Raw genomic sequence first — 144,179 nt, forward strand, 5'->3', positions numbered from 1 at the left:
CCGGATCAACCAACCTTATTGACAGTGACCTCAGCTGCGGAAGTCTACTCTTACGTATGTGGAGGTTGTTAACCCAGAATCCAACGAAGAAAATGGATGGGAGTTGTCATACCAGATTCGTTTATTTGAAAGGTAAGTGGATCGTCATGGGCTTTTTGCACATCATGGTGTCGTCTTGCCACTGTGTAACGGCAGAAACAGTTCTTACAGCAGCTGCAGAGAGACGATATCACATTCCTGATGATAGAATAGCCCTGACCGCTATGCGACTGACACACAGTCTGAGGCGCCTTGTCACGGTCCGCGCAACTCCTCCCGTCGGAGGTTCGAGTCCTCCCTCGGGCATGTGTGTGTGTGTTTTCCATAGTGTAAGTTAAAGTTAGATTAAGTAGTGTGTAAGCTTAGGGACCGATGACCTCGGCGGTTTGGTCCTATAAGATCTTACCACAAATCTACAAATTTTATTTAATCAGCTTGCAAGTACGACAGTGTCCACATTTCAAAAATTGTCAGAGACTGCTGTATTCGCGCCATGGGAAATCAAATGATTCAAATGGCTCTAAGCACTATGGGACTTGACATCTGAAGTCATCAGTACCCTAGACTTAGAACTACGTAAACCTAACTAAGCTAAGGACATTATACACATCTATGCCCGAGGCAGGATTCGAACCTGCGACAGTAGCACTCGCGTGATTCCGGACTGAAGGGCCTTGAACCGCTCAGCCACAGCGGCCGGCCATAGGAAATCGCTGAGTACCTTCCAGAGAAGTCCGCGTATGGCTGGCCTGCAAGACTGGCACTCCCTGCGAGTCATGGAGCATGTATACGTTGGAAGGTTGCAGAGTCTGGAGCCGGCAGTCGGCCGTAGTGGATGTAGTTGGCTGCACACGCGGCAGTGGTGCATGACTCTGGGAGCGTCAGAGCCGTGCAGTGTCTATTGTTCAGTTTGAATCCTTTTTATGTCCAAATAAGACCATTTCCATCCTATTACACATACAAACATGATGGTAAAATGATTAAATACAAACGACGAACTGGCGATGACAAGGTACTCTGGGGTGAGGTTAAGCATTAAACATGGTTCATTTTTAATATCTCACTAGCATGAGCATGCTTTTTAAGTTTCCCGGCATTTTAAACTTAGGACATTTAGGCTAGTTCTGTCATCTTGTATTGTGACATCTGGGGGGGGGGGGGGGGGGGAAAGATGGAATCTGGCAATGGTGCATGACATTATAGATAATGTGATCATATTTTCAGAAGCTGAAAATGGGACGCTTCATAACTGACCTTGTTTTAATTTGCGTTAACCTTCAGGTTTTAAGTTAAGGAAATTAGAAAATCTAAAACCTAATTTATGTATTTATTATCAATAGGCAAAATATAATTATCAGGGTACTCAATATGTTCATTATGACAAAGGCAATGTTGTTACAGTATACAAAATTATATTATCTATAACATTACTGTTACCATAAATATAAACACAAAACAATTATCATGTCATGTAACTCATAAAACTGTTATTGGACATATTTTTCTGAAGAATGAATTTTCTTCAGAAGTTGCTCCTTTGCATCAAGTAATTGTGAAACTCAAAGCAACTGTTTTTGAAATTTATTTTGGTACACAACACTGCCTTCAGCGTTTCAACTTTGAATTGCGTTCTTTCTGATGTCCATACCCACATTTTGTTCATGCTTGCAAAAACTCTCTCTACAGCTGCATTAATTAATACCTGGCAATGACAAGTCAAATTCTACTGCCGTAGAAAAGTTTCCGAATGATAACTTTTGAGAGGAGAAATACTCAAATATTTCTACCCATCTCAAATGAAATTCTTTTCCCTCATTACTCCACTGAGCAATTTTACCTGCAATAGCAATTTGCTAAACAAAAACAAATTCGCCGAAAAAGGTGTATCATCGATATTTCTTGATTCAACACATTCTTATCTGATCATTGACATACATATTTCAACGTCACTCCATTTTAGGGCATTGTTAAGCAAGATCCATGCAGATTTCTCATACACTTAAAAATCTCTCTTTCCAGGCTGTTAGATATTGAATATGTGAACCATAGAAACCGTATGCTACTCTTCGGGAATCCTCTACTTTCACCTCACTTTCATCTTTAATTCATGCAGAGCACATTTTGCAACATGTGGGATGCAAGTGTTCTCCATTTCCTCAGTCATATTTCCTTTCAATCTGGAAAGACCCATAGCTACTTCGACACTTGTTGTAAACTCACCTTCTACCTGGAGAACTGCCCGGCGTAAAGTGGTTTCTTGATTGTGGAGAAAAGGAACAAATACTTTTGCCAATGCGTTTTCAAAAAATGATTTTATTATCGCTGGACATTTTTCTTGAGAAACAGAAGTAGGACCTCAGTCCTTCAAAAGTGCAAGAACTCTTCCAAATGCTGAAATTAACGCTAATCATCTACTGTTACCATAACTCAATAATTTCCTGTACTCAATTTCAACAAAGCTGCATAAATTCTTCTATGATTCTGTCTGCATGGTCTACGCGTGAAAATGTGGTAAGTTTTGTGAACAACCATTTCTACATCAATACGCAGAGAATCTGCAGCGGTCTTAACAGTACTGTGAACTATATGTGCTGCTCATCCATCCCCAAGGGTTTCACGATGCAGTATCAGTTTAAGATAGTGAAAAATATTTCTTGTTCCTTTGTGTGCTGCCCCACCAAAGTTAATATTTGTATTGTCACCATAGAACACGATTATTTTACTATCTAGGTTGTTTTTTGCAGGCACCTCAGTGCAGTTTTAGCAGAGTACCAAGAAAAATGTGCCTAAATTATTGGTTTTAAGAACATATCTTCTAACAAGAGAAAGTAATATTTATAGAATGAACGTCTGAGAAGTCCAAATATCAAAAAATGATTATGAGTTCAGTAGAGTTGATGGCCACAGACTTCCGTCTTTGTGGCTACCCACTAGTACAGAAGTAAACATCTAGCCATGGCGAGCGAGCAACGTACATACGAGGGCTATCCACAAAGAAAATTTCGTTTTCGTTTGTGTCCGTTAGGGGCGGGGCTAGCGTGGCCATCTTGGTGTCATGGCATTCCGCCGCTCAGTCGGCATCCTGCCGTGCTAGTGAGAGGTTCGTGCTGTACTCCGTTGAGTTACTGTGACAGTTTGAAATGTCAGAGTTAATTGAAAATGCCGCGAAGTGTGAAGTGCATGCTGTAATAAGGTTTCTGAGTGCAAAAAACTGTGCACCGATAGAAATCTATCGGCAGCTTTGTGAAATGTAAGGGGGACAACATAATCACTGAAGGTAGAGTGCGTCAATGGGTCATAAAATTTAAAAATGGCAGAACTAACGTTCACGACGAAGAGTGAAGTGGAAGACCCAGCATAGTGACTGCCGAACTTGTCGAAAAAGTCGATGCCGCGGTCCGTGAAAACTGTAATTTCACAATAATGGAACTCTCTATGAGTTTTCCACAAATTTCACGAAGTTTGTTGCACGAAATCATTGCCAAAAAGCTTGATTACCACAAGTTTTGTGCAAGATGGATACCAAAAATCTTGACAGAGATTCACAAAAATCAGCGAATGGCTGCAGCGTTAACGTTTTTCGACCCTTACGAGAAAGATGGCGACTTATTACTCGATCGCATCGTTACTGGTGACGAAACATGGGTTAAGCATGTGAACTGCGAGACAAAATTGCAATCAATGCAGTGGGGACACACAAATTTCCCCCAAAAACCCAAGAAATGCATGCAGACAATGTCAGCAAGGAAGGTGATGGCTACTGTCTTCTGGGACAGAAAAGGTGTGATTTTTGTGGATTTCCTGGAAAGAGGCACTACAATAAACTCTCAAAGATATTGCCAAACTCTGCACAACCTCAGAAGAGCAATACAAAACAAGCACAGGGGAAAGTTGGGCTCAAAGATCTTGCTGGTTCACGACAACGCCTGGATCCATACAGAAAATGCCACTCGTCAAGTTCTCGAATCTTTTAAGTGGGAGTTGTTTCCTCATCCGCCGTATAGTCCCGACCTGGCACCGAGCGACTTCCATTTATTCCCAGCAATGAAGAAGTGATTGGCTATGCAGCGTTTTGATGGCGATGCACAGCTTCAAGAAGAGGCAACCATGTGGTTGAAGGCGCAGGCGGCCGAATTTTAAGATGAAGGAATTTCCAAGCTCGTCCATCGCTGCGATAAGTGCCTTAATTTAAATGGCAACTATGTAGAAAAGTAGTATTTAAGTGTGGCTTTCATCTGTATATAATTAAAAAAATTTCCAATACTTTATTTATTTTTAATTCCAAAACGTAATATACTTTGTGGATAGCCCTCGTAGTTACGAGGAAACGATGAATGCAACAAAAATATAATATTTTGGATTCTTTCTGTCAGTGTTATTGCTGATACTTAGTATTAGTCGACCACAACATTACTGCACCTGGGAGTGAGGGCGCTTCAATCGGCTTATCACGAGTCTTCATCGTGGCATTTCACGAAGACAGTCTGAAACATTTGATAGTATATGTTTTGAAATGACACACAATGTGATGCATTTGCTTTAGTCACCAATATACTTGTTTACTGGAAAGTGGCAGCAGGAATGGCACCCGGCCACCCCTTAAAATTAACATGCCAAATCCGATTAGCCATGGCCAACCCTGTGTAACTGCGGAACAAAGCACAAGCGATAGATACTTGTTTACTGGAAAGGCATCGCGTGTTTCCGATAACGGCCATGGGAGGAGAAGTGCAATAATATCGTGTTCAGATACTAAGTGTTTAAGCAGACCAAACAGCTAAGATCATCCGTCTCTTATTTTTCCTCTGGATTAGGAGCAGTGTAGCCGATTAATTTTTGTGTGCATGTGTGAGAAAGTGTATAAAATGCTTGCGTAGCATATATCTGAGGCAGAACGTGGGAAACAGCCCAGTATTCACCTGGTGAGATATAGGAGACTGACCCATCGACGTTAATCTGCTGGGTGGATTCGATTCGGGACCGGAATACCGCGCTGTCCCAAAAATGGTCGTGTTAACACACGCAGCTACCTGGGCAGGTGTTTGTCAGTGCCTCCTTCCACAGCTGAGTGGTCAGCACGGCTGACTACCACGTGGAGGACCAGGTTTAATACCAAGCACTTCCAAGGATTTTTGTTTGGTATGAGGACTAGAATGGGACTCATTAAATCTCGTGATGCCAACTGAGGAGACTCATGAATAAGAAGTAGCGATTGCAAGGTCTACAACGCCAAAAACTCCCGGAATCCATATGACGGTTTTTGGCTGAGGATGATATGTCCCTGTTGGCCCATTTGATCCAGAATGTCTTAGCTCTGCTTTGCCTCTGTGTCAGTACCCGCTTTCAGTATTTACCAGTGACCACGGCCCACCAGTATTAGTTGTTGTTGTCTTCAGTCATGAGACTGGTTTGATGCAGCTCTCCATGCTACTCTATCCCGTGCAAGCTTCTTCATCTCCCAGCCTACATCCTGAATCTGCTTAGTGTATTCATCTCTTGGTTTCCCTATACGATTTTTACCCACCACACTGCCCTTCAATGCTAAATTTGTGATCCCTTGATGCCTCAGAACATGTCCTACCAACCAGTCCCTTCTTCTAGTCAAGTTGTGCCACAAACACCTCTTCTCCCCAATTCTCTTCAATACCTCCTCATTAGTTATGTGATCTACCCATCTAATCTTCTCTAGCACCACATTTCAAAAGCTTCTATTCTCTTCTTGTCCAAACTATTTATCATCTATGTTTCACTTCCATACATGGCTACACTCCATACAAATACTTTCAGAAACGACTTCCTGACACTTAAATCTATACTCGATGTTAACAAATTTCTTTTCTGCAGAAACACTTTCCTTGCCATTGCCAGTCTACATTATATGTCCTCTCTACTTCGACCATCATCAGTTATTTTGCTCCCCAAATAGCAAAACTCCTTTACTACTTTAAGTGTCTCATTTCCTAATATAATTCCCTCAACACCACCTGACTTAATTCGACTACATTCCATTATCTTCGTTTTGCATTTGTTGATGTTCATCATATACCCTCCTTTCAAGACACTATCCATTCCGTTCAACTGCTCTTTCCAGTCCTTTGCTGTCTCTGACAGAATTACAATGTCATCGGCAAACCTCAAAGTTTTTATTTCTTCTCCATGGATTTTAATACCTACTCCGAACTTTTCTTTCGTTTCCTTTACTGCTTACTCAATATACAGATTGAATAGCATCGGGGACAGGCTACAACCCTGTCTCACTCCCTTCCCAACTGCTGCTTCCCTTTCATGCCCCTCGACTCTTATAACTGCCATCTGGTTTCTGTACAAATTGTAAATAGCCTTTCGCTCCCTGCATTTTACCCCTGCCATCTTTAGAATTTGAAAGAGAGTTTTCCAGTCAACATTGACAAAAGCTTGTTCTAAGTCTACAAATCCTAGAAACGTAGGTTTGCCTTTCCTTCATCTATTTTCTAAGATAAGTCATAGGGTCAGTATTGCCACACGTGTTCCAACATTTCAGCAAAATCCAAACTGATCTTCGCCGAGGTCGGCTTCTACCAGTTTTTCCATTGGTCCGTAAAGAAATCGCGATAGTATTTTGCAGCTGTGCCTTATTTAACTGATAGTTCGGTAATTTTCACATGTGTCAACACCTGCTTTCTTTGGGATTGGAATTATTATATTCTTCTTGAAGTCTGAGGGTGTTTCACCTGTCTCATACATCTTGCTCACCAGATGGTAGAGTTTTGTCAGGACTGGTTCTCCCAAGGCCGTCAGTAGTTCCAATGGAATGTTGTCTACTCCCGGGGCCTTGTTTCAACTCAGGTCTATCAGTGCTCTGTCAAACTCTTCACGCAGTATCGTATCTCCCATTTCATCTTCATCTACATCCTCTTCCATTTCAATAATATTGTCCTCAAGTACATCGTCCTTGTATAGACCCTCTATATACTCCTTCCACTTTTCTGCTTTCCCCTCTTTGCTTAGAACTGGGTTTCCATCTGAGATGTTGATATTCATACAAGTGGCTCCCTTTTCTCCAAAGGTCTCTTTAATTTTCCTGTCACAGTATCTATCTTACCCCTAGTGAGATAAGCCTCTACATCCTTACATTTGTCCTCTAGCCAACCCTGCTTGGCCATTTTGCACTTCCTGTCGATCTCATTTTTGAGACGTTTGTATTCCTTTTTGCCTGCTTCATTTGCTGCATTTTTATATTTTTTCTTTCATCAATTAAATTCAATATTTCTTCTGTTACCCAAGGATTTCTACTAGCCCTTGTCTTTTTACCTACTTGATTCTCTGCTGCCTTCATTACTTCATCCCTTAGAGCTACCTATTCTTCTTCTACTGTATTTCTTTCCCCCATTCCTGTCAATTGTTCCCTTATGCTCTCCCTGAAACTCTGTACAACCTCTGGTTTAGTCAGTTTATCCAGGTCCCATCTCCTTAAATTCCCACCTTTTTGCAGTTTCTTCAGTTTTAATCTACAGCTCATAACCAACAGATTGTGGTCAGAGTCCACATCTGCCCCTGGAAATGTCTTACAATTTAAAACCTGGTTCCTAAATGTCTGTCTTACCATTATATAATCTATCTGATACCTTCTAGTACCTACCACCAATAGTAGCATGAACATTTTTGTCCAATAACTCCAGTTCTCCGAAAACGCGTGGGGGAAAAAGAGCCTTTTATAAGTGAATGCCACTGCCTTTCGGCAGCGTACAGCCATCCGGAGACACCAGTGGAATACTGAAGAAGATACCAATAGGGCGATCAAAATGGAGAGCAGTGAAGACGTTTGAAGAGGAATATGACGCCACCTAGCAACTCAGAAGACTTTATTAGCAATACAGCACACTTATTTGCATATTGTACAATAGTAAGCAACGTGAAGATAGTTCTGCTATGTGTGACTTTGGTCTGCGTCGAGATATTTTGTTTTAAATAGCACACTATATTTTTTATTCAGCACTCCACTTGCTTTCCTCATGACTGGTTCATAAACTTACTGCACTACACACTAATTTTATCTTGGAACTCCTCCATTTGGTCCATCTTTGCATAGAAAAACAACAATATCAGAAATTGAGTCCGCCTTGATGCCAAACACCTTGTTACTTGTTTATTTGTTTATTTTCCCAAAATAGTTTCGGCGACAAATATCATCATTATCGGTGGTTTTTAAAAATCTAAAACATGCAGAAAATGGCATGGTTGTACAAACGCAGTGGCATATTACTACATGTGGTTTTCTATGGATACTGTCATACTACCATATTTATTGTATATTACAGCATGTTTTTGAGAATTATTGTCACTGTTCGGACATATTTTCTGTGCGCTTTATTTCTGTTGCCGTTTTTTACTCAGCAAACATCATGTCATCTGCAACTGTGTGAGCGGATGTTAGTAAACAAAATACTAAAAGGTGAACTTCGTATGTCAGCAATATACACTTGGGTTGTGGTAGTGTTGTGGAATCAGGTTATTTGCTATGTACTGAGCTGTTACTTAGTTATTAGTGTACACACGTTCGTTGGATGGTATGTAGCTGATTCTACACACAAAAAAACTAAACTTTCGTACTTTGTTTATGATCAAGAATATTACGCCATCTTGCTGTTCGCGTGTGTCGCGAGAGGTGTATCGCTTATGGCAAGAAATACTATGAAAACTGTAGCGCGAATTACGACGACTTCTGTTCCTTATTTATGTCTCTGTGTGTGATGGGCAAGTGGTTCTTTTGCGTGTGTGTGCTTTTTTTTAGTGGGGTTATGGTTTTTGTTCATTACATGTTCTGCAAAAGTTGAGTGTGTGCTGTCACTCTTTAGAGCTCTCGTGTGATCTGTGTATCTCGTTCGGAAGTTTTGTAAGTAGGCTGTCTAGGTTTTTTTTATTGGTAACGCCACGTAGCGCTCTATATGAAAATCACTGACTGTGCTGTGTGAAGGCTGTGGTTGGTTTGCATTGTTGGAGTATATGCTGTTGTAGTGTTGGGCAGTTGGCTGTTAACAGCGCGTAGCTTTGCGCAGTTGGAGGTGAGCCGCCAGCAGTGGTGGATGTGGGGAGAGAAATGACGGAGTTTGAGAGTGGATGATCTGGACGTATGTCCATCAGAGACAGTAAATTTGTAAGACTGGATGTCATGAACTGCTATATATACTATGACTTTTGAACACTATTAAGGTAAATACATTGTTTGTTCTCTATCAAAATCTTTCATTTGCTAACTATGCGTATCAGTAGTTAGTGCCTTCAGTAGTTTGAATCTTTTATTTAGCTGGCAGTAGTGACGCTCGCAGTATTGCAGCAGCCGAGTAACGAAGATTTTTCTGAGGTAAGTGATTCGTGAAAGGTATAGGTTAATGTTAGTCAGGGCCTTTCTTTTGTAGGAATTATTGAAAGTCAGATTGCGCTGCGCTAAAAAGATTGTGTGTCAGTGTAGTGATGATCAGAATAAGTAAAGAGAGTAATGTCTGAGTACGTTCAGTTTTGCTCAGCTGTTTGAAAATCAAATAATGTAAGAGGTTTATCAGCACAGTAATTCATTAATTTTTCTAAGGGGACGTTTCATATGTCGACCCTTAGCCGAAGATACCTCTCTGGAATCTTCTGATTTTTTCCTGCAGTTTGTGTAATTAGTGTAGCTTTTGTTTATTGCTAGTGCGTAATTGTAGAGAGAATCTCCTTTGTAGTTGTAGTTTTTCATTGTTGTACAGTAAAACAGTTGTGGCATGCATGCAGATTTGCACCAAGTATTTTGCAGCTGCACTTGCAATGGACTAGATATTATTTTCAGTGCTATGATAATGTGTTTTCTTATTTTGCTCTTCAAATTGTGCTTTTTTGTGTAATCATGTGAAATAATTGTGACAATAATGGCGTGTGAAAAACGTAATACTAGGCTCCAAAGTAAACTACGAAACGACAGTGAAGACGAAAGCAGTGTGTTAGCGCCACCGTGTAATGAATTAACTAATGATCAAAGTAGTAATTTGGTAATTGTGCATGGGGAAATGGAGTGGGCATAGACAGTGAAACAAATAGTGAACAGGGAAGCATTATCGGTCGGCAACAGCTCGCCTCAGGAATCCGAAATGACAGGACACAATCTTGCAAATACTGTAGATTCAGGTTTTGCGTCCTCACCGTTTTCTCAAATAAGTCAAGACGCATTTTCTGCTTTTCAAAATGCGAATATTGCCGGTTCAAATGCACTGCCGAATAGCACTGAGGAACATGTTTCAGACACCAGTGCATTGTTATTACAGTTAATGCAACAAATGGGACAAAGACTACAAAAGTTAGACACAATGGAACAAAATCTTCAAAAGTTAGACACAATGGAACAACACCAGAGACAAACACAGCAAGTTAGACGCAATGGAACAAAATCTTCACACCACGCTTGAACAAACACGTGAAGATTTAACTACTGAGTTACATAAAATCGAATCGTAATGTCAAAAAGTCTGTAATGAAGTAAAAACACAAATTTGTGAGCATTTCCAACCTATTTTTTCGCGGCATGAAAATACTTTACAGAATCACGAAGCAGCCATAAAAGAACTGCAAACTATTGTTCATGAAAATCATGAGACCTTGCAAGCTAAAACTGGCTCAGTTTCATCTACCGATTCGGTTACTCAACTTACAAAAACTCAGGAAAACTTAAAGGACACATTAAATACGATTTCAATACAAATGGACATTCTGAAACTTGGTTCAGAAAAACACACTGAGGAAATAAGTTCACTATCGGAGAAAGTAGCCGAACTTTCGGATCAGTTCACTAACTTATCTACAAAGGTGGATGATGATCTGAATGACACAAGACCTGTAGCCTTCACTGACACAGAAGAGCATGAACAAATTAAGAAATTCAAACAAAAGCAGAATCAAATTAATACGCAACACCAAAGAGAAATCCGGGAAGTACAAGATCAGTTGACACAGGTAATACAAAATTACATATTTCAGAGGACACTCGCGCACCAATACGGGGAGAGGGACATAGAAATACGAAACAGCCACAAAATAATAAAACAGGGCACTTCGGAAATTGTGAAAGAAATTGGCAAGGTACACCGAATTTTGAGATGGAACCGCCGAAACAACGTAACAATGACCGATATGCGACTCGCCGACACGATGATTTTGACTATAAGCTCTTCATTACTACATGTAAATGAAAAACATTTAAGAATTCTGGCAACGACATTCATCCACAAGCGGGGCTCCATCAAGTCTCTCATTGTTTTCCTCCCAACTGGTCACTGGAGCACAGGTTAGAATTTATGTGTGGCTACTTAGAGAATGAACCAGCTGTAAGAATGCGGTCGGTCATTCACGATTGTCACAGTGAAGGAGAATTTTATCATGCCCTCCTCTCAGCATATTGGTCTCAAGATACACAAGACCGAGTAAAACATAGCATCATAATGATGAAACACTTCGAACAATCCGAATTTTCCAGTCTTGTGAAATATTTTGAAAACATGTTGCACAAGAATCAGTACCTGTCAAACCCATACAGCCCCTCAGAACTCATCCGCATTTTGTTAATCAAATTGCCTGAACATTTATGACTTATTATTTTGGCAGGACGTTGCAAAGACGACATTGAAGATTTTCAGGGACTGTTACAAGAATTTGAAATTGACACTGACAATCGCGGAACGCGAAAACAGGAGCACAACAATTACAGGTCACATCCGTCACAATTCTGCGATGACAGAAATAATAAATGGTCATGACAAGGCTATTCTTACAACGTAAATCGTGACCAAAACAGACACCACCCGTATGACAAACGTTGGCAGAGCAGCAACAATTACAGAGAAAGATCGCAGTTCTGTAGTAATGAATATGACAGAGATAACCATAGAAACAGACAATATGGGAACGAAAACAATTATTATGAAGGGAGACAGAATAACTTCAGACGCAATAGTTCAGCATGCAGTTACGATTCAGGGAGAAATTTTCCACCACGTGACGGACAAGAAAGAAACTATGGAATCTACCGACATGGCGACAGACGATATAATCGTAACGACAGACCTGAATTGCGTCAGAACTGGCGGGATTCAAACAGGGCAGGGCCCTCTCGACAAGGTGAATTTGTAGACCTAATCCCAATAACGACGCGCGCCAACAAAGAGACAGAAAATGACTTGCACTGCAGGCAGGCACGTGCGTCGGCTGGCTCAGAGAAAAATAACTTAGACGCTAACCTTGAGAAAAATTCCAGTATTCTTTACCTGCGTATACCGCATGGTAATTGCATTCAAGTTCAAACTCTGAGTACTATGAAGAGTAAAGGATTGCACCACACTTCACATGTAAAACCGTTTATTGAAAGATAATCTCCTTTTTAACTTTGTCTTTGCCATAAAACTAGTACTCTTTGTAACACTTAGAAACTGTTAACATGCAACTATGTTTTAAAATAAACTATCCAGTCTAGAACCTAGGGAATATATTTCGACAGTAATTACGAATGCATTACTATAATGAGCAGACGACACAGTGTTGTTATTTGTACATTCTTGCTTGTTAGTTGCACGATCACGTAACGACTATAAGGCTCACATACTTAGAGCATATACTGGCACTGCTAATGAGATTTTCATGCAACATTTTCGTTTACTTGAAATGACATTCGTTATTTGAAGTACTTTCTGTGGGATTAAAGATGACTTAGCATTTGGTTTCTTTGACAGCTACACGATTATATCACGACGCTACTACTGTGTGACACAATTTACATTGTTGCATTTGTGCTGTATCTGCTTTATATCTGCACAGTTTTTCTGAATTCTTCTGGAAAGTAAAACATGTTTTAGAAGTAACTTTGTGGTATAGCTACAATAAGGCAGCTTTTTTTGTAGCACAACAATACGTTACAGTGTAGTACTTTCTTGATCACGGTACTGTATGTAATAACTACGATATCTGCACGCATAGCATTTCGGTTTTGTTTATTACGGGGTAAGTACATTGACTTCCACAGAACTTTGCTTACGGACGACGATAATTACGACACTTGGCACATTTTTTACCCTTAAGTAATAACAGATATTATGTTACAACAAGACGCAGAATTTAGCGCTACAGAACGCGCATTTGAGTGATTAATTTTGCACTTTAAAAATAAATGTTTTAAGATTTTTTAATTACAATGATACAGAGGTTTTCCGTGATACATTTCATTCCATTGCTGTAACCTGTAACACCTGAGGGTATAATTACATTAATCCTCAGGGGGGTACACGCTTACTTTGTGTACCATGTGTTTGGCAAGCACAAGGAGCCCTAGCTAATATGGTATTTGCTTATACAAATTTACACATCGGTACCATATTTCTCTAACACATAAATTACACAGCTATCTGATCATTTAACTGAGAGAGACAAACATTTATTTTACTACATCAGTGACAGATGTTTACATAACTACACCATTATATAACTTCACACTTATGCAATGGTATTTTGTCTGTACTTTGTGAACTGTTCATATTCTTTTCAGAACCTTTGTGATAGTATGAGAGCTTTGAATGTTGTATTTGGTATGGGATCATGATTTTTAAAGTACCTTTGAAGTAGAATTGAAATGAGCAGAGAATTTCTTTAGGTTTTGAAATTATTGGAGGAAGCTACGATGATTCTGAGATGTGATTGATCTGTTATGATGTTATTATTACGACGACGATGTGTATTATGCTGTTGAGGTATGTTTATGATCAATAAGCTGATGCTATATGTGGAATTTGATTATGCTACATGTTTATAATGATGAAATATTGAAGAATGTCGACGAATATGTGTATGTGTAATAAGGTAAGGAGTAATGAATAGTGGTTAGGGACTCTGATACGAGAAAAAGGATGTTGGAAACCAAGAATCGTACTTTAAGAGTTATGAAATGTGTGTAAATGCGTGAATGCATCACAATGCCGGCGAAAATTTTTTGGACACTGTTATATTTATAGGATTTTGTTTCTACACATTTCTACAGTAATTTCTCGACTTGTGAAATTTTATTTGTATCAAACTGTCACTGTTGTAAATTTCGGTAAGAAAGCTAAGTGACCTCGACGTAATGCATCGTTGACGCCCAGCTGTGCGTCGCTTGGAGAAAAAGCCATTAGGTGGGGAAGAAAGAGGCCATAACCTCGATATTGACAGTTCTTTGTAGAAAGCATCTCAAATACGACACGCTCAAACTTGAGAACATGATTACACTGTAGAGTTCTTAATATATGATATTTACCGAAATGAAATGATGAGATACATTTCACATCTATTGTCTTGCTAGTTGAAAGATTGTTTACTGCATTATGGAATGCCATATGGCTAGTGAATGACGTTTCACGCCTTGCTTTGCCTATTTTGTTTAATATCTAGTTTCTAGCTGCACTGCAGCATTGGTTAAAATAAAATTTTATAGATGTACTAATATAAATATTTTATGCCTACAGATCTAGTAGATAATAACTTTATGATCTACTTAAAAAAAGTGAAGGAGCACAAAAAGACATTTCCCTTCACAGGAATTGCATACAGAATTTTATTTTCAAGTACTTGGTAATTACTTTTGTAGAATAAGTTGTGGTGCACCACTTTAATTACATAGACATTAAGATGTGAATATACATTTCCCTTATCTGCATTGTTGTCTTTAGTGTAATATTTTTTTCTGCTTGAGCTTTGTTATGTTTAGGTATAAGTTATAGCATTTGCTGCTGCTGTTTGCCAGGCATAATGTTACTGAATTTGACTTTGTATTACTCTGTTAAGCCAGTTTTACTACGGATTTATTTTTCTTGTTTGCTGCACATTGCCTTATATTAGTTGTAATATTGCAATTACTTTGCTAATTTATATATACTGCTGCCAATTTCCATTTTTTTGTCATTGCTGTTTGTGTTAATTTGTTATGTGCTGCTGCATTGCCTCGTCCCTTGGTATATATATCTGAGCTCAGTAGATTTAAGTTAGCTTCAGAGGGGGTAGACTATATAAGAAACTAACTATGATGAATTGGAAGAAATGCATTGAGAAGCTATAAGAAAACGGTTTGGCCAAAAAAGTAGTGTACACTTGAGAAAAACTATTTTTTGAAAGAGGATGTGAACAGAATACAGAAAGCATGCTTGGATAGGATTTTTTTTGGTGGAAACAAATGTTGAAATAAGAGGAAAGATCTACAGAATGAAGTTTTGTGCTGGACTGCAGTACCAAATGTCACACTGAAAACAAACCCTGCCCTGTACTTTTGTGTTATTACGCTATGTGAATTTGTGTTTTTCCTGTCTTTATGTGTTTAGCTAATAAGAGTTATTTTGTAGAATTTTTCTAATAATATGTTATTTTCTTTGTAAAGATGTTTACACATTAATTATCCTGTTTTGTTTTAATGCTCATGTGTGAAGTTGATGTTTCAAAAGTTATTCTGATCTTTTATGTATGTACTTATGTCATAATTCTGGTATGTTATTTTGATTCTTTTGTAAAGCCCGTATTACTACAAATGTTATCTGTATTGTTATGTTCTTTAATGATGTATTTTGTACCTTTGTTATTGTATTCTCATAATATTGTAATTGACACCAGTTCATCAAATTAAGTAACTTGTAAGTTACGTTTCACTGCACACGTTTCTGTTGGTCATAGTATATGCACAATATGTAAAAAGTAGGGACTGATAGTTTTAATATATTTTGTGTGGGATCTAAAATTTTAAAACTTCTCTCACAACAGCCTGATTTAGCTTCACTGATCAGGATAGTAAAAACATGCGTATGTTAAGGGAATTTTTATTCACAAGGCAGGCTTATCACATTCACACAGTTCAATACTGTTCTATCCAGATTAAATTGAGCTTAACTTAAATTCCATAAGGCAGTGAAGCCATTTCGAAGTCTCGGTGCGACGAAAATTGTCCGTCAATCTCCTGAAAACATTTGTAACAATTATTAACTTTCGGTGATCACATGGGGAAGACCGGAGATCTGCTGGTAAGACCGTGTTAGCCTACTTATTTGAAGTAACTGGATATCTTGAGCATACAAAACGGCAGGTTCGTCCAGTGTAAATCAGACGTTCCCAACTGATCCCATGCAACACAGCGTAGTAAGCAGACACTGTCAATAATATTCAGTTAAATAATACGCGAACACACTTACTTTAGTTTAGTTCATGTATTAAATTCCTTCTCATACAGAAGCTCATCAAGATGGCGACTAGCTCAACAATACATACATATACATCCTTCTTTCACGACTAATCGGCAAGAAGTCCTTCATTCTTTTCCCAAGAGAAAACATAGATAGCAGAGAAGCTATTCCATGGAGTAAATGGACGCTCCAAGGAATAATTGGGCTTGAAACTACTTTGCATTGATAATCGGTAAGATAAGAAGAGATATTTCGAGATATATACTGAGTTATATAATTTATAAAGTTTCTGAAAATATCGCGGAGAGACCACTGCAAGAGACATTACATAGTGTTTGCACGTGTGTTGATAATTCAGGAAGGGACTGGTTAACAGCATTGCTGGCTCTAAGGAGAATTCCAAAAACCTCGTGAGTGCACAAGTGGTGGTTTATGGACTTGCTATATAGCACAGGACTCTTTGATGGTGATTGTGCACCTGCACAGTCGCAACAGATGGGTGCTGGCCGTCTCGATAAGGACTGAAGTGGGTCTGCACCTTTGATGGCCCACCAATACCATTATTTCTACAAGGACTGCAATGGGTCTGCACCTCTGGTGGCCCACCAATACCATAATCTCTACCAGGACTACAGTGGGTCTGCTCTGTGATGACCTACCTACCAATGTTCTTCAAAACTTCGATTGACTCTGCCGTGGGTTTGCTCTGTTGTGGCCCATTACCTGTCTGCATGTCAAGAGTCAGCACTGTCTTTCTGTTGGAAGGACAACACTACTTCTTCAAGACTGCATGGAAATCCACTACTTCTGTGTGCAATTTCTTTTACTAATGAGACTTTGTGAAAAAAAACTGTGATTACTATTATGATGAATGATCAGGATTGTGAGAAAATTTTAGCTTTTGACCAACATTGTATCAATAAGTGTGTGCATTTGATTTCTTTGTTATTGTAATTGTAATTATGAAAATTTTTTTTTGAAATCTGTATTGGCCACTGCCCAAAACAACTTGTAAAAATTTTTGTGGAGAGCATGGGGGCTATGTAAGTAGGCTGTTTAGGTTTTTTTATTGGTAACGCCACGTAGCGCTCTATATGAAAATCACTGACTGTGCTGTGTGAAGGCTGTGGTTGGTTTGCATTGTTGGAGTATATGCTGTTGTAGTGTTGGGCAGTTGGCTGTTAACAGCGCGTAGCTTTGCGCAGTTGGAGGTGAGCCGCCAGCAGTGGTGGATGTGGGGAGAGAAATGACGGAGTTTGAGAGTGGATGATCTGGACGTGTGTCCATCAGAGACAGTAAATTTGTAAGACTGGATGTCATGAACTGCTATATATATTATGACTTTTGAACACTATTAAGGTAAATACATTGTTTGTTCTCTATCAAAATCTTTCATTTGCTAACTATGCGTATCAGTAGTTAGTGCCTTCAGTAGTTTGAATCTTTTATTTAGCTGGCAGTACTGGCGCTCGCTGTATTGCAGTAGTTCGAGTAATGAAGATTTTTGTGAGGTAAGCGATTTGTGAAAGGTATGGGTTAATGTTAGTCAGAGCCATTCTTTTGTAGGAATTATTGAAAGTCAGATTGCATTGCGCTAAAAATATAGTGTGTCAATTTAAGCACAGTCATGTGTAATTGTTCAAAGGGGATGTTTCAGTTTCTACTTATTTGTCCTATGTATTGAGCCTGACAGGACTTGCAAGTGAGTTGATATATTCCAGCGTTGCTGAATGTTTCAGTTTCTACTTATTTGTCCTATGTATTGAGTCTGACAGGACTTGCAAGTGAGTTTATATATTTCAGCGTTGCTGAATGTGTCTGTAATTTTTCTGACTGGTCTTAGTGTTTTCTGAACTGTATTATTTGTTCTGAACGTTATTGGGTTCTCTTGCTTTTGCAGGATGTTTCCTATTGTATGTCATATTTTGTTATTGTATGTTAGTGTATACCATCTCTCTCTTTTTCCTGAAGTGGTGTGGTCTGCTGTGTTGTCTGTGTGTACTGCATGTTTCAGTTTTACCTTGTTGTTGAGATTGTTAATGATGTCTGTTTTGTACTCGTTTTCAAAAACAATTTGATTATATTTAGTTCCTGTGTGTGGTTTTCTGGTTTAAGAGGTGTTCTATTTATCCTGTGGAGCATGTGTGTGAAACTGGCATATTTATGCACTGTCGGGTGGTTGGATGAGCTGTGGATAACAGTGTTTGCGGATGTGGGTTTTCTGTAGATGGAGAATTCATGTTGGTGGTTGTTTCTTGTGATTGTAAGAACCAAGAAATTTAGTTTCTCGTTTTTTTTTTTCTTTCTATTTCCATTGTGAAGTGGATTTGTGGGTGCACTGTGTTGATGTTACTGTGTAGCTCTTCTATCCCATTATGTGTTTCATCTACAAGACAAATAATGTCATCCACATATCAGTACCAGTAGATTATTTTGTACCCTCCTTGCTTTACAATGTTCTTGAATATTGTGTTCGCTATATGATCCAAGAAAATTTTGGCTAAGGTTCCACTAATGGGGAACCCCATGGATAGCCCCTCTTGTTGCAAATAGAAGTTGTTGTTGAAAGTGAAGTAGTTTTGCTCTGTGATTAGCCTAAGAATGGTTGAGATTTCATTTATTTGTATGTCTAGGAATATCTTGCATTTTAGCTGTTATTCTATAATGTTTATAGTTTCTTCTGTGATTATGTTTGTGTACATGGATGTAAGGTCAAAAGATACCAGTTTTGCTGTTGGGGGGATGTTGACATTCTTGATTTTCTGCGTAGGAATCTATTGTTTCCCTGTTATTCAACTTATATTTTATTTAATTGCTGGACCAATAAGTGTTTTACAGAAATATACCGCATTCTCAAAAGTACTTGTACTATCGTACTCATCATTTAAAGTCGTTAAGATAGTACCTGCAGATTTTATTTAATTGCAATCTTTCAGTTATAAATTTATATGCTACTTTCATAATTCGCAATTGCCGAGTGACAGAAACCTTCGACCGTTCGATTCAAGTGTGTATTCGTATCGTATACTGTAGACTCAGCAGTATTTGGCCTGTAATGTGGCAACTACGCATCCCAGCCCCTAGACAACGGAACCAGCCAAAACCTTTAATATTTCAACTCTGAGTCAGAGGGCACGTAGTTTGGGGCCATTCATTTCATATTTATTTGAAAGCCGGCAATTGTGGGCCTGTCCGGGATTTGTGCCCTACAAAATGGAATTCCTTTGCTCTGTGTTATCCAGCATACCTTTGCAAATCCAGTAGAGATTTCTGTAGAGTGAACCTCTCGCAAAACATAGTGTGAGAACGGTTTTCTGCACAAGTAGGTTTCTGAAGATAGTGATATTACGCAGTAATTTTCACAACTAACACATGCTATCGATAGAGGTCCTAATCCATCACGTTAAAGCAATTTGCGAGGGGCTTAGAGTCTAAATAAGTTGACTACAGGGAACAGTAGCGGTTAGCGCGTTTAACAGACAGCGGTATCGGAGACGGTTGGAACACGCGGTCATCGTCAGTAACTACAGTTACATCAGGCGGTTTTCTCCGGTGGCGGAAGCAGTTCAGCAGCAGTACCACGGCAGCTTCTTCGAGTGCTCCAGGGTCGTCTTCAATGTCGTCTTCCACTACAACCGACGGCATCACCATGGCAGAGGGAACCATCTCAGATCAGATAAGTGCCTGCGCAAATATTGAGACAGTGTTTGAATCTGAATCTGAAATTCAAGCTCCACTCATAGATCTCGCGAATGTAAGACAGTCACGTAATATGTGTAATTATGAAAACGGAAGTGAGCCTGTTAGTCCGAAATCAGAGCACCAAAGTGTAACTAGTAGGAATTCAGGCAAGGGGAATAAATGTGGGGGAAATATGATGTCTCAGCTAATGCAACTGATCCAGGGAATGCAGTTCGAACAGATAAGGGTACATTGCGAACAAGTATGGGCACATTGAAAACAGTTACGGATAAATTGGGATATATATGGATACAATGCGAACTGAAATAGGTTCCGCTGTGAAAGAGGAAGTTGAAAAAATTATGGGTAACCTTGAAAAAGCAATTGATGATAAATTAAAATGTGGTCGAGTGGATGTGGGGAAAATTACTGTCGAAGTTGTACTAGTAAAATCTTGAATCGAATCAGTGGAGAAAGATCTTGGGGAGAAAATGGATAAGGTACAGACGGAACTTGCGGTTAAGGTAAGCGATTGCATAAAAGCGCAAGATGCTCATAAAATCGATATAAATTTAGCAATTAGTGACATTGCCAATCATGTAGGCGAGGGGGAGAAAGAAGTGGGCAAAATTAAAGATAAAATAGAGTTCAGTATCACTAGTGAAAATGAATTTAAAAAACAATTGCAACAGATGAAAAGTGATTTAAATTCTTTAGCCTCCCAACAAGCCGCGGCAGTTATAAATATCCTTGAGCAAATGCTAGATCTGTGAAATGTTACACAGATTATGGAAGATACCACCCAGTACATTTCTTGGCTGCGTGTAGGGACGCTTTTGTTCACGGCATATCGAAGAAAACGAAAATAAAATACGTTAAATGACATTTGGAGTGAGACCCACAGTCTTGGGCAAATGTTAGATGTAGTTCGTGTGAATCGCGCAAAGAGTTCGAAAAGTGTTTTTTGAATAAATTTTAGAGCGAGGCAAAACAGACGCGGATCCAAAATGAATTCTTAAACGGACCCGAGTTGCAGGTACGGTAATGGGATGATGAGAGAATTTTACAAGCACGAACTTGGCAAACGTATGAATGTGAAAAATCCATTGGGGGTTATAACGGAAATCACCATGTTAAAAAGGCGATCACGCAAATATTTGCAGTGGGATCTTGTCCATAGTCCATGTAACTTCGTGGACGAATTTCTAGAATTTGTAGAAAAATTAGAGAGGGCTTTGAAGTTCAAACCTCAGGGCAAACCGGGTGGTAGTTATCAAAATGGGAATCGAAATAATCACCACCAAATAATAATCGTGAGAGAAATCAAAGGAATTCTCAGGGAGATAGCTGGAATGAGCAGAATGGTCGGAGAATGAACAGGAGTGATAACTTCCGCGAACGGGATCCGGGTAAAGGACGCAGATTTGACGGGAGAAATTCGCGTGAAGTGCATTCTCGTAACAACTGGTCGGGAAACTGATGTTCGCCACATCTCATGTCCGGGGATGGCGATCTAAACAGGCGATGAAAAGGACTGGAGTTAATGGTAATGGTAGAAATGAAACATTTGGAGAAAGGCAACAAAGATGTAATAGGGAGTATGTTAAAAAGGAAGGCTGTATAGATGGCTCTTTCAATAAAAGCAGGTGCAAACGGCGGAAGCATATATTTTTGAGAGATTTAAGTAAAAGTAATGGGAATAAATTTGCGGGGAATGATGTAAGTTATGAATGTGTAATGAATGAGCGTGTGAATGGTGATGAATGGAAAGATTCAGTGGTTCAAAAAGAAGTTAAAGAGGAAATGAATTTTGTGAAAGCAAATTGTATGGAGATTTCTGAAGAGGTATTAGCAAATAGTCGCAGTTGCAGTAAGGAAGGCGTTGTAGTAACAAGTATTTGTGAGTCGGCGAAAAACATCGGTATTAGTGAAGGCGGCGTAGCTTTGATCTCGCCGGCGGCAAGTGAGGATGATTGTGTTTCGGCGGAAAGCGTCGATATGATTAAGGGGGAATTAGCGTTAGTCTCGCGAGCAGTTGAAGTTAAAAACGTATCGGCAGAGGTAGATGACTTCTGTTTAAAGAGACAGAGTAATGGTAATTTATTTAATGATGTAAAAGATACTGGTATTGATACTTCGGAGGAAGGAATTTACACGTTTCTAGTCACGAATGAAGGCGAAACGAAAATTATTGATGAATGTGTGGATCTAAAACGTTTGTCAGAGTATGAATGTGAGAATGTATGTAAAGTAGGATCGGTGGTTAATCTGAATGAAAAGTGTCTAAAAATAGAAGTGTGCGCTGATTTTTGTCCGATCACAGCGGAATGTAGCAAGTCTGGAAGTCCCAAAATTGTACGACAAGGTAGCAGCAATTCGTGTAATGTAGCGGCGGAGGATAAAGTTGTGTACGATTCACGTAAAGTTAATTTGTCAACAGAGGAAAGTAAGGTTTCTGATGGGAATTTATGCAATGATTTAAATGGTGTATCAGTAGATAAGGTTGCTGAGATGAATATTTATGGTGATGATGGCTTAGGCATCGATGTATTATTTCAGGATGATAAAGTGTTTAACAGTGAATTTATGTGTAATCTTGTTGAAATTGCAAGTGTCGATAGTTTGGAGGGAAAAAACAGTAAAGTTGTGCCTGCTGTGGGAAATGAATCGGCGAAATGTGTGGAAGAACTAACAGAAAATTTGGGGAGGGCTGAAGTAAATAGTGTGGATGGGGGATAGTTTGCGTAATGATGTTCGTACAAATTGGTATACGAAGGAGGAGTGTAATTCTAGTGAGACTGATTGGCGTTGGTACGGTAGAACGTTATGGTCGTTGCTGCTGCATATGTGGAAACGAGAGAAGTTTAAAATTGCTAAGGGTATACAGAGAAAGGCAGAAGTGAAAAGCTGTTCTAATCAATAGCTAGTGGTAGTACATTTGGAGGTATAATTTGTATGTTTACTTGGGGATTCATTAGTAATTAGTTGGTTTATTGTGGCACTGAACGTGTGCAAAAGGGGGACGTTTAGGCACTGAGGGTGCGTGGAGGTCAGCGACCTCATGGATTTTAGTAAAATATATATTCATTTATGCTTTGTATAAGAGTGTGGCAAGGACTTTAGTGGTCAATTTGAAGAGTATTAAAACTGTAATTGTATGCGCAAGCATTTTTGGTGCATGGGGGTAGGAGGGATTTATCAAAGTCAATTAAATAGAACTTATGGGAATTTGAGCTTACTGTGACTCAGCCGTTTGCCTTCTGACTTTGTTCCCACAGTATCGTTTTCCGCTGGAGGGAATATTTAGCGAGAATCTTTGTTGGTTATTGGAAATGGTTTGTTGAGGGGTTTTTACTTCTGGTTTTCGTTGTAGACAGATTTGTCACGATAAACGGTGGAGCTCGGAATTCAGAGGGAGACACGATTTCTGCGAGGCACTTGGTCAAAAGACTGATGTGAGTGATCAATACTTGGTGCGAAAATTCGTGAGAGTGTGTGCAGTGCGACGGAAGAAACTAGTGCAAGAAGGCGCCTTCGCGCTGAATGAGTGGCACAAGAAGTGCTTACAAAATCGCACATCAGTGAAAGCGCATTTAAAAATTTTATATCTTGTCCCAAAAAAAAAATTGCATGCAAGCATTTATTTAGTATGCCGTTTCGTTCATAACTTGTGTTAGTTTAAGTTTATTTCGAAATTTATGCTGCTCCCACACCACTGCAAAAAATTTTTAAGCACTATTGCCCTGGCGTTTAATCATAAAATTCTGTTCTTTGAAATTTGGTTTATATGTACTTGTATGAGCTGAAAGGTGCTACTTCTGAACATTCTGGCAACCCAGGACGTTAATAAGTGGAGGTGTGTGATGTAGCGGGCGAGTTGCGGCGCCCTTGAAATATTCCAAGTTCAGAGTTGGCGGCCACTACTCGGGCCGCGCGGCAAGGCCGAGCTCCTTAGTACCCGCGTGATGCCTCACAATGGCCGGAGCACGTGGTCCATCGAGCACCTGGCTGGGAATTCCTTGGTGATGCTGTGCGCCGGGAGGGCCAAAGATGGCGGACTTTGTGAAACCATTGGCAGGCATTTCACAGTTCGTACAGAAATTAATAGTAACCAGCTGAATGATGATGCCTCAAAAAGAAACATGTACATTACCGTTATTTGCACGACGATTCTGATGGTGTAATCAATATTCTTATTAGTTTAAAGTTTAGTTTCTGACAGTAAATTATACAAGTAACACCCAGCAACGAATTTCCAAAATGTAAACGGTTCATTCGATTTCACCGATATACCTGTCTTTAGAAAGCCATTAGTGTAAACCTAAATTGGTATGAATTACAGGCATGTAACTTGAACAGTACATGAGTAATTGGAGGTCAAAGTGGCCGATTACTACCGATCATGTCAGGCAATAGGTACTCCACAGTTACACGAAAAAACGGTAGCAGTATGCTTATGAATATATTTATTCATCTTCGTCTTTGTTTATATCCGATATATACTATTCATGAAGAAATTGGTTAAATCGTAGTTGCAGAGAAACCTATCAGTTCCAGGTGGCGTACATAGTGACTTACGGACGCTGTTTACAGAAACTGATACCGACTGCTTTCGCTAAAATTGGTACTGACCCGAAGATATTCTGCAACCAAACGAAACCTGATCTCGTTGTAGAAAAACTGTGACACCAGACTAAAAAAAAATACATTGAACCTAAAATATTCCACTGTATACTTTTCGTGAGGTAAATGTGGTTTTAGAAATCACAGAGACATTAGGCTACTGGCCTACCTTTTGTTCTTTTCCTTTGATGTATGTTTATTTAATTTGTTTATGTATCTAATAATGTTTGTTAGAGCATGTTTATGGTCCATCCGTAGGAATATTTATTCAATTTCAAGTATTTAAATGTAAATCCAGTATGTCGAATGTGCTTAAATATGTCTGTGAGTGTACGTTGGATTGGAGACATGGAGGGAGCGCTCTAGCCAATCACAGCGCTCGTTAATGGTGAGACTGTGTGGAAGTGTGGGAGGATGATCGTTTCGAGAGAGGACATGGGGAGTTCGGAAAAGTGTGATATTCAACTTATATGTTATTTAATTGCTGGACCATCGACACCAATAAGCGTTTTGCAGAAGCATACCGCAGTCTCAAAAGTACTTCTGCTATCCTACTCATCATTTAAAGTTTTTAAGACAGTACCTGCAGATTTTATTTAATTTCAATCTTTCATTTATAAATTTATATGCTACTTTCAAAATTCGCAATTGCCGATTCATAGAAACCTTCAACCATTCGATTCAAGTGTGTATTTGTATCGTATACTGTAGACTCAGCAGTATTTGGCCTGTAATGCGGCGACTACATATCCCAGCCCCTAGACAACGAAACCAGCCAAACCTTCTAATATTTCAACTCTGAGTCAGAGGGTATGTAGTTGGGGGCCATTCATTTCATATTTATTTGAAAGCCCGCAGGGTTCATCTCAAAAGTTCTTGGTTTGTAATTACACCTTCTACATACATGGGATCTATGTCCATCGGGACCAAAGTAAAATAATATAATGAAAGTTTAGACATACCGTCAATGATAAATCGGTAACAACTTAATTGATACAACTTTTGTATTTACAGTCTATTGCTGCACTTTTTTTCACTTAGTTGCAGGACATGTTTGGCTCAATCGTAGTTGCAGAGAAAGCTATTAGTTCCAGGTGGCGTTCACAGTGACTTAAGGACGCTGGTTACAGAAACTGATAGCGACTGCTTTCCCTAAAATTCGTACTGATCCGAAGATATTCTGCAACCAAACGAAACCTGATCTCACTGTAGAAAAACTGTGACAGTAGACTAAAAGAAAATACATTAAACCTAAAATATTCCACCGTATACCTTTCGGGCGGTAAATGTAGTTCGATACCACGAGCTGGTCTTGATTGTCTTTAACCGGTAATAGAAAGAATCTTCCTCCATAGAGCGAGAGAGGCCAGTGTCAATCCATTCAACTCCCTTTCGGAGGAGAGGGGGCGGTAAGTGTATCCATATCAGAATTCCGTTACGAATAAAAGGTCTCTATTATGGGTTCGAGGATACACTTGTGGTCTGGGATGTGTTTGGTCAGAGGGCTGCGTGCTCTCTGTAATAAAAAAAAACTGAGTCAAGGAATCAACGATCAACTTGAACGGATGTCTTATGACGTCCCCCCCCCCCCCCCAGACCAAACGCAACGAACAAATTGAAAAAAAAGGGGGTAACGTCTGTGATTAGTAATCAAAACGTCATCTGTCCCGGGTTCAAAACCCGCCACCCCTTAAATTTTGATTAATAATCAGCATTTGGCGGCCGGAGACTTCCAGCGTAGGAAGTCACCCTTATTCTGCCAACGACTTGTCATGAGGACGTAGGCGTGGACAGAGGTTCAGGGCACTCTCTTGTCCTTGGGCTGGGAAACTGCCCCTAAATGCGGTAGAATCAGTTATGATCAACGGCTTGAGGATGTAGAAGGCAATGGAAGCCACTGCATTAAAGACACATAACGTGTATCCACAGCATATATGCCATGTTATTGAAAAAAGTCCAAAAAAGTTCAAATGTGTGTGAAATCTTATGGGACTTAACTGCTAAGGTCATCAGTCCCTAAGCTTACACACTACTTAACCTAAATTATCCTAAGGACAAACACACATACCCATGTCCGAGGGAGGACTCGAACCTCCGCCGGGACCAGCCGCACAGTCTATGGCTGCAGCGCCCGAGACCGCTCGGTTAATCCCGCGCGGCTTGAAAAAAGTGTCATGGTGATCTCTCCATTGGCAAAAGATTCCGAAATAGTCCCCCATTCGGATCTCAAAATGGTTCAAATGGCTCTGAGCACTATGGGACTTAACATCTATGGTCATCAGTCCCCTAGAACTTAGAACTACTTAAACCTAACTAACCTAAGGACAGCACACAACACCCAGTCATCACGAGGCAGAGAAAATCCCTGACCCCGCCGGGAATCGAACCCGGGAACCCGGGCGCGGGAAGCGAGAACGCTACCGCACATTCGGATCTCCGGGAGGGGACTGCAAAGGGGGAGGTGACTATGAGAAAAGGATTGAATAGTCATTGAAAGGATAACGTTTTACGTGGAATGTCAGAAGCCTGAATGTAGTAGGGAACCTAGAAAATCTGAAAATGGAAATACAAAGGCTCAATATAGAGATAGGAGAGGTCAGTGAAGTTAATTGGAAGGGAGACAAGGATTTCTGGTCAGATGAGTATAGGATAATATCAACAGCAGCAGAAAATGGTATAACGGGTGTAGGATTTTTTATGAATAGGAAGGTGACAGTGTTACAGTGAACAGTTCAGTGATAGGGTTGTTCTTGTCAGAATCGACAGCAAACCAACACCGACAACGATAGGTCAGATCTACATGCCGACGTCGCAAGGTGAAGATGAAGAGACAGAGAAAAATATGAGGATATTGAAAGGGTAATACAGTACATAAAGGGAGAGGAAAATCTAATAGCCATGGGGGCTGGAATGCAGTTGGAGGGGAAGGACTAGAAGAAAAGGTTACAGAAGAATATGGGCTTGGGACAAGGAATGAGAGAGGAGAAAGGCTAATTGAGTTCTGTGATAAATTTAAGCTAGTAATAGCGAATACTCTATTCAAGAATCACAAGAGCAGGATGTGTAATTGGAAAAGACCGGGTGAAACGGGAAGATTTCAGTTAAATTACATCATGGTCAGAAAGGGAATCCGAAATCAGATACAGGATTGTCAAGCGTACCCAGGAGCAGATATAGACTCAGATCACAATATAGTGGCTGAAGTTCAAGAGATTAGTTAGGAAGAATCAATACGCAAAGAAGTGGAATACAGAAGTATTAAGGGATGACGAGCTACGCTTGAAGTTCTCTAAGGCTATAGATGCACCAGTAAGGAATAGCTCAGTAGGCAGTACAGTTGAAGAAGAAGGGACACCTCTAAAAAGGGCAATCACAGAAGTTGGAAAGAATATCATAGATACAAAGAAGTTAACTGCGAAGAAACCACGGGTAACAGAAGAAATACTTCAGTTGATTGATGAAAGGAGGACGTGCAAAAATGTTCAGGAAAATTCAGGAATACAGAAATACAAGTCGAATGAAATAAATAGGAAGTGCAGGAAAGCTTAGACGAAACGCCTGCATGAAAAATGTGAAGAAAACGAGAATGAATTGACTGTCGGAAGGACTGATTCAGCATGCAGAAAAGTCAAAACAACTTTCGGTGACACAAAAAGCAACGGTGTTAACATTAAGAGTGCAACGGTAATTCCACTGTTAAATGCAGAGAAGAAAGCAGATAGGTGGAAAGAGTACATTGTAGGCCTCTATGAGGGGGAAGATTTTTCAGATGGGATTGAAGAAGAAGTCGATTTAGAAGAGATGAGGATCCAGTATTAAAATCAGAATTTAAGGGAGCTTTGGAAGACTTAAGATCAAATGAGGCAGAAGGGATAGATAACATTCATCAGACTTTCTAAAATCATTGAGAGAAGTGGCAACAAAACGACTATTCACTTTGGAGTTTAGAATGTATCTGTCTGGGGACATACCATCTGACTTTCGGAAAAATATCATCCACACAATTCAGAAGACTGCAAGAGATGACAAGTGCTAGAATTATCGCACAATCAGCTCAACAGCTCACGCATCCAAGTTCCTGACAAGAATAATATACAAAGAATGGAAACGAAAATTGAGGATTTGCTAGATGGCGACCAGTATGTCTTTAGAAAAGGTAAGGCAGCAGAGAAGCAATTATGACGTTGCGGTTGATAATGGAAGCAAGAGTAAATCAAAATCAAGACACGTTCATAGGATTTGTCGACCTGGAAAAAGCATTCGACAATGTAAAATGGTGCAAGATGATCGAAATTCTGAGAGAAATAGGGGTAAGCTATAGGGAGAGAGGGATAATATTCAATATGTAGAAGAGCCAAGACGGAGCAGTAAGAGTGGACCACCAAGAACAAAGTGCTCGGATTAAAAAGGGTGTAAGACTGGGATGTAGTCTTTCGCCCGTACTGTTCAATCTGGGCATCGAAGAAGCAATGATGGAAATAAAAGAAAAGTTCAGAAGTGGAATTAAAATTCAAGGTGGAAGGATATTAATGATACGATTCGTTGATGACATTGCTATCCTGGGTGAAAGTGAAGAAGAATTACGTGATACGCTGAATGGAATGAAGAATCTAATGAGTACAGAATATGGATTGAGAGTAAATCGAAGAAAGACGAAAGTAATGAGAAGTAGCAGAAATGAGAACAGCGAGAAACTTAGCATTAGGATTGATGGGTACAAAGTAGATGAAGTTAAGGAATTCTGCTACCCGGGCAGCAAAATAACCAATGACGGACGGAGCAAGGAGGACATCAAAAGCAGACTCGCTATGGCAAAGAAGGCATTACTGGCCAAGAGAAGTCTACTAATATCAAATACCGGCCTTAATTTGAGGAAGAAATTTCTGAGGATGTACGTCTGGAGTACAGCATTGTATGGTAGTGAAACATGGACTGTGGGAAAACCGGAACAGAAGAGAATCGAAGCATTTGAGATGTGGCACTACAGGCGAATGTTGAAAATTAGGCGCTACAGTCTGGAGCCGAGCGAGCGCTACGGTCGCAGGTTCGAATCTTGCCTCGGGCATGGATGTGTGTGCTGTCCTTAGGTTAGTTGGGTTTAATTAGTTCTAAGTTCTAGGCGACTGATGTCCTCAGAAGTTAAGTCGCATAGTGCTCAGAGCCATTTGAACCATTTGAAAATTAGGTGGAGCGTTAAGGTGAGGAATGAGGAGGTTATGCCCAGAATCAGAGAGGAAATAAATATGCGGAAAGCACTGACAAGGAGAAGGGACAGGATGATAAGACATTTGTTAATAGATCAGGGAATAACTTCCATGGTACTAGAGGGAGCTGTAGAGGGCAAAAACTGTAGAGGAAGACAGAGATTTGAATACATTCAGCAAATAATTTAGGATGTAGGTTAGAAGTGCTACCTGAGATGAAGAGATTCTCACAAAAGAGGAATTCGTGGCGAGCTGCATTGAAACAGCTGAAGTCTGATGACACAAAAAAAAAAAAAAAAAAAAAAAAAAAAAAAAAAAAAAAAACAAAAAAAAAATAAGAATCCGGGTTCCACGGGAGAGGAGGGAAGTGGGGCAGAAATGACCTCCCTTTCTCTTGCACTTTCTGCAGCATATTATTCTGCATCATACAATGACTGGTTGGCAGCTACTGAAGAAATACCGGATAATAGATGGTGGGTTTCCGATTCCAATTGAAAATATGCCGCTAAGGTTACTAATCTTTTCGGAAACATATTCTTCATAAAAGAAATAATTTTCATCCCTTCGGTACAGCAAGGTAACGGCGTCGTCCGGCTCTATCACGTCAGTTACTCTGTGGTTTTGTTTTAGACAAATGGTTCAAATGGCTCTGAGCACTATGGGACTTAACATCTGAGGTCATCAGTCCCCTAGAACTTAGAGCTACTTAAACCTAACTAACCTAAGGACGTCACACACATCCATGCCCGAGGCAGGACTCGAACCTGCGACCGTAGCGGTCGCGCGGTTCCAGACTGAAGCGCCTAGAACCACTCGGTCACTCCGGCCGGCTTGTTTTAGACAGCCCTGAGAATTTGTAGCTGTGTTTTTCATCGTATCTTTTCCACGAGTATTGATATTCAGCGTTTGGGTCCCATTCCCTTGCTCTTCTCCCTGTACTATCTCAGGCCACTGGAAAGTACAACACACAGAGACGTTGTACCAGCGGCGACAAGGGTAGCCCTACTGGGGACAATATCCCGAGTTTAAAGTCCCAGTTCAAGGTGCCTAAAGCATAGAAGACTATCATGATCCCAGAAGTTTTCCAGGCTCTGCTGAAACCGTTGGAAAGTTACATTCAGGTGAGTTAATACTATGCAATTTTTTTTATCTGGAAAACGGAACTCTTGATTCTTGCTTAACTCTTACAATCATTAGTATCGAAATATGAGAATAGGCTATGAGTTAACTTCTGAATATTCACATGTCTGTGTATTTGCTAGGCGACAGGGAGTGTCTTGTTCTATCAAAAGCCTTTAATCAGATTTAACTCAAGAGAAGACGAGTTGGATGTCTCTCGAGATTTTGATGTGAATGGAATTTCCCGCACTGTATGGGGACTTTGCACGGCAAACATATGGTTCTGCAATTTCCATACACCAATGGCACCACTTGTTTCAATTATAAGTACGATTTCAGTGTTATTTATTTGCTCTCGTTGAGGCAAATTATTTATGAATCAAAGCCGCTCGTTAAGGAACCAGGACGGCTTCGGCACATCAACCCCCCACAGCCACTCCTCTTCAACAAGTATTCGTCGGAAGTACGAGCGATAGCGTTTTCTTTTGTTCAGGTTTGCCTTTGTTGTTTCCAGGATATTTTTGTGAGGAACGGTACAGAGTCATTTCGTTTCACTTTTTCATTATAATCCATGGAATTAACCAACCATAAAAAAGGAAGTACATGATAATATTGCTAAAATTTGTTGTTTGTTGGTGTTAGACCAGTCGGTCAAAACGCTAACGCAAAATCAAATTCGATTGCTTGCGAAAAACTGAATCTTTTAGCAGTGAGACGCAGTGTAATGAACAACCAGACTGAAAGAACTGAAGACAGGCGCACGTCTGTTACACATATCTTCTCGTATGGGATAGGGAGACTCTGAAACTTTATTTAAATGAGTGTGGCTGTAATTAAATTGCAGAGTGACTGAGACCCACAATGTCCTAGAGCAACGCAATCTGACTACACGAAAAAATTACAATCTGAATTCAAATAATTAATTCAAAAAATTGCCCTGACTAAAAATAAATCTTAACAATAAGCTATACATTTCATTAAGCACGAGCGGCTGGTCCCGGCGGAGGTTCGAGCACTCCCTCGGGCATGGGTGTGTGTGTTTGTCCCTAGGATAATTTAGGTTAAGTAGTGTGTAAGCTTAGGGACTGATGACCTTAGCAGGTAAGTCCCACAAGATTTCACACACATTTGAACATTTCATTGAGCACTTAGCTCACAAAAATCTTCATTACGCGAACTACTGCAATACAGCGAGCGTCAATAGTGCCAGCTAAATTAAAGATTCTAACTACTAAAGCCACTAACTACTAATAGGCATGTGGTTAGCAAAGGAAAGATTTTGTTGCAAACCAAATAATGTATTTTTTACCTTAATAATGTGGCATCTAGTACAAATACGAATATAAATCGTCATTGACATCTAGTATAAAGATATATAATCATGGATAATATTCAATCTCCAAGTGGAACATGTATAGATAAAAAATGGTTCAAATGGCTCTGAGCACTATGGGACTTAACTTCTGAGGTCATCAGTCCCCTAGAACTTAGAACTACTTAAACCTAACTAACCTAAGGACATCACACACATCCATGCCCGACGCAGGATTCGAACCTGCGACCGTAGCGGTCGCGCGGTTCCAGACTGTAGCGCCTAGAACCGCTCATGTATAGATCGTTAGCCTACGCTAACACTTCATACCTCTACCCTCCATCAATGCTAACTTCTCAAATCTAACATCCATCACTGCTAACTTCCAACAACGAGTCCTACCAGCCACAGAGTCTCTTACAAAGAAAGCGCAGTCAGAGATCCAATGCAAAGCGCTACACATCGCTGCCAACACAGAAACAGCCCACTTAGAACTCCTGCGCCTCCATACGGTGGGATGTGCGCAAAAGTCAGAGGCATGCTCGACTTCAGTTTTGGATGTGCCCCCTGGCCTCCTCGTGCAACGGCCGCGTGCAGTTAGTGCAAACGGAAAGTTGTACAGGTGTTAATCCACCTTTACTGCAGTAAAATTTACCAGGAGTTGCCACAAGTACAACCAGACGAGCAGCAATAATTTTTCGTTTCTCCGGAACTCGAACATTGAACTTTGTAGTCGACTGGCTGCTCCGTGCCAATTGATTACTCCGAAAACGCTTCACAGCCTGACTGAAGGCTTAACTATACAAGTGTCTCTCTCACATGTCGAGTCATACTGAGGGGTTGGCGAAGTAGGATCTTGCTAAGGACGCATGCACGGGGGTGGTGCAAAAACTGTCTGAGAGAGCAAAAAAGAAGACTTTTATGAATTTACCAGGTTGGTTGGTTTGTGGTATTAAAGGGACCAAATTTACCAGGATAAGCGCATCAGTTCTCTTACCAACAGTGTTCATATATTCTGCGTTCTGCTTACAAGAAGAAGCCTTCCTCTCGGCCTGTAGCTGTAAATGCAAGTTGTTGTCACAGTGTCACTCAGCGGCAGACAGTTATCATGTGCCAATGTGCTACAGCACGCAGTACACGTGGCATTGAAGTTATGGCATTTCTCTTCAAATGCGAGCCGAAAATCACGCTAAAGTTACGCCATTTCTCTTCGAATATGAGTCAGAATTCGCACTAAATTTGCGCCATTTCTCTTCAAATGCTTTCCGGTATGGAAATAAAAAGGACGAAAACATGTTTCGTAGTACTCTCTCGGCGATAAGTAGAAATCAGTCTTGAGTGCTGAAATGATGATCAGCCGCGCTATGATCACTTCAGACAAGGGATTTTTCGCAAAGCTTATTTGTAGTCCTTTTTCTTTAATCTCTAATTAATTTATGTACAAAGGAAGAAATTAAATCTGCTATTTATTACACAGAATACTAAAACCAAAGTACTGTATCTGCAATACACAACACGATACAGATATGGTTTTACTTACAATGTGTCATTCATTTCCTAAAATGATATGTTTAATTTATTGTGTGCAATATTTTTCATAAATGTAGTTAATCCCAACAAAATTTTTTAATAAAAATTTATTTAAATAGTATAATGTATTTGTATTCTAACATAATTCACATTGGGGAGGGGGGGGGGGAGGGGCAATTTAGCAGTTCTGACTGGGACGCAGGATAATGTCGGTACTGCTCCCTTATTTACAGACTTCACCGAGTGTATAACTAGGGCTTCAAATGGTTCATATGCAGCTAAGCACTATGGGAGGTCATCAGTCCCCTAGACTTAGAACTACTTAAACCCGACTAACCTAAGGACATCACACACATCCGTGCCCGAGGCAGGATTCGAACCGGCGACCGCAGCAGCAGCGCGGTTCCGGACTGAAGCGCCTAGAACCGCTCGGTCACATTGGCCGGCTAACTAGGGCTGTAGGGTCGTTTGTGGGATGATGTCATTAAAATTCAGCGATGTTTCGACGAAACGCTTGTTCGTAATCGAAGATGATGATGGCGACTTCTGATATAATTCTGTCGAATTCACCGCTTCTTTTACCAACCAGATATCGACTGCAAGCATTCAGTCGACATTCCATCGATTACTTGCGGATGGAAGCTCTATGTTTCTTATAAACCAAATTTTGACGTAATAAAAACTGGTTATGAATTAGTATAATAGATACAACACAATAAACACTTTCAGCTGAACCGCAAAACTGAAACTATGTCGTTTTTCATCTCAATAATTTTACTTATATTTAGTGTAAGCGATGTCATCGTGTGATGCTCGTTTCCACTATTGGTCACATTTTTAGAAACTATTCCTAACATTGCTAACATTGACAGTGTGAAAGCTACATTTCTTCGCAGTGAGATAATAAGTTTCATGAAGGATAACTTCCAGCAGCTAACCCTGATATAAATGTGAAGCACTACACAGCCATTGCAAGACTTCAAAATATCACTATTCACTTAACATTTTGCACATAAAAGACCGTGTTTTAATTGATGCTAAATAATCAAACTAACAATAAGAATACGTGGATAGCTTTCCAAATGCATTGCCTTGACAAGATCTGATTTTAGATTCGTGTTCCTAAATCAAACGCCATAATTTGATATCCATAATAGCAACATTTTATTCAGTGTTCATTTTGACATTTTTTGTTGTTGTGTGCTTTCTGCACTTTATCGTCATGATAACATTTTGCAATCTACACATCATAAACACGATTTGCTTGCAAGCTGTACTGGCTCTCTATGAGGGACTTCCGTTTGTGTTATGATTCATTAAATCATGTAGAAGACTGGCATTCAGTTTAATTTGAAATTGCATACAATATAAACGGAACTAAAAAAGTTGTAACAATGGTGTCACATACCAGCGTTTCAAAAGAAGCTGTCGCAGTTGGAGGCGGGCAACGTCTGTCTGGCAGCACCAAAGAAAAGATAAGACACACTCGAGTTGGAATACTATTATAATTGGAAATGACCTTACTGTGGCTTCACTGATGTCAGTCATCTGAGGACTCTAACCAACATGTGAGTTTCATTCAGATCTGTGTATCAGAGCTGCAAGTGAACGAAGAGACATTACGTAAAGTTTTTCTTGTTATTCAATGTAAATTACAAGAGAAGCCACAATCCGCACTTCTGAAGAAAAACAACTTCATCAACTTTGGTAAGCATATCCACACGAATTGTGGATCGGGGAATCTACAACTGTATATTCATAGAGGCTTGTTTACTTGCCAAGAATAATCGTTAGGTAAATCTCAGACTTCTGGTCGAGACATTCACCGACGATTTACATATCATGTGTGCATGTGCGCGAATCGATGGTTTTGTGTTCAAAATCACAGAGCCTTGACAGAGTGGTCAATTATCCACCGGAGGTAGTGCCTCAAGGTGAAATGCTGTCACATACTGCTTGTAATAAGACGTGAATTTGATATGTGAAGCAAAACAGCTAGTTTATTTTTGACATAAAGTAAAGGCAAATGGTATTGTTTTATGGCTACACATTAATAACACGGCTAACTGAAGCTCTGTGTTTATGTAAAAAGAGACACATTCATACAGGGCATAATACTCGTCTAAACTAGAAGCAGTCCTATAAATGTATGTCTGGGAACATGTACTTGCTGAGATATAGGCCATTCTGTGCACGACAGCCATCTAACAGCTGACACAACAAAAAGTCCTCACTGTGGCTACCATTCATTCTTATACATATTCAGCCCAATTTCTCAAAGAATCACGAACTCGTGCAAACACACCTGGCAGTTTTTGGAGTTGGGCACGTTTTTGGGACATACGTCCTTGTAACTTGTGCACGTTCTCGATGGACGTGGAACACATAAATGCCTACAAATGTGACCTTAGCCAGGAATCCAAGGGATTAAGGTGAGTTGAAAGGGTAAGCTTTTGTGGTAGGTAATGGTGCATGAGACGTGGAAAGGCAGTGGCGCCCCGTCATGCATAAACCATGTCCGTTTCCTTTCGTCAAGGTAACGTTTGCTACAGCTCGGGTGATTTGTAGCATAGAAATGGTGATAAACGACAACCGTTAACCTGTCCTATAAAATATTTTGCCCAATGACATTGTCACATTCCTCCCTTACAAACACACACACACACACACACACACACACACACACAAAAAGCTTTGATACTAAAGCACCGCCTTGAGGAATTGTATCTACTCACTACTTATCTCACTGTAAGGATCGGTCGGCTGTGACCCTTGTGTGGTGTCATGTAGGATAGCCTGCCTAGCTGGCTGCAGGTGTCACTCATGTGGCGTTGATACGCTACATCTCGAAGACGCTTTAGACTAGGGCACACACGAGGATTTACAGGGAATGACCCACTCAGCGTCCAGTGACTCTGCACGGGATGGTGATAGTAATGAAGAGCTACAGCATAGTCTCTCCACCAAAGAAAGGCCATGAGGCCAATGTCAGCTTACAGATGTGAGACAGGGCAACAGCAGCTAGCGCGCCTCCTGACTACAGCCGCAGTGTGATAGTGCGTCAAACACCTTCAGTTCAGCCCCAACGAGCCGGTTGTAGAAGGCAATGGACAAGAGGCTCGGAGCTCACAGCAGATAAGTCCCACAGACCACGATGGCTGCAGTCTTGAAACTAGTAGTCTTATGGAGAGTAGTAGACAGTACATCACAGGTTCTACCTCGATGCTGGTTCACTGCAACTAGTAGACAGAGGGATTCGGGAGTCCGAGTGTTTACAGTTGTCTGTCAGAGGTGATGACATTATGTTTTGGCAAGGATGACAGAATAAGGCCTCGCTTTGTAGGTTTGTTAGCGGTCTCACCACATCTAGGTCATCTAGGTGTCCCAACTGTGGCTTCCAGGTATTCAGATTGGTGCTTTCCTGCAGCATCAGCACGATGAAAGGCGTTCTTGTGGTGATGACGTTTGGTTTGTGGGGCGCTAAACTGCGCGGTCATCAGCGCCCGTACAAATTCCCAATTTTTACGCAGTCCATTTTCTTTTCCCAATCCAATCTAGTCACTCTCACAAATGGTTCAAATGGCTCTGAGCACTATGGGACTTAACTGCTGTGGTCATCAGCCCCCTAAAACTTAGAACTACTTAAACCTAAGGACATCACACACATCCATGCCCGAGGCAGGATTCGAACCTGCGACCGTAGCAGTCGCGCGGTTCCAGACTGTAGCGCCTAGAACCGCTCGGCCACTCCGGCCGGCACTCTCACAAATGATGATGATGTGATGATGATGAAATGATCTGGACAACACAAACACTCAGTCCCCGGGCAGAGAAAATCCTCAATCCGGCCGGGAATCGAACCCGGGACCCCTTGATCCAGAGGCAGCAACGCTAGCCCCTAGACCACGAGCAAAAGGCGTTCTTGTGTAAGATTTATGTGTTGTTACAACACCATGCAGTCAGCTACTCTTTGTGGATTTTCGATTCATACTTCTCGCAAAGTGTGGCAATGGGCTCTATTGTGCGCCACGATATTGCAGTACCGGCTTTGCCGCCTCTTTGTCATTCCAGTTGCAACACTATGCTCGAGTTTGCCTTGCGAGGGCTCAGCAATGACTGGGAAGGGTCTAAAACAGATTTGCATACGCCGAGTATATCTTTCTTTGGTGTAGCATTACTCTGTGTCCATCCCACATCAAACTTAAAACAATGTGCAAGCATGCACTGTAGATCTTCAGTGCTCCTTCGTAGCATCAACTGATAGAAAAAGCAGCTTCAGGTTTTCGCACTCATGTTTCGGGATCATCTTCAACATGTTGCAGTAGTTGCTGCTCCATATCAGGCGTGCCAACTGTGACGAGTTTACTGCGATTCCTTCTCCTTCTTCTGAATGATCTCGCTACCTACGGTTCACCGAGCGAAGTGGCGCAGTGGTTAGCACACTGCACTCGCATTCGGGAGGACGACGGTTCAATCCCGCATCCGACCTTACTGATTTAGGTTTTCCAGTATTTCCCTAAATCGATCCAGGCAAATTCCAAGATGGTTCCTTTGAAAGGGCACAGCCGACTTCCTTCTCCATCCTTCCCTAATCCGATGAGACCGATGACCTCGCTGTTTGGTCTCTTCCCACAAATAATCCAACCAATCAACCTACTGTTCATTTCTTCAGGTGAATTACGGTGTTGATATCGATCGGTATACGTGGCACGTTCTTGCTGGTTAAAACCAGAGCAGAGTACGACGTCTGCCATTTAATGCAGGGTAACAGGACTACATTTCCTTGTTTACGTTGTTCATTCTTCACGGAATCACTATCCCTGTACCGAGGCCAGCGCAACCTCAAAACCATATATGCGGATCGATTGATGTATGAATGTATGAGACGGTTCTAAGAGCTGTGTCTAGCAACGGCATTAAGGGGTGAGGTCTAAACACAGAGACAAACACAACCAGTAAGAAATTGGCAGTGAATCTCAACAGGAAAACAGTCTACACAACAACTAGCCATTCTCCACACGTGGGAAATGGTTCATATCAAATAAGCTTTTTTTTCCAGAAACACATATATAAGATTTAAGATTTTTTTGTAGTTCTGATCAGTACTTTCTTCTGTACCAACATGCCTTTTTTGAACAGCCCGCAGATTTTCGACGAAGGGCAACATTTCGACTTATTGAGATTTTCTTAATATTCCACGAATAGTGAGAAGTAACAAAAACTTTTCATTTGGTTGATTTCAGAGACTCTGAAGCGATTTCAACTTTACCACTGGTAGGGCTGTCGTTGAAGTTAGCAGCCGCTAAGATTCCAAAATTCGCCCTGTACCCAGACAATCCACTTTCAGCGAATATTTGCAGTTCTAATTAGGTTGAATTATTTCCTTGCTTCGTCGTCCTTTTTAGTCTTTATGTCGAAATAGTGCTACGTACGTAGTTCAAGAGGCACGCAGCAATACCACGAGAGGCTGCCACCACACACTCACCAGGCACTTCCACAGTTCTGAGCAACAGCCTCCAGAGGTCACTCGCCAAGAGGAATTCCTCCTTGCTTCTGCAACACGTCACCAGTGCATTATATCCATCCACAGATAGTGTTGCAAGCTGTAACAGACAGCGATACCAACTATGGACTACTTTCCTTCTACGATATGCGGATGCAGATGAAAGGAAGGAAGAGTTTGTTTAAGGATTCTATCACATTTGTATTAATAACATCACTATTAATCATATTATGTCTAGGAGAGCCAGATAATTTTGTTGAAGTCCCATTCACATCAAGGTCGTTGTTAGAGATGGAGCACATACTCGGACTATGTCAAGAAAAGGAAATGGAAAGGAAATCGCCTGTGTCCTTTCAAAGGAACCATTCCTGCATATGCCTGGGTCAGTTTAGAGTAATCATGGAAAAGTTAAACCTGGATGGACAGATACAGATTTGAACCTCATCGCCCGAAATGCGAGTCCAGTGTGCTAACATTTGCGCCGCCTTGCTGACTAGGCACACACAGAGATCCATTCGCTAACGGGGACCATTTGAGGCTACTGCATTCTACAGATATTTATGAAGTTCTGCAGTGTCTACAGTTCTCTCACAGCAGTTGTTATATATGGGGAAATAGGGACAGTTAAGTACTACCTCAAGTCAAATTACTTTCAGTCATAGTTACTAAATCTTAGATTTTATCTCCTATTTCCAGATCGTGTATTAGGCAATCTTTGGCCACATACAATAAACTGCAAGGTGAGGGCAAAGGAATCAACCACTGTAAAATTGAGAAGCTCTGACAGCCTGGAAGAGCGCTGAGCAGCTGGAAGCTGCTTACGGATAATAGCGCTAGTATTTTGTACACACCCATGAAAACACAATAGGAAGTCTCATAAAGACCTGTTCTCACTACAGGAGGTAGCCTGACTCCTATTTCACTTAGATACTCGTCTTACTAATGGAAAGCGTCGTGCATGAACTTCAAATGTCGCTCGCTGAAGCTACCGAGAAAGATGCGATAAAATAGAGATGAGTAAAATCACGTGTTAGCGAAGTGTTGCGTTAAATAGCCGCCGGCCGGAGTGGCCGAGCGGTGCTAGGCGCTACAGTCTGGAATCGCGCGACCGCTACGGTCGCAGGTTCGAATCCTGCCTCGGGCATAGATGTGTGTGATGTCCTCAGGTTAGTTAGGTTTAAGTAGTTCTAAGTTCTTGGGGACTGATGACCTCAGCAGTTAAGTCCCATAGTGCTCAGAGGCACTTGAACCATGTTTGTTAAATAGCCTTTCTACAATGAAATCTGGAGAACCGTATGGTTCAGAGAAGCTATTGTTCGATCATTTTCAATTTGAAATGCTATTTCCAGGAAACGAAAAAATGGGTATTAAATCGACGTACTTGATGCTGTACATGAAACGTATCCGCATTTGCGAATGTGGACAACCATCAGCTGTATAATGAAATGGCGACTATGAAAATTTGTGCTGGATCGGGTCTCGAATCCGGATTTCCCGCTTATGGCGGGCGGTCGCCTTGCCATTTTTTTCGGTATACCAAACTTTTTTTTTTTTTTGCACAGTCAGCGGCAGGCTGTAGGAGGCAAAGCGGGCACGGGTTGTTTTTGTTATCGTAGGAGAATTGTGAAAACATCACGTCTGCATGTCAACTTCTTCTCACACCCGGCACACCCCATCTGGGCGGAGGGTCCATGAATGACGACCCCAGATAGTTTGCAAAGAGGTTCCGGTATTGCGTTTTGTTCGTTAAGACCAGGAACTAGTCGACCATGTATTGCCACAAACCGAGCGCTTCCTTTCCGGCGTCGCGATACATGCAGTGTGTCGCTATTCCTTGTACCCAATTGACCGCATGCCATTTCGCTATCCGAGCACGATCCAAACATCCATATGTCGTCAACCATGTCTACATTGCATGGTAATTTGGATAAAACATAGGAACTAGCATATCGTGTTTGATTCTGGGTCGTTCTTTTCGTCCTAAATACTCGGTGGTTAAGTGAGTAAGTGTCAAATTAGAAAACCAAACGCCGGCCGTGGTGGCTGAGCGGTTTTACGCGCTACAGTCTGGAACCGCGCGACCGCTACGATCGCATGTTCGAATCCTGCCTCGGGCATGGATGTCTGTGATGTCCTTAGGTTAGTTAGGTTTAAGTAGTTCTAAGTTCTAGGGGACTGGTGACCACAGAAGTTAAGTCGCATAGTACTCAGAGCCATTTGAACCATTTGAACAAAACCAAACGTGCGGAGTTCAAACCACAGTTAGTTAATGGATTTTCTCGGCACTTATCTCATCATTGACGTTTGGTAATGATCCGAATTTGTGAAACATGCGAAATCGCACAGTGGTTCGGAGTGCACTTTAAATTGTAGATCCTTCTGTTATTGGCTAGTTAAATCATTTGAGTAGAACCGTGTCAAGTGGCCCAAACCAATCTTAGCGTAGAGAGGAGTTTCGCCTTTACCTAATTTATTAACTTGCCGTTCGTCTACAACTAATAAATTTTTATCAAAAATTCGAGTCTAATGAAACTCAAATACAGTGTAGTTAGGATCTGAGTGTTAGAGGGGTACATGACGCGAATGGCTAAGGCATCGTCCTGATGAAAATAACCACGTAGTGCATAATAACAGACAACATACAAATCCATTTCGCGCTCTTCGCTCAATGTCGTGATATCCACGAAAGAAGTAGTCGACTGGACTCGGAGACTGTAGACTTTCGCTATGCATTCCATGAGAAACCACATCGATATCTACTAAATAAAATATGTTCGCCATTTATGAGACTGGAGGCGAATTTGCTTAAAATTCAGAAAATAGTTCTTAATCATGCAAGGATAATTACCTACAGACACGCAAGAATTCCTGGTGGTGCCCCTGGGAGGTGTGGTTATGCTGTTTCTGTTCGTGATATAGATAAATGAGATAGCGGAGAGTGTTAACTGTAATCTCAAATGTTTAGCCAATGGCATGGATACAAAGAAAACAGTTTTCTACGGCAATCACTTATTTATTTCGTCACTATGCGTTTCGATGGTTCACACCACCATCATCATCCTCAGTTGGAGAACTATTTATTTACTCGTACTTAGCTGGTTTTAATGAAGAGCACAGACGTCTTTTCTCAGCCACACACCAAGAGTAATGTGAATTATGTTGCGTCCTTTGCTGATGATTTCTTTTTTTTTTTTTTTTTTTTTTGAGAAGCCACTTTGGAAGTTAGAAAAAACGAGTTTGTGACAGTAAATTGTACTTAGAGGAAAAGTAGACGTTACAGAGATGCTTCCTCACATTGGGTACAAAGATAATCGAAAAGTACTACCGGTGGAGCTTGATTATTCGTTATTCTACTTCACAATGTTGTACATGTTACAGATGTGCTTGCTTACACTGGATACAAAGGTAACTGAAAGGTGCAATCACAGCTGTAATGCAGAGTATCGAATAACCAAGCTCCAGCTATTTAACCTTTCAATTATCTTTGTATCCAATGTAAGCAACCGCATCTGTAACATGCATAACATCTTTGTAGTGCCGGCCGTTATGGCCGTGCGGTTCTAGGCGCTTCAGTCTGGAACCGCGCTGCTGCTACGGTCGCAGGCTAGAATCCTGCCTCGAGCATGGATGTGTGTGCTGTCCTTAGGTTAGTTAGGTGTAAGTAGTTCTAAGTCTAGGGGACTGATGACCGCAGATGTTATGTCCCATAGTGTTTAGAGCCATTGGAACCATCTTTGTAGTGACATTGTAAACATACTGGACAGCGGAGAGGACATACATTAAATAGCAGTATGCAGACTTTTTACGACTGTACTGTCCCTGTAGCGAACATTTATTGTCACAATTCATGTTTTCTAACATCAAAAGAGCCTTCTCTAGCAAGCAATATTTATCATCAGCAAAAGATGCAACATAATCTACATTGTCCTTGGTCTGCTGTTGTGGAGAGACGTCTGTGATCTTCAATGAAACCAACTATGTAACTACACATTTCTTCACCTGACTATGGTCGTGGGAACCACCGTAAGGCGTAATGGCAAAATAAGTAAAAGTGACTGAGATAGAAAACTGTTTTATTTTATGTATCGCAACAGTTGCAGCCCTCATGACATCGTCATTTATGTAGGAAATGTTCGTATGACATGAATATCAATGAGAAAATGTTATTTGTATAAAATTTTAGTAATATTGAATCATATATTGTAAAGGATCACACTGGGTGGAAGGATTGGCCACTATATCTTAATGAAACGAAATGTGAAATCGTGCATCTCAAGATGCGTAAAAGTAGAGTAGCGTTCGACTATAGGATTAATGACTAGCTAGTGCCCTTATTTATGCGATACAAATACTTGGGAGTAGCAATGTATGGAGCCACGATGTCGTTGGATCGTATAGGTTCAGTCCTAGGTAGGTGGAAGGGCAGATTGCGATTAATGAATGGGGTATCTGAAACTGTAACACGTTTAAAACGAGATTGCTTACATACGACATTGCATACAAGCGACTTATACTAGTGTACTACCAAGATATCTTTAATGTGAGAAGTAAGAGGAAACCCAGAGCGTGTGTATAGGAGGTTGGTGCATTTGATTCTAGCCTTGTTTGCCATGTGAGACACTGTGACTGAAATACAGAAATCAAGTCTGAACTGTCAGACACTACAAACTGACGCCTTGGAAATCGCGAAAAATCTAAGAAAAATTCAAGACTTAACTGTGGGGGAAAAATATGCAAGTGCTCTTCAGCCTACCACCTCTCGCTCCCGTTGAGTCCATGGCAGTTGGATTAATGACATATTGCGTGGAGGAACGTAGATACCGGTTTTCCCCAAATCCGTACCCGTGTATGGAAACGGAAGAAACTCGTATGTATTGGACAACAGATAATCGTTGCCATTTACAGTACAGATGAGCAGTAGGAAAAGAGACGTACTCAAGTTATTTGCTTTGCGTCTTTGTCGTCTTAACTTGTGAGAGTCTCTCATCATCATCATCACCATTATCACACAACAAAAACATATCATTACACTATGCATGCATCTATGACACTCACCTACCCATACGAAACAACTCTCATATATCTGTAAGGAAAGGAACCAATATTCTGTGGGGAAGAACACCCTGAACCCACCAGATACCCCAACGGTACCATAGTACGAGGGTAATCCCAAAAGTAAGGTCTCCTATTTTTTATAAGTACATAGACCTGTTTATTTCTACAATGCTTTACATCAGTTTACAGCTTGAACATTTAGCTATTTTTCGACATAATCACGATTTCTGTCGATGCATTTTTGTAGACGCTGTGGCAGTTTTTGTATGCCCATGTCATAACAGCTCGCCGCCATGCTATTCAGAAAGTTATAAACCTCTTCTTTCACCTCGTCGTCGGAGCTGAGTCGCTTTCCTGCTTTTAACCCAGGGAAGAGGTGATAGTCACTGGGAGCCAAGTCAGGACTATAGGGTGGGTGGGTGATTACGTCCCACTGAAACTGTTGCAGGAGAGCAACGGTTTGCCGAACGATGTGTGGGTGAGCGTTTTCATGGAGAATGTGTACGCCCGTGCTCAGCATTCCTCTTCTCCGGTTCTGAATTGCCCGTTGAGTTTTTCCAGAGTCTCACAGTACCTGTCAGCGTTAATTGTGGTCCCAGCGATTCAGCTCCGACGACGAGGTGAAAGAAGAGGTTCATAACGTTTTTAACAGCATGGCGGCGAGCTGGTATGACATGTGCATACAATAACTGCGACAGCGTCTACAAAAATGCATCGACAGAAATGGTGATTACGTCGAAAAATAGCTAAATGTTCACGCTGTAAACTGATGTAAACCATTGTAGAAATAAACAGGTCCATGTACTTATAAAAAAAATAGGAGACCTTATTTTTGGGATTACCCTCGTAATTGTGAGATATTCTCTTTCTTTGAAAGTGTGTTATGAGACGTATGTTGTGCAGTAGTGTTACAACATCGTAGCAGGTGTTACATGCATGCACATGTACATGTTGTCCGAGGTGTCGAGCTGCTTACTGGGTTCAGACTCGGCACCCACGGACGCGAGAAGGACGCATCAGCCGGTCGGAGCTGACAGTGTTCCCCCCCCCCCCCCTCCCCCCCCCCGTCTCCCTGCTTTGCGGATGTATAATTTACTCTCTCAATCCCAGCGCTAGGGGGGCGCGCTCTCTCTGATGCAATATTTACTCTTCATATCGACTTACTTTCATTTGCAATATTAAAATCGGCCGAGTGTAATTCAACGTTAATCGACACTTGAGAATCACAACTTGGATGTAACGGGCGAGTAATTAATTACAAACCGTCCTGTTTACGCTGATTGAGAATTCTCTTTAGACTGGTCGAAGGGAGAGGTTTGTAAGAATTGCGGAGCGTTTAATATTGACGCTAGGTGACGGGTGTATAAAAATAGAGGGAGGAAAGATGCGCGGGATACTGGAGGCCCAGTCGGAATTCTTGGGAGTTTTTGGGAGGAACAGGTAGGGAGGAAGAGGCCGAGAGCGATGACGCAGTGCGAGACAGAGCAGAGGCGGGGCCAGTCGGTGCTGCGGCCCAACATCCGACTACTGTGCGCGCTGGGGCTGTGGCAGCCGGCGGGCTCTGCGCTGTTCCACGCCTACACGGCGGCCGTGCTGGCGGTGGGCGTGGCGCACCTCGCCGTCGCCTCCGTGGGTCTCTGGTTGCGGCCCGGGGGCCTCGCCGAGGTGACGCTCGGGCTGGCCAACCTGTTCGTCATCCTGACAGCGCTATCCAAGTCGGTGCTCCTGCTGAGCCGGCGGCCGCTCTTCTACGCGCTGGTACATCGAGTGGACCAGATGGCGGCGGAGCAGCAGGTGTTCTGCGACCGCGACTCCTCCCTGCTGCAGCTGAGCAGCCGCTCGCAGGCGCGCGCCACCCGCCTGACCCTCTTCCTGCACTGGTACGTTCTGTTCGCCCTCCTCTCGTGGGCGGTGATCCCGCTGTTGGCACCTCATGGCGAGCGCCTCTGGCCCTTCCAGCAGCTGCCCCTGGAGCCCTGGGGTCGCTCCCCGCTGTACGAGTGCTCCTACGCCCTCCAGTGCGTCGGTACCGCCTATTTCTCGCTGATCAACATGGACACCGACTGTTTCTTCATGGCCGTGATGGCCCACGTGTCTGTCCAGTTCAGAATTCTGGTGTCTCGCTTCGCCAGCCTGAACGCCGTCGAGGCGATGGTGGCCGAGTCTAAACCGAGCACTGTCCGCGAAGTAAGCCCTCAGATCCGACTGGGTCACGACGTCGTTCACCGACAACTGCGTGCCTGCGTAGAGACTCATCAGAAGCTACTGAGGTACGTAAAGAGATGTTGACTGTCTGACACCTCTCCGCAACTTTTGTTTTCCAATTTCTGACGTGTTTCCTGGCGCGAAGATATTCATAGTGTTTGAAATAAGGTCATTTTTATTTGTAACTAACACAGTAATAAGTGAAAGGTATATTTATTTACATAAGTACACATGGGAAACATTGAAACTTTCTGGCAGATTAAAACTGTATGCCGGACCGAGACTCGAACTCGGGACCTTTGCCTTTCGCGGGCAAGTGCTCTACCAACTGAGCTACCCAAGCACAGCTTTACTTCTGCCAGTACCTCGTCTCCTACCTTCCAAACTTTACAGAAGCTCTCCTTGTGAACATTGCAGAACTAGCACTCCTGAAAGAAATCAGTCATTTCAAATCGACTGGATCTACATGCAAAGGGTAAAAGCACAGAACGACCAAAAGTGAAGAAAATGTTGACCGTGTTAGGGCATACTCCCTTCGTAGTCCTAAGTAGTGTTTTTGAAAAGCAAGACAACAGTGTAGAAAGTTTTAAGAAAATGTTTCAACAAGTGTCCATACCAGTTACAGTTGGTACGTGCCCTCAAGCCGTAGACTATCGTGTACATTATAACTTCGCATGTGAGGTGTTGCAGCAGTGAGATGACTTTTTTGATCGTGTGGTGTTCAGTGATGAAGCATCTTTTCAGCTAAGTGGGAAGGTAAATACTGGTAGTGTTCTGTCTGGAGGTCATAACATCCTCATGGACGTGTACAATATCAGAGTCTCCAAAATCGTTTTCTGCACTTGTCCCGATGTCAAGTGTACGGAGAAGGCTCTTTCGCTGAAGCTTCCTTGACACGAACCCTTGTCTGCATATGTTGCAAGAATGTTAGAAAGTGAACTTAAAAACTTTTTTTGGCATCAAGCTGGAGCCCTTCCCCATTGACATCCCTCTGCACGAGATTGGTTGAACGACTTAAGTCCCTGACCGTTGGATTGGTCGTAATGGTAAAAGCGACACAGCTCTTTTACGGTGGCCTTCGTGTTCACCTGACCTCACACCATGCAATAAAAAAACAAAAAAAGTTGGTAGAGCACTTGCCCGCGAAAGGCAAAGGTCCCGAGTTCGAGTCTCGGTCTGGCACACAGTTTTAATCTGCCAGGAAATTTCATATCAGCGCACACTCCTCTGCAGAGTGAAAATCTCATTCTGGAATAGGAAACATTACTCTTTTTGTGGAATTATGAACATAGTTTACTTAGCTATTTTCCGGAAAAAAATTATTTTCCTGAAATTTTACAATAACGAGCTACAATTTTTTGTCAATACTAGGTGGCCAATTGTAAGACACTAGACGCAGATACGGGAGCTCTGTAGTTATTTCGAGCCTTCACATTGTTGTTTTCCCCCATTTGTATTGAACATCTACCCCACCAACAAAATGGTTCAAAGGGCTCTAAGTACTATGGGACTTAACATCTGAGGTCATCAGTCCCCTAGACTTTACTTAAACCTAACTAAACTAAGGACATCACACACATCTATGCCCGAGGCAGGATTCGAACCTGCGACCGTAGCAGCAGCGTGGTTCCGGACTGAAGCCCCTAGAACCGTTCGGCCACAACGGCCGGCACCCCACCAACACTCGGCTCCTAAGAGCACTCTATTCGAGTTCCGTTAGACCTTAAGAAATTATAAAAATTTATTAGTGGACAACGGGCACCGTGTTAGTAAATAAGGCAAAAGTGAAGCTAATCTCTACGCAACATAGGTTTGGACGACGCACTGATTTACTTGACAAGGTTCTATTGAACTGGCTTAGGTAGCCAGTTATAGGAGGATATACTGTTTAAGTGGACTCCGAACCGCTGTGTGGCATAGTATTTTTCACAAATTTGGATCATTACAAAACGGGGAAGAAGCGATGAATGCAGAAAAAAATCCTGAAAACAATTGTGGTTGGAACTACGCCTATTTGTGTTTTTACTTTTCACAATTACCCACTTAATAGCCATGTACTATACGTAGGTAGAACCACTCAATATCCAATCCGTCAATTTTGTTACCGTTATTTCCTTTTCTGGAAATAACATTTTTAATTTGACCTCCAATGGTTTCGCTGAACCATAAGATTCTTCAGAATTCAGTGCAGAAAGGCTGCTTAACTTTCCACTTCGCCAACATGTGGTTCTTGTCATCTCTATTTTACCAACTGTTTCTCGGCAGTTTCAGTGAGTGACATCTGGTGTTCGTGCACCACGCAATCCGTAAATAATACAAAGCAAATAAGAATCGGGCTACCCCTTGCAGTGTGCCTGACAGCTCTTCAGCGGACTTGCTATTGTGCTTTCATGGTTGTGCACAGAATGAAACCAGTCCGTTGTCGTCGTACTCTATCATAAAGTCCCTTTATCCTCTGCATGTCAAAGGGACCGATGACCGTAGCAGTCTGGTCCCTTTAATCCCCCAAACCAACCAACCTCTGCATGTCTGCCGGCCGGAGTGGCCGTGCGGTTCTAGGCGCTACAGTCGTTCGAATCCTGCCTCGGGCATGGTTGTGTGTCCTTAGGTTAGTTAGGTTTAATTAGTTCTAAGTTCTAGGCGACTGATGACCTCAGAAGTTAAGTCGCGTAGTGCTCAGAGCCATTTGAACTTTTGAACCTCTGCATGTCTCCATTAGCGGTATTATTTTTAAGCAACTTCCACTTATTCAGCTTTCTTACACGCTGTCAGAGCTTCTCGATTTTCCAGTGGTTGATTCCTCTGCCCCTGGCTTGCAGTTCATTGTTTGTAGCTAAACTTGTCTTCACTAATGCACGATTTGAACATATGGCATCCAATTTTCTTAAAACACTGTCCCTGATACCGTCAATGAACGTACTGCGACGTATCAATCAATCTGAACATGCCTTCTGAAATGGTACAATGATCTGCATCAGTTCTGCTGCTGAGAGACAGTCGCTCCCCGAAATGCTATGCAACGTATTTGATTTAACGTTGATGACAAAAATGGTGACCCAAACTCAGAGTCTTGAGTATTGACACTCGCAAAATTCAGTATTAACAAACTGCATGAAAAGAGACTCAATCTGAAATAAAAAATTTGGTCCAAGAGATCCCAACTTTTATTACAATACTTATCTTAGAAAATAGATTAAGGAAAGGCAAACCTACGTTTCTAGCATTTGTAGACTTAGAGAAAGCTTTTAACAATGTTGACTGGAATACTCTCTTTCAAATTCTGAAGGTGGCAGGGGAAAATACAGGGAGCGAAAGGCTATTTACAATGTGTACAGAAACCAGATGGCAGTTATAAGAGTCGAAGGGCATGAAAGGGAAGCAGTGGTTGGGAAGGGAGTGAGACAGGGTTGTAGCCTATCCCCGATGTTATTCGATCTGTATATTGAGCAAGCAGTAAAGAAAACAAAAGAAAAATTCGGAGTAGGTATTAAAATCCATGGACAAGAAATAAAAACTTTGAGGTTCGTCGATGACATTGTAATTCTATCAGAGACAGCAAAGGACCTGGAAGAGCAGTTGAACGGAATGGACAGTGTCTTGAAAGGAGGATATAAGATGAACATCAACAAAAGCAAAACGAGGATAATGGAATGTAGTCGAATTAAGTCGGGTGATGCTGAGGGAATTAGATTAGGAAATGAGACACTTAAAGTAGTAAAAGAGTTTTGCTATTTGGGGAGCAAATAACTGATGATGGTCGAAGTAGAGAAGATATAGAATATAGACTGGAAATGGCAAGGAAAGCGTTTCTAAAGAAGAGAAAGTTGTTAACATCAAGTTTAGATTTAAATCTCAGGAAGTCATTTCTGAAAGCATTTGTATGGAGTATAGCCATGTATGGAAGTGAAACGTGGACGATAAATAGCTTAGACAAGAAGAGAATAGAAGCTTTCGAAATGTGGTGCTACAGAAGAAGGCTGAAGATTAGATGGGTAGATCACATAACTAATGGGGAGGTATTGAATAGAATTGGAGAGAAGAGAAATTTGTGGCACAACTTGACTAGAAGAAGGGATCGGTTGGTAGGGCATATTCTGAGGCATCAAGGGATCACCAATTTAGTATTGGAGGGCAGCGTGGAGGGTAAAAACCGTAGAGGGAGACAAAGGGATGAGTACACTAAACAGATTCAGAAGGATGTAGGTTGCAGTAGGTACTGGGAGATGAAGAAGCTTGCACAGAATAGAGTAGCATGGAGAGCTGCAATCAAACCAGTCTCTGGACTGAAGACAACAACAACAACAACAACATTAGAATATTTGCAGCGTGCGCAAATTAATAAGGACGTTACATAGAATTCAGCTATGCGCACGACAAAGATCATCTGACTGATCGCTTTAGATAAACGCCACGATAGTTCCTTTCAAAAGGCACAGTCAGTTTCTTTCCCCTATCCGAACTTGTGCTCCATCTCTCAAGAACTCGTCCTCAACTAAACGTTAAACCCTGGTCTTCCTTCCTTCCTTCTAAAGCACCTGGTAAAGAGAACTAACAATTACAATGCACAGTCAATATCGCAGTTATACTTCTAAATTGGAAAGGTTATGCAATACAATACGACCTTAATTGTACAGTATAATTAAGTACTATTAAAAATGATGGCGTATTTTTATTCAGATTTCGTATCTACCGTTGATAAAAACGACTAAGTTAGTCACCTAAATACAGAGTGTTTCAAAAAGATCATACTGCCTTTACGAAGACTGTATCTTACACGTGAATTACGACTAAAATTAATGATAGATTCCAACTTACCCCCAAAACCACGAAGTTTATGTTTACAAAAGAACCATCGCATATTAGACGGATGTATTCATTTACGCGCATGCGCATACAACGTTGGGGGTGCATTTTACAATTACGTTTAGGATCAAAGTTTTCATTTACCTTTCACAGTTGACCAGTATGCCTTCCAACGGACGCACGACGTACATTCAAATAATATTCAATCCGTCCCATTTTTTTTGCGAGCACGTGTGGAGTGCTTCTCGTTCACCCGTAGTTATTTGAATCCCTCGCCTCCTCACACACACACACACACACACACATACCGTGAGATCTGACTGCATTGGCGATCAATGCGAGATTCGTTTGTCTCTTACGGTCGATCCATCATGGAGGCATTCCATTGTCAACAAACACTCTTTACATGCAGTCACAGTGCGGTGTTCCATCCTATTGAAGTATGAAGTCGTCGGCAAGTTCTCGCTACTGTTCAATGAACGAGCGAGCGAGCTAGCTGCAGCAGGAACCACATGAATCGGTGAATTAAAAGTGGCGGCAAATAAACTTTTAGTTTCGGTAAGTAAATTAAAATCCACCCCAAGTTCCTATCTTCATTCATGTATAAGATATAGTCATGTGAATGGGATTAATCTTTTTGAAACGCCCTATATTTTGCAGGAAATCAGAGTCAAATAAATCAGCAAATGTGGCACTGAATGAAGCTTGCGTGTCAAACCATGTGGCTTAATGTGCGTCTCTCTGCGTCTTGTCGCCTCCATGTTGAACCACGGCATTCTGTGGATTGGAAGAGTGACTGCAAGTGACAGATAGAAGGATGAAGGCAGTAAAGACATCTCTGATCTGTCTTCCGTTTAATAATGTCATCAGCGTGGATCTTAAAATCTTTGTGAGACGTGTATTCTGTTGGCTAAATTAGCAGGAACGAGATTTTAATGTGTTAACAGAGTGGCTGGATCATTAAATGATTTTTTTTTTGTAATGACCAATCAGATATACTTTTTCTGACGTAGGATGCGATATTTATCTTGATTTTGTAAAGATAGCACAATTTCTAATAGCACTTGTCGCTACATGCTACGGCAATAATTTTAAAGTGTATGGGGGTCTGATTTGGCTAGTGAATATATGCCGCTGGGAAAGAACGGCCGAAATTTTAACAGTCTCATAGTTCTCAGTCAGTGATACTTTTAAAAATATTTGTGTTTGCCTATTTTCTTTCAGAGACATTAAAAAGAGGCTGCCAAACGCCCCATCCCGACAGAATACTAGAAGTCTCTACATTATTGCTGAAATTTGAGAAACAGCTTTGTAGACCACAGGAAGCTGAAAAATAATGTATCAGCGTTGTAGCCAACACTGCATCTTGCATTTAACTGGGTTATTTATTCATGTCTGGATGACGGTAGCTTCTAGTGGTGGTGGAAATACCGGTACTTCATTTTACAGCACAGTACCATTTAAACTCACAAGAATATTATGGAAATTTATTCCGGCTGTGGAAGCTTGAATCCTACTGCTTCCCCTTACTCCACGCTAGAAAAGCAGTCGACCAGTGACCTTACGTCCTTGCGTCATGCCTTTCCTCTTCAAACATAGTCTCACTGGTGGAACGCTGTAACTAAATTCCTTCCTACCAAACTCGATGTTACTGATTAGCGCATATTAGCAACCTCCTCTTGCTCCGTGGATCCATTGTAGGTTAAACGCTTGTGGATACTGGACTAAGCAGTCGTGGAACTAACATGGCAAAGTACACTATCGTAAAATACATTATGTGTCTAACAAATTCAGTGATACAGATTTCAGAAGATGCAAAGTACCAGTACTCGTAGTCGTCTTCGAAGTAATCATCAGCTACGAAGCAACTTTGAAAACATTTGTGAAGTAGGTGGGCTGGTTCACAGAGTTATCGAACTATTTATGTCACAAGTCTTTCGATGCCTTTTGCAGTGTAATACAGGCAGCTGTACACAGTGATTGTTATAAGTGGCAAGCCTAATCTGGAACTGACTGGTCGTATCCCTTATTATGACTGTTTTGGAGAAAAGACGGATCTCGGCCATTCGTGTCAGTGAAATATACAGCAGTTTCATTCATGTTACCTTCTACTCGTTGGCCAATTTGCACGGTGCAACTCGAAATCAGATATTTTCCTTACCTATTGTCCTCGCCAAAAAGAATTTTCTCCGACATCTCTCACAGAGACGAACAAATAATTTTGTGCCAGCCCCTGTGGCACGTGCTCGATCTCTTCTGCCGTTATGCTTCTCGACAGCAGATCTGAAAGTGGTAGACCATCAGCAATTTCCGTTCCGTTGCGAAAGTAATAGGACGAGTCATCAAAGCATTTCATACTCACGTTATCTCTTCCCCACGCTTGCACCAGCGTCGAATGCAAGCAATTTCCGACAAAAGGTGGTCATTATACGTTCTTCCTTCGCCCCATGACAAGAGCTTTTAGCACGTACTAGCGTATGTACGCATTCTTAATGAAAGCTGATTTACATATCGTAGGTGCACACACCTCGTGCTTGGTGAACACGAACTCCACCAACAACGTTTCGGGTATTGTTTAGGGATATTTTCTGAGTTCTTTGGTAGAATGAGTTCATGTTCTCCAGTGGCTTGTTACAGAGTAGTAATCCAATTATGATCTATTCAGTTTGTTTGTCCAGTTATCTTTGTTTCTGTAAATATACTCTCACAACAGTAAAAAAGGCTATAATATGCAACCACTGAAACATAATTAAGGGTCTGGTTTCTCGTAGGTGCCTTTATACATATCAAAAAGTACTGTGAACATTAAAGCTGAATAAGCCGATGGCGTGCAAAATACGACAGCAGAGGCACGATGCAGAGCGGAGTGGGATTCTGCTTCAAAGAAGAAGAACCAACGTACGCACAAATAAACATCGTACTGAAGATATGTATAACTATGTTATTCCGTCGCAATTTCTGTGATTTTATGAACAATACAGAGAAATACAGACTTTGTGAACATTTCATGGCTTTTGTTGCGTGGAAATGGACATCAAGGCTAGCGAGGAATTTCCGAGAAAAAATATTGTCCCTGAAACTTGGTTTGTAAAGAGTTTCACAAGCAGTAAGTCATTATGTGCTACCAATGCGGCGTAATTTAAAAAAAAAAAGTCGTATATGATTTTTACGAAAAAAAATGATGCATCATAAGTAAAGTGGACTGAGATTTAGCCAGCCACATTATTCCATGAGTAAATGTTGTCACAGTTATAGTGTGCGAGGAGTACTGTCAAACAAAAGCGGCAGTCACTGGTCATTTTTTGTGCTATGCAAAGCACTGGCGTACAGAGAGTAGTACTGTGACAGCGCTCCGCTTGCAAGAATACTGGAAAGGAACGAAAGAAGATTGGTATTTAATGTCCCGTGGAAAGCGCGTTCGTTGGAACACAAGCTCGGATTACGAAACAATTGGAAAGAAATTAGTCGTGCCTGTTTCAAAGGAACCATCCCGGCATTTGCCTGGAGCGATTTAGGGATGGCTGGACGAGGATATGAACCGTCGTCATGCCGAATACCCGTTCAGTGTGCTAACCACTACGCCATCTCTCTCGCTTAGAATAGTGCAGTGTATACTATTAGTACCTCCATTCCCTGTTTCTGGAGAGTAAACACGGCGGTGCTGCCGCTGTGGCTAGGTTTCCAGTTCGCTTTGCAGACTGCTTGGACTAGCACTACCGGAGAAACAAACACGAGGCGGAATCGAGCGGCACTGACGCAAAGAGAGTGTGAGGTCTGAGGTGTGCATCAGTACCGTCAGCTGGAAGTGCCCTGACTGAGAAGAACAAGTTTCCTTCCAACAAGAGACATAGCGCATACCGTCGTCATTTTCACTGCTGTGCAGATGCAAACGATGGACAAAAATAGGGAGATACTAAAAACACAACACATTAAAATGCCTACTACAATGTAGGAAAGCAGTTGGCTAGCGAACACGCACCCCCCTTCCAAAAGTTGACGATGAAAGTTCAATAATATTGAGATCTGGGGATTGCGGTACCCAGGAGAGATACAACAATTCATCTTCGTTCTTGCAAAACCAGTCTTGGACAATGCGAGATGTATGAACAGGGGTCCTTGTAAGCGTATTGTCTTATCGCAGGCTTGGTTGCGGAGTATCTTTGCGGGCAGCGTTTTTGCAGAGTCGAGTGTAGGACACGGATCTGTTATGTTATGTTGTGGGTAGCTCTGCATGTGAGAGGCATTGTTAGCATGGAAGTTGAAGTGTTGCTACAAGTGTTATTACAGTAAATTGATAAAATATGCAAGTGATCCAGAGGAAAGTGCGTCAAGAAGTAATTTAAAAATGAGCAGTGCTGCTGATAACGTATTTGTGTATTCTCTCGTTGCGTGTCGTACCGTACAGTTTCTATCATCCGCGCCGTGTTCGGTCTCTCAGAATGAACTAATGTGAATCAGCAAAAATTAGTTACCACAAAAGAGTGCAAACAAGTGCCAGTGTCTTGCAGCGAGCGTGAGAACGTGCGTTCGGTCATCGCGTTTCCGCATCGTCAACAATCAGCCGCGCCGAGACGGTTACGCGCACGCTCGTACAACTGAGAACTGTGAACTGTAAATTTAACTCTTTGAAAGGTGTTAAAATTTATTACTAGTGTCAAGGAGGACTGGTATCAAATATCTGAGTATGCGTGACGAGCGTAAGAACATTCGTGCGATCATTCGGCTTCCGCATCATCAACAATCACCCGCGTCGTGTCGGTTACGCGTACGCTCGTCCAAGTGATATTGTGGACTGGTAATCATACATTAATTGGGATAAACACTTATGAATTAGAATGTAAACAGTGCAACCTGCGATTTCCTTTAATCGTCTCAGAATATAGTTGTTCATACCAGACGTAGAACAGTGTTGTGTTCTGACGATGACTGGCTCCCTTGACTCGCTTGCATATTTCGATAGATAATTTCAGGCAAGCCACCAGCAGTTTGGAGCAGGACAATACGGGATTATCAGGTACGTGGTGTGGACAGGGCGCACGGTCTAGAAAAGCAGAAGTGACAACCAGTTTAAGGGTCCCCAATCCCCATTAGTACTCCCGGGCGTGTTACACCCTGTCACCATGAAACACAACATCACCGTTGGGGAACAAACATTGTACCATGGGATGGACATGATCAAGCAAGCCCGCCGCGGTGGCCGTGCGGTTCTAGGCGCTCCAGTCCGGAGCCGCGCTGCTGCTACGGTCGCAGGTTCGAATCCTGCCTCGGGCATGGGTGTGTATGGTGTCCTAAGGTTAGTTAGGTTTAAGTAGTTCTAAGTTCTAGGGGACTGATGACCACAGCAGTTGAGTCCCATAGTGCTCAGAGCCATTTGAACCATTTGAACATGATCAAGCAAAATGGTCAAATAATCATTGGCAGTAACGCAACCTTGCAGACTAACCATGGGTCCCATGGATTACCACGATGTCGCTGCCCAAATGATCACAGAGCCTCGCTGTGTTTCACACTCGGCCAGAAGTTGGAAACGGTGTGAAGCAAGACTCATCCGGTCAAATGGCATTCTTCCACTGCACCACAGTTCAGGTTTCATGGCTTCGCCAACATGTTGACGCATTTGCGTCACTGATGAGTGGTTTTAGAATTCCAGCTCGCCCTGTAGTTCACTGCTTATGGAGTTCCCTTCGTGTTATTCTGGTGCTGATACTGTTCAGGAGTGCGACATTTAGTTCTGCAATAAGCTGCGCAGCTGTCGCCTTATTATCTTCCGTCAGAAGCCTCTTCAGTGACAGTCTGTCACTATCACTCTACACATACTGTCGTCCGCGTTGTGATTTAGCGGTGTGAATATTCGATATGGTGCCTCTTGAAACACATAACACTTCAGCTCCACTGGTTACGGAAGTACCCACCATACCACCACTAACAACTTTCTCACGTTTTAATTCACTTAGCTCCGTCGTAATGCGCTCACATCTACACAGGTGCCGTTCCAGCTAAAATATGTACAACAGCACAACCTGCAGACCTGGAGACTTGGCTAGCATCTCCACTGACTTTCAAGGACGTATTTCTCGTCTTCTTCTTCTTCCTCTTCACGCGGACTATCAACAACTAGCGTCGCCTTCGCCCCCCCCCCCCCCCCCCCCCCCCGTCCCCACTCGTCATCTTCATCTGACCTAACGGAGCCGTGCACGGCTCGTGTTCATGCCATTTATTGTTTGTCATCTTCAATTACGGTACTGCCGCCTCGTTTTCTTATTCCATTTACTGGCTAGCTTCCTGCCTTACTTGCCCGTGAGCGGCAGCAGCAGCGCGTATTTATAAGCGCACTGTCGTACTATCTATGGAGCGACCGATAGTTTTTCCGGGTCGTCGTGTATCTGACTACTCAGTTCTGGATATATCAGCAGTGCAGTCGTGGCCCAGCAGTAGTGAAGTCGGGGACGGAGCGCTGGTGAGGCGCCGACAGCCAGTGCTCGCCGACTGCTGGTGACACACATGAACAGTCCGACAGATTGGAGCAGGATGACTGTTGGTTGGTCGTTCAGTTGGTCGTCTCATCAGCCGACGTATACATGGTCCTTTCATCGTTTCCGGGCCTGGCAGTCGGTCAGTTGGCGTGGAGCAGCGAGGAATTCTCCGCGGGACGTAGTTTGGCTGAGGCCGCTGGCGGTCTCTACGCGTGTCGGAGTGTGTGGCGCTGTTCCCATTGCTGCGAGGTCAGTGGCTCACCGACCCTGGACACGAAAGTTGAGTTTTCATTTAATCTCTCAGTAAGTCAAGACTGTTCGCATTGTGTCGTTTGGAGTTCGTTGTCGGCTGTTGGGATATTCCCACGAGCAACAACGTGGTTTTCAGGTTGGAGTTTCACTGTATTTGGTTATTTGAATTGAAGTGCAGCAGCGGAATCTTCTGCCTTGTGACCGTTAACGTTCCGGTTTCCTGCCTTGGCCATTGACGTAAATTTCAGGCAGTGTAGTTTCCTCATCGTGTTGTTGCTGTCCAGCACGGTGCGTAGTTTGACAGCTCCGTGTATAATTGGAATGTGGGCGCCAATATCGTCTATGTTGTTCCGTTGAACTCCCTGCTGTTGTGCTCTCGTCGGGTGAAGTGGAAGTTATTTTGTCGGTGGGTCCACTGACCGTCGGTCGGTTGGGTTGTTGTCGAATTGTGAATGGTAAGCCCAACTGCCTGTCTCACCCAAGCGAGCGTTAGTGTTTGAATTCCCAGCCGACCCTCGAACATCTGAGCGCCCTTCGGTGTACTGCCTGTTCTTTATTTGTTCTTGTTGTATGTACTTGTATGGCTTCTAGCCTATTCTTTTTAAAATTAAGGTTGTTTTGCTCTTAAGGCGTAAGATTCTTTAGGGCTTCAGCCTAATTTAAAGAACTGTTTCAGGTAAGACCTTTGGCATTTTGAAGGTTTTAATGTTGTTGAATTTTAAGTGTTGGGCCTTCAGCCAGTTTGAATTTAACTTGTTTGCTCTTGAAGTATCTGATTCTTTGAGCCTTCAGCCTAAATAAAGAACTGTTGTAAGATGAGGCTTGCCTTTTAAATTTCTGATTAAGCTTGCTTTTTAAGTTATTGGCCTTCAGCTAATTTTAAATTAAAGTGACTTTCAGCCAATAATTAAGTCCCAAAGATTAAAGCTGCGTGTTTAGAAAAAAATTTTTTGGGGTTATTCTAATGTTTGATCGAATAATAAAGTTGTATATTCGAGTGTAACTGACCGTCTCTTATTTTGGCCCCTTTGCACAACTTAAACTACCTGTTCTGCGGGTTTAGCAGGGCGTCTCACTAACTTTCCTCAACGTTCGTGTCATATTCCTTGCATCCATTGCCTCCTCCACATCATTTTGCCAGGTGAATCATGGGCGACACCTTTTCTTCCGGTGCGATGGTATCCACCCTAGTATCCTATTTGGTATTCTGTCTTCTTTCAGCCTGCTGACATGTTAAACCTCATTTTTTTTTTTTTTTTTGATGTCACAAACATCCCTTTCCATTTTCGCATAACGCCATTTCTTATCCTATCCATCCTACTACAGCTTGAGCTTCGTCTTAAGTAATCCATCTCAGTGGCAAGCAGCTTGTTCTTACCTGTTTTAAACGTGCCAGGCTTCTGCTGCATACAAAACTACACTCTGCACTATGGTTTTATACACTCCTATTTTCATTGTTCTTCTTTTTTTTTTTGTTCCACAGAACAGAATTCATTGCCCTTGTTACTGCTCGGCCTTTATTAATCCTAATGGTGATTTCATCATTGCTTGCACCCTGTTTATTAAATAATACTCCAAGATATTTTGCCTTTTCCACACCTACAATTACTTCTCTATCTACCTCGAAATTTTTTACTTTTTCTGTTCCAACAGCCAAGTGGTCACACTTCTTCAACTTCATCTTCACGCCAACCTTATTGCATTCCTCTTTAATTTTTCTCGTCATGTGGCTCAGATCATCTCCATCTTCTGCTGATACAATCTGGTCATCTACAAAATATAGGCTAAGTGTCTTGCTGTCCTCTTCTGTGATTCCCGTAATCTGGGATTTTCTATGCCAAGTCTGCAGGATTGCTCCTAGATATGGCTTAAAGAGGGTCGGTGGCAGCCCACATCCATACTGCAGGCCCTTATTCACCTCGAATTTTTCTATTCAACGATTCACAATCCTTACTCTTGCTTTGTTATTTTCATAACAGCCTTTAGCAGTCCTTGATCTAACTCTATCTCTCTCAACTTTTCCCACAGTTTGTTGGTGGATACATAATCATATGCTTTCTCCAGGTCAATCAGTGAAACATTTGTCTCCAGTCTAACATTTGTGCCTTTTTCGCACTTTACATTCGCACTTACTTTACTTCATTGTGAAGATGTCCATTACCGAGCTTCCAGATCGCAACCATGCTTGCTCTTTTTGTTAGTTGTCTCTTTCTCTACCAGATCTTTCAGTACTTTCGAGTAAAGTCTTCGACCGAAGGGGATCACTGGCAATCCCTATAATTATTTAGGTCATTATGTGACCCTTTCTAATGCTTATGTACCATGTTTTCCATTTCGAAGGAACATCTTCTCCATTTAATACTCTTTCAAACAGCCTTCTTAGCAGCTACAGCGATTTCAGTGGACCAAATTTCATCGCCTCTGGATACATCGATCCATAACCTGGTGCCTTCTTTCTCTTATAGCTCCTCACAGCCTATTCAAGAATTTTTATAGCTGAACGCCATAATTCCTCCTCTTGTATCCTCACCTCACAACTACGTGAAAATTCAGGGCTATTTTCCTGGAATAAATCCTTAAAATACGTTTTCCATTGAACATGACTATTATTATGATGATGTAACTTGTCACTAGTTGACACTCGCATTGATCTAATTGTTCTCCATGCTTCACCACTACGAGCACCACCAATCACTTATCTACATATTCGCACCTTCCTTCCCACGCCTTGTTTTTCCTTTTTAACACTTTTTTTTAATTCCGCTAGATAGTGTTATACAGGGTGTTACAAAAACGTACGGCCAAACTTTCAGGAAACATTCCTCTCACACAAAGAAAGAAAATATGTTAAGTGGTCATGTGTCCGGAAACGCTTACTTTCCATGTTAGACCTCATTTTATTACTTCTCTTCAAATCACATTAATCATGGAATGGAAACACACAGCAACAGAACGTACCAGCGCGACTTCAAACACTTTGTTACAGGAAATGTTCAAAATGTCCTCCGTTAGCGAGGATACATGCATCCACCCTCCGTCGTATGGAATCCCTGATGCGGTGACGCAGCCCTGGAGAATGGCGTATTGTATCACAGTCGTCCACAATACGAGCATGAAGAGTCTCTACATTTGGGACCGGGGTTACGTAGACAAGAGCTTTCAAATGCCCCCATAAATGAAAGTCAATAGGGTTGAGGTCAGGAGAGCGTGGAGGCCATGGAATTGGTCCGCCTCTACCAATCCATCGGTCACCGAATCTGTTGTTGATAAGCGTACGAACACTTCGACTGAAATGTGCAGGAGCTCGATCTTGCATGAACTACATGTTGTGTCGTACTTGTAAAGGCACATGTTCTAGCAGCACAGGTAGAGTATCCCGTATGAAATCATGATAACGTGCTCCATTGAGCGTAGGTGGACGAAACTAAAATGAGCTCTAACATGGAAATTAAGCGTTTCCGGACACATGTCCACATAACATCTTTTCTTTATTTGCGTGTGAGGAATGTTTCCTGAAAGTTTGGCCGTAACTTTTTGTAACACCCTGTATGTCGATCTCTACTCTTATCATTCATATTCAGGAACGCCAAATCAGCTTCTTTTTCCTTTCAGTCGTCTCTGTTTCTGCATCCCACCAAACTGTTTTCATGTTCTTCTTTTATTCTCCAACGTCTTTCGCTGGATCATCTATGACCTTCTTTATGCGCTCATATTCTTTTTCTATTCCTCTCTCTGTACTTTTCAATTTGTTTGCCAGTTGCTGTTGGTACACGTACTTCCATGAAACTGTCCAAGAAATACTTCATGATCTCAGGTTAGTCAGTATGTTGCGACCTCTTCTGTTCGCAACTCCTGGAAGTATAGGGAATATAAATTTTATGTTTCACGAAATGATGGTCGCTTCCACAATGTGCATCTCTTTCAACTCTCACATTCTGAATTTTTAAATTGACCTTTTGCTTCAAGATTAGACAATCAGTAATTGATTTTAATCTTCTTGCATAGTTAGACCATGTAAATTTATGTATATCATTGTGCGCAAAGAGTGTACCTTGTACTCGTATTTCATACTGCTCCAATAAATCCACCAACTTTTTCCCATTCTCATTCCTAACATGCTCTCCATACACGCCAACTGGCTTACTATTCCTCTCTTTCCCTATTCTGTTATTAAAATCTCCTGCCATTATCAGTTCGTGGCCGCTTGGAACGGCTTCTGTTGTTCTTATCAGCATCTGTTCAAAATCTTTTACTTTCAATGGCGTGTCTTCAGTAGGTGCTTATACGCCCAGTAACACTGTATTCATGGCTCTAGCTCTCAGGCTGAGCTTTATCAACCTCTCATTAACTGCTTCTCACGATGTCACATATTTTGATCACCGTTTGTTTAGAATGATGGATACTGCTGCTCTCGCGCTGCTGCTTTTGTCCACTCCGCAAAATAGCGCGCGAACTCCAGCAGATATTCACAGTTTGTACCTTTCTTTTTTGTTTCGGTAAGTACAACTACACCAATGTCGTGTTGTCTTATAGCTATTAGAACTTCTTGTTGTTTGTCATGGATGCCATGTACATTCCAGATATCAAAATGCAAAGTTTATTTTTGTTTCCATTGTCGAATTCCATCAAAAAAATCCGAAAACCGAAGCGTATTACTGGATATTTTAGCTGGCTGTCTTTTTAATGTGGATAGCGAGACGCCATCGCAGAACTGCCACCCTGGAAGACCAGGATTCGTGATGAGGGTTTTCTTCCCCTAGGAAGACTGGCTTCACCACGCCTGAGAGTTGTTCTGACCCTTTGATGGAGAAGATGGGAAGGAATAACTAAGGATGTCAAAAGACGCTGAGTTACTCCGTGTTTCCATATCTTTATCCTACTCTTATATTTTCAATGCAATGCACAAGAAATATAATTAGGGGTAAAAAACCAACCGAATTACAATTACTATTTACCAAGCCACTGGAGTCCGTGGATCCTTTACAGTAAAATATTCTGAAAATAACTCTTATTTTCGTCCGGTGCTTTTTAGGTGTAGTTTCTGTTCATGTGACACATAGTACAAGAGGTTGTCGACCATATTACCAGTTTCACGCCAGCTACGTAGAAGCTCTATACTGGAGTTTCATCACATCGAAAACTTTGTGAGGTATACGATAAATGCCCTCCTTCGTAGCTGAGTGGTCAACGCAGCTGACTGCCACGCGAAGGACCCGCGTTCGATTCCGGTTACTGCAAGGATTTTTCCTCGTTTGGCGAACTGGAACGTGGTGAACTCAGCCTCGTAGTGCCAGCTGAGGAGCTGCTTGACCGAGTAGTAACAGCTCCACATCATGAAAACTGATAGTCGCCGGGAGAGCCTTGTGCTCACCCCACGCCCCTCCATACCGCGTCCAGTGACGCCAGTGGCGGAGGATGACGCGGCGGTCGGTCGGTACCGATTGGCCCGCCGGGGCTGTGGACGAAGTTTACATGTCCAGGTGTAACAACATTTGAAAGTGAGACTGGTTTTATAAGGACGATGAAACAATCTTAAATTTACTAAATTCGCTTATAAGACAATAGGGGTTTCGGCCACTACCCTACTCTACTCATCAAGAATTTCTCTAAATGTTGGTATCATGTTCCTTGACTTGAGTAAGGCATTCTATACAGTTTCACATTGTTGCTTAGTGAACAGAATACGGGATTACGAGCAGCGAAGGTGGTTTGTAACTGGAAGTAGGACTTACTGGAACATAAAACGGGACGACGTTCTTAACGGGACGATGATCTACATTGATGAAAACGTAATTTCAGGATAAACACATGATAACGTTATCAAGCCGTTAAATGATCATTTTGGTATCGTCAGAAACTCTGTTCGGCTGTTCACGGACGACGCTATAGTATGTAAGTAAATTGTAACGACAGAAACTGGAATGGAATGTTTAGGTCCAACGGAGGCTTCGGGCACAACGAATTCTCTAGGTGATAATACATTTGCTCTGTGGGCTGCTACTGTTGAATTAAAATATCGATCTGTTTCGCATTCACTTCTGAGTAGTTTCCGATGTTTAGCTACATCATCTGTATCCCGACAGCTGTAAGTAATGCGGCATTGGCCGTTAGATGTCACGAGAGGCGGTGGCGCCAGTGTAAAAGAAGGCAGACAGTATTCTGTTATCATCAGAGCAGCAGTATCAATAGAAGGGGTCGGTCTGGAAAGTTGATTCACTCAGAACGTGGAAAATGGATGTCAGCTGACTGACAAATCCATCAGCGATAGTTGTACCATTTTGAATCTGCCCATGTTGACTGTTGGAGGTGTAACTGTGAAGTGGGAACACGAAGCAGCAATCACAGCTAAAGTAAAACAAGGCAGATCTCGTGTACTGATGGACAGGGGCCATCGGGCATTCCCGAGAGTGATTGTAAAAAGATCGCATGAAATGAGTGGGAGAAGTCACTCGTGAGTTCCAGAGTGTTACAACCAGTCCAGCTAGCCAATGAGTGTGCTGAGGGAGTTCAAAGAATGGGGTACAATCGTCAAACAGCTGCTCATAAGCCACACATTTCTGCCATCAACCGCAAGCGACGATTAAGGTGCTGTAAAGAGCGACGCCTCTGGAGAAGGGATGACAGGAAACGAGTGATCTGGAGTGATATACTCTGTGGCAATCGGATGGAAGCGTTTGGGATTGGCGAGTGCCTTGAGAACGCTACCTGCCGTGATGTGTAGTGTCAACAGTGAAGTATGGAGGAGGTGGTGTTAGGGTACGTAAGCTTTTTTCGTAGTTAGGGTGTGGTCCTCTTATCGCGCATAAGAAAACCCTTTATGCGGGAGGATATGAATACATTTTACAGATACAGACCCCATCGTCCAATATTACATTCTCTGGCTTCGTCTCTTGAGTAGCAATAGACTGCCATTCCTTCACAGAAATTCAGACACAGACCTCATTGTAAGCGTTACCAGCAGAGTTTAATCCGTAATAAAGGCGATGAGTGGACTCACACCATATTAATGTCCACTAATACGTGTCTGGATACTTTTGATCAGATAATGTATTTTCGAGTCACTGTGTACTACAACCCACCAATTTTTTCGGTTAAAGCCAAAGCATTCTTAAAGTCACAGCATACTAAAAAACTTACGAGGGCAGTCAGAGTTTGGAATTAAGGATATGGCACCAACAATTTCTTGAACGTCAGTGATGTAGCATCCCACTTAGGAATGCAGGAACAGGCAATCGACTCTCAATAAATGCAGCATATTGCGCATAAAAGGATGGAAAGATCCATTATTGTTCCATTACACCATTGGTGATGTACCACTGGACACAGTTAGACACCTGTGAGTAACAGTTCGAAATGAGTTAAAGTGGAATGACTGCATACAACTATCTGAAGTGGAAGCATATCCCTGGTTGAAATTCATAGGAAGATTCCTAAGGGAACACAATTCATCCACGAGAGCTGTGGCTGATTCTTGAATATTGCTCCCCAGTCTTGTATCGTTAGCACGCAGCATTAACAGATGAAATAGAGAAGATCCAAATAACAACGATGCGTTTCGTCACTCGTTAGTTTAGTAAGCACGAGAGCGTTAAGGACATGATTTCCTAACTCTTGTGACAGACGAAGCAGCAGTGTTGTTATGCATCACGCAGGAGTTTCGGTTAACCCTCTGAATCCTAAGAACAAGAAAAAAATATAATTTTAAAAATTTTCACGAAATTAACCTTTAGTAAGCAACGAATATAAGAAGAAATTGGCGAGAAGTAAACAATCAATTTTTCCAAAGAGTTTTTTCACTTTGAAATGTAATTTTAAAATTTTTCGCAAAATTATACTTCAATATCATACTAAGCATCGAATAGAAGAAGAAATTGGAAAAACGTAAACAATCAATTGTATTGAAGGAAGTGGTTTCACTTTGGAAAAACTGGGACAAACAGTTTCCAGTCTTCCATGTTTTCATATGTTATATTTAAAAGCAATTTCGCATTTGTTCTAGACACGATCCCATATCTCGAAACTTCCATTAATTCATAACTAAAACAAATTACAGTTCTAAAGAACTAGCAAAAAATGGGCTTCAAATTTAATTAATTTTTTAGAAAACTATATAATGCCATGGTTATTTCATTTCGAAACCTTCCATAAAACATTAGTACAAATTCAAATTTACATTCAAACAATCCTGTCGGAGCAGCATCCGCAACTGAGTATTATAGCAGAGGTTGAAATTGCCTCTTCAGTTGTAAGGTTCTTTTTATTTAGAATATGACCGGTTCGAGCGGTGATGCACCGCGTCCTGTACTCCACCGCGGCGCTCGGGATCACAGCGCAAAGTGTAAGTGTCCTGGTGTTCATTGCATATTTCTTTACCCAGGCAGTCGTCCCACGTACTGTCTGGTGGCACTTTGCCACTGAGTTAGATTTGAAGCTCCTACCCCTACCGTTGGTTTCTAAAATGTTACATGAAACTTCTTTTTCGCTCTTTTATTGTATTACTGCGTGTAAAACTATTATTAGCTCTAGTCTCTTGTTTATTTTCAGTATAACACGTTTTTTTCCTTTACTGGATTTCGATTCCCCCCCCGAAAGGGGCGGGCTGGCAGCAGCTTAATACGCTGCTCTTCAGCCTACAGGATTTTTAATACGTAAGATGATAAGAAACAATAAAAGCAGGCAATAAAACGGTGGCGTAAATAGTAAAATGGGGAAATTTGTGGAAAGTAAGAACATAAAACAAATAGTGGGCGATGATAATAAAATACACAGGAAGCAGACAGGGAAAATAGTAGACAGACAATTAAAAAACACGAAGACAGTCTGGTTTCTGTTCGCAAGAGATATAAAAATAACACCCAGCGACAGTATGATGTCCGTTCGCAACACTTCGGAAAAGATGCACAAGACTTAACAATCACTGAAACACTGCACTAAAAAAAAGTCGGCATGTAGATGACACCACAGGCAAGGGTAGATGGGGGATGGGGACCTGGACACATGAGGGGGGAAAAAAAGGAGGGAGGAGATAAAAAACGAAAGGGGGGAGGAACCGACAGAGGGAGACGACTCAGAAGGGGGGAGCAGGGCAGAGGCGAGAGGGAATTGAGAAAGGCAGAGGAAGGAAACGCAAAAGGACTCAGGGGAGAGAAGGAAGGCAGAGAGAGGGTAGGAAAAAACAGGATGGAAGAGGGGGAAGAAGTGAGGATCAGAGTTGATTGAGGGATAAATGGAGGGAGAGAGGGTATCATCCGGGAGGGGGAGTTGACGGAAGCCACCTTGGGAAAGGAGATGAAGGGTGTAGAGATGGAGGGTAGGGGGGACACAACAGTGAAGGTGCAGCAGAGGGCGGGGCTTGGAGAGGAGAGGAGCAACCAGGGGGTGAGGGGGATCAAGGCGGCGGGAGATGTAGAGTATGCGGATATGTTCGAGGAATAGGAGCAGATGGGGGAAAGGAATGAGGTCGTAGAGGATCCGCGTGGGGGACGGGAGGCGTATACGGAAGGCGAGGCGGAATGCATGGCGCTCAAGGATCTGGAGGGACTTATAGAATTTGGGGGGGGGGGGCAGATATCTAGGTGGGACTGGCATAACAGAGGATGGGACGGATTAAGGATTTGTAGGTGTAGAGGATGGTAGAGGGTTTCAACCCCCATGTCCGGCCAGAGAGTATAACACCTTATGATGGGCATATAAGAGCCTGAAACTGCTCATGTTCTAAATAAATAGAACATTACAACTGAAGCGGTATTTTCAACGTCTATCAAATTTACATTACAATAATTTTAGATACGCTTTCTTCTGTTGTCAATTATCACAAAATAGTCACAATCTTCAAGAATCACCTAGCACAATCTCCATGCGAACTGTTGCTTTTGCACCATAAATGATTCCTACAGTGCGATAGAATATTCGTAGGAGTAGTGCAGTGTAAAATTAGATCTCTCTCTCTCTTGCAACAGCATCGGTACTTTGATGAAAAAGGCACTGGTACTTAAAAAAATAGTAATAATAAAATCGTGATTTCAGTCAGAAACCCTTGGTGCTCAAGGGGTTAAAAATTCGTAAATGTACATTTCAAGAAGAGACAAGAAACACAGTACTTCGCACATACATCCTGCGGAAAGACCATTGCAGACAATCAGAGAAATCGGCGCTCGTAAGAAGGCTAATTGCCAGACTTGTTCCCATGCGCTGTTTGTGTGTGGAATGCGAAAGATTGGAAATAATCCTCCACCACCTACCGTAAGGTGACGTGTAGGGTACAGATGTACATCACATCAGACAATATCGAAATCAGTCCTTTAAGGAGCCCATGACTCATTTCCTCCTCTACCATTGTATATCTGAACTAGTGGCCCATCCATAATGGCTTCGTTGTCACTGAGACATTAAAGTGTAATACTACACGTGTTGGTTGTGCATTGCACGCGTCGCAGATGGCAAACCAAACACCGAATTGCGAAGTGGCCTAATTATGTAAGTAAATACGGACGTGGGGAAAGCTTCGCTGTGAGGAGCAGAGGCTGGGAAGAAGCGTAGCGCCGTAAAATATGGCTCGAGAGGACTTGCGCTGCTGCTCGGGACCCACTTGCATCCCATGTATGCTGTTAGACCTAGGTTACATTACCGCAAGTCCCATCCTGTTTAAGAATGGGTTAGTAGAGACACTGTTAGCACGACTGATGATTTTGGATCAGTTTCTGCCAGTTAGGTCTAACAGATGAATGTTGTATACTGGTGCCTGCACTTCCGAATTTCCTACGTTATCGTAAATCTCGTCTCCAACGACGCTATTATTCTCCTCTAGCTTACAATGCTGGTAAGCTGCCATATGCATACTGATACATCCCATCAACCCTACTCATAGACACATTCGATATCCTCTCTCAACCAAGCTTCTCCCCCTTTGTTCCCCTCTTCTCTCCCTCTCCACTTCCCACCACCCCTATGAAATCTGCCCCGATGTTTATCCCTCCTATCAACTCTTCTCTCCCTAACCTAACGTATATCAGGGCTCCTCGTTTCCTGTCCATCTTTTCCTGTCATTTTTACAATATGACCTAGCCCACACTCCTGTCTCCTACTCCCTTTCTGTTTCTAACAATCCACCTCATCACTTATCCCGGCCTCCACAGTTACAACCCACCTCACCCTTACGAAATTCCTGACGTTCTCTCCTCCAAACAGCCTTTCCCAGGACAAGTCCTAACAGTCATATTTAGTTTTTAATACCATCAATGCAAATCATCTATGCAGCGATTTTGGAAAACATGTAAATTTTCGTCTTTTTAATTATGTTCGTTTCTGAAACTACCTGGCAGATTAAAACTGTGTGCCGGGCCGAGACTCGAACTGGGGACCTTTGCCTTTCGCGGGCAAGTGCTCTACCAACTGAGCTACCCAAGCACGACTCACGCCCCGTCCTTACAGATTTACTTTTGCCAGTATCTCGTCTCCTACCTTCCAAACTTTACAGAAGCTCTCCTGCGAACCTTGCAGAACTAGCACTCCTGAAAGAAAGGGTATTGCGGAGTCATGGCTTAGCCACAGCCTGAGGGATGTTTCCAGAATGAGATTTTCACTCTGCAGCGGAGTGTGCGCTGATGTGAAACTTCCTGGCAGATTAAAACTGTGTGCCGGACCGAGACTCGAACTCGGGACATTTGCCTTTTGCAGGTAAGTGCTCTACTGCCCTTGGTAGGAGACAAGGTACTGGCAGAAGTAAAGATGTGATGGCAGGTCGTGAGTCGTGCTTGGGTAGCTCAGATGATGCCGGCACGGTGGCTCAGCTTGTTCGGTCAGAGGGTTAGCTGCGCTCTATAACAAAAAAACTGAGTTCACCGATCAACAACGAACTAAAAAAAAAAGCGGGTGTCATACGACGTCCGCCCCCAGCAGATCTAACGAACGAAGCGAACAAAAAAAAAAAAAAAAAAGATGGTAGAGCACTTGCCTGTGGAAGGCAAAGGTCCGCAGTTCGAGTCTCGGTCCGGCACTAAGTTTTAATCTGCCAGATAGTTTCATATCGGGGCACACTCCACTACAGAGTGAAAATCTCTTTCATTTTCGTTTCTATTTTATATATTGGCTAAAGGAGATCCTTGTACAACTGACAGCCCCTCGCCGCCCCCTATCGACCTATTTGGGATGGAGAAGAAATAAAAACAACTGGTCCCTAGGATGAGATGCTCGTGAATTTCGACAGAACATTTGAACTATAAAACGTGGGGAAGCAGGATAGCTGCAGGCAGTGTGTGACCCCATGGTGCACTAATACCGTAGGCAACGCGAGAGGGAAATACAATGAGATGACGAAAGTAATGGGTTACCACCTAATATCGTGTTGGACCTCCATTTGCCCGTGTAGTACAGCAGCTCGACGTGGCATTGGAAGTCCCCTGCCATGCTGCCTCTACTGCCGCCCGTAATAGCGAAAGTGTTGCTGGTGCAGGATTTTGTGCACCAACTGGTATCTCGATTATGCGCCATAAATGTTAGATGGGATTCACGTTGGGCGACCTGGGTGACCAAATAATTCGCTCTAATTGCCCAGAATGTTCTTCAACTAATCACGAGCAATTGTGGCCCGGTGACAAGGCGCTGTGTCATTCACAAAAATTCCATCGTTGTTTGGGAACATGAAGTCCACGAATGGCTACAGATGGTCTCGAAGTAGCTGAACATAACAATTTCCAGTCGATAATCGGTTTAGTTGGACCAGAGGCTCCTGTCCATTCCATGTAAACACAGCACACACCAGTAAGGAGCCATCACTAGCTTGCACAATGCCTTCTTCACAACTTGGGTCCATGGCTTCGTGGGTTGTGCGTCACACTCGAACCCTATTATCAGGTCTTACGAGCTGAAATCGGGACTCATATGACCAGGCCACTGTTTGCCACTCGTCTAGGGTCCAACCGATACGGTCACGAGCCCATGAGAGACGGTGTAGGTAATGTCGCGCCGTCAGCAATGGCACTCGCGTCCATCTTCTGCTGACAGGGTCCATTAACGCCAAATTTCACCGCACTGTCCTAACAGATATGTTTGTTGTACGTCAGAAAGTGATTTCTGCGGTTATTTCACACAGTGTTGCTTCTCTCTTTCCCTGACAACTCTATGCTAACGCCGCTGCTCTTGGTCGTTAAGTAAAGGCTGTTGGACACACTCTTAACACCGTGAATCTCGGAATATTGAGTCCCAACTCTGCAAGACGGAGGCGAAGGTGGCCGCTGGGCTTCAAAAATCGAAGAGTTCTCGGTGCCCGCCTAAGATGAAATGTTCTTCCTGTCTGTCCAAGAAGAAAGCTGTCTCCGTTCGCTATTATAGAATTGTGCTAGCTCTCCCTGCGTCGGAATCTCTGTAGCCAATTACTGAAAAGACTGCGAGTTCCAACTAACGATAAGTTCCGAAATACGAGAGCTATTCGGAAAGTAAGATCCGATCGGGCGCGAAATGGAACCCACACTGAAAATTCGATAAAGCTTTGCACAGATGTGTTGGGCAGTGTCTCTAGTAAGCCCGTCGATCGCAATACTTCGCTCTTTTCAGTTCTGAGCGTAGAGAGCGCGTGAAGATGCCTAGGAAATAGTGTCTGTCGGAAAGTATGAGGGCCTGATGAGTGATGTCGCCTGACATCATGCAACCCACATAACACAAAAGTCATGCGTTTCTTTCTCATGTCAGTTCTCTGCCATACTCTGCAGAGGCAATGAAGACGTTCATGCAGCATTTCCGATGGGATGTGTTTGATCATGCTCAATACAGCTCGTAATTGGCTCCCCCTGAGTTTCATCTCTGCTCACATGAACCGCTGGCTATGAAAACAACATTTTGGCACAGACAACGAGCTGTAGACCAGTGTAGAGAATTGGCGGAAAGCACAGGCGGCTGCCTTTTATGACGAGGGTATTGGAAAGTTGGTGCAACGCTACGACATATGTCTAAGTCAGAGCGGCGACAATGTAGAGAAGTATCTGGAAGATGTAGCTAACTGTTGCAAATAGAAAATTTTTGACTTTCACTGCGGTTTCCATTTCGCCACCGATCAGACGTTACTTCCCGAAAAGCCCTCGTATGTTACTAAAATCTCTTCTCTTACGTATTTCGACTTCATTAACCAATGATGTTACCTGTCTCTAAAGTGGGGGCAGAAGTTAGGAGTTCTTTCCCCGGAAAGAGTTGATATTGCGTCCTGGCAAATGAAAGGGAAGGCAAGTACACACACGCCCCTCCTCGATCTACTAAATAATTTCCGCGAGGTTGCCAGTGATCGCTTTACGACTTCAATTAAAAACACCTGGCTTCTTGGCAGAAAGAATGACGACCGTAAAAAGACAGAACTGAAATTAAAGGGATTGGCAATCATTGTAATAACTCGTACTTGATTGCATATTCAAGTGCATTACTCATATTACGACTTTACCGCGGTCTCCTAATTGAAATACTTTGGTTACGTATCATATCGTCAAAGATTGCCACGTAACATTAGTAAATGAAGGTCCATCTCAATCAGCTTCCGACGAACACTGCGAAGGAAACTGCTTGCAACTGACATTTGGATTCCCTAAAGGCCGTTGTTCACACCGGTACCTAAAGCTGCACGTCCACAGTAGGCCAAAGGACACAGAGACTAGACAGTAGCCGACTGCAGGTGTTTAGCGTAATCCGACCAGTAGCGGCTTTGCATCTTTTCAAATGGCATAAGGTGTCGAGCGCACCGACAGTCCAATGAGACGTTGTCGGGGGAATTTTTCGTGCAAGCGTTGCAGAGTACTGTGCCATCAGGATTAAAAGGGTGGACCGGTTGATTAAGCTTGGGTCACATTTTACATGAAACATTTATTGAAACGTTTATTACATTTAACACTAACCCACTTCAACATTCCAAAGCCAACTTACATGGATTCACAGCTCAAAGAAATATGAATTTAAGAACAAGCCAAACTTACTTAAAAGACTTAAGCCTTCACTTATGTGAATCACTTAAGAAAAGAGTCTAGCAAATAGCCTCTCATCAAGACAGCTTTAGCCAAAATGTATTTCGATTCTTTAAACAGGTTTGCCAATAACAGCAGATTTAGGAAACACAATATCAGAAAAAAGAAAGGGTGACACATAACACAACGGTCAAAATTCTTATCTGAATAAAGAATTAATATCCTCGAGGAAAATATTCTTTAGCTAAGATAGGCCAGCAAGTGCGGCGTAATTGTAAAAGATTAAACCAGATAGTACACTCATACAACCATGACTACCAAAGGAAATTCTTGGTCATATGGTTCTCTTTCAGAAATTATCACGCAAAAATAGAGAAAGGAATTGCCTAGAAACTTTTACATCAGTCGTAAGGCAAACTATCTTCCAACACATCCAGATAACATTAGAATTACGTAATTATAGCGGCTGCAGTATATTCAGGATAATACGAGGCACAAAAAACATTAGCTGCTCTTGTTCACTGCGTGTTCTTCTTCCCACATGTGACAGGCATTTAGTACATCGATTCTTCCAAGTAATAAATATAAAGGGAATCCGACCTGCAACAGACCATAATTAAAATCCAGTAAAAGTGTTCTTAACATTAAGGCAGTTCTACACTTCTTCCTTTTACAACTGCTGGCCAGCGTAAATATCAGTACACATTCCAGTAATTGACAGTTAATTGCGTGAGTATAAATCAAATAGGGGTAATGCAGGAGTAGGTTTAATAATGAATAAAAAATAGGAGTGCGGGTACGCTACTACAAACGGCATAGTGAACGCATTATTGTGGGCAAGATAGACACGAAGCCCACACCCACTACACTAGTACAAGTTTGTATGCCAACTAGCTCTGCAGATGATGAAGAAGTAGATGAAATGTATGATGAGATAAAATAAATTATTCAGGTAGTGAAGGGATACGAAAATTTAATAGTCATGGGTGACTGGAATTCGACAGTAGGAAGAGAAGGAAACTTAGTAGGTGAATATGGATTGGGGCTAAGAAATGAAAGAGGAAGCCGCCTGGTAGAATTTTGCACAGAGCATAGCTAACACTTGGTTCAAGAATCATGAAAGAAGGTTGTTTACATGGAAGAACCCTGGAGGTACTAGAAGGTTTCAGATAGATTATACAATGTTAAGACAGAAATTTAGAAACCAGATTTTAAATTGTAAGACATTTCCAGGGGCAGATGTGGACTCTGATCACAATCTATTGGTTATGAACTGTAGATTAAAACTGAAGAAACTGCAAAAAAAGTGGGAATTTAAGGAGATGGGACCTGGATAAACTAAAAGAACCAGAGGTTGTAGAGAGCTTCAGGGAGAGCATAAGGGAACAATTGACAGGCATGGCGGAAAGAAATACAGTAGAAGAAGAATGGGTAGCTTTGAGGAATGAAATAGTGAAGGCAGCAGAGCATCAAGAAGGTAAAAAGACGAGGGCTAGTAGAAATCCTTGGGTAACAGAAGAGATACTGAATTTAATTGATGAAAGGAGGAAATACAAAAATGCAGTAAGTGAAGCAGGCAAAAATGAATACAAACGCTCAAAAATGAGATCGACAGGAAGTGCAAAATAGCTAAGCAGGGATGGCTAGAAGACAAATGTAAGGATGTAGAGGCTTATCTCACGAGGGGTAAAATAGATACTGCGTACAGGAAAATTAAAGAGATCTTTGGAGAAAAGAGAACCACTTGCATGAATATCAAGAGGTCAGATGGAAACCCAGTTCTAAGCAAAGAAGGGAAAGGTGGAAGGAGTATATAGAGGGTCTATAAAGGGGCGATGTTCTTGAGGACAATATTATGGGAATGGAAGAGGAGGTAGATGAAGATGACATGGGAGATATGATACTGCATGAAGAGTTTGACAGAGCACTGAAAGACCTAAGTCGAAACAAGGCCCCGGGAGTAGACAATATTCCATTAGAACTACTGATAGCCTTGGGAGAAACAGTCCTGACAAAACTCTGTCATCTGGTGAGCAAGATGTATGAGACAGGCGAAATTCCCTCAGTCTTCAAGAAGAATATAATAATTCCAATCCCAAAGAAAGCAGGTGTTGACAGATGTAAAATTACCGAACTATCAGTTTAATAAGTCACAGCTGCAAAATACTAACGCGAATTCTTTACAGACGAAAGGAAAAACTGGTAGACGCCGACCTCGGGGAAGATAAGTTTGGATTCCGTAGAAATGTTGGAACACGTGAGGCAATACTGACCCTACGACTTACCTTAGAAGAAAGATTAAGGAAAGGGAAACCTACGTTTCTAGCATTTGTAGACTTAGAGAAAACTTTTGACAATGTTGACTGGAATACTCTCTTTCAAATTCTGGAGGTGTTAGGGGTAAAATACAGGGAGCGAAAAGCTATTTACAATTTGTACAGAAACCAGATGGCAGTTATAAGAGTCGAGGGACAAGAAAGGGAAGCAGTGGTTGGGAAGGGAGTGAAACAGGGTTGTAGCCTCTCCCCGATGCTATTCAATCTATATATTGAGCAAGAAGTAAAGGAAATAAAAGAAAAGTTCGGAGTAGGTATTAAAATCCATGGAGAAGAAATAAAAACTTTGAGGTTCGCCGATGACATTGTAATTCTGTCAGAGACAGCAAAGGACTTGGAAGAGCAGTTGAACGGAATGGACAGTGTCTTGAAAGGAGGGTATAAGATGAACATCAACAAAAGCAAAACGAGGATAATGGAATGTAGTCGAATTAAGTCGGGTGATGCTGAGGGAATTATATTAGGAAATGAGACACTTAAAGTAGTAAAGGAGTTTTACTATTTGGGGAGGAAAATAACTGATGATGGTCGAAGTAGAGAGGATATAAAATGTAGACTGGCAATGGCAAGGAAAGTGTTTCTAAAGAAGAGAAATTCGCTAACATCGAGTATTGATTTAAGTGTCAGGAAGTCGTTTCTGAAAGTATTTGGATGGGGTGTAGTCATGTATGGAAGTAAAACATGCACGATAAATAGTTTAGACAAGAAGAGAATAGAAGCTTTAGAAATGTGGTGCTACAGAATAATGTTGAAGATTAGATGGGTAGATCACATAACTAATGAGGAGGTATTGAATAGAATTGGGGAGAAGAGGAGTTTGTGGCACAACTTGACTAGAAGAAGGGATCGGTTGGTAGGACATGTTCTGAGGCATTAAGAGATCACCAATTTGGTACTGGAGGGCAGCGTGGAGGGTAAAAATCGTAGAGGGAGACCAAGAGATGAATACACTAAGCAGATTCAGAAGGATGTATGTTGCAGTAGGTACTGGGAGATGAAGCTTGCACAGGATAGAGTAGCGTGGGGAGCTGCATCAAACCAGTCTCAGGACTGAAGACCACAACAACGAACAACATAACTCGGTTTCAGAAAATAGTAAGCACAAATATCAGCACCCGTAGAAACACTCTATGTGCTTCAGCACAGGAACACTGTCTCTCGGTGGACTCAAAATACAACTCACTGCCACCCAAGACGGAACTCAGCAAATACGACAGCGCCTTTTAGCACGAAGAGCAAGCGCAGCCCAGGCTCGCTACATACACCACAAATGCACTCTCCCATCTTACAGGCCCAGTGGTGTACAGACGTTATACAGTGTTTCAGAGCATACGTCCAACCAACTGCAGATATCGGATTGCAAGGAAAGCCGCCACAACTGCTTCCTCATTCAGCTCCGTATTGTCACTGCTCACTTCCTCCTTGCTGACCCACAGAGGAACATCCTTTCTGGCAGCGATCTCATAAATCGCAGACGGTAGAAGTACTGCCAACTTATATCATGCGTTGAAACAGTGCCAACCTTGGCACACCATGACATGGTCTCGAGTTTCGTGAATCTGAACCAAGGTGTTTATTTAAACACTCCTGGAGATCTAGTGTTGCCCTTTGTTCTACACGGACAATTACGTGCATGCTGAGGGCACTTCCGTCTTTCAAAATGACAACCTCCACATTCGAATGACTGCATGCAATCGTTCCTGGTTTGACGAATACACTGGCAGCCAATCGCAACTCGATTGGCCCACTGAATCACTCGATCTTCATCCCATAGGAAGCGTCTGTCAGTATGTGGAACAGCGGTTGACGTGTAGCATCAACATCCCACCCCCCATCCCATTTCAGTACTTCTACGGGATCCAGTCGTGAACGAGAGGCTCTAATTCAGGGTTGGTCAAGCATTCCACCCGGGGGTCATGCCCTGACACGAGTGCCATAGAGTTCAACCGGGTTGGCGGGTTTCCCCACAGCCACGCCTTGGTGTCTGAACGTGACGGGGAGAAAACTGCGAACGCACCGCATTTAAATGGCAATGCAGTCGCACTACGTTATTTTTCATGTTTTTCAACAGCACACATAAAACACAAAACAAATTTTCGGTATTATTTAATTATGTTTGGCGCACTGAAGACACATAATTTTTATCTCGTATAAACCGTCGGTATACGGATAGACGCAGACAATTTCACAATTTCCGCCCTCAGATTGCCATGAAATCGTGACTTATTTAGATTCATAATCGGAAAAACGTCTTTACACACATACGTTGATGGAAATAGTGTAGCACTTTTGCAATCTTATTACGGACACGTGGAAACTCTACCCGAACAAAGCAATGTAGACGTACCGGACCGTGTTAACGCTAAAGGGATTTGTGTCTAAAACGGGACTTAACTTGCAGATCAGTCACTTGTAACTGCACTTCTAGTGTTATTTCAACTGAAAAGGCAAACTTTCTCGAAAACATATGTAAGTTTCGCAGGGTCCTCAAAACTAGTAGGAAACTAAACCTGTAATTCTTTCAAGGCCACGATGAATTCTTCAAACCTCGCATTTTCTTTTACGCCATTGAGCTAAGGGAACTTGACTGACTTTTTCAGACTGTGCCACTTCTTCACATGCATGCCCAATTGATCAGAAGCAAGTTGTTTCTCTCCTTGCAGTGTCCTATTGTGGGTAGTGTGCCGTCACGTGTACTTAAAATGTGAGTTCTGCAGTTCATTCTGAATGTTTCTTTTTCCTTCATAAACTCAATAACAGCGAGTTTTAAGTCGAAAAATCGTCCCAGGCATGCTTCTTCACTTGACCAACTTACTTTTCATTAACATATGAAGTCTTCATACTCTTCGTTCAGGTCCATCGAAAACTGTAGCAACTGACAGCTGAATGATACTTTCGACTTCAGAAACTTTCTCTTCTAACGACCAATTTTTTTAAGCTCTCCATGCCTGTAAATTTAGCACAAAATGCTTCTTGATGTAGAGAACAATGAATCCCGTCTGTCGGTCATTGTAAATTTTGGCTCTTTCATTGCCAAACAAATCTTTAAGTTTTTTTTGGATGGTACTGTAATGTTTCGTAGCAAATCTGCACTACCCGTCCCTTATTCTAATGTATAATATATACTGAGAATTCTCATATCTCTCTCTCTCCACCGGCTTGGGTGGCCGAGCGGTTGTAGGCGCTACAGTCTGGAACCGCGCGAGCACTACGGTCGCAGGTTCGAATCCTGCCTCGGGCATGGATGTGTGTTTGCTGTCCTTAGGTTAGTTAGGTTTAAGTAGTTCTAAGTTCTAGGGGACTGATGACCTCAGATGTTAAGTCCCATAGTGCTCAGAGCCTTTTGAACCATATTCTCTCTCTCTCCTATCATTTCCATTCATTTATAAAGGCTTGTATCGATAGATCGCTAGCTGCCATTTTGTGCAGCCACTGGACTTGTGAACGTCCTCCACAGCACGAACAAATAGTGGAGGCTAAACGACGGTGACACCACGATTCTGCCGAACTCACGAGAGTTGTACCGACCGAAAAATGCCACACAGCAATACTGAATGAAATAGGACACAAAGGAACTACAGTTCCTGGTTACGAGTGGACATTGATTGAAATCAACGAGAAAAGTTGAGAATTTGTGAAGGGCTGGGATTCGAACCCAGGTCCGCTGCTTACTAGGCATATGCTCTGACCACTGAGCCAACCGGTCGCAGTAGTCACTGCAGTTTCACGGACTACCCTAGCATGCCTCCCGTCAGAACCAAATTCTCAGTTTGTCCGCACACTATAAATGTCGTGCCCCTTGCCCATTATCCTCAGTATCTAAAATGCTGTCTGAAACGTCGCGCTGCTCCGAGTACTTCCGAAAAGCCGGGACAGGCTGGGACTTGGCTCGCCTGTGGCCCACACACCCTCCATCCGTGAAGTTTGGCTCGCCGTGGTCGGCCTTGCTCTAACTGATGAATCAGACGCGCCAGCTGGATACGGAATCCAGCTAGATACGGAATTCTTGAAAAAACTCGTGGATTCACTCTCTCGCCGAACCGAGACGATTATCTAGGCTATTGTAGGGCTACATCGTTTTAACATGATGCCCCTTTGCGGGCAGTGGGGAGGGGCTTCTCTGTTATTTTTTGTCTAAATACTACCACCGAACTTAGACGAAGTGAAGAATGCAATTAAAAACTTCAAGAATAAAAAAGCAGTAGGAGAAGACGGCTGTTAATTAATAAAGGAAATCCGGATAAATGAACAAGTGCCTAAGGACTGGAGAATGGGGAACAGTCTGCGCACTACATAATAAAGGCGATAAGCAGAGTGCAGCAATTACTTCGGTATTACTCTCTTAGATACAACGTTTAAACTGTTTAGTAAGATTTTAGCCTATCGGCTAGAATACCTTGTGGAAATGATACACGGGGATCATCAGGCTGATTTTTAGAAGAAAAAGGTCCACAATAGACCAGATTTGTTTACTGCAACAAATGCTAGTGTGGTGTGCGTACTGTAAGACCTTCGGTACGCACACCATCAGATTATTTGACTTGTCGTTCTAACGAAGTAGGCGAATGTCAGCAATATGTCTCGTGGTCTTATCGTGGTGTGTTTATCTTCTGCCGTTAGGTCAGACGATAGAAATGCCACTTGCACGCTTAGAGTAGCAGATTGACGGTGACCAACTTTAATGAGAACTTGATTAAATTTCACACACACTTATTAAAATAATAACAATCATAAAACTTACTTAACTTGATTCTGGATGCTATTTACGATTGACAATCTGAAGTTCCTTTGCTCTTGGTACGTTAATCTTATTCTCACATATCTCTGATACTTGACAAAGTGTCTATACATTTCTCTTCATGGCTATGTACAGGAATATGATAATCTTATTAGGCGCAGACTGAAACTTGACTATAGACTAATGCAGACTGGTACAGACTGGTGCAGACTAATGCAGACTGACTAATCGGAGTTTTTTTTTTCCTTTATTGTGATTTCATGCCCCTGCCCCATATGGGCAGGGGAGGCCTGTCAGCAGCACAACCCGCCGCTCTGCAGCCGAGTGACATGATAACTAAAACAAGAATAAATTAATACATACATAAGGAGATTCTAATCGGAGGTCTGTACACTCGTTATAATACCTCGAGCGTTCACGTATCACTGCGTGAGTGTGATCCGCGAGGAGAAAAGGTTCTACGTTAGCAGCAATCTCATTGGCTGCGTTACATATTAATACGCGGATCGGCGGAAGCGGAATTTGGTCTGTCTCTAAGATAGCGCCATCTCGTAGTGCGGAGACGGACGAGCGCTGCGCCTGCGCTGTTGTGCTTAGCGGGGCGCGCTCTAGTGGGAAAGTTGTGTATGCGCTGACTACGCGGAACTATGTACACAACAGCTAGAGATATTTTATAAATAGAAGAAGCAAAGGATTTTAGAATCCCGCTAAAATGAGTAAGGCTGAGCCAAATGACCATGAAAGCAACAGTATGAAAGTTCAGAACGGAGCAAGAGTTGTCAGGAGAGTTGGATGTGGGGAGGGCGCTGCGGCGGGGAGATGTGCTCTCCCACTGCTCTTTAACTTAGCACTACAGAATGTAATCCGGCAAATACCAATAATTACTTCGGTATTACTCTCTTAGATACAACGTTTAAGCTGTTTAGTAAGATTTTAGCCTATCGGCTAGAATACCTTGTGGAAATGATACACGGGGATCATCAGGCTGGTTTTTAGGAGAAAAAGGTCCACAATAGACCAGATTTGTTTACTGCAACAAATGCTAGTTTGGTGTGCGTACTGTAAGACCTCGGAAGGCCCAGGTGGTGGTATACGCTGATCAAGTAACATTAACTGCAAGGAATATCAAAGCCTTGAAGGATGATTATGCTGCAATGGAAAAAGCTGCGCGGAAAATTAGAACTGGAAGTTAATATAGACAAAAGAAAATATATGACGATGGGAGATCCTGGTGGGGGTAGAGGAGAGACTTCAATAAAAATAAATGGGGAACAGTGCCAAAGAGTGGAAATGTTTAAATATCTAGGCTCGATGACAACAGATGGTAATAGTACAGCAGCAGAAATTCAAGAAAGGACAGTAAGTGGAAACCGATGTTATTATACCTTGCAGATTGTATTCAAGTCCAGAAATATTAGTGGGAGTCCAAAAATCCAAATATATTTGACTATATTGAGACCTATAGTAATTTATGGATTGGATGGCTGGGTGATGAGCACAAAGGAGGAAGGCTGGTTATTGAGATGGGTAACGAAGATTCTGAGAAAGATATTTGGGGCGGTGAGAGAGGAAGGAAGGTGAAGAATAAGGAAAAATACAGAATTACAGACGAATTTTACACAGATAAATATTACGAAATATAATAATAATGATAACAATATACAGAATTCCGTCTTCCAGCCACAAACTGGGAATTCCCGTCAGTTACGGGATGGTGGATTGTGAGCACATAGCTGGAGAACGATAGGAATTCATAAGCGTTCCATCAGGTTCAGGTCAGCAATTTTGGTGGTCAAGGCATCAAAGCACACCAAAAAGGTTCGAAGCTATAATCTATAAGGTGGTGATTGGATTAACTATTAGGTAATTGTGCAATTAGTAATAACATGTATTTTCATGTAAACTTATATTTATACTAGTGTCTTTTATTTCATACAGACAACGGCGTACACTTTCTTGTGGAACTATGTATGTAAAATGCAGGAAGATTTGCAAAGGTTTGATGATTGGTGTAAAAGAGCTACATAAGAGGTATTGATTTTAGAGGTGCACAGAAAATATACGTCCAAGTCAGAGGAAATCCACTCAAGAAAACCACTGAGTCAAAAATATCCAATCTCCGCAATACCTGTGAAATGTAGTATGGTAAAACGTCTCAAAGCGTATTTTACCACCAGAAATCCGGAGTACGTCGTACAAGGTTGTCAACAGGACGATACCGACAAATGAAAAACTAACAGGCACACATCTGGTCAGGACAGACGCCTGTGACAGGTGCAGTGAACCAGACACTCTGCAGCACACACTGTACAGCACAGTATTCTGTGCTGAACAGTTGCAGGCCTTCGGAAAACCAGTAAGCTAACACATAGCCTGATAAACAGAAACACGCCGAACTACACTCCTGGAAATGGAAAAAAGAACACATTGACACCGGTGTGTCAGACCCACCATACTTGCTCCGGACACTGCGAGAGGGCTGTACAAGCAATGATCACACGCACGGCACAGCGGACACACCAGGAACCGCGGTGTTGGCCGTCGAATGGCGCTAGCTGCGCAGCATTTGTGCACCGCCGCCGTCAGTGTCAGCCAGTTTGCCGTGGCATACGGAGCTCCATCGCAGTCTTTAACACTGGTAGCATGCCGCGACAGCGTGGACGTGAACCGTATGTGCAGTTGACGGACTTTGAGCGAGGGCGTATAGTGGGCATGCGGGAGGCCGGGTGGACGTACCGCCGAATTGCTCAACACGTGGGGCGTGAGGTCTCCACAGTACATCGATGTTGTCGCCAGTGGTCGGCGGAAGGTGCACGTGCCCGTCGACCTGGGACCGGACCGCAGCGACGCACGGATGCACGCCAAGACCGTAGGATCCTACGCAGTGCCGTAGGGGACCGCACCGCCACTTCCCAGCAAATTAGGGACGCTGTTGCTCCTGGGGTATCGGCGAGGACCATTCGCAACCGTCTCCATGAAGCTGGGCTACGGTCCCGCACACCGTTAGGCCGTCTTCCGCTCACGCCCCAACATCGTGCAGCCCGCCTCCAGTGGTGTCGCGACAGGCGTGAATGGAGGGACGAATGGAGACGTGTCGTCTTCAGCGATGAGAGTCGCTTCTGCCTGGGTGACAATGATGGTCGTATGCGTGTTTGGCGCCGTGCAGGTGATCGCCACAATCAGGACTGCATACGACCGAGGCACACAGGTCCAACACCCGGCATCATGGTGTGGGGAGCGATCTCCTACACTGGCCGTACACCACTGGTGATCGTCGAGGGGACACTGAATAGTGCACGGTACATCCAAACCGTCATCGAACCCATCGTTCTACCATTCCTAGACCGGCAAGGGAACTTGCTGTTCCAACAGGACAATGCACGTCCGCATGTATCCCGTGCCACCCAACGTGCTCTAGAAGGTGTAAGTCAACTACCCTGGCCAGCAAGATCTCCGGATCTGTCCCCCATTGAGCATGATTGGGACTGGATGAAGCGTCGTCTCACGCGGTCTGCACGTCCAGCACGAACGCTGGTCCAACTGAGGCGCCAAGTGGAAATGGCATGGCAAGCCGTTCCACAGGACTACATCCAGCATCTCTACGATCGTCTCCATGGGAGAATAGCAGCCTGCATTGCTGCGAAAGGTGGATATACACTGTACTAGTGCCGACATTGTGCATGCTCTGTTGCCTGTGTCTATGTGCCTGTGGTTCTGTCAGTGTGATCATGTGATGTATCTGACCCCAGGAATGTGTCAATAAAGTTTCCCCTTCCTGGGACAATGAATTCACGGTGTTCTTATTTCAATTTCCAGGAGTGTACATTAAGAGGATAAGAAACTGGTACACCTGCCTAATATCATGTAGGGTCCTCGAGAGTAGGCAGAACAGCCGCATCACGACGTTTCATGGACTCGACACATGTATGAAGTAGTGCTGGAAGGAACTGACACCATGAATCATGCAGGGCTGTCCATAAATCAGTAAAAGTACGAGGAGGTGGAGATCTCTTATGAACAGCACATTACAAGGCATCCCAGATATGCTCAATAATGATCACGTCTGGGGAGTCTGGTGGGCAGCGGAAGTGAGCCAGTATGCAGCAGTTCTGGACGTTTGGGGTGTGGTATTGTCCTGCTGGAATTATCCAAGTCCGTCGGAATGCACAATGGACATGAATGGATGCAGGTGACGTGTCACCTATCAGATCATATCTAGACGAGTCAAGGGTCCCACATCACTCCAACTGCACACGCCCCACATCATTACAGAGCCTCTACCAGCTTGAACAGTCCACTGCTGACATAGAGGGCGCATGGATTCATGAGGTTGTCTCCAGACCCGTACACGTCCATCCGCTCGATACAATTTGAAACGAGACTCCTCAGACCAGACAACATGTTAAAAGTCATCAACTGTCCAATGTGGGTGCTAATGGGTCCAGGAGAGGCGTAAAGCTTTGTGTCATAAATGGTGCACGAGTGGGCCTACGGCTCCGAAAGCCCATATCGATGATGCTTCGTTGAATGCTTCGCTTCTTGATGGCCCAGCATTGAAATCTGCAGCAATTTGCGGAAGGGTTGCACTTCTGTCACGTTGAACGATTCTCTTCAGTCGTCGTTGGTCCCGTTCTTGCAGGATATTTTTCCGGCCGCAGCGATGTCGGAGACTTGATGTTATTGGACTCCTGACATTCACGGTACAGTCGTGAAATTGTCATACGGGAAAATCCCCACTTCATCGCTACCACGGAGATGCTGTGTCCCATCGCTCGTGCGTCGACTGTAACACCACGTTCCAACTCACAAAATTTTGATAACCTGCCACTGTAGCAGTAGTAAGCGATCTAACAAGAGATAAAGTTAGTGAACTGCTTATAGATGTTGAATATGAAATTATTGGTATATCGGAGCACCACTTAAACAATTTGACAGTTCAAAGGCTTCCTTTACCAGGATAAAGATTAGCTGGCTGTTTCTCAAGGAGTTTTTTGAAGGGTGGCGGAGTGGCCATGTACGTAAAAAAACAATATTCCATTTGAGTCCATACACGTATCACGGCTCTGCACTGAACAGATATTTGAATATAGTACAGAGGCAGTTGAATTTAATGAAACTAAACTTCTAAGTTTGTTGTTTATAGGTCCCCTAACTCTGACTTCAGATCATTTATGCTCAAGCTATAGAGGGTTCTTGGTTCACTTTATGGGAAGTACAAGAAATTAGTTATATGTAGTGACTTCAATATTAATTTTGTATATGATTGTGCAAGAAAAAGGATGTTGGTTGATCTCCTAAATTCATATGATCTGATGCGGACGTGTTTTTTCCAGCTAGGGTGCAGGCAAACAGTAGCACAGCCATAGACAGTATTTTTAATCATTCTCCATAATTAGATGGGCATTCTGTTAGTAAAAGAGTGAATGGCGTTTCAGACCATGATGCACAAATTTTAACACTAAAAGGCTTTTGTACTCAAACAAATGTCACATATAATTTCAAACTATGTAGAAAAGTTAATCCAACGGCAATAGAGAGATTTTTAAAACTCATCAAGAAACTACAGTGGCACGATGTTTATAGTACCGATAACATAGCTGTCAAATATAATGCTTTCCTTAAGACATTTCTGATGCTCCTTGAGAGTTGCTTTCCATTAGAGCGTTCTAAATGAGTACTAGCAGTAAAAGGAAGCCTGGGCGGCTGACTAGTGGGATAAGGATATCATGTAGAACAAAGCGGGAATTATATCAAAATGTTAGAAGTAGTCACGATCAAGCTACAGCTGCCCAGTACAAACCGTATTGTAAGGTGCTTAAAAATGTTATTAGGAAGGCAAAGACTATGTGGTGCGCCAATAGAATAGCTTATTCACAGGGTAAAATTAAAACGATATGGTCAGTTGTGAAGGAAGTGTCTGGTCAGCAGTACTTTCTAAAAACACGCGTAATACTGTAGATAAACTGAATTCTGAACTCTTTTATATACGAAACTATCAAACGACATTTCAGTCCTTCGACACAGTTTTGAATCAATTAAGTTTTAATACCGTCTCTGTTCTGTTACATCTGGCCTAATACAAAAATCCGAATGAAAATGGTCTGCTGAAGCTGCTCGATGTTCTTTCGGACACTAGCGGGTGAAGATGCCCAGAAGACGTGCCCGGAAATCAGGAAAAATCATGACATCATGTTGCACTGGCAGACCCACAGCACCCGCTTAGATAAGGAAAATTTGTCTCCATGTAAGCCTTCAGAAACATATATGTAGTTTAAACATATTATTTTCTTTTTTGCTTAAAATATTTGTTATGAAACCTTATAATATCTAGATTCTAGATGTGTAAGTGGTAAGTTCCTATCAGTAACCATGATTTGGTGAAAACTGAATTGCTCTTTGAGTGGCCGTTTTATATCCCCCGGTCCGAAGAGTCGCCCTACAATGTCAATATTGGCTCTTAAGCAAAAAAGTTCGATGACCACGGCTCTATTCGGCGTCGGCCTCCCAGTAACACTTAGCAGAAAATTTTTTTTTGTGTCAAAGCGTTTCCAATTTACAATGTTTAATTAACTATGGAACTCCATAAGAAAATAATAAAAGTTCATTAGAATATCTAGAATGTATATAACTTCAATATTCTGCGCTTGGATTGGGCAAAGAGATTGTTTACTGTTAGACTATACTATTGGCGATAAATAACAGGAGACAGTGACATCCATAAAATATCCAGTAGTTACTGTCCGGGACAACCAGAAGTGGAATGACGCTGTAGGAAAAGCAGATGGCGCTACAGCATCCATTGGAATAATCTCAAGGAAAATAAATTCCAAATTGCAGTGTACTTTGAAGTAACGTTATGTCCTCCTGTAACTGATTGTGTAAGTCTATTCAAAGGTCGAAAGAAGGAAACGACTACCACATCTGATAACTAAAAGCCTAATTAAGCAGTACGTTGTTCAAATCAACCTTTGTGTTGAGGAGAACTTCACCTTTGCACTGAGGTGACGAAAGTCACGGAATACCTTGTAATATACTGTCAGACTTTCTTTTGCCTGGCGTTGTGCAGAATCTCGACGTGGCATGGTCTGAACTCGCGATTGGATGTCCCCAGCAGAAATACGGAGCCATGCTGTCTCTGTATCCGTTCATAATTGCGAAAGTGTTGCCGGGGCAGTATTTTGTGGACGGACTGACCTCTGCTTTATGTCTCACAAATGTTGGATAGGATTCATGTCGGCCGATCTGGGTGGCCAAATCATTCGCTCGAATTGTCCAGGATGTTCTTCAAACCAATCGCGAAAAACTGCGGCCCGATGACATGATATCGTTATTTAGGAATATGAAGTCCATAATTGTTGCAAATAGTTTCCAAGTAGTCGAACATAACCATTTCCAGTCAATTGTCAGTTCATTTGGACCAGAGCGGAGGGCCCAGCCAATGTCATGCAAGCCGGCAGCTGTGGCCGAGCGGTTCTAGGCGCTTCAGTCCGGAACCGCGCGGCTGCTACGGTCGTAGGTTCGAATGCTGCCTCGGGCATGGTTATGTGTGATGTCCTTAGGTTTAAGTCGTTCTAAGTCTAGGGGACTGAAGATCTCACATGTTAAGTCCCATAATGCCTAGAGCCATTTGAACCATGTCATGTAAACACAGCCCAGTTTTGATCACAAAATATTGCTCCAGAAGTTGGACCATTATGGTATATGGAGAGTAGGTCACAGTTGGTTGGCCTCTTACCTTAACAAAAGACAGCAAAGGTCATTGTTCACAGTGTTGAGAAGGGCTATGATGTAGGGTCGGAGTGGGGATCAGTGGGGATCAGTGCTGGGGCCATTCCTGATCCTTCTTTATATAAATGATATGCCCTCTAGTATTACGAGTAACTCTGAAATATTTCCGTTTGCTGCTGACACTAGCCTGGTAGTAAAGAACGTTGTGTGCAACATTAGCTCTGTTTCAGATAGTGCAGTTCATGACATAAGTTCAAGGTTTGTAAAAAACAAATTAACGCTAAATCACAGTAAGACTCAGTTTTTGCTGTTTCTAACACATAATTCAACAAAGCGGACGTTTTAATTTCACAAAACTGGCGTATGATTAGTGAAACTGAACAGTTCCAATTTTTAGGTCTTCAGATAGACAGTAAAATGTTGTGGAAATCCCACGTTCAGGTTCTTGCTCAACGATTTACTGCTGCCATTTTTACTATTCGTACGGTATCTGCAATAAGTGATAGTTCGACAGGAAAAGTAGTCCACTTTGCTTATTTTCATTCATGACGTATGGTATATTTTGGCGTAACTCTTCTCATTCTCAAAGGATGTCTTTGACTCAGAAACGGGCGGTTCAGGCAATAAGTGGTGTAATTACGCCAACCCCTTGTCGACCCCTGTTCATTAACCTGGGTATTCTGACATTGGCCTCTCAAGACATATATGCTTTACTATCGTTTCTTGTTAACAGTATCACCTTATTCCCACGACTTAGCAGCTTTCACTCGGTTAATACTAGGCAGAAATCCAATTTGAATTTCGAGCGTACTTCCTTGACTCCTGTGCAGAAGGGTGTGCATTATACTGCTACATCCATTTTCAGTAACTTACCACAAGAATTCGAAAATCTTAGCAGTAACTCACGGACTTTCAAATCGTAACTGAAGAATTTCCTCATGGATGACTCCTTCTGTACTGCCGAGGAGTTCCTTGAAAAATTAAGCTGAATCGTGTGTTATATTGTTGGTTGCGTTTACGTAAACTTATGGCTTGTCTTTTTTTGGGTTCATAAACGCTTTATTTTATCTGTTATTACTTTTATGTTGTAATTTCATGTACTGACACGTTCCATGACCTTGGAGATTCTTTCCTCAGTTTGGTCCTACGTAAGTAGATGTGCAAAAACAAAAAAAACAAAAAAAACATTACAGAGCCACCACTAGCTTGCATATGCCTTGTTGACTGGCTGCGCCACACTCGAGCGCTACCATCAGCTCTTATCAACTGAAATCGCATCTCATCTGACCAGCCACGGTTTTCCATTCGCCTAGGATCCAATTGATATGGTCAGGAGCACAGGAGAGGCGCTGCATGCGATGTCGTGGTGTTAGCAAAGGCACAAAGGCACTCGCCTCGGTCGCCTGCTGCCATTAACAATCAACGCCGAATTTCGCCGCACTGTCGTAACGGATAAGTTCGTCTCATGTCCGACATTGCTTTCTGCGGTTATTTCACGGAGAGGTTTTTGCCTGTTAGCTGTGACAATTCAGCAAACGCTGCTGTTCTCGGTTGTTAAGTGAAGGCCGTCGGCCACTGCGTTGTTTGTGGTGAGAGGTAATGTCTGAAATGTGGTATTCTCGACACACTCTTGACACTGTGGCTTTCGGAATATTGAATTCCCTAACGATTTCCGAAATGAAATGACCCTTGCGTCTAGCTCCAGCTACCATTCCGTGTTCAAAATCTCTTAATTCCCGTCGTGCGGCGATAACCACGTCGGAAACCTATACACATAAACTAACTGAGGAGAAATGACTGCTCCGCCAATGCTCTGCCCTTTTATACCTGGTGTATGTGATATTACCGGCGTCTGATATATGTGCATATCGCTATCCCGTGACTTTTGTCACCTCGGTGATATAACTTATGCAAATATTTTTACTTTTGTTGCAGTCTGGTGAGGTACCTGAACATTGTGATGAGTCCTATGGCGATGATGCAGTTGGCGGTGGGCGCTATCAACACCTGCATGGTGCTGTTTCCGGCCACATATGTAAGTTCGCACACACTTACCATACGTATTTGATCTTAACGCGTCTCACAGAGATGCTTCTAGGAGTTTCAGCAGGCTGCAGCTAGGTTGACAGGAAATACGGTATACATCAGGCACTCCGAGAAATTGTCTGTCTCTGATGAGGCGTCTCAGATCCTGGATCTTTGGAACAACGCGCACCTTAGTGACTGTCTAGTCATCCCGAGAACGCGCCCTGCGTTGTAAGTCTTCAAGCCGCAGTTCGGAAAAATTCGGCTGGCTTGGACTCTTAACAAAACGACCTGCGCCGAAAACACATGAAGGCGTATGCAATTTCTAGAAAATGTTATTTTCCTTTGAACATAGCTTCGATATTAAGACTTCTTGGTGTACTGACGAAAAAAACACAATACTAAAAAATAATTAATGTAGAGTAATGAAATTTCGGGAATAAATTTATCAAGGTAACACATTTAAATGATTAACTTTGCGAGATCCCAGGTTAATGTAAGCGTGAGATAAGCAATTGCAAATGTGAAATGCCGTACATTAATAACCGCTGTAACTGTCAGGAAGTTGAATGCAATCATGCAGACGTCAATGCATTGTGTTGTACGGGAGCCGGATGTCAGTTAATTGGATGGAATTCGATGTCTGTTGCACTTGGTCGGTCAATACAGAAACGGTTAATCATGTTCGTGGATGACGCTGGAGATGTCATCCGATGATGTCCCAGATTTGGTGACTGAACAGGCCAAGGCAACATGTTGACACTCTGTAGAGCATGTACGGCTACAACAGCGGTATATGGGCGAGAGTTATCCTGTTGGAAAACACTCTCTGGAATGCTGTTCATGAATGGCGGCACAAGAGATCGAATCACCGGACTGACGTACAACTGTACAATTAGTGTGCTTGGGGTAGCCACGAGAGTGCCCCTGTTTCATACGAAATCGCATCCCAGACCCTAACTCCAGGTGTAGGTCCAGTGTTTCTGACATGCAGACAGGTTGGTTGCAAGCCATCAACTGGCCTGCTTCTAACAAACACACAGCCATCACTGACACCGGAGCAGACCCAGCTTTCATCAGATAACACAACAGACCTCCACCCAGCCCTCCAAAGAGCTCGCGCTTGATACCACTCAAGTCGCAGATGGCGGTGGTTTGAGGGTTGGTGGAATGCGCTCTACAGTGCATCCAGCACGGAGCTGTCTTTGAAGAAACCGATTTGTAACAGTTCGTTGTGTCGCTGTGGTGCCACCTGCTGCTCACATTTCTGCTGCAGATGCTGTACGATACCCAAAGCCAATACCAAACACAATGGTCTTTCCTCTCCATAGTGCAACGTAGCCTCCCGGAGCCCGGTCTTCCTGCCACCGTACATTCTCGTGAACACCACTGGCAGTAATAGTGTACGGTGGCTACATTCCTGCCAAGTTTATCTCCAGTATCGCAGAAAGAACATCTAGCGTCTCGTAGCCCTGTTACATGGTCTCGTACAAACTCAGTGGCGTGTTGATAATAGCGTCTTTGTAGCCTTAAATGCATTCTTGTCTAACATCAGTTCACCATGTCCAATCTCAAAGGTAACTGTGGTGTCTTCTGTAATCGTCCAGCGCCGTGACATGTGCTGGTGTTTCCAAGTACAGTGCCGCGAAACTTTCACGCTGGACGCCAGAGACACTATACACAAGCGACATTTATTCATAGAGTAAATATCTCTGGAGTGAGCATTGCGTTCTGCGCATGTTGTCAACATTAAACCAGGATTGTCACGTGTTTTCGGGACTTCGCTGTGCGTGTGTGCTTTCCCCAGAGTTTGAAGTTTATAATATCAAGAGTTTTTGTTATATTTTCACCGTTTGTTGATAGTGTAATAGCGATGGTGAATTACTGTTGTTGCTACGGATGCAAAGAAAAATATGTGAAAGGAGGGATAGTAACTTTTCCTGGGTACTATGTTTAAAATTTTCGGGACGCATTATAATTGAGGCTTGATTCTGTAGACCTATTTTTCTACGATTTTATGACTATATAATAGATATTACAGCTCGTACAAAAGCTTACAAACAATCGCTTCCTCTCGTAAATTAGCCAGTGGAACAGGAAAGGGAATGATTAGTTGTTTCAGCAAATACTATCCTCCATGCATTTATCAGTGACTTGTCGATTATGTATATAGATTTGAAAGATGGGAGACAGATAATTTCAATAGAGTGGGAGTCTGTAATTGTCTTCATATAATATGTGTGTCCAAACCTTTTTGTGTTCTATAAAGTTACAGTAGGAGACCATGTGAAGTGTGTCTAGGACATGGAGAATGATTATGTGTGATTTATATTTTAGTTTCCCGAAGGATGAACAACGAGTAAAGATCTGGCTCCAGAAAATGATGAGAAGTAATTTTGTCCTCACAAAATATTCCAAAGTATGTTCAAAACACTTTGAAGAAGAATGTTTAAACAGAGAAAAATTTGGACGTGTGTGGCCGAAGGTAGGTGCTATACCAACTATTTTTAATTTTCCACAGCACCTACTACCAATTTCTGCGATCAGCTTAAATACATTTTCTGCACAAATCAAATAAAAAACACAATAGTGTAGCTAATCAAAGTACACATTCATCTTCTTTGGTGTATTTTGCCTTCAACTTTATTTTCTTCAACATTTGATTAAGAGGTGTAAAATATTAGTAAACATGTCCCCAAACTCTTTCATTTGTGTCATTTTCCACTTCCCTTAATGGTGTTATATGGGTTGACTGTTACATGACCGACTGTATTTGCTTTACAGTACATTTATTCTCGGATCGCCTTTTTTCCCCCTTCTTACTCAGTCTACTATTTATTTAATAAATTGGGAGCAAGTACGTAAAATGCGTTAAATAAAACTTCAAAGTGCCACCAGTAAGAAAAATTGTGCTTTAGGTCGCAAAAAAAAGAAAATAAATACGCAGAAATAGTAGAAAAAAGGACGAATTAGCAGGGATATAATCGCTAATGTGTGGCAAATTCGGCGTGTTTCGGACACTTGCAAAAGTACTAGCGTACTCTCAAGTCGTTTTGCAAGACTATAAATGCAAAAACGTCAGGCTCTGTAATTCTATGAAGTGCCGTATCATACCGAAAACTACCAAAAATCGAGTGCATCTGATCTGTGACACCTATCGCAAAGAAGCAGAATGCAATATCACTTGACTTAAAAATTATGTAGCTGGTTTATTCCCGGTATTAATTGGATACAGTTAAAATGTCTGCGCAACATATATAAATAATCTACGACACGTACGAAAAGAATCCGTCTGTACTAGGGATGTACTGACATTCGAAATATACGGGGTGCTTTACGGACAAACACACGATGTCCCGAGATCACGTGACCAGGCCGGCAATGTATGTTGACAACACAAAATCTGTTCTGCGCATGTGAATGCTCACTCCAGAGATATTTACTCTAAGCATTTATTCTGTGATTTACTCTTTCATTGTTGATTTCTGTTCCACGTTGTACTCCTTGACGTATAAAGCGTGAATCCAAGTGTTAGATATGGAATAATTTGATTGCAGTTCAAAAAATGGCTCTAAGCACTACGGGACTTAACATCTTAGGTCATCAGTCCCCTAGAACTTAGAACTACTTAAACCTAACTAACCTAAGGACATCACACGCATCCATGCCCGAGGCAGGATTCTAACCTGCGACCGTAGCGGTAGGGCGGTTCCAGACTGAATCGCCTAGAACCGCTCGGCCACCGCGGCCGGCTTGATTGCAGTGTATTATTGTTTGTTCTGCCCGCAGGCCTTCGTTAATAAATTGTTACATCAAGCTGAGTCAAACTTACTTCCCTCATTCAGCCTACAAGCACACGCAGATGTTAAATCGTCGATCGCGGTAATTCATACCGGTAACGACAGTAACTATCGATCCTGACCGTTACAGCGTGTGTTTAAAGCAAACCACATTTGCATCCTCATAGTAGTGCCACAAGCGCTACTCGTATGCGACTGGAACGAAATTACAATAGATGTCATCTTGCAGATGTAGAAATGCGCCTACCAACTTTTGTTTATGTCGCACAACTCCTTGGTGTTGCGATTTTTTTTCCGTCAGTGTAAGATACGGCAGCACACACGATGGACGAAGTCTCACGTCATTGGCTTTCTTCTGAACAGATTTTGAACATAAAACAAAGGGATCTGAGTAACTGCCTTTAGAGCATGGGTCTCAAATTTCAGCTTGCGGGCCGCATGCATAGAGTAAATATCTCTGGAGTGAGCATTCACATGCACAGAACAAATTTTATGTTGTCAACATACATTGCCGGCCTGGTCACGTGATCTCGGGACATCGTGTGTTTGTCCGTATAGCACCCCGTATATTTCGAATGTCAGTACATCCCTAGTACAGACGAATTCTTTTCGTACGTGTCGTGGATTATTTATATATGTTGCGCAGACATTTTATCTGTATCCAATTGATACCGGGAATAAACCAGCTACGCAATTTTTAATGGCAAGTGATATTGCATTCTGCTTCTTTGCGATAGGTGTCACAGTTCAGATGCACTCGATTTTTGGTAGTTTTCGGTATGATACGGCACTTCATAGAATTACAGAGCCTGACGTTTTTGCATTTATAGTCTTGCAAAACGACTTGAGAGTACGCTAGTACTTTTGCAAGTGTCCGAAACACGCCGAATTTGCCACACATTAGCGATTATATCCCTGCTAATTCGTCCTTTTTTTCTCCTATTTCTACGTATTTATTTTCTTTTTTTTGCGACCTAAAGCACAATTTTTCTTACTGGTGACACTTTGAAGTGTTTATTTAACGCATTTTACGTACCCGCTCCCAGTTTATTAAATAAATAGTAGACTGAGTAAGAAGGGGGAAAAAAGGCGATCCGAGAATAAATGTACTGTAAAGCAAATACAGTCGGTCATGTAACAGTCAACCCATATAACACCATTAAGGGAAGTGGAAAATGACACAAATGAAAGAGTTTGGGGACATGTTTACTAATATTTTACACCTCTTAATCAAATGTTGAAGAAAATAAATTGAAGGCAAAATACACCAAAGAAGATGAATGTGTACTTTGATTAGCTACACTATTGTGTTTTTTATTTGATTTGTGCAGAAAATGTATTTAAGCTGATCGCAGAAATTGGTAGTAGGTGCTGTGAAAAATTAAAAATAGTTGGTATAGCATCTACCTTCGACCACACACGTCCAAATTTTTCTCTGTCTAAACATTCTTCTTCAAAGTGTTTTGAACATACTTTGGAATATTTTGTGAGGACAAAATTACTTCTCATCATTTTCTGGAGCCAGATCTTTACTCATTGTTCATCCTTCGGGAAACTAAAATATAAATCACACATAATCATTCTCCATGTCCTAGACACACTTCACATGGTCTCCTACTGTAACTTTATAGAACACAAAAAGGTTTGGACACACATATTATATGAAGACAATTACAGACTCCCACTCTATTGAAATTATCTGTCTCCCATCTTTCAAATCTATATACATAATCGACAAGTCACTGATAAATGCATGGAGGATAGTATTTGCTGAAACAACTAATCATTCCCTTTCCTGTTCCACTGGCTAATTTACGAGAGGAAGCGATTGTTTGTAAGCTTTTGTACGAGCTGTAATATCTATTATATAGTCATAAAATCGTAGAAAAATAGGTCTACAGAATCAAGCCTCAATTATAATGCGTCTCGAAAATTTTAAACATAGTACCCAGGAAAAGTTACTATCCCTCCTTTCACATATTTTTCTTTGCATCCGTAGCAACAACAGTAATTCACCATCGCTATTACACTATCAACAAACGGTGAAAATATAACAAAAACTCTTGATATTATAAACTTCAAACTCTGGGGAAAGCACACACGCACAGCGAAGTCCCGAAAACACGTGACAATCCTGGTTTAATGTTGACAACATGCGCAGAACGCAATGCTCACTCCAGAGATATTTACTCTATGGCCGCATGTGGCAGACTATGAATATCTTTGGGGCCCGCTCGTGCGTTTGGTGGCTAACGATGTTCCTTTTTATTTTTGTAATCGGATAGCTTTTCAGACATCTTGTGGATTTACTCTTTCGGTATTCACTGCGCAAAGAACAAATGAATCCCACAGTTTCCTTCGTCACAGCATTGGAAGCATAGCAGAAGAAGGCGTATTGCAGTGCTACTAACAATAACGCAAGCTGCACCTAAAACTAATATTTTGTTCAATTAATGTGCAATATGTATTAACTGATTCTTTCGTCACTTCTTGGTAGAATAACATAAAAATAAATAGAAAGTACAATACCGTGCATATTCTACAGTGGAGGCTGAAAACCTAACAGTTGTTGTTTACTAAAAAAGTAAAAATGAAGTAAACCCGTGATACGTGGCAGCTGTATGTCATCAGAGTTGGTAAACATTCGCAAGTTTTACTTGCAGTGACTTTATTATGGGACATCTAATTACTCCTCACACGTAATGTTTCTGGAAAACATGGAACCTGATCAAACTTTTCATTATCTTCAGACACACTAGCGGAAAGAATTGCTAATTCATTAACAATTTAAACATGCAGACCAAAGCAAAATCATCTAGCCTCGATGTCTTCTTCATTGCCTGTAACGAGAGTGTAGATGAATTATATTTGCTTATTCGTGCTAGCGACACGGATTGTAATATTTATGGGAAGTTTTTTGACCTATTACGAGTGTAAAATAATAACGATGGACAAGATATATTTATCTGTGTTTTTTATTGTCTGCAAAAATACAGTTTACCTATAACGAAGGACAGGATATATTTAACTGTGTTTTTTATTGTCTGCAAAAATACAGTTCACCTATGTCAAAATTAAATCTTGTAGCTACAGAAGGAGCTGCTTTGATCACAGGAAAAAACATGGTTTTGCCCCACACCTTACAGAATTAATGTTATTGTCGAACTAAGATCAGTCACACTAATTGTATGCACAGCATTATACGTCAAGCAAAATATGTGCTGACATGTCTCAAAAAATAATTAATTTCACTAAATGGTGAGGATTAGATCAGCGACATTTTTCTGGCTTCATAAGAGAATCAGAAAGCTAATTTTTTATTTGTCTTACTATAACGACATAGCTTTTTCATCATGCTCCAAGACCGTTAAGCAGCAACTGGATTTAAAAATGTCAATTCTTAATAAGCAAAAATTGAAACAGAAGCCTAATGTAAGGTTCAAGATGTGTTCTTCATTATTGATATAATAAAACTCTTACACTATTACTGAGCGAGGTAGCGCAGTGGTTAACACACTGGACTCGCATTCGGGAGGACGACGGTTCAATCCCGTCTCTGGCCATCCTGATTTAGGTTTTCTGTGATTTCCCTAAATCGCTTCAGGCAAATGCCAGGATGGTTCCTTTGAAAGGGCACGGCCGATTTCCTTCCCCATCCTTCCCTCACCCGAGCTTGCGCTCCATCTCTAATGACCTCGTTGTCGACGGGATGTTAAACACTAATGTCCTCCTCCTCTTACACTAATTAAATTTAAAACTGCAAAGAAATGTTCAGACCATTATGTGAAAGCAAGCTAAGGCATTCAAAGGTAATCTAGTTCTTTGGGGAAAGTACCATATTTCAGGAATGAAGATTTGATGCACGATCCACCATGAAATATGAACGGATCATGTTGAAGTGAATCTGTTTTTCATCTGACATATGCAGGGAAAAATTGCAAACCCAAGAACTGAATTAGTAAAAATGTATGCACATTTTTTTAGCTTTCTTCAGTTTTTTCAGTTAGTACTGAATCAATTCTTATCAAATGCAAGTGGAAGTAACTCAGATCCCGTGTGATTGTGATTTGAAGACAGAGTTAAGTGAAATTAGGTGTGCCTGCATTTTACAAATTATTATCTGCCAGATTTGAAAATAAGAGAAAGTACACATAGGACACAATATTCACGAGTAGCTGTTCAGGGCAGGTTCTGACGCAAATTGCTGAGTCAGCTCCTTTGTCACATCACACTTGACCTTTTTGATATCATTTCCAGTGTCAGGTAACACAAATGAACAACTTATATTCAAGGTCACCCAGAGGAACCCCTGTCCCACCCCATCCCACCTGACAAGGATCCCGGTGCCGGGTTACACTTGACCTTGAGAGGGAGTATCGTGTTACAGCTGAGACAACTGACAAAGTATGTTGAAGGTCAAACCCCACTCCTCCCCTCCCCTGCCCAGCACATATATGTGGTACATTCAAGATCAGGATGTAGCTTGGTACCAGGTGGTTATAATTAAAGTGCAGCTACTCACAGAAGTCCATTATGGGCTGCAGTTGCATAGCAGCAAAACTCAGTAGATGTGCTAAAGAATGAATGAATGAACAAATGATTGAATGAATGAATGAATCAATCAAAGAATGCGAAGCTGATATGCTGGAAAAAATCAGTTGCGATTTTGGTTAGCAGATGCAAATCTGGCGCTGTAAAGCATCTCGTTGACATATCCAGTTTTCATATTGAACAGATTGTGTAAGCAACCATTAATAATAAAATCAACATTATAACTTTCTCATTAGTTTGACCTTTCCTCCCCATGACCTGTTTCTGATCCATTACATATAGAAACATTTCTGCAAGTCTTTCTTGCATTCATAGCTCCAGATTTGCACACTTGGTGTCCAAAATTTAGAACTAAATTTGTCCAGCATAAATCAGTTACTCATTAACTCGTTAGAATATCTACCAAGCTTTGCTGCTGTACGATAATTACAGCCCACACTACACCTCTGTGAATAGTTGCAGTTTAATATATGCATCTGGTATCTCACCCACAAATGTAAGGCGATAAAATTGGCAGGAAAATGGTCAGCCCTGGACCAATGGCACTTAAGTCCCCCCCCCCCCCCGCCCCCACGCCTCCAGCTTTTATAATTAGAGCAGTTGAATGGGTGGCTTCATTCTTTCGCTATGAGCAGTAGGGAGAAGTCTGTCATGTTTGTTATTAACAAAAACAATTATTCACACTCTCTTGAGTTCGATTGTGATAAAGGGTTATAAAGTAATAACAATCTTTAACAAATTCACTTGAGATTTATCAGTAACAATTTGCAATACAGTTGGTAATGGTTTTATTGTTAAATTTTTTTGGTTTGTTTACAATCCTTACAGTGTCTTCCAAATTTAATTTTTCACAGTAAATTATTTTTTTTACTTTAAAGATGACTATATGTACTATCAGGTACAGAGAATATACAGAGATTCTACTTAACTAAAACTAGAAACAAGAAGAAAGACCTGTCTACTACGTTTCCCATTTAATCATTTAATGATTACTTTATTATGTAGACAGACATGTGGAGGACCAGATCTCTCGAAGGGGAGAGGACTGTTGTGCCACTGTTCCACTAGGTGAAGTGAGCGACTGTTGCGATCTCTTCAGCGTGGTGATGTCTGAAGGAGCGTTTCACAAGACACCAACTATCTGTCCTGGAGCAAGAAAACGAATCAGTAAGCTGACATTGCAAAAGTCGCCCAGACTTATGAAAGGAGAAGTTATGACACATTACACCATTTACAGGGTTCCTAAAGGTGTTGACATGACGGCAAAGCTGTATCAAATGATGTAAAGATTGTCCAACCGCTACACCTGGCATCTCCTATCTGTTGTGAGTTACAGACCAGGTGGCTGCCTGCCAGGCTTGCGTATGTACTGAGCAATTCAGGCAGACACTAGGCAATCATCGCGAGCCATTAGACATGAGAGAAAGCCCCTGATGGTCGTAGTGAGATGAGTCAAAAAGCTACCATACCCAGACTCTTTATTTGCTATCCGCAGGCTGGGCCTCTGCGAAGTCTGAATGCCGCCGACTTCACCTCTCCACTGATGGGCCACCGGTTGGATGACTGGCACCTGCTGCTGGTCGCCTTTCTGGTAGATGCCCAGCGATCACTACCTGAGAGGGCAAACATTGTCGTTGTTCATCACACTGTGTGGGCACAACGCCACTGTCATCGTTCATACCAGAGTTTGCAGATTGATACTGCCTGTACTGATATGCTTCAAGCGAAGCAGCATAATCAGGTCAGCTACCATGGCCACCCTTCCTGTACACCACTGGCTGCCACCTGTTATCCCATGTCAGCATCTCTTCTACCTTTCCACCAGTGACCACCATCTCCTGAAGGAACACGCCATGCGCTGTTGGTTCAACGAGCCTCTAATGACACCAGTACACTTATCCACCTGTGGCCAGCCTACGTCATAGAGGTCATTAGCTGCCTCTCTAGTACCATCAACCCTGTTGTACTTGTTATGACATCAAGAGATTATTCAACCAGCACTGTTTCCATAATACATGATTGTCTTACACCTATCACCACACAACTGCAGCCATGCTGAGGATAGAGAATTGCAGACATGCTGACCTATCACAACGAACCTCACCATCTACTTAGCGGCTACATACAGATACTATTGTTCCCGCTGTTGCCTAGGTATTGATGGTTGTATATTGAACACTTTTGGTATGGGCAACTACCCTCAGTTGTACACTATGTGATCGAAAGTGTATGGACACCTGGATGCAAATGGCAAGTTCGACCGAGCGAGGTGGCGCAGTGGTTACCACACTGGACTCGCATTTGGGAGGACGACTGTTCAATCCAGTCTCCAGCCATCCTGATTTAGGTTTTACGTGATTTCCCTAAATAGTTTCAGGCAAATGCCGGGATGGTTCCTTTGAAATGGCACGGCCGATTTCCTTCCCCATCCTTCCCTAACCCGAGCTTGTGCTCCGTCTCTAATGACCTCATTGTCGACGGGACGTTAAACACTAACCTCCTCCTCCACTTACAAGTTCGTGGCGCCCTCCATCGGTAATGGTGGAATTCAGTATGGTGTTTGCCCACCCTTAGCCTTGATGACAGCCTCCACTCTCGCAGGCATACGTTCAATCAGGTGCTGGAAGGTTTCTTGTGGAATGGCAGCCCATTCTTCACACAGTTCTGCACTGAGGAGAGGTATCGATGTCGGTCGGCGAGGCCTGGCACGAAGTCGGCGTTCCAAAATATCCCAAAGGTCTTCTATACGATTCAGGTCAGGAATCTGTGCATGCCAGTCCATTACAGGGATGTTATTGTCGTGTAACCACTCCGCCACAGGCCGTGCATTATGAACAGGTGCTCCATCGTGTTGAAACATGCAGTCGCCATCCCCGAATTTCTCTTCAACAGTGGGAAGCAAGATGGTGCTTAAAACACCAATGCTGTGATAGTGCCACGTTCAATCGTCCAATGTTTACGCTCCTTACACCAAGCGAGGCGTCGTTTGGCATTTAGCGGCGTGATGTGTGGCTTATGAGCAGCCGCTAGACCATGAAAACCAAATTTTCTCACCTCCCGCCTAACTGTCATAGCACCTGCAATGGGTCCTGATGTAGTTTGGAATTCCTGTGTGACACCCAATCACTTGACCACGTTCGAAGTCCGTGAGTTCCGCAGAGCGCCCCATTCTGCTCTCTCACGATGTCTAATGGCTACTAAGGTGGCCGGCCGGAGTGGCCGAGCAGTTCTAGGCGCTACAGCCTGGAACTGCGTGACCGCTGCGGTCGCAGGTTCGAATCCTGCCTCAGGCATGGATGTGTGTTATGTCCTTAGCTTAGTTAGATTTAAGTAGTTCTACGTTCTAGGGGACTGATGACCTCAGAAGTTAAGTCCCATAGTGCTCAGAGCCATTTGAACCATTTTTTTTTTTGAAAAAGTATGTTTTTTGGGGTATCCGGATACTTTTGATCACGTAGTGTATCATACAGACGCTTTAACGTGGCAGTTTTAGTGGAGATGTTTTGAACTACGGTTGCACTGAGATAAATGTAAAGATCAGGCCTGAACTACTTGATTTACGAATATGTCAGCCGCAGCAAGAAATTCCGCGGTAACCATTACCAAATGCTTCGAGTGCCCCGCTTTGCAGGCGGTTGTGCGTTGCTCATTGTATTCATATCTTTCCTTATTTTGAATTGAGTGAAGAGACTAATCTTGACCCCTCACGGGATTCGAGTGCAACTTTCATGGTACCAACAGGCATTTCATTGTGTAGATCATGTTAGTCTCTCAGAAAAATAAGTTTTATGGAATTTATAACTTAACAAACAACTGGTTTGAATCATACTTAACAAACACAACGCACAAAATTGTGCACAGTAATTCAAAACAATGTTAGAAGGGGAGAAAATATTAAATGTCGGGGAGAATTCACGGAGGGAATCTCGCAAGGTTCAGTTCTGATTCCACTCCTATTTCTTATACACTCATGTTGAGGAAAAAAGAACACCTTGAGACAGGACGTTCATGTTCACAGGGCATGTACATTAGAATGTTCTGTAGAAATGATTATCATCTGACTCACCTCAGTTCAGCATGTGTCCTGTTGCCTAGCAGGCACAGGATCCTCTATGGTCCCTGATAACTTGTTCTCTGCATGATGATATCGACGTGTATAAGGCGCGAATCCCCCCCCCCCTCCCCATGACCCATGGACCTTGCCGTTGGTGGGGAGGCTTGTGTGCCTCAACGATACACATAGCCGTGCCGTAGGTGAAACCACAACGGAGGGGTATCTGTTGAGAGGCCAGACAAACATGTGGTTCCTGAAGAGGGGCATCAGCCTTTTCAGTAGTTGCAGGGGCAACAGTCTGGATGATTGACTGATCTGGCCTTGTAACACTAACCAAAATGGCATTGCTGTTCTGGTACTGCAAACCGCTGAAAGCAAGGGGAAACTACATCCGTAATTTTTCCTGAGGGCATGCAGCTTTACTGTATGATTAAATTATGATGGCGTCCAATTGGGTAAAATATTCCGGAGGTAAAATAGTCCCCCATTCGGAGCTCTGGGCGGGGACTACTCAAGAGGACGTCGTTATCAAGAGAAAGAATACTGGCGTTCTACGGATCGGAGCGTGGAACGTCAGATCCCTTAATCGGGCAGGTAGGTTAGAAAATTTAAAAAGGGAATTGGATAGGTTAAAGTTAGATATAGTGGGAATTAGTGAAGTTCGGTGGCAGGATGAGCAAGACTTTTGGTCAGGTGAATACAGAGTTATAAATACAAAATCAAATAGGTGTAATGCAGGAGTGGGTTTAATAATGAATAAAAAAATAGGAGTACGGGTAAGCTACTACAAACAGCATAGTGAACGCATTATTGTGGCCAAGATAGACACGAAGCCCACGCCTACTACAGTAGTACAAGTTTATATGCGAACTAGCTCTGCAGATGACGAAGAATTTGATGAAATGTATGATGAGATAAAAGAAACTATTCAGGTAGTGAAGGGAGACGAAAATTTAATAGTCATGGGTGACTGAAATTCGAGAGTAGGAAAAGGGAGAGAAGGAAACATAGTAGATGAATATGATACTGCGTGAAGAGTTCGACAGAGCACTGAAAGACCTGAGTCGAAACAAGGCCCCCGGAGTAGGCAACATTCCATTAGAACTACTGACAGCCTTGAGAGAGCCAATCCTGACAAAACTCTACCATCTGGTGAGCAAGATGTATGAGACAGGCGAAGTACCCTCAGACTTCAAGAAGAATATAATAATTCCAATCCCAAAGAAAGCAGGTGTTGACAGATGTGAAAATTACCGAACTTTCAATTTAATAAGTCACAGCTGCAAAATACTAACGCGAATTCTTTACAGACGAATGGAAAAACTGATAGAAGCTGACCTCAGAGAAGATCAGTTTGGATTCCGTAGAAATGTTGGAACACGTGAGGCAATACTGACCTACGACTTATCTTAGAAGAAACATTAAGGAAAGGCAAACCACGTTTCTAGCATTTGTAGACTTAGAGAAAGCTTTTGACAATGTTGATTGAAATACTCTCTTTCAAATTCTGAAGGTGGCAAGGGCAAAATACAGGGAGCGAAAGGCTATTTACAATTTGTACAGAAAGCAGATGGCAGTTGTAAGAGTCAAGGGACATAAAAGGGAAGCAGTGGTTGGGAAGGGTGAGAGACAGGGTTGCAGCCTATCCCCGATGTTATTCAATCTGTATATTGAGCAAGCAATAAAGGAAACAAAAGAAAAGTTCGGAGTAGGTATTAAAATCCATGGAGAAGAAATAAAAACTTTGAGGTTCGCCGATGACATTGTAATTCTGTCAGAGACATCAAAGGACTTGGAAGAGCAGCTGAACGGAATGGACAGTGGCTTGAAAGGAGGGTATAAGATGAACATCAACCAAAGCAAAACGAGGATAATGGAATGTAGTCGAGTTAAGTCGGGTGATGCTGAGGGAATTAGATTAGGAAATGAGACACTTAAAGAAGTAAAGGAGTTTTATTATTTGGGGAGCAAAATAACTGATGATGGTCGAAGTAGAGAGGATGTAAAATGTAGACTGGCAATGGCAAGGAAAGCGTTTCTGAAGAAATGTTGGAACACGTGAGGCAATACTGACCTACGACTTATCTTAGAAGAAACATTAAGGAAAGGCAAACCACGTTTCTAGCATTTGTAGACTTAGAGAAAGCTTTTGACAATGTTGATTGAAATACTCTCTTTCAAATTCTGAAGGTGGCAAGGGCAAAATACAGGGAGCGAAAGGCTATTTACAATTTGTACAGAAAGCAGATGGCAGTTGTAAGAGTCAATGGACGTAAAAGGGAAACAGTGGTTGGGAAGGGTGAGAGACAGGGTTGCAGCCTATCCCCGATGTTATTCAATCTGTATATTGAGCAAGCAATAAAGGAAACAAAAGAAAAGTTCGGAGTAGGTATTAAAATCCATGGAGAAGAAATAAAAACTTTGAGGTTCACCGATGACATTGTAATTCTGTCAGAGACAGCAAAGGACTTGGAAGAGCAGCTGAACGGAATGGACAGTGGCTTGAAAGGAGGGTATAAGATGAACATCAACCAAAGCAAAACGAGGATAATGGAATGTAGTCGAGTTAAGTCGGGTGATGCTGAGGGAATTAGATTAGGAAATGAGACACTTAAAGAAGTAAAGGAGTTTTATTATTTGGGGAGCAAAATAACTGATGATGGTCGAAGTAGAGAGGATGTAAAATGTAGACTGGCAATGGCAAGGAAAGCGTTTCTGAAGAAGAAAGATTTGTTAACATCGAGTATAGATTTAAATGTCAGGAAGTCGTTTCTGAAGGTATTTGTATGGAGTGTAGTCATGTATGGAAGTGAAACGTGGACTATAAATAGTTTAGACAAGAAGAGAATAGAAGCTTTCGAAATGTGGTGCTACAGAAGAATGCTGAAGATAAGGTGGGTAGATCACGTAACTAATGAGGAGGTATTGAATAGAATTGGGGAGAAGAGGAGCCTGTGGCACAACTTGACTAGAAGAAGGGATCGGTTGGTAGGACATGTTCTGAGACATCGTGGGATCACCAGTTTAGTGTTGGAGGGCAGCGTGGAGGGTAAAAATCGTAGAGGGAGACAAAGAGATGAATACACTAAGCAGATTCAGAAGGATGTAGGCTGCAGTAGGTACTGGGAGATGAAGAAGCTTGCACTCTATAGTGCTGTGGAATGTGGAAAAAACCGCAAATTGGCGTTCATAAGAAGAAGAACAACACCAAGAATGCAACAGGAGCATAATATGTAAGAAATTGTCCACGCAACCTGCCACTGATGATGCCTTGCAGAAAACAAAGGCGAAACGCGTACGGCAGTAAAATTGTGTTTTATTCAGTTGCTGTCAGACGGTCCATAAGTAAAAATTATCAATATACCGTAATATTACACGCAACTGAGGAAGACAGGACTACAAAAGTTGAAAATATCTTAGTCTCTCTCTCTCTCGTACTGTCTCATCAATGCATAGCAATCTTATTACATGATACATCATAATACACATAAACACAAACACAAACAAGGTACCACTCATGCCCCACCCTTCAACTACTAGTACATCAGTTAACGGTTCCACTAGTCACAGCCACGTCATTCAACTTTTTACGGCGATAAACGCCGGAAACACTCTCCATAAATTAGTTAAATTTTAACGCTGCGTCCCAGTGTTCCGCCAGTTCTCGGAAGATGGCCTTAGCCGAAATTTCGGATCGGAAGACTCTACAAGAAGAGCGTGGTATCAGTACGAGAGAACTTTTATCACCATAAGTACATTACTTACTTAATCAAGCACATTCCCAGCCTGTTCTGTTGAGAGAAGCCTGTGGTGTCATTGCAGAGTGAAGACGACGCGGCTGTCATGAAATGTTGGGGCGCGCTGCCTCTAATCGCTACACAGGTGTTCCTCTACTGCTCCGGGGCCCAGCACCTCATGGACCAGGTAATGCCTCTGTGTCTCTGTCTCCAGCTCTAACATTTTTCACCGTGCTTACTCTCGCGCGATATACACTACTGGCCATTAAAATTGCTACACCAAGAAGAAATGCAGATGATAAACGGGTATTCATTCTACAAATATATTATACTAGAACTGACATGTGATTACATTTTCACGCGGTTTGGGTGCATAGATCCTGAGAAATCAGTACCCAGAACAACCACCTCTGGCCGTAATAGCGGCCTTGATACGCCTGGACATTGAGTCAAACAGAGCTTGGATGGCGTGTACAGGCTGCCCATGCAGCTTCAACACGATGCTACAGTTCATCAAGAGTTGTGACTGGCGTAATGTGACGAGGCAGTTGCTCGGTCACCATTGACCAGACATTTTCAATTGGTGAGAGATGTGGAGAATGTGCTGGCCAGGGCAGCAGTCAAACATTTTCTGTATCCAGAAAGGCCTGTACAGGACCTGCAACATGCGGTCGTGCATTATCCTGCTGAAATGTAAAGTTTTGCAGGGATCGAATGAGGGGTGGAGCCACAGGTCGTATCGCATCTGAAATGTAACGTCCACTGTTCAAATGGTTCAAATGGCTCTGAGCACTGTGGGACTTAACATCTATGGTCATCAGTCCCCTAGAACTTAGAACTACTTGAACCGAACTAACCTAAGGACAGCACACAACACCCAGTCATTACGAGGCAGAGAAAATCCCTGACCCCGCCGGGAATCGAACCCGGGCGTGGGAAGCGAGAACGCTACCGCACGACCACGGGATGTCCACTGTTCAAAGTGCCGTCAGTGCGAACAAGAGGTGACCGAGACGTGTAACCAATGGCACCCCATACCATCACGCCTGGTGATACGCCAGTATGGCGATGACGAATACACGCTTCCAATGTACGTTCACCGCGGTGCCGCAAAACACGGATGCGACCATCATGTTGCTGTAAACAGAACCTGGATTCATCCGAAAAAATGACGTTTTGCCATTCGTGCAACCAGGTTCGTCGTACTGGGCGCCAGCTGGTCTCCGTAAACCACTGTCCCGTAATTTGGGGGAAATTAGTGTCCTGTGAGTGGGCATCTGGTGCCACTGGAAACGCATCAAGGATCTGTAGAATCCATGCCAAGCAGAATCACTGCTGCACTGTATTTGTAAAGTGGACCAACACGCTGTTATACGAGCGGTCATAATGTCTTGGCTCGTTGGTGGTATCGGGGCTTTGTTTTTTCGAAGGCCTCTTGTTTAGTTGCCCGAGTATACTCGGCATTTTAGGTTTCCGTGAAACAAAAAAAGAAAAAGTAAAAATCGAGAAAACTCGGGGATTTATGTTAAGGGGTAGACATATTTTTAAACACATCAAAAAAAAAAAATTTCCATCACCCCAGTTCCCAGATATCCTGAAGATAGTCGTTGACTGTGGATATTGTACCACAGACACTGTCCCTTTGACTGTTTACAGATGTCACTATACCCGCCCAAAGATCGTTGTTTAACCATGCATGGGCAGCGCCTTTTAGATGGAGGGGGTCCGACAGCCGATCAGTTCGTCATTCCACCAGGAAGAAGGTACACGGCTCGTGTTGTCTGTAGTTCAACCATGCCTAGACGGTCAGTACCGCGGTTCGATCGCGTCAGCATTGTTACTTACTTTGTGCCAGGAAGGACTCTCAACAAGGGAAGTCTCCAGGCGTCTCGGAGTGAACCAAAGCGATGTTGCTCGGAGATGGAGGAGATACAGAGAGACAGGAACTGTCGATGACATGCCTCGCTCAGGCCGCCCGAGGGCTACTACTGCAGTGGATGACCGGTACCTACCGATTATGGCTCGGAGGAACCCTGACAGCAAAGCCACTGTGATGAATAATGCTTTTCGTGCAGCCACAGGACGTCGTGTTACGACGCAAACTGTGCGCAATAGTCTGCATGATGCGCAACTTCACTTCCGATGTCCATGGCGAGGTCCATCTTTGCAACCACGACACCATGCAGCGCGGTACAGATGGGTCCAACAACATGCCGAATGGACCGCTCAGGATTGGCATCACGTTCTCTTCACTGATGAGTTTGGCATATGCCTTCAACCAGACAATCGTCGGAGACTTGTTTGGAGGCAACCCGGTGAGGCTGAACGCCTTAGATACACTGTCCAGCGAGTGCAGCAAGGTGGAGGTTCCCTGCTGTTTTGGGGTGGCATTATGTGGGGCCGACGTACGCCGCTGGCTGTCATGGGTCGTCCCGTGACGGCTGTATGATACGTGAATGCCATTCTCCAAACGATAGTGAAACCATATAGGCAGCATATTGGCAAGGCATTCGTCCTGATGGACGACAATTCGCGCCCCCATCGTGCACATCTTGTGAATGACTTCCTTCAGGATAACGACATCGCTCGACTAAAGTGGCCAGCACGTTCTCCAGACATGAACCCTATTGAACATGCCTGGGATAGATTGGAAATGGCTGTTTGTGGACGACGTGACCCATCAACCACTTTAAAGGATCTACGCCGAATCGCTGCTGATGAGTCGGGACAATCTGGACAAACAGTGCCTTGATGAACTTGTGGATAATATGCCACGACGAATACAGGCATGCATCAATGCAAGAGGACGTGCTACTGGGTGTTAGAGGTACCGGTGTTTACAGCGATCTGGGCCTCCACCTCTGAAGGTCTCGCTGCATGGTGGTACAACATGCAATGTCTGGTTTTCATGAGCAATAAAAAGGGCGGAAATGATGTTTCTGAAGATCTCTATTTCAATTTTCTGTACATGATTCGGAACTCTCGGAGCCGAGGTGATGCAAAACTTTTGATTTGTGTATTATCAGTTAAATAAGTTAGACACGTAAATGAAAAATTTATGGCACGGCGGCAAGGGTGTCCTGGCATGTGCGCAGGCAGAAGCAGTGTCCACGGCGGCGTACAGCTGCGGGTGGCCGGAGTCCAGCTGTCAGCTGCGGCGCTCCCTGCTGCTGGTGATCTGCCGAGCCCAGAGGCCGCTGGCACTGACGGCTGGCGGGATGTTCCTCATCAACAGGGCCACCTTCCTCTCGGTAAGCACGCAGCTGTGCGCAATGCGACACCAAAGCGCTCTCCCCTCCTCTATTGTGGGCGATGTTCTGTGTTCATTAGCCACTATTGCTGACGGCACGCCGTATGTTCTTATGTTCTCCAACGACTGGATTATCGTCGTCACTACAGGCAAATCTACTCCGGTGGTGTAATACTTTGCTGATATCGCATTTCAACATGCAGCGCGCCCCAAACTTGACTATGCTATGAATCTCTGATTTCTGCGTCTACAGAGGGTGAAGCAGCCAAGACAAGCCACCGCAAATACACTGAAATGGCAAAAGTCATCGAACACCTCCTAATATCGTATCGGACCTCTTTATTTCCGGAGCAGTGCAACAATTTAATGTGATGTGTATAAACAACCCACCGGAAATCCCCTGCAGAAATAATGAGCAATGCTGCCTGTATACCCGTCCACAATTGCGAAACTGTTGCCGGCGTATGACTTTATGCACGAACTGACCTCTCGATTATGTCCCATAAGTCTTCGATGGGGTTCATGTCTGGCGAGATGGATGGCCAAATCATTCGCTTGAATTGTCCAGAACGTTCTTCAAATCAGTCGCGAACGATTGTGGCCTGGTGACATGGCGCATTGTCATTCATAACATCAAGTCCATGAATGGCTGCAAATGGTCTCCAAGTATCCGAACATATCCAATTAAGGATTGGTTCAATTGGACCAGAGGATCAGCTGGCCGGTGTGGCCGAGCGGTTCTAGGCGCTTCGGTTTGGAACCGCGCGACCGCTACGGTGGTTCAAAAATGGCTCTGAGCATTATGGGACTTAACTTCTGAGGTCATCAGTCCCGTATAACTTAGAACTACTTATACCTAACTAACCTATGGACATCACATACATCCATGCCTGAGGCAGGATTCAAACCTGCGACCGTTGCGGTCTTGTGGTTCCAGACTTTAGCGCCTAGAACCGCTCGGCCACCCCATCCGGCCCGCTACGGTGGCAGGTTCGAATCGTGCCTCGGGCACGGATGTGTGTAATGTCCTTAGGTTAGTTAGTTTTAAGTAGTTGTAAGTCTAGGGGACTGATGACCTCAGGTGTTAAGTTCCGTAGTGCTCAGAGCCATTTGACCAGAGGATCCAGTACATTTCATGTAAACAATGCCCACAGGCCACCACCCGCTTGCACAATAGCTTGTTAGCAACTTGGGTCCATGGCTTTGTGAGGTCTGCGCCACGCTCGAACCCTCCCATCAACCCTTACCAACTGAAATATGGACTCATCTGACCTGGCCACTGCTTTCAAGTCGTCTAGGGTTAAACTGATATCGTCACGAGCCCAGGAGAGACGCTGCAGGCGATGTCGTGCTGTTAGAAAAGGCACTCGCGTAGGTCGTCTGTTGCCGTAGCCTGTTAACGCCAAATTTCGCTGCACTGTCCTAACGGATACGTTCGTCGTACGTCCCACATTGATTTCAGCGGCTATTTCACTCAGTGTTGCTTGTCTACTAGCACAGACAATTCTACGCAAGCGCCGCTGCTCTAGATTGTTTAGGGGATCTGGAGCGATGAAAACGACAAAATTTACATTTTTTTCATTGTAAAATTATTTGGAGTTTTCTGAATAAAAAAAATCAAGTCTCAACCTTCTAAGTGAATTCTAAGTGTGTCTTTTAACGCTGCAAAGTTGACGCGCCGCGTAAACTGTTGTAGCGACTTGGTGTGTCACCTCTGACGGCGCCTCTCGCTGGCTGCAAGCAGGGTATCTTTGCGGAATTAGACAGTGTTTTGTCTTCCAACGTTGTATGGCTTTATCTCTGTGACAAGTGACTGTTCATATCGCTAAACATAAACGCTATACCGTGTGTGTTGACTTGTGGAGTTTGCTTTGTGTTGTTTAGCTGTTCAATTTTGCGTATTTGACGAATTTTGCTCGTACCTGTTTTACGTATTTGGTTTGTGGATATCAATATGTCCCGTTTCAGCAATCGAGTGTTTAAGAAAAGGCACAATGAGTGGAAGAAGAAATCTTTTGTTGCAGACTGCTTCACCGACTACTCCAAATGAATGTGATAGAACTTCTTCCAGCAAGAAACTTTGTGACAGCAAAGAAAAATTTGAAAACTATGAAAGTGACAGTAATGATGTGAATGAAATAACTAACATTCCCTTGCTCTCTAATATTTTGAAACATAACGGTTTAGCCAAGTTCGCAAGGAAGGAGGACTGGAATTGAAAATAACTTCACATATTGGTTTGGCATGTAAAATGTTATTGAAATATAACAAATGTGCTGCAGAAGTTTCGTTTTCTAATTCTAACAGTATTCCTCGTAGTGGTAATAGTGGAAAGAAGGTGTATGATATAAATGTTGGGCTAGTGTATGGCTTGCATTGCATTGGCAAAGGCAGTGCTACACGGACAATGTTATGTGGAATTATGAACTTGCCAAAACCACCAACCAAGTTTGAATTTTATAATGAATTGGTGAGATGTTCTGCTGAAGATATTGCTCAAGCAACAATGAAGAAAGCAGTTGAAGAAGCTGTGACAGATTAGCTGTTGCTTTAGATGGATCATGGCAACGTAGAGGTCATAAATCTCTAAATGGAGTTGTGACAGCTACCAGTGGTGAGAGTTGCAAAGTAATTGATGTTGCTATTCTCTCAAAACATTGTAGATGTAAGGGCAATACCAAGGACGAACATAGTGAAAGCTGTGAAGCAAATTTTCACGACACGAGTGGAGTGATGGAAGTAGAGGGACTGAAAGCAATAATGTATGATACACTAACTATCTAGGAGGTGGTGATTCTAAGGGATATAAAGCTGTAGAGGAACTCAAACCTTATGGAAATGAAATTCACATTATTTTTGCGCGTGAGGGCTCGCTTGCGCAAACTAAAGCAGACATTACGATTCCAGAAGCTTAGTGATGGTAAGACCCTTGGAAGAAAAGGAAGAGTGCCAGATGAAGCAATGATAGATTGCAGAGGTATTATGGGTGTTCAATTAGGCAAAATACAAGAAGCTTTGAGCATATGAGGAGAGCAGTATGGGCATTATTTTTTCGTACTACATCAACAAATGAGCACCCACAACATGCACTGTGCCCCACAGGTGATGACTCATGGTGTAAGTACCAATCAGGATAGGAATGTGCCCGTAAAAACAATTTGCCAAATGCTGTAATTGATGTAATTAAGCCCATTTTCAGAGATTTATCACAGCCAAGTTCTTTGGAATAGTGTTTACATGGGAAAACAAAATCAAAATGAATGTGTAAATAATTTAATTTAGGATTCCCAAAAGAGTGTTTGTACAAATAAAAACATTGCATTTTGGAGTGTATGGTGCAGTGGCAACATACAATGAAGGAAACATTATAAAATGAGAAGTGCTGAAACGTTTAGGTTTCCAACCAGGACACAACACCATTTCCACAATGCTCCTAATTGATGAAGAAAGACTAAGAGGTGCAGGAAGAAGAGACAAAAGCCTACAACATGCAGCAAAAGGGAAGAAAAGACCAGTGAAAAGGAAACTAACACTGGAAAAAGAAGAGGATGCTGATAATATGTCATATGGGGCAGGAATGTATTAAAACATTTTTGGAAACCATTTCCCATAACTTTAAAATTTTCATCGTTGAGGAACATTTTCTCAAAAACTGCTAACAGTATATCAATGAAATTTATACACAATATTGTTTACTTCTTTTCCTTCATTTTTTAACAAATTGTAAAAAAAAATATTGTATAATTCAAGAGTTATAGAAGAAAAAGTGCAAAATTTTAGAGAAAAAAATAAGCATCTGTTTAAAAAAATTGTAAAACAAAAACCAATAAATATTTCTTAACATGGCATAATAACTTTGTAGAGAAATATTCACTGAACAGGTAGTCCAGATTTCAGAGCAATATGTTTAATTGTTTTAGTAAAAATGTTCATTCTATTTGCTAATATTAACATGGAGGAGATGGATCGTTCCGGATCCCCTTAAGTGAAGGAGGTCGGCCACTTCGTTTTCTGTGATGAGAGGTAATGTCTGAAATATGGTCTTTCCAGCTCACTCTTGACACCATAGATATCGGAAATAATGAACGTCTAGCTCCAATAATCACTCTGCGTTCAAAGTCTGTCAAATCCCGTCGTTAGTCCGCCTTCTTAGCTGAGTGGTAACGTGCTTGCCTACCATGCAGCGGGCTTGGGTTCGATTCCCGGTAGGCTCGGTGATTTTCCCCGCTCGTGGATTAGGTGTTGTGTTGTTCTCATCTCATCATCACCGACGCGCAAGTGCCTCTATTTGGCGTCACCTGAAATAAGACTTGCAACTCGGCGGCCGAACACCACCGGAAGGGCCCTTCCGGCCATCAATTCCATACGGTCATTTCATTTCATTTCCCGTCGTGTGGCCGTAATCATATACCTCGTGTACGCGATGCTACCGCTATCTGTATATGTGAATATCGCTATCCAGTGACTTTTGTCACATCACCGTATATCCAGAATGGATGAATATATCGAGGGGTGCGGTTTCCGCCAAGTTACAATCGACAATATGGCGAATTTCCTGATGTCGCAAATAATTTTTATCTTTTATAGTTGCCGAATAATGACTCCGACTTTGTATTTTCTTTCTAATGGCATTATAAACTTCTTTATGTGGCACTAGAAAGAAGTTTCTGAGAGAAGTTCAAACGACATAATATGTATGTAACTAGGTCGAATAGAATCAGGATAACAGCACAGAAAACCACAGCCCTGCCGTCAGGAGAAGAGGGTCCATAGGCGGCTGACTTAGTACACCAAGGTATGAAATGCCTTGTAACACGGACCTGTGCTGCCGTTAACTCCGGACGAAATTCAACGTGTAGTATTGTAGCTGCAGAATCACTTTATAGCGTGTGGCAATGCTCAAGTTCAACATTTTAAGCGCTTGTGTAACAGCTGTGATAATAAACAGACGAACCGTACCTGAGTTACGTGCTTGCTTACATTTGGTTTAATAGGGCCGACGTTAGTCGAACCGCTTCTCCTGACGGCGGGGCAGTGGTTTGAGGCGCTGTTATTTTGTGCGGATTCGTAAATTGACAGAAAAACCTTGTGGTATTTCCGAATCGACCGTATTCCGTATTAATAGTACAGTGACATCGGCAGAATCTCCAGATGTAGGCACGTGCTTTGATTCCCAAGAAAGGAATATAAAAAAGTTAGTGTACAGAACTGCATTTCGTTATTACAACAAGGGAAAGAATCCGCCGGGCAGAAAATTCATGGTGATCTTTGTGGAAAAATTAATTATTCTGACCGAGAGACCTCCGTTCTTCGTCTTGCCCGCTCATTTGCAGCAGTAAGAGCCACTTGCGTGCTGAGGATAATAGTTTTGTAGTATACTTGGGTTCACAAAACCATGCGGACAAATATATATTACTCGGTTTCAACAGAAATAGTGGCCTTAAAGTATCTACAGTTACTTTTGTATAACGTACATAGGCTTTATGGGCGAAAGTCGCAAAGATGAAGGGTCTGTAACATTTTTTAGAAGATCGGGAGGTAGGGAATATTAGCAGTACTAATAAGGCGGGCCGTCGGAGCAAAAATCCTGGTGGCGGCACCTAAAGAAATTGTATTTCTACATGACACGACACATTATTTACAGATGTTACCTAAATTAATTTTATAGTTTTCTTAACAACTTTCTCGCTGGAAGTTTCAGTTGGTTTCAGTAGGGCACAAGCTCATCAGCGACGGCATTTTTCGTTTCACAAGCGAAGCAATTTCATACCTCTTGTGGTTTTTTTTCCCTCGAGATGCTGTTACGTTTTCACGATAAAATATGTATCACATGCATCTATAAAATTTGAGAATGTTCATATTTTTTCGGTCTCAATATTTTAGTGTGCCTTTTTCTCCACAGATGGTGGTATGGTATTCTGCCTTACGGCAGCTCTTGTCATGGGTTAAGCCTCTTCCACTTTTGTCTTTTCATTTCTGTATATTTGTCTCCTTTGATATTGTCCAGCATTTGATATCTTCTTTTTCCGCTTCCCCTTTTTCCCTCCACCATTCCTTCTATTCATTCCTTCAATACACAGTCCCTCCTCAAACAATGTCCAATCCCGTTCCGTTTTCTCTTTCTGATGACTTTCAGCATGTTTCTTTCTTCTCCAGCTCTTCTTAGTACTTCATTCCTTACTAGGTCTTCCCATTTCACTTTTTCCGTTCTTCTCCATATCCGCATCTCTAGTGCCTCCAATTTTCTGTCATCTTCCTTCCTCAATGTCCACGTTTCCACATCATACAGTGCAACGCGCCAGATGTAACATTTGGCAGTTCTTTTCCTCAGATCTTTGTTTAGTGGTGCACAAAGTAATTTCTGTTTCCTCTTGAATCCTTCTTTTGCCATTGCAATTATTTTTCTAATTTCTGTTGACCAATACATATAATCCATTATTACACTTCCCGAGTAATTGAAGTTATTCACTTGCTCTAGTTCCTCTCCCCCTATTTTCATATGTCATTTTCTCCTCTTTCCTCCAGTTAACATGCTTTTCGTTTTCTTTTTGTTAATCTTCATTCCATATTCTTCTAATTTTGTGTTTAGGTCATCTAACATTTGTTACATCTCTCTTGCACTCTCTGCCATCACAACAATCTCGTCTGCAGATCTTATACACTCCATTCTCCGACCCCCTATACAGACTCCACTCCTTCCATGAAAACTTTCACTAATAATTTCCTCCAGATAGATATTGAACAGTGTTGGTGATAAACAACCACCTTGTCTTACACTTCTTCCCAGTTAAATTTCTTCAATTTCTTCACTCATCACACCTCCTATCCTTACTCTTGCTCTCTGGTTCAAATATAAATTTCTAATTAGCCGACTATCCTTCCAGTCAACTTCATGTTTCCTTGAAGCAGAAAAAGTTATTTCTTCAAAATTTATTGTAAAATTAGTTGTCTTTCTTTTTTTTTTTTTTTAACGACTGGCAAGAACTTTCTTTTGGAAGGTACTCCATCATATTTTAGTACTTTAGATTAAAAGTAGATATGTATACATATGTTTTCGTTATTGTTAGCAACATTTGGAATCATCATTAATTGATAATACTGTGACAATGGGAGAAGACCTCGATCTGTCTAATTTCGTGACGGCCACTTCATTAAGGTTGAGGATCTCACACACTACCGAAGGAAACAAGTTGCGTCACAGCAACGCTACCTCGCAGGACTTTCTTTTCTGATTATTTGAAGCAGTATGATCAAAATTATTCTTCTGAGTACTTTTATTCTGACTAATCATTTTAGGTACGTGGAACACCGTTCATGCATCGTTAAAACACAATACTACACTCAAACAAGATACACATAAATATGCAATCAGATAAAAATTTAAATGTTTATAAAATAGCCTGGGAGTCGGGACAGGTTCCATCAGACTGGACAAAAGCAGTAATCAGACCAATCTTTAAACATGGAAACAGAAAAGATTGTAACAACTACAGAGGTATCTCTTTAATCAGCGTTGTGAGTAAAATCTTCTCAGGTATTGTTGAAAGGAAAGTGCGAGTATTAGTTGGATGAAAATCAGTGTGGGTTTAGGCCTCTTAGAGGCTGTCAGGACCAGATCTTTAGCTTATGGCAAATAATGGAGAAGTGTTATGAGTGGAACAGGGAATTGTATCTATGCTTTATAGATCTAGAAAAGGCATATGACCGGGTTCCTAGGTGGAAGTTATTGTCTGTTCTACAAGATTATGGAATAGGAGGCAAACTTTTGCAAGCAATTAAAGGTCTTTACATGGATAGTCAGGCAGCAGTTATAGTTGACGGTAAATTGAGTTCATGGTTCAGAGTAGTTTCAGGGGTAAGACAAGGCTGCAACCTGTCTCCACTGTTGTTTATATTATTTATGGATCATATGTTGAAAACAATAGACTGGCTGGGTGAGATTAAGATATGTGAACACAAAATACGCAGTCTTGCATATGCGGATGACTTAGTTGTGATGGCAGATTCGATTGAATGTTTGCAAAGTAATATTTCAGAGCTAGATCAGAAATGTAAGGACTATGGTATGAAGATTAGCATCTCCAAAACGAAAGTAACGTCAGTGGGAAAGAAATATAAACGGATTGAGTGCCAAATAGGAGGAACAAAGTCAGAACAGGTGGACGGTTTCAAGTACTTAGGATGCATATTCTCACAGGATGGCAACATAGTGAAGGAACTGGAAGCCAGGTGTAGCAAAGCTAATGCAGTGAGCGCTCAGCTACGATCTACTCTCTTCTGCAAGAAGGAAGTCAGTACCAAGACTAAGTTATCTGTGCACCGTTCCATCTTTCGACCAACTTTGTTGTATGGGAGCGAAAGCTGGGTGGATTCAGGTTACCTTATCAACAAGGTTGAGGTTACGGATATGAAAGTAGCTAGGATGATTGCAGGTACTAGTAGATGGGAACAATGGCAGGAGGGTGTCCACAATGAGGAAATCAAAGAAAAACGGGGAATGAACTCTATAGATGTAGCAGTCAGGGGAACAGGCTTAGATGGTGGGGTCATGTTACACGCATGGGAGAAGCAAGGATACCCAAGAGACTCATGGATTCAGCAGTAGAGGGTAAGAGGAGTCGGGGCAGACCGAGGAGAAGGTACCTGGATTCGGTTAAGAATGATTTTGAAGTAATAGGCTTAACATCAGAAGAGGCACCAATGTTAGCACTGAATAGGGGATCATGGAGGAACTGTATAAGGGGGGCTATGCTCCAGACTGAACGCTGAAAGGCATAATCAGTCTTAAATGATGATGATGGTGATAAAATGAATTACATAATCTACATGTAATTTAATTACCAGTAGCATTAACTTTAAAAAATCGTAAATTATACCCGTACCACTTTTTTAATTTCAGAGAAAAGGAATAACTATTATTTTACTTTACAATTTAGTCATGAGGCACATTTATGCGAAAATAATTGGCAACACTTTTGCATACCTTTAAATTACATTAGAGTTTACTTCTAATATATTACTGTCCATAAAGCTAACCCTTGGTCAGGTAAAAATGTCATAGGTCAATGATTAGTCAGGAATAAACTTTTATTTATTCGTATAGCTAGGGCCCCCCGTCGGGCAGACCATTCGCCAGGTGCTGGTCTTTCAATTTGACGCCACTTCGGCCACCTGCAGTCGATGAGGATGATAGGATGATGATGACAGTACAACACCCAGTCCCTGGGCGGAGAAAATTCCCCGACCCAGCCGGGAATCTAACCCGGGCCCAGACGACTGGCAATCCGTCACGCTGACCATTCAGCTACCGGGGACGGACAGGAATAAATGAAGTGTCAACAGATCTGTAATTATTCAAGAATTTAGTACTGAAATACAGGTAAATCTGTGTGTAATGGCTGCGACGTTTAGTCGCGACCGCTAATGTGGCAGATGCGACGAGGTCAGAGGACGAGTGCAATGCCCCATTTTCCTGACGTAAGAAGAGGACACTTTGGGTTGGCGCTGCCGGCTCCCAGACGAATTATTTGTTGAAAAGATTTACGTTCAATAACTCGTAGCCAGTGTCACCTCCCGATGCCTCTGCATGATAATGTAGCTACATCAAACGATAAACCACTGCGCGTTCAGCTACCTTGGCGACTCAACAAATACCACTACCGATAACAGACAGCTTCCTCCCTCAGATATTCCATATGCAGGCTACTCTCTCTGTGTGTCTGCGTCATTAATTAACCCAAGTTGGTAACATCGCCCAATTTAATGAAATCAATATTTCACTATCTGCGATAAGAGCAAACACTGGCAGTCGTGATATATAAAATTGTAACAAAGTGTTTATGGTGTATGACGATGCATAAAAACAAGGTTTAATAAAAAATCGAGAAAGAGATATTTCATTATACAAATAAAATCACATCTGTGTTGCCATGTTACATTTGCGAAGAGAAATTTCAGCGCACAGGTAGCTCTTTGAGTTGTAGTTCCTCTACACAGTAAAAAAGTTTTGCAAGTAATTACAAGGTTCTTTATCAAGTAATATGCCTGTTGCCAGTGATCTGAATTTCCTGATAAAGTGAGTTAATATGGGAATGACAAAGCTGGCGGTGGTAGCCGAGCGGTTCTATGCGCTTCAGTCCGGAACCGCGCTGCTGCTGCAGTCGCAGGTTCGAATCCTGCCTCAGGCATGGATGTGTGTGATGTCCTTAGGTTATTTAGGTTTAAGTAGTTCTAAGTTCTAGGGGACTGATGACCTCAGATGTTAAGTCCCATAGTGCTCAGAGCCATTTGAACCATTTGAGAATGACAGTCACACACAAACGGTTTCCTTTCCATGGTGGATGGCGTCTATGCAATACAATGGTTGGTTGGTTTGTGGGATTGAAGGGACCAGACTGCTACGGTCATCGGTCCCTGCAACACAATGATCAGTATGTCCAAGAGTTTGCGATCCAACAAACCCTTTTCTCCATTAAAACGCTTCTAGGTTTAGTGCATCATTTTTTAAAACTCAGATATATTGATGCTGGAACCATTGTGGGAATATTCATTGTGCGTTTGTTAGGAAAGAAATAAGTAACTTTTGCTTTAAATTAACATTATAATGCTCCTGTGAACATAGTAGGGACCATTGAGAAATGGTTCGAAGAATCTCTGATGAAATGTCGGACAGGCCAAAGCTTATGTGAATAACGTCTTTAAACGAACAGCGATTGTCTCCGGAGAATTTAAGAAAAATAGTTTACATCTCTGACATAAATTAATTGTTTATTTTTTAAGAAATAAAGTAAAGTACTACATTGTCTATTTCCTTGTGAAACATGCAACATGTTGTGAATGAGTTTTGTTTTCCTTTTCTGCACTAAGTTAAGCATCAGTTTAAGTCTTTGCAATACCTGTAACTTGTCCTTTGTTTCAGCTACTGCAGGCAACTTACTCATACTACACGCTGCTGCAACATTTTAACAGTCACTGAAGACAGCGTGCGACAGATTGATCTTGCTTTGTATCTCGGATGATGCTCTTCGCACAAAGCACGAAACAGCTTCTAGTGCTTACTGCTTCAGCCAGAATGACTTGTGCACTGATCCTGCATAAAGTAGCAGGGATCGCTATAATGAAAGGAGAAGTTATACCACATCAGAAGCTACAAGGAATCCAGATCGAATTTAGTAGCTTCCAGCAGAACGCTGTGGCTCAAATTGTTCAGTCACGTTAGAATAACTACAGAGCGACATAATACAGCTCGTTGGTTTCTTCTTGCAATATTGGTATGCTGGAATGACTGGACAAAGCTGACAAACAACACGTACACGGTGAGTGATGGAAAGTGTGAGCTGAAAATGATTGAAAGGAGTAAATGTATTTGAGTTTAATTATACGCACATGCTCCTTTCACGCTTCAGCTGGTGCAAAAATGATCACGCAAATAAAATTTAATTCTATAACAATTAAAATTCAGTCAATTTAAACCATGCTTTTCACCGTCTCAGTTGCCTCTAGTAGTAGTTTAGATTGGCGCTGCTTTTTAGCGTGTCAAAGGAAAGGGTACACAAGGTCACGAAGTTATTGCTGCTGCAATGTGAAGTATGAAGTATTTCCATTCACAGTTACGGAATTCTCTCAGTTTCCACGTTCGACAATTTTAGTCATCTTTTTAGAGCTAATAAACATTCCGATTCTCAGCATTCATACCAACAGTCTGTGAGAAAGATGTGCGATGATGGATCCATATCCTCAGTCACGGGTCTCGGCAAAAGGAAATGTCCTCTACACTGCGATGAGACATTGCCTAAACGTGCACATCCTTTGCTGTGTAATATGACGTCACACAGAGCGCGTTCATCAAGTTGCCCAGAGCTCTTTGGCAACATGACATGGCGGGCAACAGCGATCTCTGTCTAAACTGGTTGTCGAACTGCAGTTGTTAAACAGTGCCGGCCAGATGTCATACATCCTTCCTTCGATAACAACATGGTGACAAGAAGTGTCACTACAACGGAAAGAACAGTATTTTTCGGTTCTGCGTCCAGATAACCCTATTACATCCAATGTTCTGTATATCTGGAGTAGAACGACATTAATTGTTTCAAAAACAGTGCAAAAACAGTGACATTCGTGGTCTAACATTCCGAAACTCTATTATGACCTGGACATTGTCCTGTACGTTGAGCGGTTGATCTGAAAACTGATTTTGCTTTAAGTTAGCATTGAATTAGTATTGGTATAAGTTATACTTGACAACCAAAATAAATTTCATTGGTGCATTCTGACTCAGATGAAATAGTTACTGAATGGTTCAAGGAAAATTAGAATCTCATTTGGAACAGATACCCGACTTTTAGAGATGTAGTTCGCAGAAACTTCAATTTATTCTCGATACGTCAGCGAATTTACATATTGAAATCGATGGCAGGCATAAAGCATAATCTGCAATCGCACAAAATATTAATTTTAGCAATTAGTACAGAGCCAACTCGAAGTGTACATGGTTGTGATAACGTACATGACCTCTCAGCGACAATCTTGAGACGATACAGAATAATGTGATGGATACAGGAGTTAGTAACCAGAAGGTCGTTATAGCGAGACTGAATACCCAATTCCACCAAAAACAAACACAAAATCTATCCATTTAAAAAATCAGGTAAAATTTTGCTTGACGCCTTCCTAAGACACAGTCCCCATTCCTCTAACAAGATGTAAACATCGAACAAATGTTGCTCAAATTCTGAGACATAGGGTTGACTCAAACTGAGAGTTTGATATGAAGTAAATTAATAATAGTTGGTACAGATCCCCGTCCTCTAGTACACAAAACAATTCAGGATATTGTTGCAAAAACAACAAAAAAGCACGCCTGATGTTTATAGATGCTCCAAACTTACTGCAGATTTCAGTCCAAGAGGCTTTTAATAGTTCCCAAATCTCCCAGTCTGGCAGAAAATCCAAAGGGATTCTGGTCACATGTAATGCAACAGATATTCCAGAATTCGAATCAACAAAAGCTACCAACATGAATCATTTGGAAGTAGCGACATGACTAAACTCACTTAACAGAGCAATGTCTTCCATTCGAGACTATATACCAATTAGATTCCCTTCACAATATCGCTGGACAATAGCGCCATACTTAGCAATCATATACAGTTGCTCACTCAACAAAAGACCCTTACAAATGATTGGAAAGTTGCACAGGTCACACAATAGTCAAGAAAGAAACTGGAGTAATCCAGTGAAACAAAAATCCATATCACTGATGTCGATTTGCAGTACTATTTTGGAATAGATACTGCACTCGAATATTATGAATTACCTCAAAGCAAATGGTCTGTTGACACATAGCGTGGATTCAGAAAATATTATTATTGTCAAACACAACTGACTCCCTAGTCACAAAAAATAATGAATGCTTTTGATAGGGGATCTCAAGTTGATTTCATATTTCTAGATTTTCAGGAGTCTTGTGACACAGTTCCTCATAATCAGCGTGTAATCAAATTGCAAGCATATGGAGTATAGTAAAATGGATATGACAACTTAGGGCCACCTTGACCAACCTTGAACCCAGGAAACTTCATACATGGCCGTTCCCACCCCTCCCTGCCCCTTTCTCGCAGTATGTGTGTCAGATCAGGCGGAATGTGCTGAGGCATGTACATATGCTCAGTCATATTAGGGGAGTAAAAAATAAAGTAGATGAGCTATTAGTGTGTTTAGATGATCTGAAGAATAAGAATGAGATTGATATACTCTATCTGTCTGAACACCATGTAACTGTGGGCATGGATAGTGTCAGTACATCTGAGTATAATTTAGCATCTTACACTTGTACATCTAGGATGGATAAAGGAGGAGTTCCCATTTTCATAACACAAGGGTATAAATGCAAAACTGTAGAAGTAAGCAAATTTTATGTTGATCAGCACTTTGAGGTTTGTGTATGTGAACTTCAGCTAGATAATGCAGTATTGATATTAGCAACAGTGTACAGGTCCACATTAGGAGACTGGGAGCTGTTCATAAAAAAGTTTGACTCCTTATTATGCTGTCTATCAGACAAAAAGAAGTTATTAATCTGTGGTGATTTCAATGTAAACTTTCTAAGTAATTCTGATAGGAAAAGTGAACTAGAAGTGTTATTAACAACATGTAACTTAGAATCAGTGATCAATTGCCTTACACGTATAGGTCAGGACAGTAGCACGCTAATAGATAATCTATTTGTACAGAAAGAGGATGTAAAACAAACACATGCTTTCCCTGTGGTAAATGGATTGTCAGACTATGATGCAGAACTGATTAACTTACAAAACCTAACAGGGGGTACAGTTCGAAAACCATTAAGTAAAAGTATGAGGTCACTCAACCCAGTATGTATAGAGCACTTCAGAGCTTAAGAAATGTTGATTGGGGAGATGTATATGATGAGCCAAATGCTAATGCTAAATGCAATATATTTCTTGATAAATTTATATCCCTTTTTGAACATTGTTTCCCAAAGAAAATTGCTAAATGTAACACCACACACTTTTCAAAGAAACCTTGGATTACTACAGCTATTAAAGTGTCTTCAGAAAGGAAAAGAAAATTGTATGAGACAGCAAGAACTAGTAAAAGTCCAGAAGTAGTTTTACACCATACAAATTATTGTAACATACTGACAAGGGAACCTCCCCATTGCACCCCCCTCAGATTTAGTTATAAGTTGGCTCAGTAGATAGGCCTTGAAAAACTGAACACAGATCAATCGAGAAAACAGGAAGAAGTCGTGTGGAACTATGAAAAAAATAAGCAAAATATACAAACTGAGTAGTCCATGGGCAACATAGGTAACATCAAGGAGAACCTGAGTTCCGGAGTGCCGTGGTCCCGTGGTTAGCGTGAGTAGCTGCGGATCGAGAGGTCATTGGTTCAAGTATTGCCTCGAGTGAAAATTTTACTTTCTTTATTTTCGCAAAGTTATGATCTGTCCATTCGTTCATTCACGTCTCTGTTCACTGTAATAAGTTTAGTGTCTGTGTTTCGCGACCGCAGCGCAAAACCGTGCGATTAGTAGACGAAAGGACGTGCCTCTCCAATGGGAATCGAAAACATTTGATCGCACGGTCATAGGTCAACCGATTCCTCCACAGAAAACACATCTGATATATTCTATACGACACTGGTGACGGCATGTGCATCACATTACAGGAATATGTTGTCGACCTACCTAGCTTGTACATTGGGGAATAGGTAAAAAGATTCTTCTATCTTGCCCGATTTAGGTTTTCTTGTGGATGTGATAATCACTCCCAAAAAAGTGATGAAAACATATGAGTTTGTCACATGAACTGAAAATAAAAGATCAAACTTCTCACTCGGGGGGAGACTTGAACCAAGGACCGCTTGTTCCGCAGCTGCTCGTGCTAACCACGAGACCACGGCGCTCCTCAGCTTACGCTATCCTTGATGTTGCCTATCTTGCGCATGGACTACTGAGTTTGCATATTTTGCTTATTTTTTTTCATAATTCCACACAACTTCTTCCAGTTTTCTCGATTGATCTGTGTTCAGTTTTTCAAGGCCTATCCACTGTGCCAACTTATAACTAAACCTGAGGGGGGTGCGATGGGGAAGTTCCCTTGTGAGAAACGTTGTAAGGACATCAAGAAATATGTATGTTACAGAAAAAATTAACAACTCTGGCAACAAAAAAACATCAATATGGAATGTTGTTAGGAGGGAGACAGGAAAAGTAGCCACTGGGGTGGGTAGTATTACTATTAAAGAGAACAAGACAATTCTAACCAACAGTACACAAGTAGCTAATGTATTTAACAACCGTTTGTTACGTGTAGGAGAAAAAATTGGTGAGAACAGTTCAAAAGAAAAAGCCAGGCAGTACATGGAAGAGCCTGTTTCGAAAAAATTTAGTCAGATTAACTTTCACCTAACAACCTCTTGTGAAATAGGAAAAATTATTAAATCTTTGAAAAATAAATGTTCTGTAGGAGTAGATGACATCTCTAATAAGATATTAAAACAACGTGGAGCAATTACAGCTGATGTTCTGAGTCACATGTGTAATGCATCACTAACTCAAGGTATTTTCCCAAACACGTTAAAATATGCCATTGTCTGGTCTCTCTACAAAAAGGGGGACACCATAGATGTCAATAATTATTGGCCAGTATCCTTGCTTACAGCATTTTCAAAAATCTTTGAGAAAGTAATGTGCTCAAGACTGATTAGGCATCTCTACAGTAATGGGATACTAAGTAAATCACAGTTTGGAATTCAAAAATGCTGTTCCACTGAGACAGCAATGTACAATTTCACTGTCCACATAATAGTCTTTAAACAGTAAAATGTTACCAACAGGAATTTTCTATGACTTGTCCAAAGCATTTGATTGTGTGAATGATGACATGATGTTACAGAAATTACAGTTCTATGCTAAAAATGGAATAGCATGTAAGTGGTTTAAGTCATACCTACAGAACAGGAAGAAAAAAGTTTCCTTATATGGGTCAAGTGATTTAAATAAGTTTGCCACTTCATCTAACTGGGGTGATATTTCAGTAGGTGTTCCATATGATTCAATCATGGGTCCCATTCTGTTCTTGATACATGTGAACGACCTCCCTTCCTATCTGAAACAGGAAGCTGAACTGACACTGTTTGCTGATAATACAAGCATCATTATTAATCCAGTAAAAGAAACTCCAATTGAAATGATACAAATAAGATCTTTGTATAAGTCATTAATTGGTTTTCTGCAAATGGGCTTACTCTAAACTTTGAAAAAACATGGTACATCCAATTTTCTGCTGCAAAAAGTACAGTTTCTTCAATAAATATAACATATCAACAGAAGTCAGTAGACAGGGTAGAGCATTCTAAGTTTATTGGGTGTACATACAGATGAGAATCTAAATTGGAAAATTCATATTTTGGATCTTCTAAAGCGACTAGGTTCAGCAACTTGTGCAATCAGAATAATTGCCTATTTTGAAGACACAGAAATTAGTAAGCTAACATACTTTCCATACTTTCACTCTCTGATGTCATACAGAATAATATTTTGGGGTAACTCAGCATTTAGAAAAAAGGATTCACTGCCAAAAGAAAGTGGTTAGAATAAATTGTGCAGTTCATAGTCACACATCTTCTAGGCATCTTTTTAAAAGATTGGGAATTCTTACAACAGCCTCACAGTGATCTACTCACAAATGAAATTTGTTATCAACAACATGGACCAGTTTAAAAACAACAGTGGCATTCATGATTATAATACCAGAAAAAAGAAAGACTTAACATTATCCTTTACTCAACCTACCATTGGCACAGAAAGGAGCAAAATATGCTGCTATAAAAATTTTCGACAAATTACCAGATGAAATAAAATGTCTGACAGACAGCAGTAATAGCTTCAAAAATAAATTGAAACCATATTCTCCTTGACAACTTCTTCTATACCATAGATGAATTCTTGGATAGGAATAAATAAATCTATAAATATAGTATATGCATTTTGTGACATTTAAGGGAATGGGGTATATATATACACTCCCGGAAATTGAAATAAGAACACCGTGAATTCATTGTCCCAGGAAGGGGAAACTTTATTGACACATTCCTGGGGTCAGATACATCACATGATCACACTGACAGAACCACAGGCACATAGACACAGGCAACAGAGCGTGCACAATGTCGGCACTAGTACAGTGTATATCCACCTTTCGCAGCAATGCAGGCTGATATTCTCCCATGGAGACGATCGTAGAGATGCTGGATGTAGTCCTGTGGAACGGCTTGCCATGCCATTTCCACCTGGCGCCTCAGTTGGACCAGCGTTCGTGCTGGACGTGCAGACCGCGTGAGACGACGCTTCATCCAGTCCCAAACATGCTCAATGGGGGACAGATCCGGAGATCTTGCTGGCCAGGGTAGTTGACTTACACCTTCTAGAGCACGTTGGGTGGCACGGGATACATGCGGACGTGTATTGTCCTGCTGGAACAGCAAGTTCCCTTGCCGGTCTAGGAATGGTAGAACGATGGGTTCGATGACGGTTTGGATGTACCGTGCACTATTCAGTGTCCCCTCGACGATCACCAGTGGTGTACGGCCAGTGTAGGAGATCGCTCCCCACACCACGATGCCGGGTGTTGGCCCTGTGTGCCTCGGTCGTATGCAGTCGTGATTGTGGCGCTCACCTGCACGGCGCCAAACACGCATACGGCCACCATTGGCACCAAGGCAGAAGCGACTCTCATCGCTGAAGACGACACGTCTCCATTCGTCCCTCTATTCACGCCTGTCGCGACACCACTGGAGGCGGGCTGCACGATGTTGGGGCGTGAGCGGAAGACGGCCTAACGGTGTGCGGGACCGTAGCCCAGCTTCATGGAGACGGTTGCGAATGGTCCTCGCCGATACCCCAGGAGCAACAGTGTCCCTAATTTGCTGGGAAGTGGCGGTGCGGTCCCCTACGGCACTGCGTAGGATCCTACGGTCTTGGCGTGCATCCGTGCGTCGCTGCGGTCCAGTCCCAGGTCGACGGGCACGTGCACCTTCCGCCGACCACTGGCGACAACATCAATGTACTGTGGAGACCTCACGTCCCACGTGTTGAGCAATTCGGCGGTACGTCCACCCGGCCTCCCGCATGCCCACTGTACGCCCTCGCTCAAAGTCCGTCAACTGCACATACGGTTCACGTCCACGCTGTCACGGCATGCTACCAGTGTTAAAGACTGCGATGGAGCTCCGTATGCCACGGCAAACTGGCTGACACTGACGGCGGCGGTGCACAAATGCTGCGCAGCTAGCGCCATTCGACGGCCAACACCGCGGTTCCTGGTGTGTCCGCTGTGCCGTGCGTGTGATCATTGCTTGTACAGCCCTCTCGCAGTGTCCGGAGCAAGTATGGTGGGTCTGACACACCGGTGTCAATGTGTTCTTTTTTCCATTTCCAGGAGTGTATATATATATATATATATATATATATATATATATAATACAGAGTTAAAGTTTAATATTTCTATTATTTAAAATATATATATATATACATATATTAAAAAATCTTCTTTCATATGTGCATTGCTTGTGCACTTGACACATTCCACATCATAACAGCTACCGTGCCATACAATTGATCAACAGAACACGCAACCAACTAACTAACTAACTCAACAACCTCAAATTGTTGACTAAACGTTATACTTGTTGGAACTCGGAACAAGTTTTGACTCACTGGCCCCAGCAACTCTCAACTTGCTGAATAATCTCTATCACTTGGTGTAATAAGTCATAGTTTGTCAGTACAAGTCTCAGCTTGCTTAGCGAGCTATGTTACGATTTTGCTGTAACATGATCATGTATGGGGCAACATACATCAGCTTCTGGTGTTAAAATACAGTTTTGAAAATGGGGCCACACGTGTGTGACATAAGGTAGGCTGTACTAAGATGTGTTTGTAAGCTTAGTCAACGGTCTTAACTTGCTGTTTTCCTTGTTGGAACAGGTCTTGGCTTGATGGCAGCGACAAGAATCAACTTTCTGACTTATCGCTTTTGCTTATCGAAACATATTGCAGCCTGTCAGAACACGTTTGAGTTTGCTTAGTTGGCTATGAATCTGGCAATTTACTGTTTTGCTGTAAGACAGTGGTATATGGGGCACACGCAAGGTCAGCTTCTGGTGTTACAACACAGTTTTGTGATCCAGTAGCTGACACCCTGTATTAAATTATGGTACATACAATGTCACCATGTGTTTTGGGTTAACAGTAGTCATCCATGATCAGATTAATAGCAGTCACCATGTCATCTGACCACCATTGCCACACAGTAGTGTCCACAATGAGTCTGGAGTAATAGTACCCACCATGATCATAGTAATGGCAGTCAGCACAAGTCAACTGACAATGCTTTACCCAGTTGCATTCAGAGTAATAACAGTCACCATGACAGGGTAGTGGCAGTCTCTGTGTCAATTAACCATCATTGCCCCACAATAACATCTACCATGTGTTCAGAGTAATGGTAGTCAGAATGATAGGGATAATGACAATCACCATTTCCACTGACCATACTTGCCCCATAATAGTATCCACCATGCGTTCAGGGTAATGGTGTCACTAGGATAGGTGTAATGGTGACAATTATTGTTCGAATACTGTACAATATATTTATACAATGTAGGGGACATTTTCTGGAAATTTGAAAATTTTGTTGTAACATGCGATCTAAGGTATAATTTGTTACACTTTTCCTGTAAGATAGTTATTTATGAGGTAATTTGTTACAATTTTGCTGTAAAATGGGGATGTATAGCAAAATTTATTACAGTTTCACTGTAGTATGTATTGGGAAATTTGTTACAACTTTGGTGCAACATGTCCATGTTGAGGGCAATTTGTTACAATTTTGCTGCAAATAGTCAATGTATTGGTCAGTTTGTTACGATTTTGCTGTAACATGCCGATGTATGGGGATAATTCGTTACAGTTTTGCTCTAAAATGACGTCATATGGTGGGAAAAGTGTCGTCTAGTGTCTGCTGCCTGATAGGATCTGTCATCTGTACAAGATGACAATAATTTTATATTGCAAGATTAAGTTATTACCCTTGCATGGAGCCACCATAATGTTTTGCTTCCTTCGAAAAGTAGTTGGAATTGGGATTTGAAAGCATAAAAACCTTTGTTTCTTATATATGCAAATGTGTATTACTACTGTTCAGTATGCTATTTCATCGGATTCTCATATACAGTTTCGCTCTGTGACAGCATTAGTTGGCATTATCAGCAGAAAATCGCAAATGTTTGCTGCTGCAAGATGAAGTTAATGCCCTACTATGTGGGGGGTCACTATAATGTCTGGCAGACTGATACTGTTTTTAGCCAGCCTACGATGAGTTTTTGACAAAGAATAGACAATTTATATGTGAATTTTTTACTTTGGTACAAAGTAAAAACTATTCTCGCCGACAAGTGCACGTTAAGCTGTCAGTTAGATGAGCAGAACAACCAAGTGTGTTTTGTAATGTTATGGAACAAATGTTCATGTATGTTGATAAATAATAAACACAATTTTTGGTTCCTTTAAAGTATGGTAGAAAGACTGAACTACTCTCATTGGCAAGTGCAGCTTAACCTGTATGCCACATCAGTAGTGCCAATACGTAAGCCAAGAGTATTTTTTAAATCTTATAGAACAATTAAGCTGTATTAGAAGTACCACCTTATTTTATAGTCTTTTCGTGTGTTTTGATAAATAACACAGACAGCTTTGTTCACAGTCTGGGATCATTTTACAATAAGCAATCTGCATGTGTTTGTACTCAAAATCTTTAGGTATTTGTTAATTATTTTTTTTTTTTTTGGTGCAATGATCATAATTTTTGGTATAGAACTCTCGTCTCCTTGATGGACCATGCCCATCATTGTCTTTGGTAGAATTGTGCTGTGTTTATACATCGTTTTTGTTACATTATGTAGTTACATGCATGTTACTAAATTTGAAGTTTAAGTGATAAAACACATTAATGTTCTTGTCAAAAGCCTCATTTTTAGCACAGTTTATTGCACTAAAGTGTCGGAAAATGTAACTTTGGTTGACAAACATCCTACCACAATCTCCTACTTTTTGTATTTGTCGCATTATAATTAGATCTTGGTATTGTTTAGCAGCCCTTTATCATTGGGAGAGGAATTACAATCTTTAAACGTTTTAGAGACCCTTGGTAACATAATTCTGATTGGAAAATGTCGCAGCCTTCCTTGAAACTTTGTTTTTGTCCTGCCAGTGAAATATAATCTCAAGGAGACCTGAGACTGACAGTCAGCCAGTCGCTAACATCGATTGTATTTGTATAGTACAGAACATGATGCCTTATATTCTTCTCCCTCTAAAATAGTGCTTGGTGAAGTGAAGCATTACTGACAAATTTCTGAGAAATTAGAGAGTGGGAGGTCGATGTTTCTAACACCAGTAACATTGCCTCATCTAGGCACAAGATCTAAATGCCAACATATTTATGTATTTTGACAAATATTATATACACTTTAGACATGAAAATCACATTGTGACATGGAAATGAACATGATTTGCTGACATTTTTGCTGTTCATTATAGATTTGGACATTAATTACTGTATGTTTCGCCCTCTATGTATTTTAGATGCAGACATAATGTTGGGACCTATGAGATAGATATTTCATCTGCGTATGTTGGTGCCTTATTTTTTACATATATTTTAGACATGGAATTAACAATATGACACTTGACATAGCCACTGTGTCAGTATAAGTGTGTGTGTGTGTGTGTGTGTGTGTGTGTGTGTGTGTGTGTGATATGGAAATATTTAACTTAGGGGTCCCATTGTGCCTTAAACAAAGCATGATATTGAGGTTGAACTAAGCTCATTAAGTCCTGCTTATCTTGTAGGTTCTATTTCTTGTGGCAGCTTACACCAGTATATTCTATTTGTTTACATATTTTTGATAAATAATCGAATGCTTCCGGACTAGGCATAAAATTCAGATAGTTCAGATACTTTTAAAGACAGCATCAATTTATACCATCTCGTCATTTTAAATTTCTCGATTCTGTGTTGTCATGTAAAGGGACTGCATAGTTTCTGATGCTATGATTACATCATAGAAAAGGAACCTGGCTTGTGACACCACAAGTGACTAGGCATGACATCACCAGGGCTCAAAGGAAGTGAAATGGCCCAAACTCACTATAGCCATTCCTGCAAGTATCGTCTCAGTTATGCGACTGGATTCATTATTTCCTGGCAGAATAGACACACTTTATAGTAAACGAGGAAAAGTCATCCAGTGAAACTGAAGGATTATTTGGGGTTAAACTGACCATTTAGGCTTTTCATTGGCAAAAGTTGAGCCGAAGTTGTTTCCATCTGGCGTTCCAAACAGAACATTACTTTCTACAGCATCACTGTAGGCTCTTTATGTGTCATAATGTCTCAATAATGGGCACGAGCTTCTTCACTCAACCAATGGTGACAATTTTGTCGTTAGAAACCACCGTTTTTGAACAAAAATCCTCAATTTCTTTTCGGTTATTATTGAAATTTGACAATGATTATGTTCCAGCACCAAATTCAAAAGCAATAAATATCAATAATTTCCTTACCCTTCATTGTTCCAGCATCACATTCAACAGCAATAAATATCAACAATTTCCTTACATTTCATTCCATGCTACAAAATATCACTTTTTTTGTCAGGCACACTGCCACCTTCTTTCTCACTGACATAATGTTAGATTCACAATAAGCAAGACAATACTGCATGCTGCAACTCAGTGTTAAACTCCAAATTGAATTTTCACTCTGCAGCGGAGTCTGCACTGATTTGAAACTTCTTTGTAGCTTAAGACTGTGTGCCACACTTGTACCTGGGGGCTTTGCATTTTGCGTGCAAGTGCTCTACAGACTAAGCTCTCCAAGCCTGACTCATGGCCTGTCCACACAGGTTTACTACTCCAGGTACCTAATGTCCTACCAATCCAACTTCATGGAAGTTCTCCTGTATACCTTTCAGGACTAGTATTCTTGGAAAAAACAATATTGCAGAGACACAGGTCAGGCACAGCCCACAGAATTGTTTCCAATACACATTTTCACTCAGTGGCAGAGTTTGCAATGATATTATACTTCTGGGCAGATTAAAAGACTGTGGCAGACCGGGACTCAAACCATGGACTTTTGTATTTCGCTGGGAAACTCTCTACAGAATGACCTACCCAAGTACACCTCACAACTGCCCCCCCCCCCTTTCATCTTACAGTGTCACACCCACCAATACCTCAGTCTTCAGTTCCCAATTTCACAGAAGTTCTAAAGCATGCTTTTGTGAGCAGCACATCTGGAAGAATGGATATTATGAGTAATGAAAGTGGGAGAGATCTCATGCTGTCTTCATTGTTGTCAAGTTCCTCGAAGGTCAAGTTAAAGATGACGATGCTCCTGCACCTCCTCTCCTCCAGACCAACTTGGTAAGATGTAAACGCTGGGAAATTCAAAGCCGTGTCGTCTATTTAGTCTAAAAATCTGATGCACCCTGCATGGTTTCCAGACGTATATAAGATAGTCGATCGAATTTATGAGCTGCCATTCCCCTTCCCTAAAATGTATTACCGATCAGTGTAATTTACGATCTGTTATTCCCACTATAATTTCTAAACAAAGAATTGGTGCCAAGCATTTTCCACCCAATTACATTTATCGTGTTAACTGAGTCACATCTCCTTTCTTTGCACTCATGTCGTATACACAGGGTGAACAAAAAGTCAATATAAATTTGAAAACTGAATAAATCATGGAATAATGTAGATACAGAGGTACAAATTAACACACATGCTTGGAATGACACGGGGTTTTATTAGAACCAAAAAAATACAAACGTTCAAAAAATGTCCGACAGATGGCGCTTCATCTGATCAGAATAGCTATAATTAGCATAAGAAAGTAAGACAAAGCAAAAATTATGTTCTGTACAGGAAATGCTCAATATGTCCACCATCAGCCCTCAATAATAGCTGTAGTCGAGGAATAATGCTGTGAACAGCACTGTAAAGCATGTTCTGAGTTATGGTGAGGCATTGGCGTAGGATGTTGTCTTTCAGCATCCCTAGAGATGTCGGTCGATCACGATACACATGCGACTTCAGGTAACCCCAAAGCCAATAATCGCACAGACTGAGGTCTGGGGACCTGGGAGGCCAAATGGTTCAAATGGCTCTGAGCACTATGGGACTTAACATCTGAGGTCATCAGTCCCCTAGAACTTAGAACCTCTTAAACCTAACTAACCTAAGCACATCACACACTTCCATGCCCGAGGCAGGATTCGAACCTGCGACCATAGCAGTCACGCAGTTCCAGACTGAAGCGCCTAGAACCGCACGGCCACCGCGGCCGGCCCTGGGAGGCCAAGCATGACGAAAGTGGCAGCTGAGCACACGATCATCACCAAACGACGCCCGCAAGAGATCTTTCACGCGTCTAGCAGTACTTTGGTTTTTTTGGTTCTAATAAAACCCAATGTCATTCCAAGCACATGTGTCAATTTTTACCTCTCTATCGACATTTTTCCGTTTTTTATTAAGTCTTCAAATTATTCTGACTTTTTGATCACCTGGTACACACATAACATTATTATCTTTATTGTTATATGCTGTGGTTGCCAAACAGTTTTTCGAAGTGGTCTTGTCTTGATTGGTATAATTTATGACCCAATATCAAACCTGCCTTGGTCCAAATTATGACATTACTGTGGATGTATACAAATGATGGGAAACTAACACAGCACTTTTAATAAAAGAAAATCCTTGTGATGCAACCTACATGGTCCATTTGTGAGGAACATGTATATATGAGTATTATGTTAAAAACACAATGTGGGACACTGCTATCCCATGACTCCATGTTTAATAATTACATGTGCGTATTTACACCACTAGGTGTAGTAGGATGTGATAGTTATGAGTGCACGTTTATTTTAAACAAATACAGTACCACATCCACCGCACCTCACTGCCCCATACACTGACTTCACCCTTGCAAGCAGCTACCTGACTCACAATTCTTGACTGATACTCACAGCTGAGCCACTAAACGATTGCCTGACACTGTTCACTGACAGGCTAACACCACATCCCAGGTCACAGCCCCTATACTGACCGAGAGATCCACTGCTCTGTGGCCACTCTGCTTTATGGCAGTAGAGTGGAGTGTGGGCAGAGCTGAGAGGGATGTTGGCATATTACCTGCAGCTGCATCCATGCAGCTTGACCCCAGGCAATGCTTTCATCATGTGTGCCATCACCACTCACCTGAAAGGCAATGAATACTGATACTTCGAAACACAATGCACAGCAAAGCTATTATCGCTCTGTCTAATAGGAACGAAGGAAGGAAACAATTACAATGATGTTATTATAGTGTCTTACCTGTCGCTAGCGACCACTGGACATGAACAACAGCTGAGGCTCTGTGATCGCTGGCACTCGCATCCTTTGTAAACTGCCATCTTCAGCACTACAGATTATTTCCTTGTAAGGTAAGGACTGTACCACACAGCTAACCTTCCCGTATCCCACGAAAGCCCGCTGGTTTAAATGATACAACTCAGCACAGTCCAATACCGTCTTTTGCCTAGATTTGTATATCCATGGCATATACTCCATTCCCGCAAGACGGCAGCACAATGCAGGGAGAAATCGGAACTGACAGAGAAATATCCATCTGTGTAACACAGGTATTCTAAAGCAAAGTAACCTATGTATTATATCCAAAATGTCTATTTATATTCTATGTCCCTCCTGTCCAAAGTATCATTTAAGCTAATGTACATTGCTATGTGTCACAAAAATATTGCATTTTGTTATTCAACACAGCACTGTATAGTAACCTCCCTCATTTAACTAGGTAATAATCATGCACTATTTAGTGCGTTTTGTGTTCTAAATAACATATTTAGATTCACTGAGAAGAGAGTGAAATAACGTGATTACATCCTGTAACTGTGTTTACGTCTTGTGGAAGGGTGAGCCAAGGACTGGGTTTTTCATAGTAGAGCACTTAGCGCTGCAACAGATCTGCAAAAAGAGGCTACCTGCAGAATGCTTGTTCCTACTCTTCTGCAGCATTGTAGCACTGTATGGTATTCTTACCAGAGAACATTGATGGATGACAACGAAAAAAGTTGAAAGAAGGGCAGCTTATCGCGAAATAATGGTGGGAGTACCATGGAAATGAGGCGCGACTTGGAATGAGAATCTTCTCCCACATGCACATGCATGCCAGCTCTGGGTCGTTTAGCGAACAGACGTTTGGTGTTGAGAAATACTACCTTCGGAACTCCAACATGTGTACAAAATCGACAGACGTAGTCATAATCTCGAGGCACTGGATTATTGTAGGGCCACTATGGGTTATATTAGATAATGCTGGAGTCTCCTTACAGACTGTGGTGGAGGATATCTCTATCGTTTCCATATTAGCTGTATTTTCTTGTGATCGTTTTGTGAGACATATGCGAGAGGAATATGCTGCCCTGAACATACTTCGGATTCTTTAGCAACTGTAAACCTCTCTGTAACACGCAAAATCTCTTGTGTAGCATCTAATACCACTGGAGTTTGTTTAGCATCCTGCGTCTCCTAAACTACTGTGTTCACGCTGCTATGCATTCCATCAATCAGGGATTCTAAGGAAACCTGTGCTATAAGACAATCGATGCACATGTGTTTTGAACACATCATTTCTCTACTCACCGAAAAACCTACTAGGGAAGAATCTGAAAAGTAAAGCTAGCTTGCATTTCGCTCTTGTAGCTAGTCTTTTTACAATACACTATGTTTAATGCAGTTTGTAAGCCATGCTTACACACCTATAGTGGCCTCCTCTTTTTCCTATGGTAGTTTATATTCTCCTTCATGGAAACTTTTTCACCAATTTCGATACATTAGTGTTCGATTTATTTAACTTAGATCTCCTCAATTTTGAGTTTTTCATATTAAGTGCACTTTGTGAAATAAGAGTCCAGCCTCAGTCTGTACAATACATTGATTATTTTTCTCAAGACTTATTGTATGAGATTATTTGTAGAAAACGACTTCATCTACATCTACATGATTACTCTGCTATTCACAGTAAAGTGCCTGGCAGGGAGTTCAGTGATCAACCTTCAAGCTGCCTCTCTACCATTCCATTCTTAAACAAATGGATTATTCAGGAGCTTTTGCTAACTTCACCATAGGATCTTTGACTGGTTATCTCTAATACAACACACACTATCCAGAATATCCAAAATGTCTTCTTATCTTCCAAGTCTCACAGATCTGAAGTATCATGTGACCTGGTACATATTGATATAAGTCACAATACTACCACATGTTAATGCCAGAACACTTAGAAGACATAACAAATCTACTAAAGAGACTGCATACACCGTACTTTCGTTTGTATGCATACTGTCATCCATAGTACTGCAAAATCTGTGAACACAGACGATAAACCAATACCTTTTATGTATGATTAACATACTGAAAGGCATACAATACGAAAACAGAGGATAATTAATCATGAAACAAATGGCAGTACCTTGAGGACAGACCACGCTTAACAAAACCAAGCCACCTATTTCAGGTGTTTCAGTAGGAAATTTTAGCATTTTATATGTATTAAAGTGAGACTTACACTGTAGCTGAAAGTCGAAGAAAAAAACCGTTCCTACTTTATTATTTACAGAGCATTACCATTCTGCTCCTGACTCCTTTGCTTCTAAGACCAGTTCATAACATACTTTCAATCCTATTTTTTTAGCGAATGGCCTATTTTTTCTCTGAAAACAAGACCTACATCCAGGAAATTAAAAAAAAAACCTGTAGCCCCATTACTCCAGATGAACACCACTTGAGACTGACATGAGCTATCGTCATTGCAGACTGCAAATGCATGTAGTGGCGAGGGACTGTCTATACGGAAACCCACCAGTTCACCCATCTAATAAGCTGTCAAACTCGATCTTGGTGTTCACAAATACACTTTAATCGATCATTAGTGCATAGAAAAGCATCGATGTTGCAATATCCCCAGGCCTTGAGTTTTCCATTATAACTGAACTCAACACAACAATGTAGAAGTCTTCAGTTTGGTCAAAACTAGTTGGAAGTGTTTCTGTTAAAATTTGCCACACATCATAAGTCAGTTCACGACAGAATTCAACCCACATGATGTGGACACAAATGTTTTCTCCAGCAGAGGCGACAGACCAACAGCAGTAGTGGTTGTTACCACCCCAATAGTTGTACTAAAGTGGAGTTACTGGATCCTGAGTCTACACATGGTGTATGTTTTAAAAATGTGTTTCAAACTCATAAACTGAATATGATGCTATGTATTTTGCCATAGAAAGAATATGTGAATAAACCAGCTGTGTAAAAAAACCTATGACAATTTGGTGTAATGGATAATGTGACATAAACTTCGTCTGGGCTTTGAAGTGGATGATTACATGGTTACATGTGAACATGATCACATATATGCAGAATTTAACATGTACAAAGGACAATTATTTGCTAATAATATGAGTAATAGAAGTAATATTTTTTAAAACTTACAACATATATTTAATTTTGTGATGATGCATATTACTATATTTCCATATTAGTTTTATACATAAGGCTCCACATTACTATTATCACAGTGGAAGAGATACATAAAAGACTTCTGATGTGAAGCATGAGAGTGGCTGTATTCAGTATTAACTGCAATGTGTGGTAAAAATATCAAACTAAGCTTTTCAGTGAGTGTCGATTAAACAGTAAGTTACACTAGTACCAGTAGTGTCAATATGTGAAGTATATGTTTTTCTTACTGCTATAAGTTGGTTGGTTTAGGGAGGAAGGGGGGGGGGGTGGAGAGGGACCAAACTGCTTGTACCATCGGTCCTACTGCTGTAGCATTGGAAATTACTTACTGCTACAGCATAAATAAGTTCCAGCAGTAGTGTTACATGTGTTTTATTCTTGAAATATTATGTATATTTTTTTATAAATAATAAAGAGAATTTTTATTTTTGTACACAGGACTGAATATTCTAGATTGCAATTGGAGATCTATTTGCCTATTACAGCAAGTAACATGAATTGTTTTACTTTTTCTGCATGCTGTTACTCACAAACCAAAAGAACTACTTAGGAAAGAAACTACAACATATGACTACTTTCCATTGCTATTTACAGTATATGCTGATATTTTGTATTCCCCACCAGTATCCTGATTTTTCCAGACACTATGTTTAACGCAATTAGTAAGCTTTGCTTGCTCATCTACAATGGCCTGCTCTTTTTCCAGCAGCAGTTTATATTACTCCATCATGGCAAATAATTTTGGCATACATTCTACTTTTCCTTTCTTTTTTTATTTCTTTCAATTCTATTTCCAGTTTTCTTTTGCGTATTCATAACACATTAACTGCACATGAACCTGTAATTTCTTTAATAGCGAAAGGTTTAAGTCCATTTGAGGTGTTGGTTCTTTTTTTAAGATCTCTAGAAGAGCATCCTTTTTTAGGAAACAGTCCTGAGTTGAGAGTATGTTTATATGATGGTATTGTGGAAATAATGTTCTGAATTGAGAAAAATATACGCTTCTCAGACTTTAATGAAATATTTCTGAATAGCATTTATTTCATCTTTGGTGGAGTCTCTGTTAAAGATCTCCACATAGTTCACAGGCAGATAATTAAAACTGTAGGCAGCCATAGTCTACTTTATATAAATTATTCTTGTTCTTGAATGTCTGGGAGTTGTACTTGAATGCCTGTCAACTTTCAGGTGTTCTCATTACCCCAGGAATCAAATTCCAGAACAATGTTTACCAAGTGAGGTGGCGCAGTGGTTAGACACTGGACTCGCATTCGGGAGAACAACGGTTCAATCCCGCGTCTGGCCATCCTGATTTAGGTTTTCCGTGAATTCCCTAAATCGCTCCAGGCAAATGCCGGGATGGTTCCTCTGAAAGGGCACGGCCGACTTCCTTCCCCATCCTTCCCTAATCCGATGAGACCGATGACCACGCTGTCTGGTCTCCTTCCCCAAACCAACCAACCAACCAGAACAATGTTAAATGTAACACAGTAGCTCCTTTGAAAGTTGCCTGAGAACATACACCATAAGTCAGTCATTGGCACAGAGTATGGCAAAACATTTTCTAACTTCTGTTTGGTGGCATTTAATACATTTAGACAGTCTTCCACTGAGTCAAACACACCATTAATTCTGTGCACGTCAGGGTGGTGGCAGGTGGGCATCCAGGGTGTTTTCCCTACACTTAAAATAATAAATTCCAGGATTCAGGGAAAAATGGATATTTTTCCCAAGAACTACCACTAAGGGATACAATGTTTGTGACAACTGGCTACAGCCACAGAGTGAACCCCACATGGTACAGAGAGAGCATTTCGCCCTCAATAGGAAGAACGGATGGACATGTCCATAGGGTAAGGTAGCTGGAAGCTGGCTGGCAAGAGAGCGACCCACTGTTGCGGCTGCTACCTCGCCCCTCCACTTGGGCACCTCACGTGACAGCACCTGGTCCTCCCATTGGTGGGTTTGTGGCAGAAAACTGGCGTCTCTCACTCAGCAATACTGTGGTGGCGTCCATAGCTCAGCATAATAGCGTGGGGGCTAGCCACAAGTACTGCAAAGTAGTTTATGTAACTGCTCACGCCACCACCTGAGGCTAAGTTAAAATGATGAAAGTAGAATATAACAAAAAGTTTTTACCTGTTTCATCTGTTACCATGTACATTCTGTAGTTATAACTTTAGCAATAATCTGGTAGTAGCAGGTTTTTTAGCCAAGGAAGACCTCCTCATAGTCATGTATCAGGGAACTTTATACTACTGACAACATTTGTTTCAAATTAATTTCGTTATCATTGGCGATATATCCACTTGAATTGTCTTTCACTATGAACTCACTTTGCAAATGTCAACAATATTAATTATCACAGTTAACATTTACGCTATCAAAATTGGAGATGTCCTACATTATATCTATATTAAGCCATTCATGCATCAAGTTGTATATAGTTTAGTTTTGCATTTCCAATCGAGAGATGAAAAGTTCTCCTATGTTTACTTGTGATGATGATGTGAAATTCGTTACTTCTGGTTCCCCACACGTTGAATAATGTATATTGGTGTTTCTCTAAAACAATTATATAATAATCATGCATTATATTCCTCAGGCACCCTATTGGTATCTATACAATGAAAGTATATATTCTATAGATATACCTTCGTTTGCAGCAGAACTTCTGACTCATTTTCTTTTCTCAAGGATGAAAGGGATCTGTTTGATTTCTTCCATAATAATTAATCTTCCTGCTATGTTGTCTCTTTCTCTGGCTGCATGTTTGTGATAGCAGCTAACCTCGAGGAAGGAAATGTGTCTTGTTCTTCATTCTCGTCATAGTATATGAAGTATTAGCATTTTCCTTTCATCCCAATCCTCTGTGTGAGTCTAAATATAAGATAAATTGATTTGAACGTATTCTCCTGTGGGTGATGAAGTTCATGGCCTGCAAGCTCAGGTTTCTCCAGTCTTCAGGATACTGGCGAGGATACAGAGAGGTTAACTGCAATGGCACGACGGGTAGTTTAGTCAGGATAGTTCCACAAGTTTGGTAGGGATATGCGAAGTGTCTTCGGTGCATTGCTTCCCTCCCCACCACCACTTTAAATGAACGAACTAATGGAGGGCAGCCTTTGTGTGATACTCTTTCTGTTGGCTCTGAGTAAGACAGAAGTAACTGCATTTCAGCCTGCAATAGATATAATAAAGTTATCAGAATGTTATTTAAGTGAGCTAATACACTGACTCTAGTTCTTTGAGGTTTAGGTCGTGATCAGTTATTTTCATTTGTTGGAATGAGTGAGATATTGTATTTGGCGAGTACTTGTGAATTTTGTTAGAATGTTTTGTTTTCTCGCCAAATGCCAATGTCTTTGTGATCATACAAAGGACTCGTGTCTTGTTTGATTGTTTCATAAAGTAAATTTATTGCTATTTAGTATAGTAATGCCAAGGAATGTAAATGCTCTTAATGTAGTTATAGCATTTGCGATATTTTGCAAGTTAACGGACTTGGATGAATCTGCCTCTGTGTCAACAAGCATGTTTCCATAGTTAGTGTAGAAGTCATGTAGCCTGAGCTTGAATCGCTAATAAGTGGCTCGATTATTTAGTGGATATACAAAATCCTATTCTTACGTAATTCTGAGGTAAAGTGCATGATTAACTTTTCATGTTTTACTCATGTCTAGCCACATGTGCATCAAATGTTTGAATAGAATACAATTTCATTAATCTAACCAATATCTATGGATCCAATTAATTTTATTCTCTTCAAAAATCTGTATTTTAACTTAAGCTTTGATGTTTCACTTATGTTGGGGCACATGTCCATCAGGCAGTCTGTAGGCCCCTATAGTCACAATGAATGATTAGAATCCAGTTCTTTGAATGTATCTAACGCCGATTAATGTCCTAAATTTCGCAAAATTTTATGGTTCTTGAATTTTTAATTTCCACCTGCCTTTGGCCCTTGTCTTGCAACACAGTTCTTGCTTCCATCCCACATGCCGTACGGTTTGCATGCTCTTCCACGTAGAAGAGAAGTACCTTGTTTGTGTCGTATGTCAGATGCATCCAAATGCATATCATGACAGTGTGGTTTCCTAAATCCACCCCAAATCCTGCGAGGAAAATAATATTCTTATTACCATGTACATATGAGAAAGTGCTGTCCTCTATGTAAATGCTAAGTCACTTTTTTAAAAACGAAGTGACCAGTTTTGTTGCATAATTTGTGTTTACCTTATGTTTAATAAGAACTGTTCCTTTTACTGTCCAATAAATCCAATGGGGACTTTATTAGCAGTCCATGACTACTATTTCACATATCCCTATCATACTTCCGCTCAAATTTATTTATTTCAACTATAATTTGTTGTTTGAAGTGGATTTTACACCAGAAAAAAGCAGTTGGTGATGATTGTAAATAAAGAAATTCATATTATAGTCCTACCAATGGTTTTTTATGAGATATTTAAAAGTTGTAACCTGTTAATCAGTAATTAAATTCAGTTGTTTCATCAGTGTGGTGAGGATGTCCTCTCCTCCTATTGTTGTATCAGTAATTTTACATTTATTACCTTTAGCAGTGCAGCACTCACTGTCATTGTGAGTGTTTCCTCTTGATAAGGAGTCAGGTCTCTCCTGAACCGCCAGTTCTGTAGCTAATGGTTTTTATAATTAGGTTTCCCTATCAGTATCCCTTACCCACTTAAGTAGGTACATTATATGTTCTTGTACCCTGCCAGGAAATAAATTATTTTATTCAGAACCGGTACATTTTATATTGGACACCCTGTCCAGGACTAAATTATCATTAACAGGGACGTTTTATAGTACTTTACCCTGTTAGGTTCTTACTGTCTTGGCACATAGTCTCTCCAATTAATAGATATGTTTCATATTAAATAGCTGGATCTATGAAATGTCAATAGAGGTTTCTGTTTAGCAGTCAGGTACACATACACACATTTATAGTTGTGTGTATCATGTCTAGTGAATGAATTTCTTTTAAGTTGTCAGATGTGTTTTTCATTTGCTGTGTTGCTTGAATGCTGTTATGTCTTCTTTTAAAAAATATTTTTGTGTGTCTTAGTGTGCGCTGAAGTTTTCTGGGATGTTGTGCGTTATTTTTGATAGTGGGAAATGTATTGTACATGACGAACTTGCAGAAAAATGTGAGGTTTTATCTTTCATCTAAGACCAAGTGGAGATTTTGAGGGTTCCTCTGCATTAATAATGTTAAGAGGTTTTGCTGTCACTGCTTCTGTGCGTTCAGTGGATGACAATTTTTCATTGCCTAAAATAAAAGTGTTCAAGATGTCTTCTTGTCATAGCTTAAAGAGCACTTCTACGAGGGTGAGAGCAGTTGATGTAGGAGAGAACATTGGTGTAGAAGCATGACATGAGGGTAACGTAAACAATGAATTGCTGGAAAATATAAATGTCAGATTTGAGAAGATATGCAGAGGGCAAGGTATCACGAGTCCGATTGGTGATCCATGAACTATGACTATTGTTTAGGATTTTAGATCTCTTGATAATCGTCACCCTTTACAACTTCATCGAACATAAGTTGCTTCCCTGAACCGTGAAAGTATTTTAACGGATGGGTTAGATTTTCCAGTTATGGCCACCACTATAATGAATACAGAGGTGACTGAGCAATATGTACAGATTAGAGTTTCTGGTAGTCACGCATACTTCTTGCAATGTCTCAAGCAGTTCGCTGACAGTACTGAGGATTTAAACACGACTTGAACAAAAGCGTGAAAGAAGAATTCAAAGATTTAAGCAGAAACTTGGAAGACCAGGATGACAGACTGACAGTTAAAATTGCTTGGGTGCAAAATGAATTAAAGGAGG

At 41.8% G+C, this 144,179-nt stretch overlaps 1 protein-coding gene and 1 non-coding gene across 2 annotated transcripts; one reads left to right on the forward strand and one right to left on the reverse strand.

Annotated features, from left to right (window-relative positions):
* The first annotated feature begins 45,717 nt into the window (after nt 1-45,717).
* On the forward strand, nt 45,718-120,181 carry LOC124796125 (odorant receptor Or2-like). The gene is made up of 5 exons (XM_047260216.1): nt 45,718-46,523; nt 89,663-89,762; nt 105,980-106,081; nt 108,990-109,145; nt 120,063-120,181. Exons 1-5 carry the CDS (start codon nt 45,718-45,720, stop codon nt 120,117-120,119), a joined length of 1,221 nt encoding a protein of 406 aa, XP_047116172.1. The 3' UTR covers nt 120,120-120,181.
* Trnas-cga lies at nt 46,728-46,802 on the reverse strand. The gene has a single exon. It is a non-coding gene; the product is annotated as a tRNA-Ser (tRNA).
* Nucleotides 120,182-144,179: the final 23,998 nt, after the last annotated feature.

Source organism: Schistocerca piceifrons, chromosome 4, assembly GCF_021461385.2.
Source record: "Schistocerca piceifrons isolate TAMUIC-IGC-003096 chromosome 4, iqSchPice1.1, whole genome shotgun sequence".
NCBI lineage: Eukaryota > Metazoa > Arthropoda > Insecta > Orthoptera > Acrididae > Schistocerca > Schistocerca piceifrons.

Bases quoted from the DNA above. Each gene is read 5' to 3' on its own strand.
- LOC124796125 (XM_047260216.1), top strand. From the start codon at position 45,718: ATGACGCAGTGCGAGACAGAGCAGAGGCGGGGCCAGTCGGTGCTGCGG. The intron at 89,763-105,979 runs GTAAGTTCGCAC...GTGTCATTGCAG, and splicing joins TGCTGTTTCCGGCCACATAT to AGTGAAGACGACGCGGCTGT. The intron at 109,146-120,062 runs GTAAGCACGCAG...CCTTTGTTTCAG, and splicing joins ACAGGGCCACCTTCCTCTCG to CTACTGCAGGCAACTTACTC.